Raw genomic sequence first — 144,179 nt, 5'->3', positions numbered from 1 at the left:
TATTGTTCCAACCTCAAGCAGAAAGTAAATCCCAAAACCACCCAGTCCAATTCTAAGTTTCAGGGCTCCGATGTATTTCAGTGACCATCTATTTCAACTTCAGAATAGGCAACAGCACATGTCTAGTATAATATCTTAATAAAAAACCTTTTTTAATAGACCTTTCCAGTGTTCTTTTTATGAAGGCTAGAGTACCAATTGATATGTTCAGGAGGAGGGCAGAGCAGTATTTATAGAAATATATAGAAAAACGTTTCTTTTGCCGGAAAAACAGTATTCCAAATGTGAATATTAAAGCAGACACACATATTACAGGAATAATGTTTCTTTTGGGGTACCAGGAGGACCAAATGTGGCCATGGGAATTAGGACAAGGAGCCGCAAAGGGATGCTCCTCTTCAAAAATGGGGCGACCAAGGGGGTACATTGCTAAAAAGTACTTGAAGAATAGAAGCCACTGTACAACCAGCCAGAGGGGAGTCTTCTCCCTGTGTTCGTCTGAGCCTCACAGGCAGGCTCTTGTTGTTCACTTCTCCCACGGTGGAGCTGCACAACTTGCAACTCAGGAAAACAATCACGGCCCAGATTTAGGAAAAAAGTATTTCTTTCAGGATAGGGCAATCACCCCCCAGAGCAAATGCTGGAGCAGGGTTTTCTGTTGAAAATTTATCGGGTTTTAAGCTCCAGTTTTGTCTATAAGTCGTGACTTAAATCACTAATCTATAATCGATAATTATTGGTTTTGTGTGAAAACTTTGACTAACCAACGAACTAACAAGAGAAGAACTACACGTGGGAATGCATATATGTTGCTTAATAATAATGTGCAGGTTTAATTAAATGCATGTTGCTAAGTGCTGTTTGTTTTAAAGCACAAAACGCTTTTGAAATAACGTGTACTAATGCTTTGATGTGTTGCAAAAGGCTAGATAATTACATACACATAAGGGTATTAGTGGGGTTAACACTGTTTAATCACTATGCTGTGGTAACGTTGTTTTTGTCTCTTTTAATTAAGATGGTCCGTTTTGGCCTGTAACAAAATGGCTGCCTTTTACAGCCTGCACTCGAGTGATCGAATTTTGATGAGAGGGCCTTGCTGAACATGGTCGAGAGTCACCTGACCACAGTCTTCGCCTGGTTTAAAAGTTTTCCGTGAGGACAGCAGCTCTGGGCGTGAGTCCAAGTGCCTTGAACAAGGATAAGGCCACAATGAACAATGACAATGCTGCGGTGGCTCTGCTAGAGATATCAAGGAAGAGCGGCTTCGAAAGAAACATTTGCAAACTCGAGTTTCCTTCTTCCGTCTTTTTATTTTTGTGATTTTTCTGAGCGGAGATTTTCTAAATGTAGCGATGCTACATCCTTTCCTGCTCGCTCTGCTCAGTGGTTTAACGGATATTCAGAACATTTTATGTTGCTTTAGTTTGTAAGATTTGTTATAAATATTGTTAGACTAGAGAGGGGTCTAAGGCCACTTCTTCCCAAACCTGCGTTGGTGAGGATCGATGCTGTGAGGACGGCGACTCGGGAGACTTTACTGAGAGACCTCTCCTGACCCATTTATGACATATAGCTAGAATAGGTAACTATGAGAATAATGATTTTGCTTTTGACTGACTTTCATTTGAACTAATTTAGATAAAATATCATTTATGAATTACTGTGTTGGTGATTATTTCTTGTTGATTATTGAGTATTCTAGTGTGATTATTGCTGTTTAAATCATGACTCAGGACAGTATCAAACTGATCACATTTACCTTACTGTAGATACAGGGTGTTTAGGAGTTTTCTCTCCGCAGGTTCAGTGCTGATAGAGTAATCGAGCGTATGTTAGTGAAATGGGCCCAAGTGTGTGATGAGTGTGTGTGCGTGTGTCTGTAAAATTACTCTATCCGTGGAAGTAGGGAGAATTTGTATGCCCTGATCTGCAGCAATTTCCTGGTAGCAGAGTAATGGTTATGATTATTGTCTTGATCTGATTAGATTGCTTGTACATTGGCTTTTGATTTATTGATTTATTGATTGATGTTGGTATATGTACTAATACTATATGTTGAAGTCGTCGTATTGAGTTTTATGTAGTGCTTCTGGAACTTGGGAGCTGGTGGCAGTTCCGTAGTAGGGCAGAGGGAAGTGTATACTGCTCTCGGGAAAGACGGGATTGTTGGTCCTGTACGTATGCAGGAGAAACGTGTGACAATTGAAGTTGCGCGTCACATTGTCTGGGTTCGGAATCAGTGACATCGTTGTGTGTTACTATTAGAGACATATTCTCGGTATAAAAGGAGTGCGTATGGTAGCGAAGGTTATCTGTGAAACTCTGGTCTTAAGTCCCAGGGATCCGTAAGGTTTGCCGTTAAAGCTTACCGCTGGAGAAGTAATAGGTATTCTCTAAGCTTGTTTGAAGGACTGGGCAGAGGTAAACACTGCTTGGTTAACGTATGTTATAATTCTGTAGTAGGGCAGACTGTTTGCTGTTCTTGGAAAAAGCAGGATTCTGTGTGTATGTACTACATTTTTTCTTGTATGAAAGTGCGTGAATGTATGAGCATTTAATTGATTGTAAGACTCTTTGGGGCAGTCCTAGGGGAAACAGTTAATGAATGCATGTTAGAAGGGCAGAGTAGAGGGATGTGCTACTGTGTCAACGAGAGTATTAATTCCGTAGTGGAACAGAAGTGAGTGCTGTTTCAGGGAAAGACGGGATTCTTGTGAGAATTTTCTTTCCTATTCTGTGGTTAGCGAAGCAGACAATGGAGATGTTTTAATGTTGTAACTAATAGATTTTGTGAAAATTTAAAACGAAGTCTACTGAGGAGATTTTGTAAAGGAGGGGGAGGGGTAGACGAGTGACAGGAGACAGAGCAGAAGCTGCAGTCAGCGACTGGTGACGTCATAGAGACCGCGCTCTGATTGGGTAGTGAATCAGAACAGTGCTCGCGCTGGGATTGGTGCGTTGGTGTGAGCCGCGCAGGGATTGGAAGGAGTACAGGGTGACGTAGACGCTCCAGGATTGGTGCGTTGGTGTGAGTCGCGCTGTTATTGGACAAAAGATTGTACCGTACAGTTGCGTTACGGAAGGGATTAGAAGATTTTGATAAACGCTAAAATGTATTACCAAGAAGAGAAAAAGAAGAAATCCTTGTTCGGTAAATTAAAAAGATGGTTCGACAAGGATAAGGACATTAAAACAAGGGAAGGTGAATTGTTAACTCCAACGAAAACGCCTGCATCCTTCATGGCTGCGAAATATGGGTATCATACCTGTATATGGTTAGACAATTGGGTAAGGTACACTAGAGAGGATGGTGTTTTGGCTTTCCCGGAACATGGTTCATTTAATATGGCCGTGTTGAGAAATTTACGGGAAAAGATGTTGTGTCTTGACCCGAGACCAAGGCCGACACAGTTTGAGGCATTGGTGGAATGGGAAGATGAAGTACATGAGCGAGAAAAACAGAGGTCTGGAGGCAACTATAGGTATATGTTTGGGAGGAAATATGATCGTGAAACTCATCATGATCGAATGAGGAGATGGCGAGATGCTAGCATGACAGAAGGATTATACCCTATGAGGGCGATTGAAGAGAAGGAAGAAAGAAAGGAAACAAGAGGGGTACCTGAAGCAGAAGTGAAAAGGTATAGAGTTAATGATTATGAGGATGAGGTCTTGGATGACATGATTTACAAGAGACCACCACCATATAGGCCAGAACCAGAAGAGAGCACACCAGTTGCTACTCCAATAAGAGATACTTTGCGTATCATAGAGACAGAAGTCGTGACACCTGATTTAAAAAGTGGTAGCTCTTTCAGAGAAAAAGAGAGAGAGAATCGATGTGGTGACGAGAATACGAGAGAATTAGCCAGGACTACATCGGAGCTGACTGAAAAGATTAGAGAGCTGACAAAGAATTTGGAAGCTGTTACGGTGCCTGTAACCATAGGTCCGGTTATGCCTATTTTTGATAAGCAGAGGACGAGTGAGAATGGTTTTATGGTTCCATATGTTGGGAATAAATTAACAAGTTTGGCTGGTCCTTCAGGTGAGTCAGGAATAAGGACAGAAAATAATGATTTGAGACAAACAAGACGTGACACATGTAGTGGAGGATTAGAGGTGCAGTCTAATCCGAGATTGGATACTAGTGATACTAGTTGTTCAGGGATGCCAATATTAGAACTACAAAGGATGCCAGAGAAAGCGAGTGCAGTGAAGAAATCTACTGAGATAACAGCTGAAGATTTGAATGATTGGTTGAAAGTTCTTCAAAAGAAAGATAAAGATTCACAGGCAATTGATGTAGCCAGATTACGTATTGAATTGGAGGAGCTTGTTGCAGGGACAATTTCTACAGACATACTCAAAAACCATCATGATGGAGAGTTGTTATTCATGTGCAAAAGCATTACTTGGAGGGTTAAGAATACACATGAAAGGTTAAGAACAATAGCGAGTGAACAGGGAGTTGACATGGATAAGGTGAAAGTTTTGCAGAAACCTTACAGGGTGGATTTCACGGATAAGGATATTGAAAATCTAAATGGTGCCGGCAGAACAGGACAGATTAAAGAGATGATTGCCTTATTGCGAAAATGGGGTGATGTAGAAAGATGGAAGGATAGGTGGTACAAGAAAAGGGAAGAATCAGTGGACAGGACTTATTCAGCATTTCCTATGAGAGAAAAAGAGAAAACAGTGGATGCTTATCCTATGAGAGAAATACCTGGAGGAGGATATGTACATGTTCCATGGACCAGACAGGATATTTTATCATTTACGAATGATTTCCCTCGACTGAGAGAAAAGCCCGTCAAGTGGTATAGGCAGGTAGACAGGTTTGTGAAATTGTCGAAGGTGCTGTGGATTGATCTGAATAGTCTGTTTGATATAATTGTTCCAGCAGACTTGTGGGCGGAGTGTAAAATAGTTGTAAGTTGGCCTACTGAGGAATATCCAAGAGATCGGAAAACAGGAGCACCAGATCCAGAGGTAATGAAAAAATATGATCAGGTAATTGTGTTCCTGAAAAATAAAGTACCTCCAAAAGAGACAGACTGGGTTAAGATAGATCGAACACATCAGGAAGCAAAAGAATCAGTTCATGCTTTTTACGAAAGGCTGATACTGGCTTTCAAACAATTCAGTGGGGATGAACACCTGGGTGACAAGGATCTGAGTCATTTTGTATACAGATTTGTATATGGCCTGAGACCTGAGATTAGTGAGAGAATTCGTGAGCATACAGTGGACTGGCAGAGTAAGAAAATAGATGAGATACTGAGACATGCAAAGTACTTCAGTGATGAAATTGAAGCAAAACAAAGAAAGCTGAAAGAAAAGGCAATGTGGGCACAGGTGAAAGTTGCGGAGAGACAAGAAGCGCAGTTATTGGAACAGGCAAATAATCCAGGGAATAGGCCCAGATATGCAGGGAAAGGAAAGGGGAATCTTGAGGAAGCCAAGAAAAAGTTCCCTTGTCACAACTGTGGTCAACTGGGACATTGGAGATCCGAGTGTACCAATCCACCATTAGTGAATAATGAAAGTAAATCATTAAATCAACAGGTGCAGACAGAGGGGTGTAATCAACAGCAGCAACAGCAGAAGGTTGTTAAACAGCAGAGTCAAGAGCCAAGACCGCCCTTGCCGCAGAATAGAGGGTCCCAAAAGTACAATCAGGATTCGGGATTCTACAATGATGAGCAGGTAAACAAACAAAGGCGTTCTAACCCGGTACAACAGTATTTGTTGAAGAATGAAGGGAGTGAGTCTGAAGGTGATTATTGACGGTGCCGAAGAGAGGAGGAAGAGTGCATACTTGGTGCAACTCTAGAAATAGATCAGGCAGGACCATTTGTAGATGGGAAAATAAATGAAGAAGGTGTTACTTTTTTAGTAGACACAGGAGCAACGAGATGAACTGTCAGGTCAGCAGATATTAGAAATCTTCCTCTCTCGGATGAAGCAATCCAAGTAGTTGGTGTAGCCAATACACAAATCAAGACACGTCTTACCGAACCAGTAAGAGTAAGAATAGGGAAATTTTCGGACATGCACAGATTTGTGGTCTGTGACACTAGTCCAGTGAACTTGTTAGGCAGGGATCTGCTGTGCAAGGTGAATTGTACAATTTTCTGTACACCGGATGGAATAGCTTTTGAAACACCCGATGAGGATGTTTTGTACCGGATGACTCTAGATAATAGAGAGAGTGAGATGGTCGGTACATATGCTGTGTTTAATCCAGAGGATTTGCCTCAAGAACTGAGAGACACAGTGAAACCGACAGTTTGAGATTTTACTGGAGAAGATGTGGGATTGATGAATAATGTAGATCCTGTGAAAATATCAGTGAAAGAGGGAATTACTTATCCTAATATCCCTCAGTACAAAATGACACCAGAGATAATTGAGGGAATAACTCCTATTATTGAGAAAATGATTCAGCAAGGAGTTTTGAGAGAACTACTGAGTAGCCCGTGTAATTCACCGATAATGGGGCTAAAGAAGCCTAATGGGAAGTTCAGGATTGTACAAGATTTGAGAAAGGTTAACAAAATTGTGGTGGCATGTTGTCCCATTGTGCCAAATCCGTCAGTGATTTTGTATCAGATTCCACATGATGCTGAGTGGTACACAGTGATTGATTTGTGTCATGCTTTCTTTTCGATACCATTGCATCATGACAGCCAGCCGATTTTTGCATTTAGGTTTGGCCAGCGTATTTTAGCATGGTGTCGAATCCCACAGGGGTACACAGAGAGTCCTTCGATATTCAATCAGTTATTGAAAAAATCATTGGAGAGTTTGATCATGCCTGAAAGCTCAGGACTAGTGCAGTATATTGATGACCTACTTGTGGCATCAAAGACACGTGAAGCTTGTGAAGTAGATACTATAGCTTTACTGAATCATCTGGCAGATGGAGGGTTAAAAGTATCTCCAGCCAAATTGCAATTTTGCAAGAAAGAGGTGCATTATCTTGGACACAATATTGAAAAGGGTCTGAGAAAGGTGACTGATGACAGGATCAAAATTATCAGGGGAATGAGAGCCCCAAGGACCCAGAGAGAAGTGAGGATGTTTCTGGGGATGGTGGGTTATTGTCGTCAGTGGATTAGTAACTTCTCCCTGATAGCAAGACCACTGATTAAGCTGACAAAGAGTGAGGTGCAAGATCCATTAGAACTGGATGGAGAACAAAGGGCAGCATTTGAGGAGTTGAAGAGCAGAATGTGTGAAGCCCCTGCTTTGGGAATGCCAGGCTATGAAAAAGAGTTTGAATTGTACTGTAGTGAGAGAAATGGATGTGCACTTTCAGTGTTAATCCAGAAGCATGGACAACTGAGAAGGCCTATTGCGTACTTCTCATCGACACTTGACCCTGTAGCTGTGGGTTTGCCAGGTTGTCTGAAATCAGTAGCTGCCACATGCAGAAGCTTGGAACAGAGTGAGGGTATAATAATGGGATATCCTGTAAGGGTATTCGTACCTCATAATGTGGCAATTCTTTTGACAAGAAGTAGAACTCAATATATGTCACATAGTCGGCTGACTAAATATGAGAAAGTCATTCTGGGAGCATCAAATGTGACTCTTGAGAGATGTGTGAATGTGAATCCAGCGACATTGTTGCCAGATACTGAAAATGTGGGTGTAAAGAACGAAGATGATCATGATTGTTTGGATGTGCTTGATTACTGTACAAAGCCGAGACCAGACATAAGAGATCTTCCATTGCCTGAAAGTGACCATGTGCTGTTTGTGGATGGATCATGTCTGAGGAATGATGATGGTGTGCTGAGTGCAGCATATGCAGTGTGCAAGGTTTCAGAAGTTATGGAAGCTTCACCATTGAAAGGAGTGAAGTCTGCTCAAGTTGCTGAATTGGTGGCATTGACGAAAGCTTGCGAGATTGGGAAGAATCTGAGAGTGACTGTAATGACTGATAGTCAGTATGGATTTGGAGTCGTGCATGATTTTGGCCAGCTTTGGCTACAGAGAGGTTTCTTGACGTCGAGTGGGACTCCAATAAAGAATGCTGAAGTGATTGGGAAATTACTTGAGGCGATACAGCTGCCTAAAGAATTAGCAGTTGTAAAATGTGCTGCTCATGGACAAGGAGATGATTTTGTAACACTTGGAAATCGTTTCGCAAACGACATTGCACAGTATTGTGCTAAAAATAATCACTCGATCAATAGGGAACGAGAAAAGGAAATGTCTTTGTGTTCTGTGATGTTTACTAATGTCCTAGAAACGTGGGATGAAGTGAAACAGTTGTAGGATGAGGCAGGAAATGAAGAAAAGAAAGATTGGATCAAGGCAGGTTGTGCCCCGAGAGAAACAGATCATGTCTGGATCTATAGAGATGGTAGACCAGTCATGCCTAACTCTATGCTGTTGACAATGGCAAGAATGTATCATGGCCAGGGACATTTGGGAAGGGATGCGATGATCAGGTCTTTTAAGCAGACTTGGTATAATGCAAAGTTCAGGATGATTGCAGAAAGCATCTGTCAAAGATGTTTGATTTGCCAGCAATTTAACACTGGGAAAAAGACAGTGGTGAGTCTGGGAACGATAGGCAGAGAAGGTGGTCCTTTTACGAGAATGCAGATTGATTTCGTTGAAATGCCACAAGTGAACAGATTGAGGTATGTTCTAGTGGTAGTCTGTTTATTCTCAAGATGGGTAGAGGCCTATCCGACTAGGAGAAATGATGGAATAACAGTGGCAAAGTTACTGTTAAGAGAGTTGATTCCTAGGTACGGGTTTCCAGTAACGACTGAGTCTGATAGAGGTGGACACTTCTATAATGAGCTCATGAGTTTAATTTGTGAAGCATTGAGCATACAGCAGAAGCTACATTGTGCATACAGACCAGAGGCTTCTGGCGTTGTGGAGCAGATGAATGGCACAATCAAGAACAGGATTGGTAAGATGTGTTTAGCCACTGGAATGAAATGGCCTGATGTCTTGCCTCTAGTGCTAATGACTATTAGATCTACTCCAGATAGAACTACTGGTTTGAGTCCACATGAGATTTTGATGGGACGTGCAATGCGTCATGCATTTGTGCCTGTCAATAAATTGATGACAATAACTGATGACATGGTTTTGGATTACTGTAAAGGCCTGGCTGACGCAGTTCATTCTGTGTTTCACCAGGTTGGAGAAGACGCTACAACACTTGAGAAGAAGCAAGCTCATGATCTGAGTCCGGTGGACTGGGTGAGGATTAAAGTGCACAGAAGAAGAAATTGCTTGGTTCCAAGGTGGGGAAGGCCAAGACAAGTTATTCTAACTACGACAACTGCAGTAAAGTGTGCCGGTGTGAAAAACTGGGTGCATGCAAGTCATACTCTGAGAGTTCCTAATCCAAAAGATGGGACTGGTAAGGAGTATTTTGAAGAATCAGATTCAAGCGATGATGAAGAAGCTGAGTCATTGAGAAGAAATCAAAATTCTGAAAGAGAATCAGATGAGGCTTCAAGAGAACCATTGAGAGTCTCAGAAGGGAGATCGGATTCTGTAAGAGTGCCTGAAGTTCAAACGAGCAGTGGAGAAAACAGAAGAGAAAGGAGCAATTCCACAGTGACTACTCCTGAATCAGATGAAGAGGTTGAAAATCCACTTGAGATTACACCTGAAGAAGCAGGGTCAGAAGAAGCTGGAGAGGGACAGATTGCGGAAGACCCCCGAGGAGGTGTAGGGAATATTCCTGATAAGTTAGGTGAAGGGACAAGTAGACAACAAGAAGATTGCGTGTCGGAGACCCGAGGAGGGAAAGAGTTAGGGAAATCTCAATTGGTGGTGGGAAAAACTGTGGTGCTAAGAAAAACTGCTGAAGAACAAGAGGTAAATGAGACAGAATCAGATGAAAGTGAGAATGAGAAATCAGAGGGTCGAGTTCTGAGAAAGAGAACTTGGATTGGAGAAAGGAATAATAAAGAAGTAAGACCAAAAAAGGTTGTGAGAGGAGATCTTTGGCCTAACAACAGGATAAAGAGGCTGAGATACAGACTGATACGAGCAAATACATCGAAAGCTGAACAAGTGAACGAAGTGTCGAGTCAAAATCCAGCAAAAGGTGAGAAACAGAGAGAGTCAAAAGAACCAGAGGTAATCAAAAGAATCAGAAAACCTAACCAGAAGTATAGGTCGCTGGAATGGACGTATGTGGCACTGTCTGAAGGTGAAGAGGCAGAAAGTCAAGGAAATCCAGAGGAGACCGTACGAGAAGTGGTTGAGGAAGAAACAGGTGAAATCCTGAAAGTTATCTTGACTGACATTGAAGAAAAGTCAGATACTGAGGATGTTGTTGGAGATCTAATACAATTTGATGTCGAAGAAGTTGAAGTGAAGAGTGATGAATATCCAAATTGAGTGAACTAAAGGAGTCACTTGGAGAGAAGTGAAAAGAAGAAAGTTTGAAATTAAGCTGTTTGAAGTAATCCAAAGTCCTAGAAGTGCCAGTAGTAAAATAATAGAGGCTAAGTCAAAAGACACGGTCAAAGTAGTAAAATGGCTAACATAGAAAATTATCAAAGTAGATGTGCCTTCTTAAAAAGATGGTGTAGAATGTGCTGCTGCTGTACTGGATTATTAATGCTGTTATGGGGTGTACTAGCTTTATTAGTAACTTTTAGAGTTACGATAGGTACATTTGAGATACACACTGAGAATGTGACTAATGCAGAGAAGAGTTCGCATAAAGTAGTTCCAACTAGAATTAGTAACGCTTACATACATAAAGATAGGTCAATTAATGATTTTTCTAGCAATGTTTTTTCAAAGTTGTTGTACGAATACGTGAAGACGATGGAAGTTAGGGATTGCTACGTATGTATGCAATTACCTGCATCCGTTTCAGAGGGTGTTACTTATCTACGTATGGAATTTCTTGTAGTGTGTTAAGTAGTGTTTTTTATTTGTTAGGGAAAATAGATTATGAGATGTCTAACAAAGATAACATTTTTGGGCAATTGCCTATGGATAAAAGGCTGAATCCAGCTAAAGAAGCTAACATTTTTGGTGAGATTTTTATTGAAAAAGAAGAATTAACATTAGATTACATTTTTAAGAACAATTTAACTTGCAGTTTAAAAGAAGAGGAGAAGGCTTTCCTATAAATGGTGGAGGAAAGGAGAATGAGCATGCATGAGAAAGCAGGGAAATATGGAGTGAGTGAGACAATTTGGGAAATTGAGATGGGAAAAGAGTTGAAGAATGGGGCTAGACCAACTTTAGCTCTAGATGCACCACAGAAGGGTAAACTATGCATTACAAGGAATAAATCCCAATATGATACATATTTTGTTGGAACTAGTGAGTGTCATGATACATACTTCATTGCAACAGGATGGGGTTTCAAGGGAGGAGAGGATCCAGTTTTTCCAGGAGTGTATTATGTTTGTGGGAACAAAGCTTATTACAGGTTGCCTGACCATTGGTATGGCACGTGTTATGTGGGCCTGGTCTTTCCAAAGATTTTTCATATAGATAAAATAGAAGATGTAGAACATATTAATTTACTAACACGTTTTAAGAGAGAAACTTGGTCAGAAATTGTAGGTGATATTTTTGGAGCTTTAATTCCAGCAGTGGGAATTTCTTTAAATGCTTATGGGATTCGGAAACTGTCAACAGTGGTAGATCGCTTATCGACAAGTACCGCTGGAGGGTTTCTTTTGGTGAATACGGAGATGATTGCCGTACGTGCCATGTCTATGCAAAATCGACTTGCCCTTGATATTCTATTGGCCAAGGAGGGTGAAGTCTGTGGAATGCTGAAAGTTCAACATTGTTGCACTTACATTCCTGACGAAAGCAAAGACCTGAAGGTCTATATCAAAAATATTACTGATTTGCATGAAGAATTAGTACCACTGGAAGCTGAGAGTATCTGGACTAAATTAGCTAATAAGGTGATAGCAGTTAAGAGTTTTATTGCTAAGATAGGTAGTACTATTATAGGTAAGATATTGTTTCCTTTGTCCTGTGCAATTGTTGCTTTATTGATACTAAGATTGGTGTTTTTGTGTTGTAAAAACAGGGGAGGAAAAAAGAGAAAAATTAGAAGTAATGCAGAAAAGAAACAAAAGAGGTCAAGGAGAGATCCACAAGAGATAGAATTAGAAGAGTTGAGGGAGAGTGTGTACTTGGAGACAAAGAGGGATGATGAAAGGGAGTCTGGTGTGTAGTGTTGTGGAAAAGAAAAAAGACATTTCCAATTTCTCCTAAAATGGGACTAAATGTTTTTTTTTTTTTTTTGGGTTGTTTATTTGGTGATAATATCACCAAAGGGGGGATTGCTGGAGCAGGGTTTTCTGTTGAAAATTTATCGGGTTTTAAGCTCCAGTTTTGTCTATAAGTCGTGACTTAAATCACTAATCTATAATCGATAATTATTGGTTTTGTGTGAAAACTTTGACTAACCAACGAACTAACAAGAGAAGAACTACACGTGGGAATGCATATATGTTGCTTAATAATAATGTGCAGGTTTAATTAAATGCATGTTGCTAAGTGCTGTTTGTTTTAAAGCACAAAACGCTTTTGAAATAACGTGTACTAATGCTTTGGTGTGTTGCAAAAGGCTAGATAATTACATACACATAAGGGTATTAGTGGGGTTAACACTGTTTAATCACTATGCTGTGGTAACGTTGTTTTTGTCTCTTTTAATTAAGATGGTCCGTTTTGGCTTGTAACAAAATGGCTGCCTTTTACAGCCTGCACTCGAGTGATCGAATTTTGATGAGAGGGCCTTGCTGAACATGGTCGAGAGTCACCTGACCACAGTCTTCGCCTGGTTTAAAAGTTTTCCGTGAGGACAGCAGCTCTGGGCGTGAGTCCAAGTGCCTTGGACAAGGATAAGGCCACAATGAACAATGACAATGCTGCGGTGGCTCTGCTAGAGATATCAAGGAAGAGCGGCTTCGAAAGAAACATTTGCAAACTCGAGTTTCCTTCTTCCGTCTTTTTATTTTTGTGATTTTTCTGAGCGGAGATTTTCTAAATGTAGCGATGCTACATCCTTTCCTGCTCGCTTTGCTCAGTGGTTTAACGGATATTCAGAACATTTTATGTTGCTTTAGTTTGTAAGATTTGTTATAAATATTGTTAGACTAGAGAGGGGTCTAAGGCCACTTCTTCCCAAACCTGCGTTGGTGAGGATCGATGCTGTGAGGACGGCGACTCGGGAGACTTTACTGAGAGACCTGTCCTGACCCATTTATGACATATAGCTAGAATAGGTAACTATGAGAATAATGATTTTGCTTTTGACTGACTTTCATTTGAACTAATTTAGGTAAAATATCATTTATGAATTACTGTGTTGGTGATTATTTCTTGTTGATTATTGAGTATTCTAGTGTGATTATTGCTGTTTAAATCATGACTCAGGACAGTATCAAACTGATCACATTGACCTTACTGTAGATACAGGGTGTTTAGGAGTTTTCTCTCCGCAGGTTCAGTGCTGATAGAGTAATCGAGCGTATGTTAGTGAAATGGGCCCAAGTGTGTGATGAGTGTGTGTGCGTGTGTCTGTAAAATTACTCTATCCGTGGAAGTAGGGAGAATTTGTATGCCCTGATCTGCAGCACAAAAAACCCTCAACGATCCTGTCCAGTGTCTCAGGCAGTGCACCAGTTTTCTTCACTTTAATCTAACAGGCACCAGAGACACAGCACCTGTACCCTGAACTCAAGTCCTTCCCTAACTCCTGCATTGCTCCGCTGGCACACTGCTCTTTCATCGGGGCCACAGATTGTACCCAGTGTGCTCAGGCATCTCTTGATCAACAAACAGAGGTGCAGACTTGCATTCACTTGGGGACCAGGACTCAGAGGCCTGATGCTGGAGTATCTGAAGCAACCCTTGTTTCAAAGGGGGTCACTTCAAGCAAAGCCTCTTTGCCATCTTTGTCGGTCTGTGACTCTCTCAGCTGGGCATCCAAAATCTGGATCAGCACAAAGGATCGCTTCTCCATTCTGATTTGTGACCCCATCTTTTGCCCAAGACAGTGGTAGGGGTCACACTTCACGCCGTTTTTATGGGCCTAGAGCTTCCGGCCTTCTACCTTCACTGCGGTCCTAGTTGCCAGCAACGTCTGTGCTGGTTCCCTTTACCTCGACTCCAAGCTGAACTGGTGCTGACTCCCCAGGCTGGATCTGATGTCCGGGTGCCTCTGGCAATGGTTGTAAGGCAGCAAATATCTATTGGTGAACAGAACAAAAGGTCTTTAGACAAGGCATACAAATAATCTATCAACAGAGAGGATACTCTATTTCAGAAAACTGAATTTAGGGGCAGATTGACAAGCCCCTTGCGACACTTTTACGCCGCCGTTGCGTCACTTTTGTGATGCAGTGGTGGCGTACACAATGCGCCACTATGCGACATATTTACAATGTGACGCATCTAGGGAGATGCGCCATGTTGTAAAGCCCTACGCTACATTATACCTGCGTCAGGTATAATGTATGCAGGGTGGGCGTTCCATCGCAAGGAAACGGCGTAAAAGTGATGCAGTGAAATCTACAAGATTTGCCTGAGTCACTTTTACGTCCCCGCTGCGTCACAACCTTACGCCTGCTTGTAGCAGGCATAAGGAGTGACGCAGCACAGCAAGTATGGGGCGCCCCTGAGCAGAGCTGGAATTGTGTCATGCTAGTGACACGACTCCAGCACTGCGTCACCAATACGCTGACAGATGCGTCACGCATCTGTCTATCTTTGCGCCATGGTGCGCCAAATTGTAAATGTGGTACATCCATGGGGCGCAAGGGGCTTCTAACGTCACGCAAAATAACTGGCGCATCCCTGCTGATATGCAGGAATGCGCCAGTTATTGTAAATCTGCCCCTTAGTGTCTATGCTGCTAGGGTAACAATTAGAAATGTAAATAAGGAAGTTATTTTGTTTGCAATGGAAATTACCGATGCACTTTTATAGCCTGTTTGCACAATGGAACTACTGTCTACCGCACGGTTGCACCTTTATACGCAATGATCCAGCCCATTTCGGAATAGATTTTATAGTTGATTTGTATAATGATTGACATAGTTAATCAGTTTTATTGCAAACATGAATGTATTTATAAATTGTCATGAATATTTTTGTCATTGTTTTAAAAAGATGCTCACAAATAGTTTTATTATTGGCCGGTAACTACCTGTGATATTGCTTTTTATATATTGTCCGATTATTAAGATGTTTTAATTGCAATGATTTTTGTGAATCAAGCTATAAAGACTTTATTCAATCCTAAATAATGTTGTGTGAGAACAGCCTAAAAGAAAGCCAGACAGTCCCAGCAGTGACCGGTCTGCTGTTAAGTCATTGCTGGTTAGTGCGTGTGTCTTGGAGATAGTCGGCAGTCTATGGTGTCAGATAGTCAGATCGGAGTTATCGTACTTATAGCATATGATGCTGGTACCTTGATGTGTGCCTCGTGTGTTGTGTATATGTGCATCTATGGGCTTTGACCATTGGCCTGCCTGCGTTCCTATATGTGTGTTGTCTGTTTGTGCATCCACAAATCTAACACAATATACAGTCCTTACAACAACTAACACACTCACTTGAAATAACCCAGACTTATTGGTTTGCCAATGGCTATCTTTGTTGTTTTACAAGGGCCCCCCAGTTCCATGCCTGCTGCTACCACGCAGCACACTCATCGTTAGATTTGTGGTATTCTGTGCGTGTCTTATTGTGTTACCAGTCCAAGATAGTGATTAGCCACCCTGGGTTGGTAAAGTAATAAAGTATGACAAGCAACATCCCAAGATGATCGCCTGTGTGTATGCTTGCATGTGCGCCCAAAGGCAGCCATCTTTGAATGTTTTTTGTAAACCTACAATGAGTCCAAAATGTCCACCTATACATGTCCATGCAAGAGGGTCCTTTTGGAAAGTTTTTTCAATGCTTTATAGTTCCTTACCGTTCCAAAATGGCCGGCGTACGTCAACCACCTTGGAGCAATACACCAAGCTAAAAGATTTTAAAAACATTCAAAGATGGCTGTCTGTGCACATCCATGCATGGGCAGCGTTTGTTGAATGGTTTGGGTTCTATATTGTTCACTAACGGCTGCCAGCACTGTCAACACAAGTGTTTGCAAAGACAAGGCCAGACCACTGAGCTTTGCCAATGCTTTTAAATTGCGAATATAGTTTTTTATTTTTAAAACAGCTATTTATTTTGCTTGCACTTCGGGTACCCAGTTAGATGTTAGTTTATTCCCTGATTCTTTTTAAGGTTGATGCTAAAAAAAATTAAATGACATGTGTGGTGATCCTGTATTTGATGTTTATGATTCTGTATTTTATTTATATATTTATCCCTTTCCTTGGTGTGGGATCTAGAATGTAGAATGTGGAAGGTGTCTAGCTAGAGTGTTCTGTAGGCGACAGTTGGGGATTAACCTGCTGTGGCTGGGACGCTATTACTGATGATCTTGAAATAAATAAGCCTTCATCTACATTTCAGTGTGGTGTAATCCTGCTTATTACACTGGCGACGAGGATGGGATTCGAACCCACGCGTGCAAAGCACAATGGATTAGCAAAACATTCCTCTTCGAAATCTTCTTTGAAAGACATTGACCCGAGCAGGAAGAGTCGGCCTACTAATTATTTTTCATCCAATTCCAGATGGAAAGAAGATAATAGAATCAAATGTTTTCGTTGCGATCTTTATGGTCATCTTGCTAATGATAAATCCTGTCCTGCCCTTTCGTCCAAATGCCACAACTGTGGGAAAATTGGTCATGTATCTAAAGCTTGTAGGTCTAAGAAACCCAAGTCCAGCAAACGTGTTAAAGAAATCTTCTTTGATGAAGTTGACTCTGAAAGTGAACACGAAGGTCTGCATTGTGGGGAAATTATCTCTTCAGGTGTTCTCAACAAGCGTAAAGGCCCTGTAGATGGTGTCCTGGTGAATGATTGTAACATTAGAATGTTGTTTGATTCGGGTGCTAAGATTTCTCTAATACCGAAAGATTTCTTCGACTTAAAGTTACAAGGTAAAGTGGAAGTACATAAGCCTGATATCAAACCTTTGGCTTATGGAGGGCAACCCATAAAACTATTTAGTTACTTCCTTGGTAGTATAGAATACAAACAGAGATTAACAGCTGGGAAAATATACATATCATGTAGGGGTGACAGCATCATCAGCTGGTTTCACCAGGCCGACCTTGGGGTTTCCTTAGTCCTTGGGGCAGATCCTTGTATTGTTCTTAGGGATTTAGAAAGTTCAGATGTCTCTAAAAACATTTCACGATAAACAGATCGCTTACACGGATGATTTCAAAACAAATTTACAATCTGAATTCCGTGAAGTCTTCAATGACAGCCTGGGTTGCCTTTCAAATTATGTTCACAAGATTGTTGTAAAACCTGGTTCAAGTCCCATTTCTTGCAAGGTACGGAATGTTCCCCTTGCCATGACAGATTCTATGTGTCTCGAACTTGAGAAATTAAAACGGGACGGTATCATTGTTGAGACTGAAGCTTGTCAGTGGTTGGCTCAGGTTGTTCTTGCATGCAAAGCCTCAGATGAGGTGCGTCTTTGTGTGGACTTGCGCGCACTTAACCACGCTGTGGTTGCGGACAAGTATCCGCTTCCCAACATTGCTGAAATGCTCATGCAACTAGAGAACTCATATGTTTTCTCAACTCTTGACTTGCGTGCTGCTTACCATCAGGTAAGAATTGATCCTGAATCCATGGATCTGACAGCCTTCGTCACCCCGTTTGGGACTTTCAAATTCACTCGTCTTCCATTTGGACTTGTCTCTGCCGCCTCTGTTTTTCAGAGAGTCATGGAAGATGTGCTGAAGGACATAAAGGGAGTAAAGATTTATCAAGACGATGTGCTGATCCATGGCTCTTCACAATCTGAGCATGATTTGAGACTTAGGTGTGTTCTGGAACGATTTAAGAAAAGAGGTTTGACGCTTCGCGAGAATAAATGTAAATTTGATCTTAGGGAAATAGAATATCTTGGGCACAATTTAACTTCTGATGGTGTTAAACCCAAAGAGAGCTTAGTCAAGACTATCGATAACTTGCCTGTTCCTCAGTCACATGAGGAACTCGTAACTTTTTTAGGTATGGCTGAATATTATAATAAGTTCGTGCCACATTTCGCCACCCGCACTCATGCTCTTAGATCTCTTTTAAAAAAAGGTGTGAAATTTATTTGGACATCTCCATGTCAAATTGAATTTGAAGAGGTCAAGGAAGCTCTCAAGTCAGCTCCTTCCTTACAGAGCTTTGACACTTCCTTAGACTCTATCTTAATAACATATGCAAGCTCTAAAGGTTTGGGGGCAGTCCTCAAACAATTCAAAGTTGGGAAGGAAGAAACCATTATGTTTCTGTCTAGAGCACTTGTTGGACCAGAATTACAATATTCTGTTATTGAGAAAGAAGCACTTTGTATCTACTGGGCCATCAAAAAACGAAAGAAATTTTTGTGGGGTTCTTCTTTTCTTGTTCATTCAGACCATAAACCTCTCAAGGATTTGTTTGTCAAGAAAGATCTCAATGCAGTTTCTTCGAGAATTTGTAAGTGGATCATTGTTTTGCAAGATTTTGACTTCCTTGACAAATACATCCCTGGTGTTGACAACAAAGTTGCTGACTGCCTATCACGTTTGGTACCTGTATGTCATGATGTATGTGACTCTGAAGACTTCTGGGAGTTTGACACATTCAAAGTGTGCAAGATTGTTGACGGTGTTGTCTCAGAGATGGAATGGCGAGATTCTTTAAAGAATGACAAAGTATTACTTGAAGTTTGCCAGTTTGTGTCTGATGGATGGACAGGCATTAGATCTTTATCTGAGGGTGCAAAACAATTTTGGAATATGAGACATGAACTCTCTCTACACAAAGATCTGTTGTGGCGAGGTTCTCGTTTGGTTCCACCTAGTTCTTTGCAAGAGAAAATTGTTCGTCTGGCACACGATGGCCACCAGGGTATTTCAAAGACTAAAGAGCGGGTTCGGGTGTACTTCTGGTGGCCGGGGGTTGATATTGTTGTAGAACGGCTAGTTAGGGATTGTGCGGAATGTAGGTTGTCGGACAAAGTTTGCAAGACTAGGACCCAACCTATGATTATTCGCGATCCTCCCTCTAGGTGTTGGCAAGATGTTGCTTTAGATCTCCTGGGACCAATCCATTCCAACTCTGGTCAGTTCTTTGTTTTAGTCCTTGTTGATATGTACTCCAGATGGCCAGAGGTCAAAGTCACTCAGAGCTCTGAAACCAGAGATGTTATAAGGTTCTTAGAGGAGGTATTTTGCAGAGAAGGTCTTCCTGAAACTTTGTTAAGTGACAATGGAGTACAACTTGTCTCAAAGGAGATGGAAGACTTTCTGTGCAAGAGGGGTATTGTTCATAGAAAATGCTCTCTCTATCATCCTGAATGTAACGGGATGGTTGAGAGGTTCAACCGTGTGTTGAAGGAAGCTATACAGTCTGCTAAAGAATTAGGGCGTGACTGGAGAATTGCTATTCAGGAAAAAATCTTAGCATATCGTTTAACTCCTCATTCCACAACAGAAAAGGTTCCTTTTGTGGTCTTTAGAGGGCGTACTCCTAACACTCAACTATTTCAATCTTGGATGAGAGGTTATGGTTCTGATGTTAGTATTCCTGAAGACCCTCAGTGGAGGATTCGTCAAGATTCCAAATCTAGGAAGATGAAGGCGAATTTTGATGTTAGACATGCTGTTGCTCGTACGTTAGTCAATTTTGGGGACTGTGTACGGGTTAGGTCTCCAAAAAAGAGTGGAGGTAGCAAGTTCTCCATTCCGCATAAAGTTGTTAAATTATTTAAAAATGCTGTGAGACTTGATGATGGACGAATTTGGAACCTCAATAGAATTGCTCCTGTACGTTATGTTACTCCTACTGAGTCTTCTACTCACCAGTCTTACCCAGTCCAACATGCAACTCCTCTGCGTAGGAGTTCTCGCACTTGTTCTATTCCTTCTATTTTTTTTATTTTTTTTATTTGAAGTTCCACATGTACATAAATACAAAAAACAAAGAAGACATACAGTACAATTGATTATTCCAACAACAACTAAAGGAGAAAGAACAAACTAATCAGAAAAATGATCTATTAATGGTTGCCAAATAGCCATACCAAATTTCTTTTTACGCATTTTTTTCAGCAAATACATACTAATTTCTACATTAAATAATTTGGCTCGCCATAAATCAAAACTCGGGGCCTCAGGTTGTAACCAGGCAGTAGCGATAGAAAGTCGCGTTACAGCCGCAATAATAAACAAAAAATATCGAAATTTACTGAGAGGTTGTCCCACAGCTGAAACCCCATCAATCCCTAATAAAATAATACTTGAGGACACAACAATTGGTTTGCCTAAAATGTGAGACAAAAAACTTTAAATTTGGTTAAAGAAAGGACGTAAAGAGGGACAAAAAAAGAAAATGTGTACTATATCAGCGTTGCCGGCTTGGCAGCGAAAACATTCCCCAGATTTTGAAGCTTGTGAGGGATTGCCCCATTTCGTGATAACCGCAGGTGTGTACTATAAATTAAATACAGTTTTAAAGTTCTGGGATTTTAAAGCAGCAGAAAAAAAATCTTATGAGCTATACTGATGGAATCTTCAATATGGATAGAGGGAGATGAAAGCCAAGTCCTCCACTTCGCATTTATTTTATCAAGATCGTCTACTCTAGAATCCAATAATATATGGTAAATAGAACCTATTCGAAGTTGAGATCTTACAGCATCTATAATACGAATAGAAACCAGATGAGATGTGTGCTTCTGCAGGAAATCCCGAATCTGAAGGAATTTAAAAAATTGAGTATTAACTAAATCAAATTTCTTTTTAAGTTCATCAAAAGAAAGACAAACACCTTAAGTGGTGACAAAAACCCCTAGCCGTGTAATCCCTTTAATATACCATTGACGCGCTATTGAATCAAAAAAAATTGGAGGTAACAAATGGGGTGTTGCAAGAGGAGTGTAGACTGTATATTTAGGAATATGAAACATCTTTTTAAGGCTTTTCCAAACAGAAAAGGCTGAAGCAATAATTTTAAAACGAGTGTGTTTGCAGTAACTGCCATCAACTTCAATTTGCAAACAATTCTTAGCAAAACAACCAAGAGCCATCTGATAGATAGTAGGGGCTTCGGAGGGATTACCAACTTCTTCCCCTGTAAGAAGGATACGCATCTTCAGAAGTAAACATGACATTTGATATAGTGCAAAATCAGGGATAGCCCATCCCTCCCGAGAAAATGGCAGCGTCATCAAGCGAGAGGCATTTCGGATCTTTCCAGGAGCCCACAGATATTTTTCGCATAGTGACTGAAGCTGCCGAATCTGAGGCTTTTTAACTAGTAAGGGGACAGCACGAAAGAAGTAGAGTACTCTTGGCAGAATAACCATTTTTAGCAGATTGGATCTGCCCACAAGAGTAAGATGGAGACCCTGCCAAGAATCCAAGGTGGACTTAGTTTTATCCAAAATATCATTCCAGTTAACTAAAATCATGTCATTCAAGTTAGATCTAATCTTGATGCCAAGGTAGACCACTTCCTCCACTATCCTAGGATCGGATGCTGTAGTTGGATTTGTACAGAGGCATTGAGTCTTGGCAGTATTTAACTTATAGCCAGAATATCTACCAAAGGAGTCAGCAAGTTGTTCAATGACCGGCAAGGCAATAACGAGGTTAGAGGTAACCACGGTAATATCGTCCGCATAAGCAAGAACAATATAGGGCAAGTTCTGAACAATAAAAGGGGGGGATCTGGGCGTTTCATTCCAGCATTTTCACAAAGGGGTTAATATAAAACGCAAAAAGAAGAGGAGAGCAGGGACATCCCTGATGGGTCCCCCTGCAGATCTGAACCACCTCCGATTTGATTCCCATTGCGCATATCTTCGCGGTAGGAGCCTGGTAGAAGACCCGAAGAGCGCGGATAAAACCACCCCCGAACCCCATACGCACCATTATTTCCCAAAGAAAACTCCAAGCAACCCGGTCAAAAGCCTTCTCGGCGTCGAGCAGGATGAGACCCAGAGATCTGGACTCCACCTGCGCGATGTCGAGAAGAGCAACAACCCGGCCAACATGGTCAACCGTGCCCCGCCCAGGAACAAACCCATGCTGCTGCAGTGAAACCAAACCAGCAACAAACGGGGCCATTCGATTAGCTAGGAGTTTGGCATACAATTTACCATCGCAGTTAACCAGGGAGATGGGACCATAGGATCCCGGCTGGTCAGGAGGCTTCCCCTTTTTAGGAAATATAACAAAATGCGCATCGGCCCAAGATTGAGGAGGGGATCCCTGCCTAGCCGCCTCAAAAGTGTTCAGCATATCGTCTCGGAGTTCATGAAAAAATACCTTATAAACCTCCATTGTGAGGGTATCTGGGCCAGCAGCCTTACCCGAAGGCATTTTAAGTAATGCCTGATCAATTTCCCCAAAAGTAAACGGCAAATCCATTTTCTCTGCATCTGCCGGATCTAGCTGTTCCCAAGTCAGTGCAGGAAGCCCCAGGTCCAAAGGAAGATTACCAATATTTGGTTGACTATATAACTCAGAGTAAAAAAGGTGAAACACCTTCATAATAATCTGAGGATCATGAACTAGTGAACCTTGAGCATCATAGATAGCATTAATCTTTGAAGCCTGGCTTTTGGCACGTATTCTTTGGGCTAAAAATCTCCCAGAAGATTCACCAAATTCATAAAGCTGTCTCCGGTAAAGGTGGTGTTTAAGTGCGATCTCCTGGGCCCATACAAGGTTAATATTAGCCTTGCAGTGGGCAAGCTTTGTTAATGTTTCCTTAGGATCCACTGCTGCCCGTAACTGGGTGGCGAGGTCCAATTCAGCGTTCCGAAGGAGAGAAAGAAGCTCTAACATTTTTTGTTTAATTGACTTTTGAACAAATAATCCATAACTAAGGACCTCACCCCGAAAACAGGCCTTAAAAGCATCCCATACACCCGCAGGGGAGGCAGAGCCACGGTTACACAGAAAAAAGTTCTGAATCAATTTTTTCATATGATCCACGAAAAGAGGATCATATAGCAGTTTCCTGTCAAAGGAAAAGGCCTTGACAGCTCTAGAAATAGCAACATTGTGAAGGGAAATGAGTAAAGGGGCATGGTCAGACATTAATCTCGGAAAAATTTGAATTTGAATACTATGAGCCCAGGCCACAGGTACAAAAAAATAGTCTAAGCGAAACAATTTACTATGAGGTGGAGAAAAAAAAAGTATACCCAGGATCTTGCGGATAAATCATATTCCAGACATCTGCCAACCCATGATCGTCCAATAAATTATGAAGAGATTGAAAAACTTTAGGTTTACAACCCTTATAGACATACGAGGAAGAGCAAGCCCAATCACCAGATAAATGAATATTCAGATCTCCACAGAATATTAGTGGAGTGGGCCAGAGAGCAAGTTCCCCATTTAAATAGTTAAAGATATCCGGCTCATCTGAATTGGAACCATATACAGTGCAAAGGGTAAATCTTGTCTCCCCGACTAAGCATTCGAGGATTGCCCACCGACCATAGTTATCTACCAGAGAACGTCCCGGAAGAACTAAAGAAGGTCGGGCTAAGATAGCCACCCCTCGCGTCGTATCAGATTGTTTAGAGGTAGCCAGAATGGTATATCCCAGATCAGCTAATCTCTGCCTATAAGACCAAGAGATATGCGTCTCCTGCATACAGATAATATCAGGATTAATAATTTTTAATTCAGCCTGGATCTTCTTACGCTTATCATAATTATTAAGGCCACAGACATTATATGTTCCTATTCTTATCCCCATATTAGCCATAAGTCAACATGTAGAGAGTAACTAATGAATTTAAACCTTTTCATAACAAAGACTAGTAAACAAACACGAAAAAAATAGAAATCTGAAAATGTACTGTGGAACAATTTTTTTAAATTATATACCCCCCCTGAACCTTCCCGCCCCCATCCCACACGGCCTCTCTGCGGACCCCCACCCCCCCACACCCTCCCTTCCCTATGGCTATGGGACCTGAGCCCCTGTGATGGGAAGCTGGTGATGCTCCCTGTGGTGCCCCCCCTGATACATCAGCATAACATCAACATCAGATATAAAACAAAAGAACAGCCTACGAAGAGGACCTATTTGTATGCCCAGCTTGTGCCATTCCTACTTCAGGAGCCAGTCTTAAGTGAATATAAGTAATCTTTGGCCTGAACTTCGGGAAAAAAAAACGTAATCTGGCCCTGATACACAATTTTCAACTTTGCAGGATTAAGAAGAAATGCTTGACCCCCCTTGGCTTGAAAGAGGGGTATAAGTTGGCGGAGCTGCCACCTCCGGACAACTGTCTCGTGGCAAAAGTCAGGCCTAGCAAAGAAATTGACCCCTTTGGCGGATCTCTTCAGGTTAGGTCTAGCTAGATCATAGACAGCTTCTCGCGCAAGAAAATTATTTATAGAAATCAGAATGGCACGGGAGTAGGGAGTCTCTTGCCCAGGACGAGCAGCTTGCGATTTGCTATGGAAGGGAAAGCGGTGGGCTCTCTGAATCTCGACCTCCCAGTCCCAGTGGGAGAGTTCGGGAAAAGCCTCTACAAACAACTGGATAATAAATTGTCTCGTATCACCCCCTTCTGCCCCCTCCGGAATACCCAAAACCTGTAGGTTATTACGTCTCATCCGGTTTTCCAATTCGGATAATTTCCATGAGACATCTTCTTTTTGGGACCTTAACTCGTCTCTGTGTTGCTACTTCGTCCTCCAGGAAAGATATGCGAGATTCTGTCTCCCCTACTCTGGTTCTGATTTCAAAACATGTCTTGCTTATACGCCTAATTGCGTTTTGCAGCTTGCGGCAAGCCCCCTGCATTCTGGCATTCTCAAGTCTTGACTCAGCCCTATGTGAAAGCATTGTGTCATAAATCATTTCCAAGGTAATTGGTTTAGTAGAATCTGACAAGGTAGCGGTGACTGAGATCCCCTCGCTCCCATCATTGCCAATTGCTGGTGGTTGTGTGGTTGAAAACGAGTAATCCCAAGCCAGATTCTCCACCAGAGGGTCAGGGGTGACATCAACTGGTGCGGAGCTCGCAGGCATTGCCTGTCTGCTTGAAGACTTGATTTTCCGAACTGTGCCATCAAGTAGAACAGAGTTCCTATAACCACCCATCAAGCATTCATCGATCTCGCCCTGGCTAGCAGACCAAGCCTCATACTCAGCCTAGTCTCCGCTAGTAACACCATCGTCATCAGTGGTTGATGACGCATCTGAAAGAGAAAAACAATTGTCCAGCACATCGTTATCGAGATTGGTCTCAGTTCTTCCTATGACCTGGACCTCCCCCACTAGCCCCCGTCAGGGGCTCGACCTCGAGGATAACATCTGGCGCCTCAATAGCCCTACCGGCAAGGGAAGTAGGGATAATAGGGATAGTGGGAACTACAAGTCCCATAATGCATCCTGCAGGTTGGAAATCCGCCTTTAGCTCTGGAGCTGCGATGTCCATGAGGGTTTGTGGGGTTTGTACTCCCCCACACTCTTGCCCCGAGGAATGATTCAATTGAGAGCCGATCAGGGGAGAGTTAGAAAACGCCTCCGGGGGTTGCCCAGTACTAGCAATTTTAGATGCGCTTTGCAGCGAGCTCTTCAAAGAACGTTTGGCAAACAAGGGGGCGGTAGTCTTAGCGGAGCTTGCAGAGTTTGCCGAAGCAGCGGGGATCTTACCAGAAGATGTCTTCATTAAATCTGTTTGACCATTTTCAGAAGCAGATTTCTGCATCTTCGGGAGCCCGCTGGGATTTCCCAAAATATCCGTACCAGTTGTGGGCTGAACATTACGGAGCTTATTACTCCTGGCAGAAGTCTTGATGATCGATTTAGGCGGCATCTCTCCACAGGCCCCCCGAAGTCCACCGAAAGCCACGAATACAGGAGCGGCAAAGAATCGGTGAGTAGGGAGACAAAGAGCACCGACAACTCCGAGACGCCAGTTGCCTCTGTGCGGAATCAGCAGGGGTGCAGCTGCAAGCCAGATCATCGCCAAGGAGCCTCGAGCAACATTGCCTCCTAAACGTAAGTAATCGATGGAATCTGCATCTTGCTGCCGAGGGTCAGTCCTCTTTGTAGCAGTATCTACAGGAGAGCACCAGCGGCAGGGAGAGTTTTCAGCCCAGCTCACTCGACCGAGGCATCAGCCGCCATCTTGCCTGCATCTGTTCTATTCCTTCTAAATTACAGGATTATATCTGTGACTAAGTTTGTCTTCTCTTGTTTTTTTTTTTGTTATGTTCGGGGGGAGGTTTGTGCTGATCCTGTATTTGATGTTTATGATTCTGTATTTTATTTATATATTTATCCCTTTCCTTGGTGTGGGATCTAGAATGTAGAATGTGGAAGGTATCTAGCTAGAGTGTTCTGTAGGCGACAGTTGGGGATTAACCTGCTGTGGCTGGGACTCTATTACTGATGATCTTGAAATAAAGAAGCCTTCATCTACACTTCAGCGTGGTGTAATCCTGCTTATTACAACACCGTAGTTGGAAAGTGCTGTTTTATCCTTCTTGTCGCCGTCACAAGAAATAACCGTAAAATGCATGACACGAATCAAATACCTATGTTTATTTTTTAAACTTCACTAGCAAAACAGCCACCTCAGTGAAAGTCTTTTAACTGTAACATTTTTATTGCAAGCATATGGTGGCCACATTTCGGTGGTGGTCTGCTTAGTTTTATTTTTATGACTTTTAGCCTCTTACAAAAATGTGTATTAAAAAATAACCATAGAACCTTCCTTCCAAGGCCATACCTACTGGCTTTGCCAGTGCTCGTTTAAGTCATGAAACCAACATTAAAAGTTGAGTAGCCAGCCTTTCCTTGGTTTATGTTTGTACTTTGGTTCAACAAATACGTCTCATTTCAGCTTGACATACATGGAAACATATTTTATTAACTCAGTGTGCAAATGTAACTCCTGAAAGGAGAACCCATCCAGTGGCTGAATTTCACAACGTGGAACAGAAATCCTGGGTTTAATTCCGGCTTCCCTCCTTACCCAGTGTGTGATCCGAGGCATTTACCATCTAATTTGCCTCACTGGGCCTGCTTTTCATTGAGCACCGCCTCTGAGTGCACCTTGAAGTAACAGTTCAGAATGTGCGCTACTAAAATGGCTCTTTTATATATGGTTTAGACTATAATGTTTCTCTGTGTAGATTAACAAAGTAGGTCACTTACAGGGCACCCGAAAGCTGACCTGTCTCTTGGTTCACTTATGGCATCGACGTCAGATAATTCAGTGTTTAAAACAGTCTCTTCTAACAAACGCGCTGAAGTTATAACAGTGCAATGTATTGAAGTGTTTAGGAAATAAACTTGTTCAAGAAATAAAATTCTTTAAATTGTGAATTCCTTTATTATATTCTTACTAATGTTTGCTGCACAATTTACACTCCGAATAATTTTGATGGCTCGGCTCGTGCTCTGGCTCTTAGGTCCATGCCAGATCCTTGGCTCGGCTCTGTTTGTCTACAGGTATTTCCTGATTTTGTCTCTGATAAACCGTGGTAGAGGAGCGCCATCTGCTGGGTGTCTGGTAGTATAGTGCCCCATTTAAGCATTCAATGCAATCACGAAGATTATTAGTTGGGAGTCCGAATGCGTTTCTCGTGCGAGGAAGGATAGACAGAATCCATAGATTCATCACTGCAGGAGCAGCAGGTGCAGTGGCACCGGAGCCACGAGGTGCACACTGAACCCTGATTATTGATGTAATTTACTATTCTAACAACGGCCAAAGGGATCATTTTATTCCTTGTACAACAGCCTATGAAACACTGGATTGTGACACTCTCAGCTTCTCTGGCTACTTCTGGGCGGGAACCCGGGAACCCAGGACCAAACAACTTTTACATCCATCATACAAGCCCGTGGCTACGAATATTTCCTTGGGGGTCAGGGCCCCTGTAATTACAAGATAAAAAAAAGATCCAGCCAGGTTGTATTTGCCTTTTTGAAATTTTTCTATAATTTGTTGAGTATAGTATACACGTCTGAGGATTTTTGTTACAAATGTGTTACAAATAATGTTGTTAAGTCAAAAATGAATATCATTTTTAAAATACAATTTTACAGGGTGAAGCAGGACGGTCAGGTTTTCCACAAGACGTTTTTGGGAACATGAATGTGCAGCGGTGTCCGTATGGCATTTGTAAGGTGAGCAACTCCTGTCAAAATGTTTTGAAGCAACTTTGCGGATTCCACCATCGGAGTGTGGTCTACCTAAGGTTGTGGCAGATGATCCATCGCACAGCTTATGGAATATTTACAAAAGCCAACAAGGAGTAGAATTATAATGCAACTGTTTAGATTCGTGAACTTTCCTCAAAAGCAAAAATAATAATAAATAGCATATTTTCAGTAACATTCCTGAAAAATGGACAGAAGAAAGAAATCTTATAGGTGGTTTGTCGTCTCCAAGGAGTGTCAGAAAAGCACCTCAATACCACGTAATGTCTCCAGGAAATATGTGTCAAAATATAGGTCAAATAATACAGGTTAGGGACTTAATGTAAATATTATAGGGAGTGAGCTTGCTCGAGCTTTCTAAATATGTTTATAACTGGTTCCCATCAGCGCCAGATTCCCACTGTGAGTCCCAAAGCTCCTGTGAGAGCGCTACGCAAACCAAATATCGCCGGTTCTCTATCATTTCTGCCCTGAGTTCTTCTGTGGAACTTTATTCAGATTTTAAAAATATCAACTGCTGCACTCCCTAACTGGAGTGTGCACCCGCTTTATTTTGCTGTATTTTACCCTATTACTTACATACTTCGTATGATACGACAACCAGTAATGTGTCAAAAAGCATACAAAACAATTACAAAGCTACAACATGGATAGCACACTAGGTTTGAAAATTACACAATTAAATACAAAAGCAAATACTTACAGGAATACATGTGGAAAAAACCTTAATTTTATTTGAAATTGTATAATTCCTTGATTATGGAGATGTTTTTGTTCATCTAAGGAAACTCCACAGACCTATGTCTCCTGCACAGATCAAAACTTACAAATCACTTCAGCATATCTTCAAAATGCTTGATGTCATGTACTCTTCACTATGAAGAATGACAAGGCAAAATCTGAAAAAGACATTTCAAAATGGCTCACCACAAACTAAAGGTTAAAATACACGCACTGGAAACAAACATTTATTCAACCTTTCTATATTGTATAACGTGTGTTTACTTTGAAAAGGGGGGTATGGAGATTTACTTATGAAGGCACGAGGGTACATTTCAACGCATATGATCAACAGTTTTCAAATAGTTTTAAATCTGAAAACAGTAACTAAAAATGACAATTGTACTAGAAATTACATAAATCCAAGTTAAGCCCCGTTCACACCATGATATAAATCATGTTCTCAATTCTCATCTGCTTCAAACACTTAAATGTGCTGTATGTGATGTTATTCTCTTTTAATATAAGAACAAGTTTTTAGCACTCAAATGCAGCCCCTAACAAAGAACAAGCATTTGCAATGCAATCGGTCTCGCCTTTAGAACCTCATATGCATTTAGCTATGCAGCACATACGCCTGGGTGCTGAAACATCTACTGTTATTTACCATGGAGGGAAAGTAAGCACCAAACTGTAGAACATGCCAGATATGGGAACACATGGAGAGAAATACTGCCCATCAGTGGAAAATTGTATTTTCCAAAGCTCTGTTTTTAATATAAAATCAGCCCCTTCGGTGGTCAGATCACTGAAAGTACAAGATTTGAAAAAAATATTATCGTCTATGGGTGCTCGTTGAATACAAGTTTCTATTGCCTGGAATAAAGGGAATGCTAAAGTGATTCTGGTATTTTACTGACCTCTGCTGGGACAATGAAGCAGCATACAGTGAAAAACCAGAAGGTAATAGTAGTCCCTGTTGGCATTGCAATATGCCCAGGTTAATCTATTTAAACACGCCCAGCAGAGCCATTTTTGCTGCCAGAGTTAAAAATATACAAAGCACCAATTTCTGTGCTGTTAACTCCTTCACCGACGAGGAAAAAACTGAGATTAAGAAACTCATTAGGGTCCCACAAAACTTCATTCATGCTCTCCAGACAACCAGAACTATTGATCATATGGCTAACCTCAGAACTCCTTCAATGCCACATCCTATGAAGGTATCAACCCAACCCCAATAGAGAAATCCATCACCCTTTGGGCCATGTTCGTGCTTTAAAAAACACTATCAATAAACAACCAGCAATAGAACTAGCAACCAGTTCTCCGGCGGTGGAAGAAAAAAAAGGAGAACGTGAGCAATGCAGAATGAAAGAACAGTGAGAGAAAGAGAATTAAATATTATACACATAGGCGGAGAGTGTGTGAGGGAGAGAGAATAAAGGAGTGAATGGGAGACAGAAATAAAGAGCGAGACACTGACGAGGATAGGTGAGAGGGAGGGAGGAGAGACTTGGAAGACCAAGAGAAGGAGCAATTAGGGAACAGAGAGGGGCTTAAAGAGAATGAATAACCGTGAAGAACTGATCGAGGCACTTTATGAGAAGGAAAGAAAAGGTTCACTACTGAGAACCAGTCAGAGAGAAACTGAGGGAGACTAAGGCAAGTGATAGACGTAGATAAAAAGAAAGAGACTAAGAATGTGAGAGACTTAGGGAGAAAAAGAAAGAGTAAGGCTGACCAAGATGGTGACAGAGAAAGAGAGCAAACATTGAGAGAGAGATATGAAACAGACATTATATGAGGTGAAGAGAGAAGAGTTGGGCGGTAAGAAGACAAGAGACTCCGAGGGAGAGACTGGGACAGATAAAGAGTCAGGATGGGAGACAAAATAGAGAGGGGGCGGACAGCTAGCAGAGGAGGCAGAAGAATGAAGTGGCAGCTTGAGAGAGATTGTGGGGCGCCCACTGAAATCAAGGGAGTGGAAAACATGTTTGTAGTGTGAGGAAAGTAGTCGAGCAGTGCCCGAAGAACTGTCTGGCGTCACAGGTCAGTGTATGAGCTCGTTTTGGGGGTTCTTTGTGTGCCTGTTTTGTGGTCTGCTGTGTTTGGTTTTACTGTTGATTTTCCTCACAATAAAATATACATTGCCTGCAGGAAGCTCAAATCAATCTTCCATACCCTTTAAAACACGTATACAGCAGGTTTTTACAGGTTCAAAGCTGGCCCAGTTTGCGAACATGGGACATTTTTTTTACCTATCTAATTCACTAATGCGGGACACTTATTGTGGTTCTCGGGTCTACTCTCTGTCCCAGATCAACCCCGGAGGCTCTCAGAGCAGGGGACCCCTTTGAAGTCTAACGGCTCGTCTATCTTGTTAAGAGGGTGGAGATGAATGAGTTCATGGGGCGTAACACCATCTAAATGAGGCTGCGTTGAGACGTGTTGCCTTGGTGCATACCTCATTTGCAGCTGGAGAAGGTAAATCGAGCCATCACTAGTCCTTTCCCAAGTGATTGGCAGAGATGGTATCAAAGCCCTACTCACTGGTTGGAACCCGCTGCCCGGAGCACGCAGTGTGGAATCTACTGGGCATTTGAAGGAGCCGTGACACACTGTGTTTGTGTGTGTGGGTGGGGCGGGGTCTGGTATGCTCAAGAATATTTGAAACGCCAAACTTTGTGCTTACAAAAATGTAAAGTTAAAAAATACACAGTAAAAACAGCACTGCGACCTAGCCATGCCGATCTCAGGAGCAACGAAAAGACGCCTCAGCTTGTTACCCATACAATATACGGCCTCTCTGCTCACATCCGGAACTAGGTAGGCATGGAGTTAAAACACAATGCTGTAGGCCACCGCACCGGTTTCTCTCTTTCAGATGGTGGATGCAGTAATCTTTATACACTCACATGATGCCTACCTCATCAAAGCTCATAAATGCCCTGTGGATACATGCAGCGAGCTGTTCAAGTACCATGCAGTCCAGTGTGCCTTAAAAAGCTCTTAGCACAGGGTTACGATGTTAGACTCATTGGCTTTGACACTGTTTGAAAGCAGGAAGTGAAGTTTCGGTCCTACGCTATCCGGAGCCTGCACCGCTGCTGTCAGCAGGGCACAATCTTCCATAAACAACTCTGCTGCACCCGCTCAGGTGTCCAGAGGCTGTGAGCTGTTCGGTGCTGTTTGTGTTCACGTGCGCACACGTCCAGGCGGGGCCGTCCAGTGGCAGACAGTCATTGGACACACACTCGATGACTTCCGGAAAAAAATGATTGCCTAAAATACCACGTTTCTTATGCGCTGGTGGGACGAGCTTCTATTCATGAAGGCTTTTCCACCCAGTTACTTCCGAGCCGAAAAACGTCATCGCGTGCGGGCCTTTGTAGCTGCTGCAGGTGCTGGTGAACGCGGATCACGTGATGCTGCCTTTGGTAAAGCCGGCCAGGAAGAGACCACGTCATCGGGCCGTTTCAGCTGCTGCAGGTGCTGGTGAACGCGGATCACGTGATGCTGCCTTCGGTAAAGCCGGCCAGGAAGAGACCACGTCATCGGGCCGTTTCAGCTGCTGCGGGTGCTGGTGAACGCGGATCACGTGATGCTGCCTTCGGTAAAGCCGGCCAGGAAGAGACCACATCATCGGGCCGTTTCAGCTGCTGCGGGTGCTGGTGAACGCGGATCACGTGATGCTGCCTTCGGTAAAGCCGGCCAGGAAGAGACCACTTCATCGCGTGCGCATGGTTGTGGTTAGGCCCTGCGCCAGAAGAAAGTGCGGTGAGTAAAGGGGGCAGTAGCCTTGGAAGGATACAAATGACGACATACTCGTCATGAGGCGGGACTAACAGGTCTTAAACCAATTGGAAGGCAGCATAGAGAGTGGGCGGAGCTTCCATGAAGCTTCCACACTAAAGTGTATGCTGCATGTCTCGGAGAGACAGCGCAAGCGCTGTCTAGGCGAGACCTAATAAAAGATGATGGAGGATGGTGCAGAAAATGGCCATTTCAGCACAGCAGGCAAGATAATCTGTGAAAAGAATTAACAATAAATGTATCAAACAGCTGGTCTCCAAAATGATTTCCTAAAGTCTGCTCAGAGCTGTTCAAACCCCAGCTCTCTAGTTATTTCTTTCTTTCCAGCTAAGAGCACTAAATTGCTTTTTCTTCCATGACAAATAGTCCGTCTGTGGAGTGAAAACCCGAGTAAGACAAGAACATGAACTTTCAGATGACGCTGTTGAAACAGCGAATGATGCGGCGGTCTCATGGAGCCTATATAAGTGTGGAAGTGAACCTCGGTACTCAAACAGAGAGAGAAGCATGCCTGAACTGTACATTTTCTTAAATTCGAGACTGTGCCGCATCAATTTCACTCTTAGAATTATGAGAAATATGCGAAAATTATTTAACTGCAGCAAGTACGCATTTCTCCACGAAATTCTCACTGGCAGGTGTCAAGCAGCTAACGATTCATATAGATTCACCTTTCTTTCCCTAAAACACCTTTTCCAGTTCACCAATGATGTTGTTAACTATACTGTAGTAGGCTCTGGTACAATTACCATCTGGGCTATTACTATCAAATGCAGGCTTTGTTTGCCCAGTCGATGCCATTACTACAGAGCACCTAAAGGGTGAGCTGGGCATTTTAGGGCATTTTGAGGCAGAAGGAATTATTACATCCCATGCCAGTATTAGAGGGCGCTGCAGAAACTCATCAAGTGGAAAAGCCCTTGAATTATCAGCCAGCAGTGCTTGGAGGTTTCCATTACAGTGACTGTCAACAACACTGCTTGGCTGAGGTCCATATTTTTTCTTGAAGGAGGAGGTTGGCTGGTGGTAGAAGAGAGAGCACCTTTTGTGCAAACAAACTGACAAAAAAGGATCTTTCCTCCTAAGCTGAGCTAGAAGACCTCCTGCCTCAGCTGTACCATCGGACTGAAAATCAGCAGATTTACTGACAGATTCCAACAGCTGAGGGAGTTCATCTGTGCTGCTAAGAGCAGCATAAGGGGGCAGGTGATTCCATGGTGTGGCTGAAGTGCCTCGCTGCCCGTAGATGGCCTGGTCACTGGCGCTGCAAGGACTCAAGGCAGCACCACCTCCGGGCCCTGCACTGCCTGGGAAGTAGCAGAAGCTCTTTCTGGGAGCTGCAGCACGTGTTCAGGCTGCAGCTCCCGGAGGATGATTTCATTGTGGGCTGGCAAAGGCAATGAAGGGTCAGGGAGGGCACACCCCACAGTGTCTCTAGTCAGTCTACTTGCCTTTTCTAGGCCTGAAGTGAAACATGTGAGCCTGCACTAACCATCAACTCTCCTTGGAGATACCTCCCCACTCAGCCTCAGTTACAGAGAGCAGTCTGGTGTGCAGAAGCACTTTGGGACCAGGCCCAGACAGGCTCGGTCATAAAGTGGCGCATAAGTGAACAACAAGCAAAAAACCTGTAACTTTATTTTGGCTGGTGGGGGGCAAAGACAAGTATAGGCCACCCCAACATCATGTTTTATTTAATTCAATTAACAAAAATACACAAATATGTAAATTCTAATGGAGCTTTTCAAAATTTGGTTTAATACAGACCTCTCAAGGGGATGAAAACATTTGCGGGGGTCTCTAAAAGGGGAATCGACTATGTAATTAAGGGTGGGGCTTAAACATGTAAACTAAATGTCTGTGGTTTTCCTAGAATGCCACCAGACCCGTATTTCGATGCGTCTCCGAGCATTCCGTTTTTGAATCTAGAAATACAACACAACATTTGAATTACACATAATACCAGCCATATAGGCTTGTTCAATGGTTGTTAGCTATTGACTATAAATGAGTAACAAAAATGATTAGTTCGTTAAACTTTATTTCGGCAATTTGTAGCCATAAAAGTCAAGACAAGAGATACATACATTGAACAAATGTACAATTCACAATTACTTGATGGAACATAATACATACAGTTGGCATAAAATATTTAGTTATCACCATGGTAAAGCAACATCGCATATATAAAAAAATAAATAGCAATTTTTAAATTAGTTAAAAAACCAGAAGATAAAAAAAAAATTAGTTAATTAGGATCGAAGGAACAGTGCATCATTTATCTATACAAGGATTGAGGAAAGCGGGCAACCTAAAAGAAAATATTTACATTTTATAACCAAGACGTTTTCTGGTAAGGTACACATTAAATAAAAATCTGCTCGTACCAAACACCACTAATTGAGAGGTATTGGACTTGAATATGCGCTCTGCTTCTTTGTAGGATCTAACCCCCACATGTTTACAAACTGGTTTGATCCAACAATCCCTTGATTTTTTATACAATGGGCAAAAGAAGAATAAATGAGCAGCATCTTCCTTGGCCCCTAAAGTGCAAAGAGTACACAAATCAGAGCCTTTTGCCCCTCCCCAGCTGCATGTATATGCATTAATCTGTAAAACACCATACCTAAACTGCAGGTATAGTGTTTTTGCCAGTGGAGGACCAATCTCATCCATAAATTGTTCAAAATTAGGTGTGTCTTTTATGTTCAAAAAAGTCGAGGTCAATATGCCCGTTGATGAACTGTGCAATAACTCTCCATTGACATAAGACCAAAAAGTGTCCTTTACATATTTCCTGGTTAATATTGTCATATTCTGGGGAGCTTCCCATAAATGTAATAAACCTAGCTTCTCGTACCATTTGGAGACATATTTTAACCAGGGAGTATTCCTGTAACCATCTATCTGGATTAATTCAATTAAACCACTCTTATAATCACTCAACTCCGGGGTTACCCATAACCTAACCCAATACAGCAGTGGTCTTAAAACTGCTTGATGATCTGTTCTTTTGAGGTTAATGTCGAGGTATACAGGGACTAGGGGAGTTCTAGTCGGTATTTTGAGTAACCTACGTAAAAAATGTTTTTCCGTTTTTCCAAAAGTGTTTTTACAATAAAAACCCCAAAGCTTAGCACCATAAAGAGCGGCCGATTGGGCCTTTGCTTTGTATACTTTAAGTGCCGGTGAAATTGCTTTAGAATAACTGGCCCCGTGTACTTTTAAAATGGGCGTTGAATTTTGTTTAAGGGATAAAATACTTTTATCCATCTGCCCTTTCCAGGATAAATTAGTATCTAATAATAGCCCCAAGTAATTGAAACTCCCTACCTGTTCCAATTTTTGATTATCTAAGAACAGATTAGTCCTAAGGGATTTCGTTCTATTTATGGACATATACTTGGTTTTGGTAGGATTTATTTCTAATCCCTTCCCCACACAGTACTTCTGGAAAGAGTCAACCAAATTTTGCAACCCTCTTGGAGTCTGGGAAATAAGGATGGTATCATCGGCAAATAATAAAGCAGTAATCGGCTCACCACCTAGCTTCGGAGAATCATGCACACAGTTCCTTAAATAACTCGAATGTCATTAACGTATAGCGAGAAAAGTGTAGGCGCTAATACACAACCTTGGCGCACGCCGCGGTCTACGGGTATAGCCCTTGATATTTCACCATCCTTTCCCCATCTAATTTTTGCATAGTTCCCTATGTGAAGCTTAATAAGTTCTTTGAGTAGTTCCCCAGGGACCGCCATGTTCCGTAGCGTAATCCACAACAAATTGCGTGGAACAAGGTCAAAGGCGGCCCTTAGATCCACAAATGCCACATAAAGGTTCCCCTTCCTTATATTTATATACTTCCAACAGATGCACATAAATCTAAACACCTGATCAACCGTACTGGTTTTTATTCTAAAACCAGCTTGATATTTGGATAATATTTTGGTCTCTTCAATCCAATCTAAAAGCCTATTTAAAATATGTCTGGCAAATATCTTTTGTAAAATGTCTATTAAACTTATTGGGCGGTAGTTGCTTGGATCATGGCGATCGCCTTTTTAAATTTTTTTTATGATTTCTGCCCCTTTCCATGATTCTGGGATTGGTGTGCCTGCCACAATGGAATTACTCAGGTAATTTATATAAGGCCCCCACACAACCACATCATATTTTAGTAGATCACCGGGAATTTTGTCAGGGCCTGGGGCTTTACCCATTTTCACGGCTTGTAAAGCCTTAATTGTTTCTTCTAGGCTAAAATGTAGGGGAGCAGTATTCATTTCTAAATTTATCTCAAGGTCCCCAAGGGGCGTGCTCTCCTTTTTTTTAGCATAGAGCTTAGTGAAATGGTCACACCAAGTATTTTCATCTAAGAAAATATCCTTTGATGATCTACCCTGCTTATTCCCTTTTGCGATTAAATTCCAGAACGTGCACTGATCCCGTAGCTTGGCTGCATTCAAGAGATCCTCCCAAAATCTTTAATCCCAAACTTTTTTGGCTTGGGCCATAATGTTGTTGTAGGCTAGTCTTCCATTTTTTATATCCAAACAATTTCCGGATTTTACTGCCTGGATCAACCTTGATTTTGCTAATCGACAATCTTTATTATACCATGGGTTCACTGACTCAAGCTGGTTCCCTATCCTATTGCTATCTTTTTTATATATTTTACTCAATAGTGGGGTTAGTGCATCCACTAACTTTTGATGTAGATCAAGAACACCTTGAGTAACCACTAGTGGTAATTGTAATGCTCCTATTGTTTCAGTAAATGCATTATAAATACTTATCATCGTCTTTTCTTTTCCCAAGATATATGGCCATCTTAGAGCACGCCTGTTATTAGTTATCTGTAATTCCACAACCGGAGTATTTAGTAGAATCTCTCCCTCGGATCTATTAAACAGTGATGGGGAATCTAACCATAGTTGGAGAGGGAAGTGATCACGCTCCGTCCTGAGGTCAATCTTAAAATCCATTACCTGGTCCCATATATTCCTAGAAACCATAACGAAATCTATGTTTGACCTACATGTTCCCTTAAAATATGTCGGAGCTGCAGGCCTATCTGATTGAAATCGACCATTACAAGCCCTTAGGTCATGCACCACAGTCAGCTGCAAAATCTGTAAAGCGGCTGTTGTGCTTTTAACTGGGCTTACAGAATCTAAGGGTACAATATCGATGACAGCATCTTGTTCATCAAATAGTTTTTCCAAACCCAGGACAGGTTCATATTTACAATTGAAATCCCCGCCAACTATCAACTTTACATTTTCTCCTAGTGAATCTAGGAAGGAATCTAAGAGTTCTACCACATTTGATTCCTTATTAGATGGGGACGGTCTATTGTATATATTTATTAAATATCTAGTTTCTTTCCCTCTTGTTGCAATTATAAGGCCTAATAGGTCCGGAGAGGGGATGGATAACTGGGTGACATCTTTTTTTAGGGTCACTTTAACCCAGATAACCAGCCCCCCTGAGGCTCTGCCTCTCGATGAAGGTATAGCGCTAGAACAGTAAGTTTTGTATCCCAACCTATGAGGGGTTTCTACCATCCATGTTTCCTGTGAGAGTATGATGTCATAATTCTCTATATAAGAACACCAAACCACATCCTCAAGGTTCCAGGATAGACCGGCTATATTCCAGGATATCAGTCTAACGCTTGTTTTCCCTTTTACATAAGGTGAATCTAATCCTATTGGTAAATTGTCTTCTTCTATAACATCCTCCAATTCAACTAAAGGGTATAACTCTTTGTCTTGGTTTTCATCTATACTAAAATCATTAACCTCCATATTTGCTGTGTGGCGTTTATCAAATATGCCCAAACTATCTACCTCACTCAACGTGGAGTAAAGGAGTTTGTCACTATTTGCCAATTTATCCGTCTGTATGTTTCTACAACTCGGAAATACTACAAGTTTAGAATTTAAATGTTCTCTGCTCTGTTTTATTCCCCCCATCTGGGTCTCTACAATTGTTTCTGTGGTAGACTCCCATACTCGTGGGAGTCAATCATTTTCATCCAGTGAACTCAGTACCGAAAATCTATTTTCAGTTGGAATATAAAAATTTGTATGTCTACTGTTAGTCAAGGGTCTGTGTGTTTTTGGGAATTGGGATGCCCTGGCTACATGTCTATAAAAATAGCCCAGGGGATGCACACCCACATCGGACTCCTTTACATCCAGAGAGGCTGCTCTGAGAAGGGTGGTCGCGACATGTTGGGGATATCTAAAATTAACTATTACACAGTCCTCCTTGCATTTTTTTTTTGCATTGCCGATCCAGGGTACCCGTCTAGTGGTCAGTATTTGATCGGAGAGTTGTGGGGGGAACCCACAATTTTTATTTAACCAAGCAACTGATTTCCGTTTGAGTGAATCGTGACATTCCTCTCGGAAATTCGTTGCTGATGTAGCTAAGGGTGGAACATTTGAAAGGACTATGACATAAGGTTCACAGTCGGGCGGGAGATTAATGTGCTTTGGTCTAATCGTGGGCGTAGTATACCTCATACTATTAGGTGGAACTACTTCCATTGGAGGGGTACTACCTACTATTCGTGATAACTCCCTAGGTTCCGGTGGACATGGCCTCTCTGTTACAACTAATTGTACAGGATTATCGGGTTGAACAGGTAACTCAGTATGTATCAAAGTCTGATCCTTGTGTATCTTATCTAAAAGGCCACCCAACCTAGATACTTCCGAGGATAATAAATCAATTTTTTCCTTAAGCGGGTTAATTATGAGATCTAATTTTGTTTCAAGTAATTTAGCAATGTCAACCAAGAGATCACAATTCTCATCACCCTTATTGATTATGGTCTCATTTTTGGCTACATTACTTCTAAGACCTTGTACCAACGTTGGTTTAGGGAGTAAGTTCCCCCGCTTAATTTGTGTTTTTCTACACTTTCGAACAGCTCTCTTAGGGGGGGAATGAGGTAAAACCGACCCGCTAGGGGGCTCCAGTGTGACTTGATTTGGTGACGCATAGTCTAAGGGTGAATTGACTGGATTTTCCTGGGAAGGAACTTCGATGCTAAGAGAGTCCATCATAGTAGAATCACTACTTTCATTAACAGTCGAAACTATTTCTAGTGTGGGCTCCTTCCCTAAGGATTTTCGTCTGTCATTGTTTATCTTGCTCACCATCTTCACCAAATAGCTATCCATAGTGGAAATATTTTTAGCCATTTTACACAATGATCACATAGATGACAACACTACTAGATTGATGAAAAGTACAATAAACGTACTAATAATAATAGTCCTGTCCTACGCAGAGCTCTTATGACATAACAAACAATTGAGCTCCTACATAATATCAACAGTATCAAGGTTTAGCAAATTTTCGTAATCCAGGAGGAATAATGACTCAGAAGGGTTGAACCCAAGTGTACAATCAATTACAACAATAACCTATGAATTGCACCCAGATGACGAACTTCACTGCTTAGGGGGGTGGCCCGACCCGGCCTCCTCCGGCCCCCTAACGGCCACACAACGGCCCGCCCTTTGCCCGGGCTTAGCCCGGCGTCGCCCGCGCGCGTCCCGCGATTGCGGCCGTGAACTCCGTCGGCGGCAGGGGAGACCAACAGCGTGAGCGTCCCAGGAACTGCTGCCACAATCAGGTAGGTGTTAGTCTGCGCCCTTTCTCCACTGGTGAATGCCCCCGCTCCACCGAGGGAGCCTCTCCGTTTTGTGCGCCTCCGGGCGCGAAAGTAGGCGGAAGTTTAGTGATGGTGCCGCTAAGGCTGCTGGGAGCTGTAGTCTCCCCCGACTGCGGCCGTGAACTCCGTCGGCGGCAGGGGAGACCAACAGCGTGAGCGTCCCAGGAACTGCTGCCACAATCAGGTAGGTGTTAGTCTGCGCCCTTTCTCCACTGGTGAATGCCCCCGCTCCACCGAGGGAGCCTCTCCGTTTTGTGCGCCTCCGGGCGCGAAAGTAGGCGGAAGTTTAGTGATGGTGCCGCTAAGGCTGCTGGGAGCTGTAGTCTCCCCCGACTGCGGCCGTGAACTCCGTCGGCGGCAGGGGAGACCAACAGCGTGAGCGTCCCAGGAACTGCCGCCACAATCAGGTAGGTGTTAGTCTGCGCCCTTTCTCCACTGGTGAATGCCCCCGCTCCACCGAGGGAGCCTCTCCGTTTTGTGCGCCTCCGGGCGCGAAAGTAGGCGGAAGTTTAGTGATGGTGCCGCTAAGGCTGCTGGGAGCTGTAGTCTCCCCCGACTGCGGCCGTGAACTCCGTCGGCGGCAGGGGAGACCAACAGCGTGAGCGTCCCAGGAACTGCTGCCACAATCAGATAGGTGTTAGTCTGCGCCCTTTCTCCACTGGTGAATGCCCCCGCTCCACCGAGGGAGCCTCTCCGTTTTGTGCGCCTCCGGGCGCGAAAGTAGGCGGAAGTTTAGTGATGGTGCCGCTAAGGCTGCTGGGAGCTGTAGTCTCCCCCGACTGCGGCCGTGAACTCCGTCAGCGGCAGGGGAGACCAACAGCGTGAGCGTCCCAGGAACTGCTGCCACAATCAGGTAGGTGTTAGTCTGCGCCCTTTCTCCACTGGTGAATGCCCCCGCTCCACCGAGGGAGCCTCTCCGTTTTGTGCGCCTCCGGGCGCGAAAGTAGGCGGAAGTTTAGTGATGGTGCCGCTAAGGCTGCTGGGAGCTGTAGTCTCCCCCGACTGCGGCCGTGAACTCCGTCGGCGGCAGGGGAGACCAACAGCGTGAGCGTCCCAGGAACTGCCGCCACAATCAGGTAGGTGTTAGTCTGCGCCCTTTCTCCACTGGTGAATGCCCCCGCTCCACCGAGGGAGCCTCTCCGTTTTGTGCGCCTCCGGGCGCGAAAGTAGGCGGAAGTTTAGTGATGGTGCCGCTAAGGCTGCTGGGAGCTGTAGTCTCCCCCGACTGCGGCCGTGAACTCCGTCGGCGGCAGGGGAGACCAACAGCGTGAGCGTCCCAGGAACTGCTGCCACAATCAGGTAGGTGTTAGTCTGCGCCCTTTCTCCACTGGTGAATGCCCCCCTGAATGATTAATTGTTGTAATTAATTAGAATTGAAACTGTGTTAATTCTGAAATTATGAAACTGTGAATGAAACATTACGGAGGCCTGTGGAAGGGGTAGTGATTGCCTCAATCACTCCTGTTATGTTGACTCTCTGTTGCAATTTTCTCTCCACATCTCCTGTATCTGTACATTGTATACCTCATCTCTTTCCTCTTAAGCACCCTCTTTATACTCATTCCTGAATGCACGTCCTGGCAGCTCCTACACTACAGCAACCCCAAACATACATCGCAACGCACGGACTCACCTTGGAGCACTGCATCGCAACGCACGGACTCACCTTGGAGCACTGCATCGCAACGCACGGACTCACCTTGGAGCACTGCATCGCAACGCACGGACTCACCTTGGAGCACTGCATCGCAACGCACGGACTCACCTTGGAGCACTGCATCGCGACGCACGGACTCACCTTTGAGCACTGCATCGCAACGCACGGACTCACCTTGGAGCACTGCATCGCAACGCACGGACTCACCTTGGAGCACTGCATCGCAACGCACGGACTCACCTTTGAGCACTGCATCGCAACGCACGGACTCGCCTTGGAGCACTGCATCGCAACGCACGGACTCACCTTGGAGCACTGCATCGCAACGCACGGACTCACCTTTGAGCACTGCATCGCAACGCACGGGCTCACCTTGGAGCACTGCATCGCAACGCACGGGCTCACCTTGGAGCACTGCATCGCAACGCACGGACTCGCCTTGGAGCACTGCATCGCAACGCACGGGCTCACCTTTGAGCACTGCATCGCAACGCACGGACTCGCCTTGGAGCACTGCATCGCAACGCACGGGCTCACCTTTGAGCACTGCATTTCCTTTTACTTTTGCCCTATCAATATTTTCACAACTGTGCACCCCTTCCAAATGAATTTGATCAGAAGCAAAAGTGCAACTGGAATATGTGACTTTGCTTTGAGAGCTCTGCTGAGAGGCCAAGCATTGGATGACCAGTTATTATGAACAGAGTGCTGACCCACTGACAGAAACTCTGTCTTCAGCCTCAACTCCAGAGCTCTCAATCACGACCCGTTATAAACACCTGGCGGCGACTCAGTTCAAAGTATGCACTATACTACAGCAATATACTACAAGAAAATAAATCCAGAGATACAACATCCGGGAAATAGCAAACACTCTTAGGACATGCAAGATTATGTAAAAAAATGTGAAATGTAAACAAAGTAAATCACTAATATGGGCAGCCTTATTTTTTTCCATTTATTATTCAGAAACGCATCAGTGGTTTTGCCGGTGAAGTTAAGGGCGTGAATATAAGCCCGGTAGGGACCCGTTTCAATGTCAGTTCTTATTACCAGCAGGACTGGAACCCGGTCCACTTGAATCTGTAGTTTTATATCTAAAAGACAAACCGTGATATTAGAATCTGGAGTATCACTGCCTCGTTTGCTCCTGACGCGCGCCCTCTTGATGTCCGCGCTTGCCGGTGCTTTCATTGAGGTAACCATTGGTACATACTAGATTCTGATCACTGTACTTGAGCCTCTCCCACGAATCAAGCGAACAATACAAACTTAATTTGTAGCTGCCAATTTAAACTGTCTTCACACTACAGAGCGTTTATAATTATTAATTTTACATTTTTCTTTTTTATTTAAATATATACACTTCATTAATTTGCTAATATTTTTTGATTTTCTAAATATTCGCGGACCCTCTTCATAAGTGTTGCTGACCCCCATGGGGTTGGCTACCCCAAGACTAAAACTGCTTCCCTACAATGATGCACCCTGGCTTGAAGGTGCCTCTAAGAAGGACACGCACTCAGGTGGTTGCATCATTTAAAGTAGCGCCTATGACACTCTTTATTTATGTTCCCAGCACACGGCATGGGTTAAACCAATGTTGGGCTGGTATGATCGCCATAGCGAACGAATGCTTCTGCTCCACTTGGAACACGGTTGCCAGATTGGGTCAGTGTCCTCTTGATTGGTAATCCATGACAGATGGCCATCTTCTCTCCTTTGGAAACAGGGTTACTTGGTCATGCTGACGTTTAGGAGTCTAACCGTTCAAAGTCACCCACAAACACAGATTGATCAAGATTGTCACACCTGGATATGGTGTTGAATCTCTTGGAAAATGGAGCATTTCACATTACTGCCATCCTTCCCCTCCTCTGGGCTGTTAGTAAGGTCAATTCAAAGGAAATGATGGACGGAGTGTTGAACATTGCAAGCACTCACCCCCAGTCAACTGATCTGGGTTTAATCCATCACCGTTCTTTAGCCCACTCTGCCACCCCAGTTCAGACATGGCCATATGCAATCAGTTGGCAGGGTATGCCCAGACGTGAGTCCCTTGCTCACTTTGCCACTGGATTCAAGCAAGCCTGGCTGAAGACGGCTGAAATGCCAGAAACCGGTCCTAGGAAGCTTGTTTCTGGTCCAGGGAAGGCATGGCTTGGCAGTTCGGGCTGGACTGTTCCCATGAGGCACAGGGTCAGACTGATTTGCATATGGCCATGTCTGAACTGGGGTGGCAGAGTGGGCTAAAGAACGGTGATGGATTAAACCCAGATCAGTTGACTGGAGGTGAGTGCTTGCAATGTTCAACACTCCGTCCATCATTTCCTTTGGTTTTGCTCTGTTAGTAAGGTCACCATGTTGTTTAGTGACTCTGCACAGAAAGGGCTCAAAAGGAAGGTGAAACCTGCTGTCTGGATGACAGTCTGGTTAGTACCCGTCCCACACCTGAATGTCCAAGTGGCAAGTTTGGCAGCAAGCACTGGTATTGTTGTACTTCTGAAACCTGCATAGATAGCAGCTTTGACTAGGTAAGCCAACATCCTAGACAGAGGACAGGGTAAGGTCTCTCTCACAACATCTCCCATTCACAGCAGGGCCGCTGTACACCACATGGTCTGATGGCCTTTGACAGTATCCTCACCAAAAACTGGAGACACCCCTTCCATGTTCTACTGGATTGCGCTGGCAACGAGGATTGTCTTATTGAAGGTTTTTGGGAAACTTTCGGCCTCCCCGTTGAGTTGAGTCCAACCGGGGGAGATTTTGGTGTGTTAAAGTTGGCCAAATAGTCACTAAAAATCTACCTCTCAGGGAGAGTCTGTTTTCAGTCCTTTGTTCATGACCAAGCCATGTACAGATATTATCTTCGCAAACATGGGGATACGGTCTTCCGCTAAGGTCAATTAGTATTTCAACCTGACATTGTTTTGAATAATCATCAATAATGACAAAGAGAAGTCATCCATATGGTAATTGCCAAAATTGGTGCTGACTGGAGATCAAGGAATGTCTTCAGTGCTGTTTACGGAGGTGGTTTGGAGACACCAACTCCCCCAACAGTTAATCTATTATTTTACCATAGAGTTTACTGGCTCATCGAGCATCATGAACCACACCTTTTGTTTCAACAATGCACAAATTACATGATGCTTTCTTTGGACGTTTATGAGATTACCAGCTGGTTCCACTGGAGCAGACAGCCATCCTGAGTAACCCCAAGTTTGTGTCTTATGTGCACATTCAAGTGAGCACCTGTTGGCTGTCTACAGTAGAGCTTGTGTGGTTCTGCAGGAGGAGCTTCCAGTTTACCTCTGTGTTTCTTGGATGCCAGCTGCAGGCAGTAATCCTCAGTTGTACCTATGAAAATGTCATCCATGGCAACCAGAAGCAGGTGCGATCTCTCTACAAAGACGCAAACATAGGTTTTAGTTTCAGTTGCAGATTGAGGGGTTTATTTACAAGAAACTGACGCAACGGCATAGATGCGTCAGTTTCCCTGCGCCAGCCTGCGAAACCCTTGCACCATCATGGATGCGCCATATATACAATACAAAAACAACAGTTGATGGACAGAATGCATAACAATGTCATACAGTCACCCCAGTACAGAGATCTGGACCTAAATCCATCGTTTTTTTCCTCACCATGCCATTCCAGTTTGAACCCAGCCATATGCAAATCAGTCTTGACCCTGTGCCTCATGGGAACAGTCCAGCCTGAACTGCCAAGCCAGGTCCTCCCTGGACTAGAACCAAGCATCCTAGGACCGGTTTCGGGGCTTCACCCCTCTTCAGCCAGGATAGCTTGATTCCAGTGGCATGGAGAGCACGGGACTCACGTCTGAGCATACCCGTCCCACTCGGGGTGACAAATGCAAAAACAACAGTTGATGGACAGAATGCAGAACAATGTCATACATTCACCCCAGTACAGAGATCTGGGCCTAAATCCATCGTTTTCTTGCTCACCATGCTACTCCGTTTGAACCCAGCCATATGCAAATCAGTCTTGACCCTGTGCCTCATGGGAACAGTCCAGCCCGAACTGCCAATCCAGGTCCTCCCTGGACTGGAACCAAGCATCCTAGGACCGGTTTCAGGGTTTCACTCCTCTTCAGCCGCCAGGATAGCTTGATTCCAGTGGCATGGAGAGCACGGGACTCACGTCTGAGCATACCCGTCCCACTCGGGGTAACAAATGCAGTTCAGGCTGGACTGTTCCCATGAGGCACAGGGTCAGACTGATTTGCATATGGCCATGTCTGAACTGGGGTGGTGGAGTGAGCTAAAGAATGATGATGGATTAAACCCAGATCAGTTGACTGGGGGTGAGTGTTTGATTTGCTCAAGCGCTCCGTCCATCACCCCCTTTGGTATCGCTTTGTTCGCCCTAAGTTGGCGGGATATGCCCAGACGTGGGTCCCTTGCTCACTTTGCCACTAGATTCAAGATAGCCTGGCTGATGAGGGCTATGAACCCGAAACCGGTCCCAGGATGCTTGTTTCCGGTCCAGGGGAGACATGGCTTGGCAGTTCGGGCTGGACTGTTCCCATGAGGCACAGGGTCAAGACTGATTTGCATATGGCCATGTCTAAACTGGGTTGGTGGACTGAGCTAAAGAATGATGATGGATTAAACCCAGATCAATTGACTGGGGGTGAGTGTTTGATTTGCTCTAGCGCTCCGTCCATCATCCCCTTTGGTATCGCTTTGTTTGCCCTAAGTTGGCAGGGTATGCCCAGACGTGCGTCCCTTGCTCACTTTGCCACTGGATTCAAGATAGCCTAACTGATGAAGGTTATGAACCCGAAACCAGTCCCAGGATGCTTGTTTCCGGTCCAGGGGAGACATGGCTTGGTTGTTCGGGCTGGACTGTTCCCATGAAACACAGGGTCAGACTGATTTGCATATGGCCATGTCTGAACTGGGGTGGTGGAGTGAGCTAAAGAATGATGATGGATTAAACCCAGATCAGTTGACTGGGGGTGAGTGTTTGATTTGCTCAAGCGCTCCGTCCATCATCCCCTTTGGTATCGCTATATCTACAATACGGCGCACTATGGCACAAGGATTGACAGATGCGTCAGAAATTCTTATGCATCTGTCAGCGCAAAAGTAACGCATTGCTGAAGTCGTGTCGCAAGCCCGACGCAACTCCAGCAATGCTTGGGAGGGGCCTATACTTAATACATTGTGTCACTCCTTACGCCTGCTTGAAGCAGTCGTGAGGTTTTGACACAGTCGCGTCCTAGAAGTGGCACAGTGAAATCTTGTAGATTTCACTGCGTCACTTGTACGAGGCTTTCATGTGGGGGAACGCCCCCCTGCAAACATTATACCTGACTCGGGTATAATGTAGTCCCAAACAGAGTTGGAATTGATCAGCTCTGGCAAAGGGTCCATGAAGGATGTGACGTTCTTGATTAACCTTCTGCAGTAGGTCGCCATCCTAAGAAGCTGCATACTTCTCAGATAGAGGTGGGTGAGGAGCGGGTTTGGCATCAGCCACTTTGACTGAGTCAAGAGGCACAACAGGAGAAATGGTATTCGAGGCAGCTAATGCTTGATTTGAGTAATCAATTTTTTTTTAATTGAGTGTTAACACGATGTCTTTCGTCATTGCAGTGTGAGTATGAATCTTATGTTTATTAATCGTTTTTGCATTCACCACTGTCTCATCAGTAACATTTGTAACTCCCTGAACAGCCGATGAAACTCATGATCACAGTTCTGTAACACCTCTGCAACATATGGAAAGGCCAAAATAAGTTGTTTGTAGTGCCTCAGACTCAGGTGAGTGTAAAAAGTTGTTATATTCGTGGACTCTGAGACGATGAGGAGCTGATGGTACTTAGAGTTCAAATTAACCTTTAAAAACCAACATTTGCTGCTGTCTTCCACCTCTGGGTCGGCCCCAGTTGGTGTCAGGGGGCGCTCTCTCTTGATGGCAATGTTGGGAATGTGCATCTCAAGACATGTCTACTTCACTAAGCCTTTTCAGCTTCCGAGCTGCAACAATGGCGGCGGGTGGATCCATGCTGTAGATGTGTCTACCCTTTAAATAATGTGAGCTGCTTCCAATCTTTTTAACTCAGCTTTAAGTTTGGACCAGAGATGGAGGCTGGCTTGTCGATGGCATAATGCCACTTGGTGGATGATGTGGTTGATATGTGGATGGATAGTTTTATTCTTCAAGCAGCCTACGCGATGGACTAGAGAATCAAATTCACGTCGCAGGTTGTCAAGACCACAGGCATGGATAACCCTAGGAAAAGTGCACTAGATGTAGTCGTTCGGTGGTACAGCAGGTGATAAGAGTTCCAGAGCCTGCTCCTGCCACATAGAATGTTGCAGGGACACTCGTCTTCATAGGTGATGCCCAACGTAAGCACACCGTGATGCAGGGGTGAGCTGACGCTGTATTCGTTTGTGTGCTTTACTGGTGACAAAGGTGACAGGTGGTTGAACTGTGACTTTGGCATTATCCTGACCAGCATAATGCCAAAGTCACATGTGCCACTGTCTATCAGCACCACAACAGGCTGGTCATAGATGGACACTTTGCTCTTGGTTTGGGTGCAACATCTTGTTCCACAAATGTCAATGGAATATATAACCGGTGCATAACCCCTTGTTCATGTAATCATGTTTCTGTCCAGTTTGGAAATCATAGGTGAGTCCAGCTTAGGGCATCGGGTGAGGAATGTTCCCTTTACTTACAGTGGAAAGTCATAGCAATCGTAAAGGATCTGTGTTCTAAAGACATCACAGAGCCAATGAGTCTGTGCCTTTGTGGTACCTCAGCAGTGACTTATCTGAAGAGATTTTGATCTCTACGTTTGTGCGTTGACCGACACAGCCCGAATGATGCGATCTGGATTGAGTTCCACCTCCCGGCCCCCTAAACAAGCACGACATGATTGTTTCAAATCATCAATCCTGCAAGTAGTATTAGAGGGGGGTCTAAACATCTCACATCATTTGTGACCCTGGAAGTCATGGTGCCGTACAAGCGGATGCGTTTGAGCCTTGCCAGTCCAATGTATAATGAAAGACACCTTAGGGGGGTGGTAGCTGGAGCGATCGCCTTTTGAGACAATTTACCTCTTTTTGGAAAGGATCGAATTCTACAAAATAAGTCGGGAAATTGTACTTTACTCATTGATGGAGATGGTCCGGAAAGTGAAAGCAGCCATGCCCGCTCTTGTAAATTACTCTTTCTGTTTGGTCTGCATTGTGGTGGACGGTGATGAACATTTTATGCATCATTTATGTGCAGTTTTATATAGGAGAACCATGATCCAAGTGGGTGTCTGGTGCTTTATAGAAGAGCAGTTTCCATGGAGCACTTTATACATGACAAGCTCAAATCAACTTTGGAAAATAGCAAGTTCAGCTACAACAATACATTCCGCCGGCTGCACCAGTGTTGGAGTTCATTTTACAGATGTTTTCAGAGTCCTGTTCCTTTTCTTTCTAGCGCACAATAGACAAACGGTATCAGATAATGATGTAGTTTTGCTTAGATTGTGTGCCCCCAGCAAAGTGGACAGAGAAACCCGCAGTGAAAAATGGCTGGTGCCCACGAGACACAAGATTTGCAAAATTTGCACACAAGGTGAAAGAACTCTTAGCTAACGCCTCGCACATTGCACTTTATTGAAATCTTAGTGGCTAAAGTATCGAACACGTACCTGCACAGTCGCCACGAAAATGTTTCTTGGTCTCATATACATGAGCGAAAATTTGCACTTTAATGAAAAAATTCTAAGTCATTGCCTTAAATCAGGGATTAGAACTAATTGAAGGCTTTGACAGCTGACCATTGGCACTGTTTTATTCGTTTTATCGTTAAATATAATATTTCTAATCTATTTTATTCATGTATTAGAATGGTATATATTATCGGTTGAATACATACCTACCACAATTGAATTAATTAAGTGCTGGAATATCTCTGCTGGTTCTTCATTGTAACAATTTTAATTAATTGAAACAATAAAAATTCAATTCACATTTCACATGAGACCACAAGATGATTTGTGGCCCCTGTTGTTCTCCGCTTTCAACTGTTCCTAGATCAGTATTGTGGCAATGAGGGATGAGGGAAGGACAGAGGTTTTCCAGATGTTTAATCTGCCTCTATTTCCTGCTCAAGAATTGAATTTAAGATGGAGGACTGGAAAGAGCCCTGGACAGTAATGTGAAATAAAGAGCTTCTCCTAAACACCTCCGAGACTCTTTGAAATGGAGCAGACAAGAGGGGCTTCCGTCCGATGGCTGGGCTTCTCAACTGTGGACAGGAATCCAGATCTGGAGGGAAGGCATCTTTGAGGATTAAGAGGCCCAGTGCATGGCCCTGGAGTGAGGGCACTCTTACCTCGAGTACCCCATGGCAAGCTCTACAGGTGTGGACCCTTTTGCCTCAGCGCACACAGCTATCATACATGCTTTCTGGGGATTCCCTGTGGCATGGAAGGTACCCGAGAGCAGTGCACTGTGGACCGCAGGCGCACCATGTGACCTTCCTCTACTGATCGAAACTACAGTTAGTTCACTGGGCTACACGGGTAAGACATTTGTGGCAACCAAGAATCATGGTGGACAGACCTGTTCACCTCTTGCCTGGAAAGTGACAGCTACCCACCCTGCCTGTCCCATGTTTTTAAATTGATCTGGCAGAGCCCTGCAACCTGGTCATTTGCTCCATCCATGTGGGACATGGATGACACGTGTGTGGGTGAGCCGTGTGTGTAGAGTAGGTATGTTGTCTGCAGCTACAAAGGCGTCTATTTTTTTCCTGCACTAGAGTAGAACCTAAGATTTTAGGAGAGCCCACGACAGCAGCTGTGAATCCCAAAGCTTCCCCCAGCGCTTCTGTGATCCTCTGCAATGGGTCACACTCTGGGGTTGGAGAACAGGAAACTAAGCTGTGAAGATGAGGCAAGTCACAAAACAAACCAGATGCGTCGGTCGACGAAGGAATGCCTTTATTACTGTGTGGCTCCATGAAACAACTGGTTTTATTCAAGAAAATTCCTTGCACAAATGACTCCTCTTTACGGTGTACCTATATGGCCCCCGTTTTAGAGAGGTCTCAAGGCTGCGCCTCTGCTTTCTTATACAACATTTCAGGGGGAGCAGGTAACCGGTAACCCTCCTGGGAGAGTTAGGTGTGCTTGGTACTTCATGAAAAATTTTCAGTAGTTCATAATTTGCACTTCTAAACGAATAAAAATTATGACACCATGCACTCTCATGCCTGCATAATGATGTGGAGGCAGGCACTTGCATATGTCATCACACATGCCTAGAACATGGCATAGGCGGCCCCTGGCAGACGTGCAATTGTGATTTTTTTTCTTTCATTTTGGCCATGCCGCACAGCAGAGACAAAAAATGCCTTTTGCCGATTTTGCACTTGGGGGCATATTATCATTAACAGAGTTAAAATTATCGCCGATTTAGCGGCAGAAAACTGCCGCTAAAGCGGCGACAATGGGCTTGATAATATGCCGCAGAGAATTCCAATAGAAGCCCATGTTCTGGTGTCAACATGGGTTTCAATTGGAATTCTCTGCGGCATATTATCAAGCCCATTATCGCCGCTTTAGCGGCAGTTTTCTGCCGCTAAATCGGCGATAATTTTAACGCCGCGCTTGATAATATGCCCCAGTATCTCTAAAAGACACAGGCAAACACTATTCGTCCCAGAGACGAGGCCTATCGGCTTTGCCAATGCTTCTTTATAAATGTCATAAGGGAGGAAACCTCGGAACTAGATGTCGGCATGCACTCTGCTTGCTTGATGAACTTTGGGGCAGGTGTGCGCATGCCACCCTTTCAAAGGCCAGCATCTGCCACAGTCCAGATGTTTTAGGGTTTCCTGAAGCTGCTAATGCGCTGCGTTCACACCGTCACTCCTCGCGTGGCCGAACCGGTCACCTAAAGGGCCATGACATGTCTGCACATCTACAGTGGTCTGTACCTTTTGTATGGAATATTAGCACGCCTTTCAGTACATTCAAGGTCTTGAGAGCTTAGGTGTGGTCCAGAAAGGTACTAAGCCAACAAAGAAATTCATCCGGAGACACTGAAAATCTTCAGCAATCTCCTTGGAGGAATAGTGGATTACTGATCAGTGAACAGAGGCCAATCCATGAAAACTGTCCACATCCACGACTCTTGGGAATGTACCAGGTGTGTGAGGGACAGGGTTTGTCCGTGCGCAAAGATCTTCCACACAGAGAAAAAAAAAGAGCAGTGTAGGTATGAACTAAGACACATCTAACATTCAAACATGCATTATATGCAGCAGGTATAAAATCTGCACGTGTACCTTGTATATATTTCACTGCACAAGGGGTCCTCTGCTAATCCTATCAATTTGAAATTATGCTCCCAATGTACCAATAATCCTACGTGGACAAATTTCCAACTTTATAAACATTAGATATGTAAATCCTGCCCCAGATATCACATATGTTACATTATAGATGGCAGGCTCTACAGACTTCATCAATTCGCAAATAGCATCCTTACTCTGATCCGATTGTGGAATTACCTGTATATAAGTTGTACTCCATTTCTTTGTCAGGCTTTATAAATCTCTAATTCAGACTTTCACATCCTGCTTTATAAAGCTCTAGTTTCCTTCCTTTCTCTGGCTTTACACATCTCTACGTCACACTTTCACATAATGATGTTCATTTGAAGGAAAGGAAATAAGATTCATTTCAAAGCCATGTTAAATAATAACCAGACAAGTTCATCCTAGTATGATGATGAAGTGATATCAAAGTTGTGTATCCGCGTCTGCATTCCATACCTATCGTGTTGACAAATTATTCTCTCAGCCGATCGACGCGTTTCGCCTCTCCTCAATGCTTCCTCATTGCGAAGAAGAACATTGTAAGTAACACTTGAGTGTTTGCTTTGATGTGTCTTTCCACCCTGTCTTGCTGGTCTGAAGGAGAAGGTTCCAAAGCACAACAAGGAGTGGACAGTGGCCTGGGAGAGCTAGAGAGGACACAGCTCTCTCAACACATACTACAAACACATATATATGAGACTGCACTCCGAGTGTACATAGACAATGCCCACTTTTAATACACGCCTTCTGTCAAAGAAAAATACATTTTAACATGTACAAGAAAGTTTCCAATATTTTTTCATGCAAGGATATACGTCTCTCGTGCATGTAACATACACATTTGATTTAAACATCTGCTGTGAAGGCACTTTTTAAAATATATAATAATATATTCATTTTGGCAGCAGTGACCACACCGAGTGAACTTGTACCACTTGCTGTAAGTGAGAAACGCTGCAGATAACAAGTCCTGTATTTAAGTCTTTGCGGATTTCGACACTCACTGAGTGAGGAATACTGCAAGGCGGCCAGTACGGCATTCCCACCACGCTATGCAGAAAATAGTGAGAAGGGATGTATTAACCATCAGACCTTTTGGGAGGACTGACCCTCAGCAAGACCTACCACAAACATTGTTTTAACATTGATTACCTCGAGTCCAAAGTTATTGGACTCATTGATACCCCTACTTGGTAGTTATTGGACTCATTGATACCTCTACTTGGTAGTTATTGGACTCATTGATACCTCTACTTGGTAGTTATTGGACTCATTGATACCTCTATTTGGTAGTTATTGGACTCATTGATACCTCTAGCTTTAACTTCAATGCTTGGTAGATTGCTACAGAAAGCTAGAAGTGGGACAGGGCTCTATTCGCAATGCACACCGCTCTTTCAGTGACTGAGATGGACATTGTAAAGTGATGGACGGAATTGATCTCAGCCACTGGTAATTACTCGGGCCGCATCCCAGTCCAAACATGCAAGCATCCTTCGTCAACATCCCCTGGAAGCTGATGCAGCCTGTGCTTTAGTAGCCTGTAGAGCAGGAAGGATGGAAGAGGGTAACACATTATGCAAAGAGGATGAGGGGGTCTCTGTAACCTGAGAGGTGGGCATGTCTGGGATACTGCCAGTTAAAGGGCAGGTGATATCATTGGTCAATCCTGAGCTGACCTTAGCTCAGCTCAGGATGGGAATGCTGGGCCTGGGATGTTATCTCTTTGTATTCTTTATTTCAGCAGAGTTCAGTGCCGAGTCAGTTATCTGCTGGCTGGTGAGGGAGCTCTACATTGTTATGTTATGAGGGATTTGTAGAGCGCATGGCTGCCCAAAGGCTTCCCAGCGCTAGGCATAAAACACGGAGAAAGCGAGAGGCGCTGACATTAGCCGAACTTATGGAACAGCCATGTTTTCAGTTTTTCCCTGGAGGTCGCTTCTGAAGCTATGAATCTGAGCTCCTGCGGTAGTGAATGCCGTCGCTTGGGAGCCAAGGCTCTTCCACCCCATCTGGCCTTCTTTATTCGGGTAGTTTTTAGCAGGCGCTCGGAGCCTGACCTCAGGCTTCTATTGGGGAGGCATAAGCCTACCAGATGCCTGATCTTACTAGGCCCCTTATTATTTATGGCTCTGTGTGTTAGGCAGAGTGCTTTGACTTTGACTCTCGCCTCAATCGGGAGCCAATGTAAATTTCCACGATACGTTCTCGCCGATTCCTGAATTGGGATTTGACACATTGTAGCTGTTCTCCTAAAAATAAAGCTTGCTTCCCTTGTTACCTGTGTCATGCCTTTACAAAAATAACCTGTGAGCTTATAACACTAGTAATACTTATATTTAGTAGTAGTAGCCAAGTGCTGCCTAAGACGCACACCATGTTGAAATGGTCACCCTGTCTGGGTGACCAGGCATACGCCGAAATCTGGCCACTTATCTGGACCCATGGGATGGAGAAGGCATACACAGTTGTCATCAGATACCAGTGTGGTCACAAACTCTTTTAGAATCACGGAAGAAACCATACTCTAAGAGTCCGTGCCCATGCATTACACTACACTCGCCGCTGTACACCTCCACTTCCTGAATTGCATTTCATTCGCTCACAAAATGTAGCATCCTCTTTTCCTTGAGGAAATTACCGCTGATGAACAACCTCCCAAGGTGCAACCCAAGTCCTGGAACTCCACTTTCCAAACACTCTTCTGTTCCATACGCGAATAAGGCTGGTACTTTCCATCACCTGGTGTACACTACGCAGGCGTCCTCGAAAAGAAAATCCACGCTGTTGGATACGACGTTGAGAACCCTACTGCCAAGAGATGTCAAGGTCAAACCCTCTTTTTTGGACAGTTTTCAAGAACTGGTCATAGTCCTTGCGGTGAATGTCTGGACAGAGGGACAGATTTAAGGAGCTAAGCTGGTTGGTGGCATCCATGAGAAGACGGACGGTACTGCTGGACACGCGGCTCTGGCACAGAGAGAGCTCGCGCAGTCTCATTAAAGCTGTAGTTGGCGGCTCCAGTACACACTGAAAGATTCTGTCTAATGAAAAGGGCATAGAGAGAAGGGAGATGTTTTCCAGTTTTGCTGACCTCATAAGCAGACAGGAAAGAGTTGCTCCAAGTACAACAGCATGCTGAAGGGGCAAAGGGCCAGGCGAGTCAGACATCAGCACACTGAGCAATCTCAGCTGATGGAAGTCTTTCTGGATCAGTTTAAGGTCATAGATCATTGGTTCACCGTCGGGGTCTTCTGCAGGTATGGCCTGAGCAACGCGCGAGTTGTCAGCAGGAGGACAGAGGTGTCCCTGAAAGACTCGTAGATTGGGGCACAGGTTCAGGATGGCACACAAAGCGAATTCATCATCGTACATGAAGCCGTTGAGACAGAGCAGGTGTAGCCGTGCCCCCAGGCCATCCACGACTGGTAGCATTCGGCTGAGTGGCTGCCCGCTGTGTCCAGTGCACTGGATTGTGAGGTGGGTCAGGTGGCTCCAGGACATGCTGCTCCATCCTGAGACAGGGTGGTCACTCAGAGAGATCACCACCTCTGTCGCTCTCTGGCAGAGAGAAGAAAACATGCCCAAGCTGTGCTCTTCCACCTCATTGACCCGCTTCAGCGAGAGGGCAGGGCGAGATCCACCATTATCGGCGTGGAGGTTTGTCCTCATTTCCGCAACCTCTGATAGCGAAGGGAATCCGTCCGCACTCTTTATCTCCTCAAACTGCCGCGTGTGTATGAGGCAGAGGGCCTCCATGACGCAGCTGTTGTCTAGGTACTCCAGGCAAGGCAGGGCAAGCAGCACGAACGCAACGGCCTGGATGAAGGCCTCGATCCCGGATCTTGGCTCTATCCCCACAGCGACCAGTATGCGAAGCTTGGAGCAGCCAAACGTCCGCTGGGTCTGGTCATACACCAGGTGTAGCAGCGATGACCCCACAATCTTCTTGCACTGCGAGATGTCCAGCTCCCTCAGCATCTTGCAGGTGGAGCCGACTGCTGAGAGGACCTGCGTATTGGACTGAGTGTCGGAAAGCGCCAACTTGGTTAGACGGGGTAGACCTTCCAGCAGGTCCACCAGAGCAGACGACGGCACTCGGTTGCAGCCATGCAGATCTAAAGTTGACAAATTCTGTAGGGAGACAGAAAGCATCAAAGAAACGATGAGAACATGCTGAAATAGCCAAGTACAGGATAGTAAAGGTTTCAGCCATGGTGGACAGCATAAAGGCAATTACAAGACCGTGTATAGAATAAATAAAAGTTGGCTATGAGTTCCAAGCTTGTGAAGTGACACTGTAAAACATGAGAGTAAAGACTGAATATCTTTTAATGTGTTCAGAACCCTAACATGACACTACAAGTCAGAATTTACAAAACGTTATTGATTTATTGTATACATTTCAGATTGTTTCTGAATGCTACATATACATTTTTAGGTTTCAACCAGAAAACTACTCATTCCATAGAAGAAAGCAGAAACATATGCTGCTTGGTAGACTTGACAACAAAGACCAGAAATAAATAGAAACACTATGTTGAACTTAGCTATTAGGTGCGGGTTTCACTGTTAAAAAGAGGTGTTTACATTGGTTTTACATGTTCTGTAGTGGTGATCTAAACAGGAAATGCTGAGCAAGAAAGCACATGAAGGCAGACAGGACTGTCACACCCTGTTGAACGACAGAGTAAACAGCAAGATGTTGGAAAAGCGAGGTTTAGAGGAGCTGAGGCTTTTCTTTGATCTGTTACTACCCTGTTACCAGAGTAAGCAATGGGTCTCCTCAGATTTAGGCAGTACAAATTGTGATATCCTGGGTGTCATGGTAATGTTTCTGTGGCACCTGGTTATCTGTGCTCGTGGGTAGGAATTCTCAGTTGTTGCCTAGGTTAGAGAATGCTATGTTTGAAGAGGGTTCTAACAACTGGGGCGGTTGAGTAAGGAACTGGGTTTGTGCAGAGCTGGATGTAGGATTGGATGGGTCCTATTGTATTTGAAAATAAACCTGCTTTTACTTCATGAACATCATTCTCCAAGTGGTCTCACTTTGTCTAAAGGAGGATTTCACATTGGCGTAGGTCTGCAGCGGAATTGAAGGAGGACCCAACTCCCACAACACTCTGTTTTGTATTTAAAGAGGTACTGTGTAAAGGACTTTAGGGGCTGAGAGCTCTTCGCCGTGAGAATCTGTGGCAGTGCTATTTTGGATATCGTCACGGGCTCGCCCCTAGTGGCAAATACTGATTTGGTTTACACGCGTTTTAAAAGAAGACTGCTTCGTGGAAAAACAACAAAGGTGTTTACCTGAGTGCAGCATGGTGTTGCTGATGTGGCTTACTGCTCTGGAGCTCAAATCTCGAGTGGAGTTTCCCTGTGCACCTTACTGTCCGTTGGAGTTCGTCGTTGCCTCGGAGGAGCTCTTCGCCTGTCAAGCTTCTGGTGGAACTGGTGACGTAATGGAATCTTGCAGGGGGATTCAGTGATGAACAGCGTCTTGCAAGGCGTGCGTTCTTGACGGAGGTTGGATCGAACGGCGTCAGTCCTGGTGTGCGATTTGATTGGTTGGTCTAGTCACGCATGCGCAGTGCTCAAGACTCTTCCATTCGCGGTGAGCCAGCTGCTCTGTGTTGTACTTTCAGCGAAGTGTCCGGTTTTCGAGCACGCATGGTGTATTCCTCAGTTTCATCAGAGGAGGTCTAATCTCACGCCGTAACTGATCTCACGCCGTAACTGATTTTTTGCTGTGACGGATCCTTTTCACACGCGTCTGCGTCTTGATTGCGGTGAGGCAGCTAATCTTGGTGGAACTTCCAGCGCAGTGTTGGTTTTCGCAATTGCTTGGTAACGTTTGGCACTTTCATCAGAGGAGGTCCATTCTCCCGCCGTGACTGATTCTTTGCTGTAACTGATCCTGTTTATATGCAAGAACGTTCTTCAATTTTTTTTTTTTTTTTTTTTTTTTTTTTTTACCTGATGACTTTTGTGGGAAAGATTGACGGTTTCACAAAAGAGTGTCTATTCTCACTGTGTTTTATTGTATGCATACACTCTCATCTCCTGGTCAAAGGTTTTTTTTTTTTTGGGCGCAATTCGTTTTGTGATTTATTTGGGGATGTGATTTACTTACTATTTTGTTCACTTTTCATTGTATTTGAACAAGTTTCCATTGGGTGTTAAATTTATTTTGACTTGTGTAAACATGCAGAATGTGACTGCTCCTCCATTTTTTTTATCTGAACCTGGGGAGCCAACTATCAGATGGAAAAAATGGAAGAAGGTTTTTGAACGATATGCTAAAGTTTGTGGTGCGAATCTGGGTGCAGAGCGCAAAACCGCTCTTTTGTTACATTGTCTTGGTTCAGAGGGTCAAGACGTTTTTGATCATCTAGCGGATCTCACTGCAGTGGAAGCAAGGGGTTTGAATGAATATGAGGTGTGCATCAAGAAGCTAGATAATCATTATTTACCAAAGGTTAGTACGATACTTGAAAGGTATCAATTTACTAAAAGATTACAGAACGATGGTGAGTCGGTGGAAGTGTATGTTACACAATTAAGGAAACTTGCTTCTTCTTGTAAATTTGATCAATTATTAGAGGAAAGATTAAGAGATCAGTTTATGTTGGGATGCAACTTAGAAAAAGTTTGTGAAGAACTCTGGTTAAGAGATGAACCCTCCTTAGATGAGGTTTTACAGGTGGCTAAAAGAATTGAACATTCAGTAAAGTGCCTTGACACCTTGAAAAAGGATGTGAAAGTTTCTGTTCAAATGGTTAAAGAGGGTGTCATTGGTAAAGATGTGCTGAAAGAGGATGATAGTCTCAAAAGCGAATCAAAAGCATTTGTGCCGAAATGTTTTAGATGTGACAAGCTGGGACATTATGCAAATGATAAAAAATGTCCGGCGCTGAAGGCGATTTGTGCAAAGTGTAAGCGCAAAGGTCATTTATCTGTTGTTTGTAAAACAAAATTTGTTTCTAGCAATGTCAGAGCTGTAGAGACAGAGTCTCGTGAAGAGGATTTTGTATGTGGTCAAATTGTGGTCCAAATTAGTTCTGATGTACAGCAAAGTATGAATGAGGAACAGAGATCTTGTCCTTTAGATGTCATAGAAGTTGAGGGCGAATCTACTAAAGTACTGTTTGATTCTGGAGCAAAGATTACCATTGTGTCTAAAATGTTCTTTCAAACAAAACTTGCTGGCAAAGTAAAATTAATGAAACCGGACATACGTCCATTAGCATATGGGGGTGAACCCATACCCCTGTGTGGGTATTTTGTAGGTTTAATTGAATATTGTGGACGCTATGTTGCAGGCAAAGTTTATGTTTCACAAAAAGGTGACAGTATCATCAGCTGGTTTCATCAAGCGGATTTGGGAGTCATGTTAGATCCAGGTAGTCCCACTCCTATCATCCTTAAGGAGAATATTCAAACGATTTATTTGGATGCTGATAGAAATGTTGTGAGTGACATAAAAAGGAAATTTTCAAAAGTGTTTAGAGAGGAGTTAGGGTGTCTTAAGGATTTCAAATTGAATATACCGTTGCTTTCTAATGCACAACCTTCTACTTGCAAAGTGAGGAGTGTACCTTTAGCAGTTAGGGAGGAGATGAAGAAAGAGCTGGATAAGCTCAAAGATGGTGGAATAATAGAAGAGGTATCTAGCACAGAGTGGCTTGCTCCGGTGGTAGCCGCGCGCAAGGCCAATGGATCGTTGCGTTTGTGTGTGGATCTGAGACAACTGAATAAGTGCGTGATTGTGGATAGGTATCCTCTTCCTAACATCTCAGAGCTTCTTACATTACTTGGTGGTGCGAAAGTGTTTAGCACGATTGATTTAGCCTCTGCGTATCACCAGATTGAGCTTGAGATGTCTTCGAGAGATTTAACTTCTTTTATCACGCCTTTTGGAACGTTTAGATTTGTTCGGATGCCGTTTGGCTTAGTGTCTGCGGCATCTGTGTTTCAACGGGCAATGGAGAGAGTGCTTCAAGGGTGTGATGGGGTTTGTGTCTATCAAGATGACATTTTAGTCTTTGCCAAAGATCACAAGGAGCATAAGAGAATTCTTTATGATGTTTTGGAGAGACTTGAAAATGCCAATTTAACCATTAAGTTAGAGAAGTGTCATTTTGAGACTTCCTCCATTCATTATTTGGGACACACAATCTCAGGAGCAGGGATCTCTCCTAAGCCTGAGTTGGTTAACACGATTACTCACATGCCACCTCCATCTTCTAGAGAGGAACTTATGAATTTTTTTGGGATGACTGAATATTATAATAAATTTGTGAAAGGTTTTGCAGAACATTGTTCCAGTATGAGAGCGTTGTTGAGGAAAGGTGTGGAATTCAAATGGTCTCGGGAGTGTGATGAAGAGTTTGTTAAGCTTAAAGAAAAACTTCAGAATGCACCTAATCTTAAAGGCTTTAATCCATCTAGGACTTCTGTGGTAACCACGGATGCAAGTGTAAAAGGGTTGGGAGCAGTGTTACAACAGGAAGGTGAGGAAGGTTTGGAAACAATTACGTTCATTTCTAGAGGTTTAAAAGATACAGAGACACGCTACTCGGTGATTGAGCGTGAGGCTCTTGCTGTGTTTTGGGCGATCCGGAAGTTGAAGAAATTCTTGTGGGGTACAAAATTCTTGGTTAGATCTGATCACAAACCTTTATGTGAGATATTTTTGAGGAAGGGAATTGATCAGGTTTCTGGGAGAATAAGTAAGTGGGTCATAGCCCTTCAAGAGTATGATTTTGAGATGAAATACATTCCAGGCATTGAGAATACTGTGGCTGATGCTCTTTCTAGACTGGTTGAGGGGTCAGTGATGAAGAAGACATGGATGATTGGGTTGAGTGTGATTCGCATGTGTGTTTGGTTACTGGAGGTATCATTGATGAGGAACTGTGGCGGCTTAAGTTGTCTGAGGATCCTGTTTTGTCGGAAGTGATGTCTTTAATCAAGAATGGTTGGAACAAAAAAAATTCTGGGTCACTTGAAGATATAAAGTTTTGGGGTGTGAAGGATGAGTTGGGTGTGTGTGATGGGGTCTTGGTACGTGGTACACGTTTAATACCGCCGTGTGAGGTGGGGAAGGCTCTGGTGGATATGGTGCATGCTTCACACTCAGGTATGTCCAAAACGAAAGAACGAATTCGTGCCACTTATTGGTGGCCTGGTATGGATCTTCATGTTGAAAGGGTGGTTAGAGACTGTATGGTCTGTGCGGCTAGTGAAAAGTCTAAACTTGTTAGGGTTCAACCCATGGTCATCAGGGAACTTCCAAAGGGACCTTGGAAGGATGTAGCACTGGATATCGTGGGTCCTATTCATTTCAATGGTCAACAGAATTTTATAATAGTGCTGTTGGATTTATTTTCTAGGTGGCCTGAAATACAGTTTACATCTGGAATAGAAACTATCCATGTGATTAGGTTTCTTGAGAATCTCATGAGCAGGGAAGGTTTTCCAGAGTCAATTCTGACGGATAATGGGGTGCAGTTAGTCTCGAAGGAGATGGAAACATTTTTAAAGGAAAGAGGCATAAAACATAAAAAGTGTTCCCTTTATCACCCTGAAACCAATGGCATGGTTGAAAGATTCAACAGGGTGATTAAGGAGACGATTTCTATGGCAGAAAGCTCTGAGAAAAATTGGAAGGATCAAGTCTTGAGGAAAGTTGAAGATTATAGAATGACTCCTCACAGCTCAACGGGTCAGTCGCCTTTTGTTCTGTTTAGAGGGAGAGCTCCTTGTACTCAGGTAGAACCCTCTTGGGTTCGACGTCTGGGTGATAATCTTTCTAGGTCATTTGAAAATACTGGTGAAGAGTGGAGAGAAAAAGAAGAAAGGAAGTGTTTAGAAAGGAAGGAGAATTTTGATGTGAGGAAATCTGCTAAGCAAACGAAGGTTAAGGTTGGAGATACAGTGGTGGTAAGACTTCCTGGTTCAAAAGTGAAATTTTCTGAACCTATGCAAGTAGTCAAAGTGTTTAATAATGCAGTCAGGACTCATGATCACAAGATATGGAATTTGGGAAGGATTTTTGTATGTTCTGATGTTAAAGTGGATCATAAAAGCATGTCTAAAGATGGGTCTATTCTGTCTGAGCTTCCACGCAAAAACATAAGGGTTCAAAGGAGGCCGGATTATTTGAAGGATTATGTTATGTAATTTAGTGTTGTTTTCTTTTCTGTTTGGTTTTTCATCAAAATATGTTTCTGTTTTTGTTTAACGGGGGGAGGTGTGTGATATCCTGGGTGTCATGGTAATGTTTCTGTGGCACCTGGTTATCTGAGCTCGTGGGTAGGAATTCTCAGTTGTTGCCTAGGTTAGAGAATGCTCTGTTTGAAGAGGGTTCTAACAACTGGGGCAGTTGAGTAAGGAACTGGGTTTGTGCAGAGCTGGATGTAGGATTGGATGGGTCCTATTGTATTTGAAAATAAACCTGCTTTTACTTCATGAACATCATTCTCCAAGTGGTCTCACTTTGTCTAAAGGAGGATTTCACACAAATGTTGCAAGAATCCCCCTTATTGAGAGGTGTTATAGTGAGGACGAGCACTGCTGCCCAAACTTGCTTTGGAGACCCGAGTCCTTGCCCTCAAGATGATCTCTGCGGCTTGATCAGGAAGACAAGAGCACTCTAGCTGGGACTATTCAATCTATATGCGGGTAGTTGCAACATTTGGGGATTGGAATGGAGGAAAACACCACCCTGCCGCAACAGCAGATCCCCTCTGCATGGGAGAGGAAGTGACTGCTCAGTGCCAACAGACTGGTATACCAGATCTTATGCACCCTGCCAAGGAGGGGAGTGAGATGGGGAAATGTATCAATCAATACTTATATAGTGAGGGTTTCAAGGCACTGGGTTGCTGGGCTTAGTCAAAAAGCCAGGTCTTGAGCCTCTTCCTGACGTCCGTCAGTGAGGGTGATCTTCGAAGGTGGAGAGGGAAGGCGTTCCAGGACATGGAGGCGAGGTGGGAGAAGGAGCAGCCTCCGCTGTGGCTACAGCAGAGGTGCGGTGTCTGTGCGAGAGAGAGGAAGGAGGAGTGAAGGGTTCTGGGTAGTGGTGGAAGTTCAGGCGGTGGTTCATGTATGCGGGTCCTTGGTGGTGGAGGGCTTTGGAGAGTAAACTATGCGCAAACCTCCCACAACCTCTGAAGTGGAATTAGTGGAATTGCGTATGTCTGTATATTGTATTTGTAGAAGGTGAACCTAGCCAAAAGGTAGCTGATTGCTGTACGGGGTCGAAGGAAAAAATGAATAATTCACAAAAGCAGGTTATTGGCAATCCAGAATTACAGGCACAAATCAAATTAATTTCTTTAATAGATATAATTTAATTAAATATGGCAATCAGCATTTTATAAGATAAAGTTGAGCCTCATATAATTTGGTATAATAAATTATGCAGGCAAAATATGTTTCACAACTTGGGTCGCTTCCTAACAGGAAAGAAGCATAAAATAATACATGGTAAAGCCAATATGGCAATAGGGCACTACGAAGGAGGTCTAAACCAGCATTGGCAAAGCGAATAGATCTCACCTTTACAATGGGAGTGCCAAGAGTAAATGAAAATACTAGAGACTCTATATCTTATGGCATATCAAACTGTACATTTAATTCAATATGGTCAATCTTTATATATGGCATAGTTTATTTCTCAAATATGTTTCTTTCAGGAAACTCAACAGAATAAAAAAAAAATAGTGAGTGTCAGAAACGAATGGATATGCTTACAAAAGCCTAACTCACTTTCCACAAAGGTCAGCTATTTGGTAGTCCTATAGCAGCCCAGGGAAGTGATTTATGAGCCTCCAGGAGAAGTCTAATGCTAAGTACACCTCAGATGCGAGCTACCTGAATGCAGCAGAAGAACAGAAACGAAAAAAAGTAGTTCCCTAAATGTAGGCAGTGGAAGGATGTTAGTCAGACAATCAAAAGGTTTGTAAATAGGCTATGGTCGCGGGAAGGGACAAACACAAGAAGAGGAAGGCAAGCCGTCAAATAAGAAGCAAGCAAAAGAGTGACAATAAAGCCAGCCAATGGAAAGCAGTGGGCGGGCTGTAAGCCTATTGTACGTTCACAATAGGTCTTATGCAATCAAATAACTTCCGCCGTCTGATAGGCTGGAACTAAAAATGCAATAAATAGGTTCAGGGTACGTGAGTACCAAAGCAAGGTGGTACGGCTTGCAGGGTATAATACTGTGCGGAAAGTAATTCCAATTAAGCCTTAGAATACACACTGTAAGTACTTCAGTTAGACTAGGACTTTGCTATTCTTATCGTACCTAAACCTGATATCACACTGAGAGATCATTAACTTAAGAGGTTGCTCAGATCTAGTGACACAGACATATACTCTGAACAAAGTTAATATTACCCTGTTACAAGAGTGAGTAAGTAACAGGTTTCCACAAATGTGGACTGTGCATATGTTGCAAGTATATCCCGGGGAGGTACAAAGTGAGGCTAATACCTCACTGTGTATACCCAATCACCTACACTTTCAATAAGAGATATGTGGCTTCAACCACTGGATTCCTAAAGGGAAGATGAAAATAACATGTTGGAGCTATGGGACAGGGGTACTAAATATCCCATAGCGGTCCACAGTCACCACCAGAATACCGTGACGGATCTCACAGGTGTCCAATTAACCGACATTAAACACATCAAAAGGGAAAGGAGAGGAGAGGAAAGATAAAGAACAAAAGGGATAGAGGAAGCATTTAGGACAAAGAGAGAACTGCAAATATTTGCATGCATATTTCTTTTTACAAAAAAATGATAGTACAATTATGGTAAACATAGACATGTTTTTCAATAAATATATGGACTGTAAAGATTATACCTTCACTATCAACTGAGAAATATGATTAAACATTTCCACTTTAGGAACATTGTTGCAGTGAAGCCCCTTTAGGACAGGCCTCACTGAGTTTACATGAAGTACCTTATTAACTGTGGTAGAAAATATATTTAAACAATTAACAGGATATCTGCCAGCATGATTAATTATTTTTTTCCAAACCGTTTGTCTCACACTGATATGGTGGCATGTGATTATAGTTTCACAGATTACCTTGTTATACATTTAGTACAGCACAGCTGCTTGGTATGTTTTGATAATTTTCGCCCGATTTTCACTTTTCATGCAGACCTTTGTTTGTAAATGTAATTGTACTTAAAGATGCTTGCATATTAAATATTGTAAATGGTATATTAAATTACTCAATGTTTTGTCGTTGTATGGCACTGCACACAAGATGATGGACGGAATGTTGCACATTGGCAAAACATTCACCCTCAGTCACAGATCTGGGTTTAATCCATCGTTATTTAGCTTACCACGCCACCCCAGTTCAGACATGGCCATATGCAAATCAGTCTTGACACTGTGCCTCGTGGGAACAGTCCAGCCCGAACTGCCAAGCCATGTCTTCACTGGACCGTAATCAAGCATCTTAGGACCGGTTTCGGGGTTTCACCCATCTTCAGCCAGGATAGCTTGACTGCAGTGGCGTAGTGAGCACGGGACCCACGTCTGGGCATACTCTTCCCACATAGGGCGAACAGCAAAACACACAAGATGATGGACGGAATGTTGCACATAGGCAAAACATTCACCCCCAGTCAAAGATCTGGGTTTAATCAATCGTTATTTTGCTCACCACGCCACCCCAGTTCAGACATGGCCATATGCAAATCAGTCTTGACCCTGTGCCTCATGGGAACAGTCCAGCCCGAACTGCCAAGCCATGTCTTCACTGGACCGGAAACAAGCTTCCTAGAACCGGTTTCTGGCATTTCAGCCGTCTTCAGCCAGGCTTGCTTGAATCCAGTGGCAAAGTGAGCAAGGGACTCACGTCTGAGCATACCCAGCCAACTAATGGCGAACAAAGCTAAACCAAAGGAAATGATGGACGGAGTGTTGACACTGAACCTATAGTCCATGCAAAGTTAAATGTCTTTGGGCCTTTTCTTTATCCATCCATCTTTCATTTTATCATTTGTTTCGGTCTGCAGCCCTGAGGAAGGACCCAAGACACAAAACACAAGTATTTATTTATACCGAAACCATAGGCTGATAGTTTATTGTATGCACTGCTGACTGCCATGACTGAGGAACAACAATTCATATTTATTAAAAGAATGTATTGGACTCCCATCTTGATCAAGAACACCCTATACTTGGGAGATCACCTGTTGTTGTGCTATGAACGGAAGTAAATGACACAAGTAGATGTTGTACTGCGTGCAGGAGAGCAGTGACCACTGGGGTATGGCACTAGCTATGGAATGTGAGCGTTATTCCACTGAGCCAATCCGGATGGCCTCACTGCGGCTGGAGAGAAAGGATTGGATACACTGCAGGGCAGATCCGGACACCCATCTATTCCTGGAGCCTTCCCAATGAAATCCAATGGTCCGCTGTGCTGTATCCGATTGTGAGGTCGAGGCACTGAAGGGCTCCGGAGAGTGGGGAGGGAATGGAAGAATTTTTTAGAGACCCCTTCCTAATGCAGCTCCAGTTATGCGGCTAAATGACACTAGAAAGTTGTCTTGTATGGCACAGTCAAGGCACTTCACGAGGATTTCTATGGCCAGTGGGTGCACAGATTCAATTAACTTGCTAGATTATGGCTACCCAGTAGGGCAGTGTTGGAAAGTGGATTATTAGTCGTGGCAAATATATATCTGCCACTGGCAATAAGGCCCCTAACACAGTATAAGGCTCAAACTAGGTCTTAAAAAAGTATTCCCATGCTCAACCCCTGGTAGCTTGGCTGCGAGCAGGCAGGCTTGACTTCAAAGACAGGTATGTAAAGCATTTAAAAACACAAATTCAGTAAATAATTAAGACACAACACAAAATAAAAATTCAACACCAATTTATAAAAATAGGAAATATTTGAATCTTTTAAATGACACCAAAACGAAAAAAATCCACTGTAAGGTACCAGAGATATTTAGATGCTTCTGACAGGGACACATTCACCTTTAGCAACTGTTCTGGAGAATCTCTCACCAGTCTTGTGCAGCCCCCTCCAGCAGGCTGGATCCTGTTAGAACTTCCTGAAGTTTCTCTTGCGTCAAAGTGAGCTTATAAACACATATTTTATAAGTACTCTGCCAATATCTACACGACCCCCACCCCTAGTATACCATGGGGAGACTTTAGGTGTTCTGAATATGCGGAAATATTGCAGATCCTCCCTCCACGGTGCTCCTACCACCAAAGTCGATTTTGGGCAGCACTTTATCACAATGTGGGGAGTGAAATGTGCAATTCCACTTTACTCAGGGCTTATAAAACTCCTTTTATAAGGGTCCACCTTATAGATACCTGCACCCCCCCCCCCCCCCCAGGACACCTAGGGGAGACCCTGGGGTACCTGATTTGCCCAAACATTGTAGGTTAATCATTTGAAGTGCCCCAAGCACAAAAGTCGAGTTTGGGCGCAATTTACTTTTTAAAAGCAGTCCTGCAGCACAGGGCTACTTTTAAACTGACCTCAGGCTCAGCAGAGCACACATGCAAGTGCAAAAAAGGGCTGCTGGCCTCCAAACTACCATGCCCTGTTGTATACTAGGGACTGAGAGGTAGATTCAATCCCCCGGCCCTATTATGTAATAGGGCCCTATGGGGTAGGTCTTGCCAATCACAGGGATACCCCAACCTATAGTGTACCTTAGTGTATGTAGGTGTTTTCACTGTATTCTAAGTGTTTTTCAGCATAGCACTGGCCCTGCACCTGGTTAGGCTGAGCCCAGGGACAGTCAGAGTCCGTTACCACCAGTACCGGGCACAAAACTTTGGGGGGTGCCCGGGCTACAGGATGACTTTGCAACAGTCAGTGTGTGGTGCAAACATTTTCTGAATGCATCATTTACCTAGTCCCTGACCACACCTCTAGAAACCAACTGTCTTGTACCGAAATGTCCAATAAGCAGAGAGTAGAAATGGGACTCTTTATCCTGGCCCCCACGGGGCCATCAGAATACAAAGGATGCTGTCCTGGTGCAGTCCTCTGCTGAGAATCCACTTACGCAGCAAAAACAAGCAAAACGGAAATATCGGAGCCATCCTCGACCACTAGGAAATACTCTGGCTTGCATTCCATTACAGTGTTTTGACATATATGTACCAGGATAAAAGGAAACCAAGTATATACAAATCAGTCTCATTTGTGCAGCAAAAAAAGTTTGGCCTGAAGTGCTTTGACACGTTATCCCTGAGCAACAGAAAAGACCACCTCGCGCACGTTCCCGCTCTTTTTGGCCTCACTGGTGATGTGCAGCTTGGCAATCTTTGGCCTGACATGTTAGACCTTGGTCCTCCAACCCTGGGTGACTCTTAGAGAGCAGACACATACCAAGGATGGAAATTTCAGAATGACACCAGGCGAGTTCTCACAAGGGGTGCACCAGCAGATGCAAACGCCGTGGTGTTTGTAAAACTGTCCCCTGGGTAGAGTTTAGGGCCCCACAATGCGTTTGATGATAAACAGGACACAGAAGGTGTAGATATTCAGTACCACTGCAGTCTAAGCATCAGGTGTGTTGATCTTCCATCCATTACGGCCGTGCAGGAGCTGCATGATGCCTCCATCCACACACAGACAGGAAGCAGCAGAAACAAAAGAGGAAACCAATGGAGGGCTCTCAATGCTGTGTCTTCACCATCTCGGTGCAATTTAACACCAATTGAGACAGAAATAAACCCATCCCGTATGACAAATTAGCAGCCACCAACGTGCGTGCACTAACCACTGGCGCGCAATGCGGTCCCTAATGGGTAAAAAGTAATCAAGCATTTTCCACCAATCATAAACAGGACACACCATCACTTTCTAATTGATTTTTGCTTCCCCTCTTCGGGGCCTCTAGTCGGGGCAGCTAGAAGAGATCTTTTTCACAGTGATGGGGTAGATACTGTTCATTCATCAGAAGGGACAGACAAAGGCTACCCAGGAGGGATATTTGAGACCCTGTCTTGTAACTAGAGCAGGCGTGTGCTTCCTGTGCGGTGCACTCTCGAGCCCAACCTGGTTAGTTGGCATGGTGGAGTGTGGAGCGCTAGGGGGCCGGAGCAGGCGTGTGCTTCCTGTGTGCGGCGCTCTCAGGCCCCGCCTGGTTAGGCGGCAATGTTATGTTATTGAGTTTTATATAGCGCTTGAATACCCGAAGATGTCTTGGCGCTGCCTTGAGAAAGGGCGAGTAACTAAGAGGACCAAAGCCCAATTATTGATTGAAGAGCCATGCTTTTAATGCTTTTCTAAAATGCAGAAGGTTATGTGAATTTTTCATATCAGAGGGAAGAGAATTCCATAATGTTGCAGTACAAACCACAAAACCTTTTCCACCCCAGGGGGCCAGTCTGAATTTAGGTACCTGAACATTTGTCATGAATGAAGAGTGTCAGGAATGTACCAGCGAAATTGCTGAATAAGGGATGCAGATCCAGTGTTCGGTAAGCTTAGCCGTGAGAGCTTTTCAAAAACTCTGTTTTTTATTTAAAACATTTTTTTTTAAACGAACAACACTGTTTGTCTTAACAGTGGTTTTTATATTAGTTGGCACTGATTCATCAAGGAGGGTTTTTCCCGCCTCTCCCCCTCTTTTTATCACAAACAGTAGAGCATGGATAAGTTCTGCCTAGCTTTTACTGATGATCATATAGCGTCTATTCTCTCGGGTCCATCATTACTGCCCAACGACCCTCTAAACAGGACGTCATCAGCCCGTGATGAATGGGAAAAGTTATCTAACATCAGGAAGCGCCAAGTCGGAATTGCGCTCCATGGAGCATTAATAACTGAGTGTCTGAGGGCAGGTGCAGCACCAGCAGCCTCTTGGTCCGTATTGAGCCCAAAATCTTTTTGAAGGACAGGAAATTCCGGGTGGACTGGAGCTACATAGCTAACAAGTGCACCCGGGATTGGCTTGTCTTGATTATTAATACGGCCAAGAGGTTAAGCGAAGAGCTTCTTAAAGAGATATTAGAGATAGAGGAAGCAATTAAAGCAGATACCACCATTGCAGACACCAAAGAACAACTGGCCAAGATCCAAAGTGACCTTGGGGAGCATCATACATACATGGTCAATCAAAAAATCAAAGGATTAAGAAGGAATCTAGACTGATTAGTCACAAGCGGGCATTTCCATATGTAGGAGATCAGTATTATCAACAAGCCCCAGAACAGATATCATTCCCAACGAGCTCTAGGGGTGGGCGTCGACAGGGCAGGAGGACCCCAAATAATTGGGTGTTCGAGAACACGAGTAGTGAGGACGAGGATTACCCAACCATCTACTGTTAATCAAAGAGTGAGATTTAATCCCCAAGACAGAACTAACGAGGACTTAGGAGCTCTATTCAGGTCTTTTTATAGGACAACAACCCCTGCACCCTACAGATCAAAGAGGGGCCAGTCACAGGGGCAGAGGGAGGGGCCGTGCACGTCAGAATTCGAATTCAACATGGCAGACATTCTTCCCAAGGATTACACGCAGCAGGGGCAGAACACCCCTCTAACCTCGAGTGATGGGAACATATTAGTCAATCTCTCACAACATCAATTGACTGAGGATGAACTGAGTGTGCTTAATAAGGGTTTGGGGTATGTCCCCACCCCCAAACATGATGGTTTTAAACTTCGGGGTGAACTACATGGCCTTATGAGAAGAATTAAACGTAAAAAGTTTTTTGAAGGGAAAGAACAGGATAATCCCTCTATTTTTTCCACTAATCTACGCTGCCCCTCACAATTCTGTCCACCTAATAACTTGATAGGTCCAGAAGTGCAAGTCTTTGAGCAGAAAGTTCTTCAGGACATTTCAGTCCTGGAACATAATATGAAGGGTACCACACATAGCAATATGAGTGGTCGGGATTGGCAAGCATTAAAGACCATACAGAGCAATTCTACCATCAAACCGGCCAATCGGGGCAGTGGTGGTGATGGATACCGAGGACTATGTGACCGAAGTCGCTAGACTATTGGGAGATCGTCACAACTATAGACCTCTGGTGAGGGATCCAACAAAAGAATTGCAGGCAACCATTATCAAGCTGGTTACGGAAGCTAAGGAGAAGAGATGGTTAACGTACAAAGAGGCTGAATTCCTTATTAATATGAAACCTAGGGTGCCGGCTTTTTATATAGTACCTAAAATCCACAAAGCCCAGCGACCTCCTCCGGGGCGCCCGGTAGTCTCGGGGATTCCGTCACTATTGGAACCCTTGTCACAGTTTTCAGATTACTTCTTGAGAGAATGTGTCATCACACAACCGTCTTATGTTCAAGATAGAACTGATGTGCTAAGAATTTTGGAAGATGTAATATATGATCCGCACAACCACTTCTTAGTCACCATAGACATTGAATCGTTGTACACGAGCATTCCCCAGGAAGCAACACTGGTGGCAGCAGCACACGCCCTGAGGGAATGCAAGTGGTTTTATGACACCCCTCAGACATTTGTTTTACAATGCATAGAGATTGCCCTGACCCAAAACTTCTTTGCCTTTAAGGACCAGATGTACCTACAGGTGTCTGGTACCTCGATGGGGGCGACATTCGCTCCCAGTCTGGCCTGCATTTATGTAGGCCAGTTTGAGGCTCATTACATCAATCCTGACACCAATCTCTTCCAGAGGAATATTGTCCTCTGGAAGAGATATATAGATGATGTCTTGTGCATATGGTCAGGCACAGAAGAAAGACTCAATGAGTTTTTAGAGTGGCTATATAGTCTTGATGAGTGCTTGAAGTTCACATGGACTGTCAGTAGATCTTCAGCGACATATCTCGATCGTGACATTCAAGCAGAAAATAACAAGTTGGTGACTAATGTGCACCAAAAATCAACCGATAAAAACTCATTGTTGAATTACAGATCATACCATCCTAGGGCCCTCGGAGATAATTTGCCGGTAGGACAGTTTTTACGTTACCGTCGGAACTGCTCCTCGCTACAAACATATTCAGAGCAGGCCATTGAATTATCTAGAAAGATGGAGAACCGTGCCTATCCTAAGAAGGTCATTAAGCAGGCAAGAAAACGAGCATTCAACACTCCTGGTGCCGCTTTGCTGGAAAGGACACCTAAGAATAGTGGAGATTGCATCCCGGTGGTCACCACTTTTGGTCCACTCTCGACTAAAATCGGGCAAATCATTAGGAGGCATTGGCATTTGTTAAATACCTCTAATATGAGCATGCCACAACCTCGCTTTGCCTTTAAACGATCAGCCAATATCCGTGATCGATTAGTGCACACCAGACCTAAACAAGAACTTAGGGACACTATCCATGTGGTAGCTGTTCAGTATGTGACCTCACAGCCCGACAAAAAATGTTACTCTTGCCAGCAATAAAACCTGGTATTTGAACAGGTTTAGCAATTGTAATACCACCAACGTTATTTATAGACTTACGTGTCCGTGCGACCTACATTATATAGGCCTCACGACACGGAAGGTCAAAGTAATGATACAAGAACACTTGAGCACACTGCGTGCAGGGAAACTTACAACAAAACTGGTGCAGCACTTTCAAGCACTTAAGTATGCGCCAAGGGTTGTCCGATGGGTTGTGCTTGAGAGGGTAGTGGGTGACCACTACAATATGGAAACTAGACTCAGCACTAGAGAGGCACGCTGGATCAATCAAGAGGGGGCAGACCAGTTTGGGTTGAATGACCTCATTGAATGGAATAAGGTCAGCGTGTAACCTAAGAATGTTGATCTTACTCTTTGATCTTTCTTAGGTGCTTAAAGTATATGCAACTACTCTTGATAAACATATGAGGTTCTTTGCCAAAACAGAATTTTTTTTCCAGATTATAGCAGAGCATATCTTGCTGATCATATATTTGCAGTCGGCATCAGAAAATATAGCTCCTTATTAGGGGGGATGGTATGAATATCTCAGGCCCCCGCTTTTACATGGAGGATGCAGGTATAATAAACACCATTTGAGGAGTCTTGGAAAGATCATGTATGTTCATCCCGGGTTCAATAAAGTTACAGCGTTTTTTCAAAAAAGTTTTAAAAAAAAAGAATTTTATAGCAAGTCTAAATAAAAAACGTTTTAGCAGTTTAATAAATTCAAACTGCCATTTTCTGTTCAATACTAGTGTTTGCACACTGGTGCAAGCTCATATTTGTATGTATTGTAACATCGTAAAGCACTGCATCATGACGCTCAGTGCAGCACATTTTAATAAATTATGCATTATGTACAAGAAAAAGTACTTAGCCATTAGGGAGGAAACAAAAGGATAACAAAAGCTAAAGTTTGTTTATATCAACCCTTTTGACTCCCACCAAGTGCCGATTTAAATAGCAGGGTAGTGGAGTAATCCCCACTTAATAATGGCGCCGCTTTGGGCATGCATGCATTGAATAAGCATTCGGAGGAGGGGCCTGGGCGCGTGCGAGGACGCGGCGCACCCAGTCCAGTAAAAACATTGAGTATGATCTGGACCTACGTGGTGCTGAGTTAATGCCAGACACCGATGCAGTCACGGTAAGCAGTTTGGGAAACGGGTATCAGTAGAACGGAGCACATGAGGTGTAGGATAAAAGCACTGGCAATTCTCCCTTTTTTGATAAAGACGGGTGTGACTAGTACTGAAACAATCAGTAGATTATTGAGACGGGGGTTTAAGTGTAATAAGGATACCAATTCACCTTCGTATTTGCTAGATGAAATTACTGGCAAAGCATGACATTGAGCAAGAGATATTGAATTGCCTCTTTTTAAAGTCAAAGTCTCACCACACTTTGTTATGTTTTGCAGATTGACGGTTGGAAGTGATTGTGAGAGCCCGTGAGATAGTGAATGCGCACACACTCACAAGTGCATACGGGTACAGGTATGCCCAAGTGGGGCAATATCCCGGTAAATATTGTGACAAATATGTGGGGGGTTTTCCACAATGAAAAATTATTTTAATTGTGATCAGAGGCCAACTGAATATGATGTGTTCTGTGTGTGTTTTTCACCTTCTGTCTCCCGTAGGAATATTAAAACAGACAAGTACTGGTGCAGGGTGGAGCGGTTGACCCACGCCCTGAAGAAATTGCCGTGAGTTTTTTGCTTGGCAATGAAACATGTCGGCTTTTAATGAGCAGACACACAGCACTGAATAAATTTAATAGCGAGTGTGATCTAGCTCGGTTTTATATTGGAACTGGTGGAGCTATAGTCTTGACTCCTCAGTTCTAATTGTGGGGTTAATTTTGCTGCACCATTCGGTGTACAGGCAATATTTGACAACATACCCTAGCACCTTGTCTATATATATTTTTCTTTTTATTCTATCACAGCTTTGTTTTGGATTGGTGGTAGCTGATGATGAGAACCTGAGGAAGCAGGCGAGTACCTTCCTGCTTACTCCTTTGGTGTTACTACCGTCAGGCACCACCAATCTTTTCTCACATTTTTCTTTTCTTTTGTTTTGGCTCATTCAGCCATGGCACATCACATGAAGGGATGGGTTTGATTTCGGGAGACATGGGTTAGTATTAACACAACAGACAGATTTTAGTTATTTAAACATTTGGTGATCCAAATTCCAACAGTATAGATGGTATATGTTTAACCTCTGGTCTAATAGATTGTTCAGTGTATTACAACGAATTAGAAGGGATTTGAGTATTATAATCACCGTGTGAACAGGTCCTTTGTTGTGTATTACCAGTGTTCGGTAATGCCTTAAAGGCGATATATAGGGCCTTAAACACAACCCTTTATTTCATAGGTAGCCAATGAAGTTGGCTCAATGCCGTGGATGCCGAGTGAAATTTGGGAAGATCAAAGAGGAGACGTGTTGCGGCATTTTGTCAAGTTTGGCTAACATTTTTTGTTGCAAGCTGATGTACAGACCATTACAATAGTCAAGTTTGGACAGAATTAATGCCACTAACAGATTTTTGAAGATTTGTGGGAATGTAGGGGAGAATTTTCCTCAAGCTCTTCAAAAGGTAGAAACCGAGGAGGCAATATGGTTGATCTGATTTTAAAAGGAAAGTCTTTTGTCAAAAATGACCCCCAGATTCCTAAACTTAGCCACTGGAGACAAGAAATTGGTATTATTGCCGAAGAGTAAAATCTCAGTCTTACCTGAGTTTAGTCTCAGCCATCCACGATCGAATGTTCTCCATAACGAGTCGAAATTAGGAGGCTGTGTGGGCAGGGTTTCCTGTGACAGACACCACAATTTATGTGTCGTCCACGTAGGATACAACAAGAATCTAAAAGTTTTAACAAGCTTGACGAAGGGACTCATGTACAAATCGAACAGAGTGGGACTTAATGAGGTAGTGTGCATAAATCTGGGGGGGGTTGGAGCAGGTATGTGCTTCCTGTGCGTTGCTCTCTCAGGCGGCGCCTGTTTAGGCGGCGATGTAGTGTGCAGAGCGCTGGGGGCCGGAGCAGGTGTGTGCTACCTCTCTGCTGCTCTCTCAGGCCTCACCTGTTCAGACGGCGATGTAGTGTGCAGAACACTGGGGGACCAGAGCAGTCGTGTGCTTCCTGTGTGCTGCGTTCCCATGCTCAGCCTGGTTAGGTGGCAATGTAGTGTGCAGAACCATGGGGGGGCCGGAGCAGGCATGTACTTCCTGTGTGCTGCTCTCTCAGGCCCGGCCTGGTTAGACGGCGATGTAGTGTGCAGAGCGCTGGGGGCCGGAGCAGGTGTATGCTTCCTGTGTGCTGTTCTCTCAGGCCCCGCCAGTTTAGGCAGCGATGTAGTGTGCAGAGTGCTGGGGGCCGGAGCAGGTGTGTCCTTCCTGTGTGCTGTGCTCTCAGGCAACACCTGTTTAGGCGGAGATGTAATGTGCAGAGCGCTGGGGGCCGGAGCAGGCCTGTGCTTCCATGCCAGCCAAGTATCACGCATCAGGTGTGACGCTCATGCATTTCAGTGTGGTGTTCCGCATCACCGCACTGAAATGCATTGTCATGCATTTAATGACACTCGCCAGCGCGCGCCACCAGCGGCGCCTGTGCACCGGCTCTGCTACTCCAAGACGTGCTGCCAGCAGCTGCTTGCTGGGTCAGTAAGTTAAAAAAAGTTAAAGACTGTCTGCTCTCAGCTCCGAGTGGCTGAGAGTGCTTTAATGTAACCATTAACCTACCCAGCCCGTCGTGCCTGGCTTCAGCTAGCATATTAATTCCTGCGGCGGCGCACTTTGACACACTGCTGACAATTACCGAGGAAGGGGGGACGGAGCCTACTCTCACAGAGTGGTTACTACTGGCTTCTGTGGCACACCATGGGTGCCCGGGATTATACTCCGGATCATTAGTGCCGTCACGTCCGGAGTCAGAGGAAGTGAGGCAGAAGCGGCGGGGTCCTCGGGTGCACCACTGACTGTCTGCGGTGCGCAGCGCCGTGTTCATGTTGCCAGATCGGCGGGGAGCCGAGACCCAGGCCAGAGTAAATAATTATTTGTTACTGACTCTGCTTCAGGCACACTGGGGGGCTAGTCTGCAGCTATAATCTGTTACAGTGTAACAGAAATTCACTCGCTGCAACATAATTAATGACATCACAGCACGACTAGTGAGCGGGTGGCTACTGTTAAAAAATAGTGACAGAGTCCGATCCTTATTACTGCTCCTCTAGTAAGATTAATTGTGCCTACTATAGTGCGCTCGTGTGATTTGAAAAGGCGCAGCACTTCCAGGTAGTGGCAAGTCAATGCAGCATATTGCTTTCATTATAGAAATGTTGCCAGGGGGAAACAAGGGCGACAGACTGAGGATTCACCCACTTCCAGTACTTTCACCTTGAGGGATGGTCTGTGCCCGGACAATACTATTGAGGAGACGCTGCAAGCTCGTCTCTAACTGCTCTCTGCAGAGACATATATCTTCCTAATGAAATGCATCAAATACAACGCTCTTTAAACTTGCGTCGACAAACCTGCTTTCTGCTACTGTTCCCTGGGTAGTGTCAGGTCCCACATGGACACACTGTTGCAGAGGAGCCGTCACGTGTCCGGTCGGCGCGCATTCTGTGGCAGGATGTTGAATTTCCTGCCCGCCAGCCGGGCTCAAAGGCACCCAAGAAATCTCCTGCTTCATGGCCCAGAGTTAAAGGAGGAAGCCGGTCTTCACTTCCTCCTGACCTCGACATGGTCTGTTGCTGTGCCCTGCCCAGGCAGAGCTAAACTTGTGCCCCAGGCTCAGTCACGCCAGCGTGTTTAGGCAGCGATGTAGCGTGCAGAGTGCTGGGGGCCGGAGCAGACGTGTGCTTCCTGTGCGTTGCTCTCTCAGGCCCGGCCTGTTTAGGCGGTGATGAAGTGTGCAGAGCGCTGGGGACCGGAGCAGGCCTGTGCTTCCTGTGTGTTGCGTTCTCCTCCCCCACCTGGTTCAACGCTGTTGTAGTGGGCACAATGCTGGGGGTCTGGAGTAGACGCGTGCTTCCTGTGTGTTGCGTTCACCTGCCCCGCCTGGTTAGGTGGTGTTGTAGTGGGCAGAGGGCTGGAGGGGCCAGAGGAGGTGTGTGCTTTCTGTGTATTGCTTTCTCCTCCTTCCCTGGTTAGGCGCTGTTGTAGTGTGCAGAAGACTGAGGGGCTGGAAGAGGTTTGTGCTTCCTGTGCGTTACGTACTCCTGCCCCGCCTGGTTAGGTGCTGTTGTAGTGTGCAGAACGCTTGAGGGCTGGAGTAGGTGTGTCCTTCCTGTGTGTTATGTTCTCATGCCTCAACTAGTTAGGAGGTGATGTAGTGTGCAGAATGCATGGTAGCTGCATAAGGTGTGAACCCTGTCAGCTGTCAGGCAGTTCAGTCAGAGGTGGTTAAGCATGGACATTGCCATGGTGTAGGCAGTGGTCGAAGTGGGGAAAGAAAAGTAGGGGGAACTGTGGGCGGAGAATCAGAGGGCGGGAATAACCTGAGGATTGGATCAGTGGGCGGAGTCAGAGGTGTGGCCAGGATGCGCAAAACATTCCAACCTTTAATATTGGTTTGGCATTTCACTGACCAGTTACAGCTTATTATGTTATTTAATTCAACCAATGGATACACATGATTATTTAACGATTAATATGAGTTATTGACATTAAAATAAATTCACAAAGTGGGATATGTTTCTGTGAGACCGGCCTCGTGGCGTGGGCCCTCCCGACCAGCAAGCCACCCTGCAACCGCACCGATCCCCGATGTCACAGACTTCCGGCCACCATGGCCCAACATCCCGATGGCCGGCCAGACCCCAACACGCATGCCCGGCCGAGGGAGAGAGAAACCCCCCAAGCCAGACCGGGAGGCGCCGTCCCTGTCACACCTCTGGTCTCTTCCCCAAGGAAGGTTTCAATCGGCCACCAGGCCCCCGGTGAGCGGGCGCCTCGCCTGCTGGGTGTCTGGAGTCCCTCCCGGACCCACCTGAACAGATCAAAGGGCCGAGCGACAAGAAGTCCCGACACACCGCCCCCAGGCACCAAGACCCCTCTCTGCGAGGAATCCGGACTTCAAAGAGGAGGGGGAGTATAACAAGGGGTGCTGAAGGGACGGGAGGAGAGAAGACCTGGACTGACGAGAGCCTGCTGACCTGGTCGCGGCTCGATCGCTCCCCGAACCGAAGAACGCTCCCCGAACTCTGAACCACCTGAGCCCTGCTGACGCTGTCGCGGCTCCCCGAACGCTGAATCATCTGAGCCTTGCGGACGCTGTCGCGGCTCCACGAACTCTAAACCATCTGAGCCCTGCTGACGCTGTCGCGGCTCCCCGAACTCTGAACCACCTGAGCCCTGCTGACGCTGTCGCGGCTCCCCGAACGCTGAACCATCTGAGCCCTGCGGACGCTGTCGCGGCTCCCCGAACTCTGAACCATCTGAGCCCTGCTGACGCTGTCGCGGCTCCCCGAACTCTGAACCATCTGAGCCCTGCTGACGCTGTTGCGGCTCCCCGAACTCTGAACCATCTGAGCCCTGCTGACGCTGTCGCGGCTCCCCGAACTCCGAACCACCTGTGCCTGCTGAGTGACTCGCGGCACTCTCCTCCAAGGGAATCGGCAGAGATTGCCGAGAGAAGCAACATCCCCCAGCTCGAGGATTGAGAGCTGTGCGCAGGCTACTCCGCAGAGACACTGACTCAAAGACTGTCCCGCTACCCCCATACCCCCATCACGAGATCGCCGCTGATTGTGGCACTGTACCTACATTTCGGATCATAAAGATCCCTTACGTCTACGATAAAGTATACTGTCTTACGAAGAACTACTGTGTGGTGTCCCTCTGTCAGAGAGTGCAAGCGCAGTGTGTACGATCCTAGGTACGAGACCCTTCCAGGAAGGGCCTCCCCGCCCTTGCTCGGCCTAACTCTGGGAGAGGTGGGTCAACGGGTGGTCAGGAACGTATTCCGAAGCCCCCCGGAGAACGCCTTCCAACATTTGGTGGCAGACGACGGGATCCGAGCCAACACCTAGAGATCGTGCAGTAAACGACTAACGCACTACCGGAAAGAAATGGAAGGAGAAACCTCCCTAGGTGCCGCAGGTACCAACACAAGCACGACATTCCGAGAGGACCAGTTGGAATATTATACGCACCGAGAACTAAAACAATTCTGCAAAGACCTTGGAATCGCTACCACTGGATTAAGCACGAAAGAGGATTTCCAGGGAGCCTTGAAGACCTGGGTCGAGGCCGAAACTTCCCGGGCACAAACAGAAGGAGAGCCGCCAAACGAACCACGAAGCATCCCGGGGAGGAGCAGCGCCCCAGAGGGGGGCCTATCCCCGGAGGAGCTAGCGGACCGAGAAAGGGGCCGCAACCACGAACTAGAGCTAGCAAAACTGAAAATCGAGGGAGAACTAAAACTGGCCGAGAAGAAACTGGCAGTAGAACAATTACGCCTACAAGGAGAACTCGAGGAGAAGAAGCGACAGAGAGAGCACGAAGAAAGAAAACTCCAACTAGAACACGAACGCAGCCTGAAAGAGATCGAGCTCAAGGCTAAAAGTGAGGAGGCCAGATCCTCGGGAACTCAACCCCTCTCCTTCGTCGTGGAACCAAAGGTCCACATCCCCAAGGATGTGGTGAAAGAATATTACAAGAACGACGACATCCAGCAATGGTTCAAGGCCTACGAAGTTGCCATGACCTCCCACCGAGTCCCGCAGAAAGACTGGGGGGCTGGGTTGTGGGGCCGGTTCCTGAGCGAGGGGAGAGATACCCTGCTAGACCTGCCCTCCACGGTACTGAACTCCTACAGTCACATGAAAGAGGCCCTAGTAGCCAGATATGGGCTCACCCCTGAAATGTACCGGCAACGGTTTCGAGACTGCAAAAAGATACCCGGTACCACATGGGTGGAGTACGTGAACTTTTACAGCCGGGCCTTGGACTGGTGGATCAAGGGCAGCAAGTTCTCCACCTTCGAGGAGCTGTTCGACCTAATCGCGTGGGAACACTTGTCCGCCAATTGCTTTGTGGAGTTACGCCAGCACCTCCTGGACAGCAAGCTCACTGACCCTCGAAAACTGGCCGTCGAGGCTGACCGATGGGTGAACACCCGGGCCTCACGGGGTCCCGTGGGAGACTACGGTCGCCACAGTCAGGGACCCCCCGCCAGAGGGGCGGAGGGAATCAAGGCCGACCAAGAGAATTCCCGGGGGGCTCCCAGCACAGTCCTCCCAGAGGACAACCTCCGCACTTTCCAGCCCCACCTCCGGCCAGCACCGGGCCACCGGGGAGGTCGGGACCCCGGGTGAGGATCACCTGTTTCCGCTGCCAACAGACCGGACACTATGCCAGTGACCCTCAGTGTCCCATGTACCAACGACCCGCCACGACAACCCCTCCGGCTCGACAAATGGCCTCCGTAGCCCTGGGAGAAGAGATGGAAGACCCCGAAGAATGGGAGACAGCCACCATGGCCCTGGTCTCCCTAGGGGACCGGGAGATGGTCCCCGGAACACCCCTGCCCGCCAACACGAAGAAGTACCGACAGCAGGTGACGGTCAACGGTCACCGCGTCGAGGGCCTCCGCGACACTGGGGCGAGTGTCACAGCGGTCCACTGCCACCTGGTCTCCGAAGACCAGATCCTGCCCGACGCCTTTTGTCCAGTCATATCGTCGGACAATTCCGAGAGCCTATGCCGGATGGCCCTGGTCCCCTTCGAATGGGGGGGGAGTCACCGGCAAGTTGAGGGTGGCAGTCCGAACCTCCCAGCCCGTAGACTGCCTCCTGGGCAATGACCTTGAGAGTTCCCCGTGGGGACAAGTGGAATGAAGAGCCCATCTAGAAATGATGGGCCTACCCGAATGGGTATGCGCCACCACGCGCTCTATGACTCTCAGATTGCCTTCCTCCGAGGGAGGTGAGGCCATCCCGCTTAACACAGTCGCCGTCCCCGAGGTCCGGGACGCACTACCTGAGCCCGACGGCCCTCTTCCAGAAGAAGCAACCATTCCCGATGACGGGACGGTGCATCCAGATCCCGAACCACTGACCGAGCTCGGGGACCTGCCCGAGATGGCCCAGTGGCACTGCGAGGGAGGTCCCTCCCGAGAAGAATTCTGCCAGGAACAAGCCACCTGCCCTTCCCTCATTGGACCCCGACAGCAGGCCGAGGCCCAAGCAGCAGGCGACCAGTCCGGAACCCACTGGGTATACTGGGAAAACGGCCTCCTGAACAGCGAACAGAAGTCTGCCGAGTTGGGATCGGCCCGAGTACTGGTGGTACCCCTGCGCTTCCGAAGTCTCCTCCTGGGCCTGGCCCATGATGTACCCCTGGCCGGACACTTAGGCCAAGATAAGACCTACTAGCGACTCGTTACCCACTTCTATTGGCCCAAGATGCGAGCAAATGTGGAGGCCCACTGCAAGTCATGCCTCACGTGCCAGGCCAGCGGAAAGAGTGGGGGGAAGCGCAAGGCTCCGCTACAACCCTTCCCCGTTGTTAGTACCCCTTTTGAGCGGGTGGGAATCGACATCGTGGGACCCCTGGATCCCAAGACCGCCCAGAGCCACCGGTTCATCCTCGTCCTGGTGGACCATGCCACCCGCTACCCCGAAGCCATTCCCCTCCGCACCGTGACGGCCCCCGTGGTAGGCCGGGCCTTGATGGGGATCTTCTCCCGCGTGGGGTTCCCTCACGAAGTCGTGAGTGATCATGGCACGAACTTAAACTCCAAATACATGAGGTCCCTATGGAACTCTGAACCATCTGAGCCCTGCTGACGCTGTCGCGGCTCCCCAAACTCCGAACCACCTGTGCCTGCTGAGTGACTCGCGGCACTCTCCTCCAAGGGAATCGGCAGAGATTGCCGAGAGAAGCAACATCCCCCCCAGCTCGAGGATTGAGAGCTGTGCGCAGGCTACTCCGCAGAGACACTGACTCAAAGACTGTCCCGCTACCCCCATACCCCCATCACGAGATCGCCGCTGATTGTGGCACTGTACCTACATTTCAGATCATAAAGATCCCTTACGTCTACGATAAAAGTATACTGTCTTACGAAGAACTACTGTGTGCAAGCGCAGTGTGTGCGATCCTAGGTACGAGACCCTTCCAGGAAGGGCCTCCCCGCCCTTGCTCGGCCTAACTCTGGGAGAGGTGGGTCAACGGGTGGTCAGGAACGTATTCCGAAGCCCCCCGGAGAACGCCTTCCAACAGTTTCTAAACAAAGAATGCCCCAAATATGCTTAAAAGTGGAAGCACAAGCCATTTGTTTCCTAGCCATAGAGTTTCTGTCGTCAGCAATATACACAGAGACAATCAATTTTACGTGTGTAAATCACTGTTTAGGAAATGTTACCTAAGACAAAGGAATACAAGGTGTAGGAGTCACATGACAACCATACTAGTAAGCAGTATAGTTTGATAGTGATTGATCTGGAGAAACACACACTCAGAAATTAAATTTTTTAAACTTAATACCATGATTGGGGGTTCTATTTAATAATCATAATCGATTTCTATCCAAATGAACACTTTTTGCAACATTAGGATAAACAAAGGCTTGGGTAAAAAAAACATAACGCTCTAGTTTATACCTTGCCGTTTGTATGCAGCTCTGAGATGACAGTCAATATCTCACTGTTCTTTGTTAGGATTTTAACTTATAAACTGCAAGTAACAAAAGGATCTCACTGACAAAAGCAGTAACCCACTGACCTATTTACATTATGTGCACTTTGTGATGGGCTTGGTACATTTTCTTTGCATCAGGCACATTAACCCTCTGCGCTATCTTTCCATGAGTCAAAACTTAAACTAGACAAAACTCGGATCTCGCTCTAGAAAGAGGTTTATTCACCGGAGTTATCATGACCTTTTTATTATTGCCGAAAATTGCTGGACGCCATGAAGGAGGCAGCAAGTGCTTTTAAAACCATAATATACGACGCCCCCACTCGCCCGTTGCGGTCACACCGGTCGCACTGCCCTAGAGCCAGCTCTTCACAGGGGTCTTGTGACCTCAGTGACAGAGTCACTGTTGCTCTAGGGTCTGACACTTCATAGGCCTGCCCGCAAGACTGGAGGTGAACTTCAGTACGGATTGTGGTGGGCAAGCCTTCAAGGTGAACCCACATTTGCCACTGCTAGGGTCCACCTGCTAGGGCTAAGACACCAGGGCTTCTCCGGTTTTGCGGGGCCTTGTAAGGTCTAGCACGGGAATGTGCTCCCTCAGGAGAATGGTCTGGTGGACTGGTGATGAAGGCTGAACCTGGTTCCCCCAGTTCTAAATCCAGCAGCTCTGACCACAGTACTACCTCTGCTCCCTCACTGAACACCATACTGCCCCACTGAGAGAAATTCACACGGCCTTCAACTACAATCCAATCCAATTTGACCTGCTATAAACAACTGGATGCAACTCAATTCAAATTACGCACTAGGCAAGAGCAATATGCTGCCTAAAAGAAAAAGTAACAACATCCTGGAAAAAGCAAACACTCGTAGGGAATGAAAGATGAGATAAAGCATGTGAAATGTAAGCAGGAACAACACGGTGAACATAAAACTCTTACAGTCATTATTCAGAAATCAACGAGTATTTTTGCCTGAAAAGTTAAGGACATAACTACAGGGCCCAGAAAGGACCCATTTCAATGTCCACTGCCCATATGCTTACAAAACGTTAGCAGTATGGTTTAAAAAGACCACATTAGTGAACACAAAGTCGACATACACATTTTGTTTTCCAATCCACCCATCAACCAGGTATTGCAGTACCTCCAGGAATGGTGCACTGCCCCACTGGGGGGAAACAATGCTGTTCAAAGAAAGACAAGAAAACAAAAGTAGCGCTTCACTGGCATACTCTGTGAAGTGGTGCTAATGTGTTTGGGTTTGAATAAAACCAATCTGGCCACTTTAAGAACACTCTGTCTTTCTTTTAGTTATTTATTTTCATGTTTTGAATCGTTTATTTCCGAGGCTACACTTTGGAATAGAAAAATGTCAAAAACGGCATTTCCAGCAAAAGTGATTTTCTTTTTTGCATCTATTTCACAGGGGAACAAATGAACGACAGAAAGAAAGAGAGGGTGAGGACCATTTCTTGAGTCACGGTTTTCGGTAAGTGAAGAGGAGCTAGACAGAAAGAGAGGGCATAAGAGTAAGAAAGAGAGGGGGGGAGGGGGCAGCTGCCAGCTGCTGAGCAGAAGGGGACACTGTCCTTGTCTTGTCTGGGCAGGAAGCAAGAAACTGAGACCTTTTCCTTCTTTGCCCACCCGCCGTCTCCGAACAGCCACTAATGCCGAGACTTTTCTGCAGGCCTTGGATATTTCTGAGGTCCAGGGACGCATGTTCAAAATAAACAAGCATTGGCATAGCCAATAGGTCTCGCTTTTGGGACCTTATAAGTATTTAGTTATGCAGCACAATATCTTTGGTGCAACAACATCAACAGTTTCATGGCTAAACACTTTAAGGTCTCAAAGGCGAGACCTATTGGCTATGCCAATGCTTGTTTTACTAGCAATTCAGATCTTCGGAAAGGATCACAAAAACCAGCGCTTTCCTTTTCAATGCATCTTTTGCATTTTTGAGTAGATGATGCCAGTTAATATAGATATGAACTTCCAAACTAATGTCAAACACACAAATGGGGACTGTTTGTCACAAGAGTGTATCACGTGTTAATGTAGTGTGTTTTCACATGCACCGCCTATTATATAGCTAAACTTTCCTTGCCAACTTTTATTGCTGCAGAGTGTTGCAGGACATCTTTGTAAATCTACAGCCTGATGGTACATTGATGGTTACAGATGTTTTTACTTGTTTACAATTGTGGAATAACCGGATATAAACAAAACCCGGTCCAGAGCAGATGAGAACCGGATTCCGTAGGATCGGGGTTCCGGGAGATTGTGCAGAGTTCTAGGAGATGAAGCAAGGATTTCAGGAGCTAAAGCAAAGATTCTACGAGAAGAGCCGGAAACACAGGAAACTAGAAGCAAGTAACCAGGAGGGAAAACCCAAACCCAAAGTCTGGAGCACTTTCGATGTAGGGTGATAAGAATTCCAACTCTTTATTGGGCAAAACAGGAAGGAGGGGAGAAGGGGAATCATGAAGTGACTTCCAGGAAGTAGTGATGCTATAGTGGGCTGGAATGTGACAACATAACAGACTGCAGAAGTGATCATCATGGTTTTCAAGGAAGCCAACCTGCCACTTCCCATTTGTTCATAAAAAGTTTAAACAGGAGCAGTTGTGTTAAATAAAGCTTTTACGCGTACTGGCTGAAAAAGAAATTCAGAGAAAGTGTTGGAAACTATTGCAGGTTACAGGTAAGGGAAGAGCTAACGTGGCGTTTATTACCTTTAGAGGCGGAAGAACGCTCAGGGAGGGCTAAGAGCGGCTTATGCCACGGCCAGGGGGGCTGCTCCAATCCACGGACCAGAGCGAAGTCTGGGTCGTCTGCGCAGCGTAACAACACCTCATAGGATTTCTTCAGAACTACACTCATTAAAAAGCAAGGCACGGCACCAACTACAGATATTGCTTTGAACGGAAGCAGCTCCAGAACCTGGCAACAAACGGGTATGCTTGGCTGCGGAAAGACACTAGATACCGAAGGGATAAAGATGGGTGGCAGTGTAATGAAAGGGGAGCACTCAGTGGCGGTGATGTTGCCTCCTACTGCTCCACCATCTACTTTTCCAAAAGGTATATCCCGGAAATCAATGATTGCTCCAAGTCGTCACTTTAGATTCCAGGTACTTGAAAATACGCCCATTCCCTGTATCTGCGCGACTCGAGGTTACTGAATGTGAAGTACATGATGGTGGGCGTGCCAGCTCTTTCAAGGTTACAAGAGTGAAAAGAGGTCAGTTCTGCTGGACCTTTACAAGTAGCACATCCATTTACTAACCCTATGACTCCCAGCTCTGAGCAGTAGCAGCAGTACTGGTATTAAATGAATGCCATGTGGCTGCAAGTCAGCAGGACCTTCTTACAGTTCTCTACATGACTGTCGCTCCTCGAGTGGGACAACTCGGAAGTATGTTTGAATGCTAAGTTAAGACAAGCACGCAAGAAGAAGAAGCGAGTAAGATAAAAAAAACAAGCATTGGCCACGCGCTCAGTATAGAGAGGCGGGGCGGGGCGTCCGTGGAGGCCAGCAGAGTGACGCGATCTGTGGTGGGGGAGGGAATTGAAGCGCGGAGAAAGGCACGCAAGACAGAAACCCACATGGCGGCTGCGCGCGTGCACGCACACGTTCTCGCAAGCTTGAGGCCAGGAAAAGCCTCTGGTAGCACTTTTAAAAGCCATGTTTACAAAATTTCTCGCAGCGCATGCGCTGGCTCAGCAGCACCTAATGAGTAGGGGAACGGAATGTATAGAATTAAAGAAGTAGGGGCACACCGTGCCCTGCCGATCCCGCCCACTTCGACCACTTGGTGTAGGACGTGCTGGTACCATCTTATGCCGCAACCTGCAATAAAGAATAAACCAGTAGAGATACAGCCTGCTCACCTTGCACCGTACTGTGACCAGCTGGGTAATGGCGTTGCTGACCAAGCCGGAGCCAGACCTCAGGCTGAGCTCGGTCAGATGTGGAACGAGCAGGAGGTGGAGGCTGGCTCTGGTCAGCCGCCGACTCTCTCCCAGAAGCACCAGAAGCTCCTGAACCAGGACGCCGGCTACGGGAGAGAAAAGATGGAGCATTAAACTGGTGCATAACCTACATCTATCCCCCGGTTCTACAACCATCAACTATTTTATGGGACCGCTCTGCGTCCTCCTCACAAAAGCCACTTTATGCAGCTCAACCAAGGAGCCACTTGAGGACAGACTCTACGCCACTGTCATCAGTACTAGGGTGCACCAGTGGCATCAACAGCTGGAGTTTCTTCGTAAGGGCAGAGAAGCGTCACCCTTCCCCCCTCCCCCCCCCCACCGATCAGCGTGTAGCAAATGTGGAAAATAAAATGCCAATGAAATTATTTAATTTCAATTTCATTTTTTACAGATGCACGCTGCAGTCTTCCCCCGAGCCAAGAGAAAGGCAGGAGGGTCCTCTGCTGCTGATTGGCAACACGGAAGACTGAAGCAGTGGCCTGAAAAGTGTGCATGTCAGTTTGGCCGACTCTCTTGCGATGACCAGCCTGACATGCGCACTTGAAGCTCTCCAACCTAAGCTGTGTTAGACAGCTGGGTGGAGAGCAAGCATAGGCCTCAAGGGTCTGAAGGAGCATCCAGCCAACCCACTCTATCCAATCCTGGCACTTCATTCATGCTGGTTAATAGCATGAGAGCAGCGTCTGGATTGGATATGGAAGTTAGCTCTTCGACTCGTGCCACAGACTGCAGAAGAACACCGAGGACGATGCACAGCCCGTGGGTAAGTACCATTTAATTTTATTTTTATTGTATTTCAAATGTCTGTGTATTGCATGCAGTGTAGTGCTTTAGTTTGTGTTTATGTTGCTTGATGCTTATTTTATATTGGACTTTTGGGGGGGTTGTTTTATTTTTGGCTTTTGGGAAGCGGTGCGGCACTTCGCATGACTCACCACTTTCAAAGGTTACAAGCTGCCCCTGCGCATCAAAACATACAGGTGTGTGTACCAGAGGTAGTCACTGGTCTGTGCAACATATGAATAACTGGGCAGGCAGCAAGTACCTGTGTGAGGGCTTGCACAACAGTGTGGTGGGGCAGTGATTAAGAGGTGTCTGCAGGACAGGGGCTAACAAACTGAGTATTGTAATGTTAACATTGCTGACAAGGCAGTGCAGAACTCCTAGAAACAACCCTTTCTATCCAAGTATCCAGAACAACATCCCCAACACATCAGGTTGTCCAATCACTGCGCAGTTGCAAGAAAGATCTGAAGACCCACATGTTTGACTGGCGACTAACCTACAAGATGACCCACCCGCCGCGCCTATATGGCCCTTAAGGATCCTTTTTGTGGCTCCCCTCCTACGTACATGGTCTTGAATGGTACTCCTTCCCACTTCTTGCACCCGATGTCTCAATGCACAGTGCCCCACTGTTCTCAGGTAGGTTTGCACTACACACACCTGCCCACTCTGTGCTGCGCCAAGTCTTGTCTCAATGCACAGTGCTTACTGCTCTCAGGTAGGTTTGCACTACACACACCTGCCCACTCTGTGCTGCACCAAGTCTTGTCTCAATGCACAGTGCTCCACTGCTCTCAGGTAGGTTTGCACTACACACACCTGCCCCCTCTGTGCTGCACCAAGTCTTGTCTCAATGCACAGTGCTCCACTGCTCTCAGGTAGGTTTGCACTACACACACCTGCCCCCTCTGTGCTGCACCAAGTCTTGTCTCAATGCACAGTGCTCCACTGCTCTCAGGTAGGTTTGCACTACACGGTGAACAACCTTTACAACGCAACTTTTACACCGCACTACCATTACAACGAAACTATTACAACGCGAAATCTGTTACAACGCATGCCATTACAACGCATGCCATTACAACGAAATGCACTAGATGGCGTGCTAACATTAGAAATAGTGTAGTTTTACTATCCAAACACCTTCCCTACTGCAACGTGGACTGGAGTTAGAATAGTAAATTATACATTTCTAATGTCAGCACTCCATCTAGTGTACGTCGTTGTAAAAGCATGCGTTGTAAAGGCTGGCGTTGTAACAGATCTTGCGGTGTAAAAAATGCGTTGTAACGGCATGCGGTGTAAAAGCATGCGTTGTAACGTCATACATCCGCACTACACACACCCGCCCACTCTGTGCTGCACCAAGTCTTGTCTCAATGCACAGTGCTCCACTGCTCTCAGGTAGGTTTGCACTACACACACCTGCCCACTCTGTGCTGCACCAAGTCTTGTCTCAATGCACTGTGCTCTACTGCTCTCAGGTAGGTTTGCACTACACACACCTGTCCACTCTGTGCTGCACCAAGTCTTGTCTCAATGCACTGTGCTCTACTGCTCTCAGGTAGGTTTGCACTACACACACCTGCCCACTCTGTGCTGCACCAAGTCTTGTCTCAATGCGCAGTGCTCCACTGCTCTCAGGTAGGTTTGCACTACACACATCTGCCCACTCTGTGCTGCACCAAGTCTTGTCTCAATGCGCAGTGCTCCACTGCTCTCAGGTAGGTTTGCACTACACACACCTGCCCACTCTGTGCTGCACCAAGTCTTGTCTCAATGCGCAGTGCTCCACTGCTCTCAGGTAGGTTTGCACTACACACACCTGCCCACTCTGTGCTGCACCAAGTCTCGTCTCAATGCGCAGTGCTCCACTGCTCTCAGGTAGGTTTGCACTACACGGTGAACAACCTTTACAACGCAACTTTTACACCGCACTACCATTACAACAAAACTATTACAACGCGAAATCTGTTACAACGCATGCCATTACAACGCATGCCATTACAACGAAATGCACTAGATGGCGTGCTAACATTAGAAATAGTGTAGTTTTACTATCCAAACACCTTTACTACTGCAACGTGGACTGGAGTTAGAATAGTAAATTATACATTTCTAATGTCAGCACTCCATCTAGTGTACGTCGTTGTAAAAGCATGCGTTGTAAAGGCTGGCGTTGTAACAGATCTTGCGGTGTAAAAAATGCGTTGTAACGGCATGCGGTGTAAAAGCATGCGTTGTAACGTCATACATCCGCACTACACACACCCGCCCACTCTGTGCTGCACCAAGTCTTGTCTCAATGCACAGTGCTCCACTGCTCTCAGGTAGGTTTGCACTACACACACCTGCCCACTCTGTGCTGCACCAAGTCTTGTCTCAATGCGCAGTGCTCCACTGCTCTCAGGTAGGTTTGCACTACACACACCTGCCCACTCTGTGCTGCACCAAGTCTTGTCTCAATGCGCAGTGCTCCACTGCTCTCAGGTAGGTTTGCACTACACACACCTGCCCACTCTGTGCTGCACCAAGTCTTGTCTCAATGCACAGTGCTCCACTGCTCTCAGGTAGGTTTGCACTACACACACCTGTCCACTCTGTGCTGCACCAAGTCTTGTCTCAATGCACTGTGCTCTACTGCTCTCAGGTAGGTTTGCACTACACACACCTGCCCACTCTGTGCTGCACCAAGTCTTGTCTCAATGCGCAGTGCTCCACTGCTCTCAGGTAGGTTTGCACTACACACATCTGCCCACTCTGTGGTGCACCAAGTCTTGTCTCAATGCGCAGTGCTCCACTGCTCTCAGGTAGGTTTGCACTACACACACCTGCCCACTCTGTGCTGCACCAAGTCTTGTCTCAATGCGCAGTGCTCCACTGCTCTCAGGTAGGTTTGCACTACACACACCTGCCCACTCTGTGCTGCACCAAGTCTTGTCTCAATGCGCAGTGCTCCACTGCTCTCAGGTAGGTTTGCACTACACACACCTGCCCACTCTGTGCTGCACCAAGTCTTGTCTCAATGCGCAGTGCTCCACTGCTATCAGGTAGGTTTGCACTACACACACCTGCCCACTCTGTGCTGCACCAAGCCTTGTCTCAATGCACAGTGCTCCACTGCTCTCAGGTAGGTTTGCACTACACACACCTGTCCACTCTGTGCTGCACCAAGTCTTGTCTCAATGCACAGTGCTCCACTGCTCTCAGGTAGGTTTGCACTACACACACCTGCCAAGTCTGTGCTGCACCAAGTCTTGTCTCAATGCACAGTGCTCCACTGCTCTCAGGTAGGTTTGCACTACACACACCTGCCCACTCTGTGCTGCACCAAGTCTTGTCTCAATGCACAGTGCTCCACTGCTCTCAGGTAGGTTTGCACTACACACACATGCCCACTCTGTGCTGCACCAAGTCTTGTCTCAATGCACAGTGCTCCACTGCTCTCAGGTAGGTTTGCACTACACACACCTGCCCACTCTGTGCTGCACCAAGTCTTGTCTCAATGCGCAGTGCTCCACTGCTCTCAGGTAGGTTTGCACTACACACACCTGTCCACTCTGTACTGCACCAAGTCTTGTCTGAATGCGCAGTGCTCCACTGCTCTCAGGTAGGTTTGCACTACACACACCTGCCCACTCTGTGCTGCACCAAGTCTTGTCTGAATGCGCAGTGCTCCACTGCTCTCAGGTAGGTTTGCTCTACACACACCTGCCCACTCTGTGCTGCACCAAGTCTTGTCTCAATGCACAGTGCTCCACTGCTCTCAGGTAGGTTTGCACTACACACACCTGTCCACTCTGTGCTGCACCAAGTCTTGTCTCAATGCACTGTGCTCTACTGCTCTCAGGTAGGTTTGCACTGTACACACCTGCCCACTCTGTAATGCACCAAGTCTTGTCTCAATGCGCAGTGCTCCACTGCTCTCAGGTAGGTTTGCACTATACACACACCTGCCCCCTCTGTGCTGCACCAAGTCTTGTCTCAATGCACAGTGGTCCACTGCTCTCAGGTAGGTTTGCACTACACACACCTACCCACTCTGTAATGCACCAAGTCTTGTCTCAATGCACAGTGCTCCACTGCTCTCAGGTAGGTTTGCACTATACACACACCCGCCCACTCTGTGCTGCACCAAGTCTTGTCTCAATGCACAGTGCTCCACTGCTCTCAGGTAGGTTTGCACTACACACACCTGCCCACTCTGTGATGCACCAAGTCTTGTCTCAATGCGCAGTGCTCCACTGCTCTCAGGTAGGTTTGCACTACACTCACCTGCCCACTCTGTGCTGCACCAAGTCTTGTCTCAATGCACAGTGCTCCACTGCTCTCAGGTAGGTTTGCACTACACACACCTACCCACTCTGAGCTGCACCAAGTCTTGTCTCAATGCACAGTGCTCCACTGCTCTCAGGTAGGTTTGCACTACACACACCTGCCCACTCTGTGCTGCACCAAGTCTTGTCTCAATGCGCAGTGCTCCACTGCTCTCAGGTAGGTTTGCACTACACACACCTGCCCACTCTGTGCTGCACCAAGTCTTGTCTCAATGCGCAGTGCTCCACTGCTCTCAGGTAGGTTTGCACTACACACACCTGCCCACTCTGTGCTGCACCAAGTCTTGTCTCAATGCACAGTGCTCCACTGCTCTCAGGTAGGTTTGCACTACACACACCTGTCGACTCTGTGCTGCACCAAGTCTTGTCTCAATGCACTGTGCTCTACTGCTCCCAGGTAGGTTTGCACTATACACACACCCGCCCACTCTGTGCTGCACCAAGTCTTGTCTCAATGCACAGTGCTCCACTGCTCTCAGGTAGATTTGCACTACACACACCTGCCCCCTCTGTGCTGCACCAAGTCTTGTCTCAATGCACAGTGCTCCACTGCTCTCAGGTAGGTTTGCACTACACACACCTGCCAAGTCTGTGCTGCACCAAGTCTTGTCTCAATGCGCAGTGCTCCACTGCTCTCTGGTAGGTTTGCACTACACACACCTGCCCACTGTGCTGCGCCAAGTCTTGTCTCAATGCGCAGTGCTCCACTGCTCTCAGGTAGGTTTGCACTGCACACACCCGCCCACTCTGTGCTGCACCAAGTCTTGTCTCAATGCACAGTGCTCCACTGCTCTCAGGTAGGTTTGCACTACACACACCTGCCAAGTCTGTGCTGCACCAAGTCTTGTCTCAATGCGCAGTGCTCCACTGCTCTCTGGTAGGTTTGCACTACACACACCTGCCCACTCTGAGCTGCACCAAGTCTTGTCTCAATGCACAGTGCTCCACTGCTCTCAGGTAGGTTTGCACTACACACACCCGCCCACTCTGTAATGTACCAAGTCTTGTCTCAATGCACAGTGCTCCACTGCTCTCAGGTAGGTTTGCACTACACACACCTGCCAAGTCTGTGCTGCACCAAGTCTTGTCTCAATGCGCAGTGCTCCACTGCTCTCAGGTAGGTTTGCACTACACACACCTGCCCACTCTGTGCTGCGCCAAGTCTTGTCTCAATGCGCAGTGCTCCACTGCTCTCAGGTAGGTTTGCACTACACACACCTGCCCACTCTGTGCTGCACCAAGTCTTGTCTCAATGCGCAGTGCTCCACTGCTCTCAGGTAGGTTTGCACTACACACACCTGCCCACTCTGTGCTGCACCAAGTCTTGTCTCAATGCGCAGTGCTCCACTGCTCTCAGGTAGGTTTGCACTACACACACCTGCCCACTCTGTGCTGCACCAAGTCTTGTCTCAATGCGCAGTGCTCCACTGCTATCAGGTAGGTTTGCACTACACACACCTGCCCACTCTGTGCTGCACCAAGTCTTGTCTGAATGCGCAGTGCTCCACTGCTCTCAGGTAGGTTTGCACTACACACACCTGCCCACTCTGTGCTGCACCAAGTCTTGTCTGAATGCGCAGTGCTCCACTGCTCTCAGGTAGGTTTGCACTACACACACCTACCAACTCTGTGCTGCACCAAGTCTTGTCTCAATGCACAGTGCTCCACTGCTCTCAGGTAGGTTTGCACTACACACACCTGTCCACTCTGTGCTGCACCAAGTCTTGTCTCAATGCACTGTGCTCCACTGCTCTCAGGTAGGTTTGCACTACACACACCTGTCCACTCTGTGCTGCACCAAGTCTTGTCTGAATGCGCAGTGCTCCACTGCTCTCAGGTAGGTTTGCACTACACACACCTGTCCACTCTGTGCTGCACCAAGTCTTGTCTGAATGCGCAGTGCTCCACTGCTCTCAGGTAGGTTTGCACTACACACACCTGCCCACTCTGTGCTGCACCAAGTCTTGTCTGAATGCGCAGTGCTCCACTGCTCTCAGGTAGGTTTGCACTACACACACCTGCCCACTCTGTGCTGCACCAAGTCTTGTCTCAATGCACAGTGCTCCACTGCTCTCAGGTAGGTTTGCACTACACACACCTGCCCACTCTGTGCTGCACCAAGTCTTGACTCAATGCGCAGTGCTCCACTGCTCTCACGTAGGTTTGCAATATACACACCTGCCCACTCTGTAATGCACCAAGTCTTGTCTCAATGCGCAGTGCTCCACTGCTCTCAGGTAGGTTTGCACTATACACACACCTGCCCCCTCTGTGCTGCACCAAGTCTTGTCTCAATGCACAGTGGTCCACTGCTCTCAGGTAGGTTTGCACTACACACACCTACCCACTCTGTAATGCACCAAGTCTTGTCTCAATGCACAGTGCTCCACTGCTCTCAGGTAGGTTTGCACTATACACACACCCGCCCACTCTGTGCTGCACCAAGTCTTGTCTCAATGCACAGTGCTCCACTGCTCTCAGGTAGGTTTGCACTATACACACCCGCCCACTCTGTGCTGCAACAAGTCTTGTCTCAATGCACAGTGCTCCACTGCTCTCAGGTAGGTTTGCACTACACACTCCTGCCCACTCTGTAATGCACCAAGTCTTGTCTCAATGCGCAGTGCTCCACTGCTCTCACGTAGGTTTGCACTACACACACCTGCCCACTCTGTGCTGCACCAAGTCTTGTCTCAATGCACAGTGCTCCACTGCTCTCAGGTAGGTTTGCACTACACACACCTGCCCACTCTGTGCTGCACCAAGTCTTGACTCAATGCGCAGTGCTCCACTGCTCTCACGTGGGTTTGCAATATACACACCTGCCCACTCTGTAATGCACCAAGTCTTGTCTCAATGCGCAGTGCTCCACTGCTCTCAGGTAGGTTTGCACTATACACACACCTGCCCCCTCTGTGCTGCACCAAGTCTTGTCTCAATGCACAGTGCTCCACTGCTCTCAGGTAGGTTTGCACTATACACACCCGCCCACTCTGTGCTGCAACAAGTCTTGTCTCAATGCACAGTGCTCCACTGCTCTCAGGTAGGTTTGCACTATACACACACCCGCCCACTCTGTGCTGCAGCAAGTCTTTGTGTAAAGACGGAGCTAGCAAGAAGCCCATTCAATGATTCTCACCGAGTTCGTTGAACGGGCCCATGATGTAGCGGAAATTGTACTCATCGATGTAGTTGTCAGCGTAATCCTTCACCCACAGGCCCTGCATGTTCTGGGCAATGCTGTGCAAGCAGCTGGACTTCAGGCTCGGTGCTCCTTTCTTCTTTGGCATCTTTACTGAGTGAGTTACCTGGAGAAAGAAAAAATATCACGGCTCAAGTGCTGATGTGTGAGAGTCACCTGCTCAAGTTTGGTCTCTCTTCGACACACAACCCGAAACCAAGAGTACTGCAAACATATTGTAGGTGCCCTTAAAAAACATCAGAACACCACAGTCTACCTAGTTCTTAAGAGGAGAGATTCACAGTTGAGGAATGGTTAATAAATATTGGTGATGAGCAGGAATAGATCTAAATTTTCAATGGTCACCTGGACTTCTCACCATAAGAGGTGAGATATGTAGGGCTACCCGGTGGCTTCCTGTCACCAGGGATGCAGGCTCCAGCCATTCATAGCATCAGGCTCTATTTAAACAGAAACTGAAAGAAAAAATGATATGTTCTATCATCAGGTTTGATCACAGATTCGAATTAATGCCCCAGCCCTTCAAAGCCTATCCTTTCCTGGTCATAGGTGCTGCCTTCAGCAAAGCGTAGTGTGGCTTTAGGCCCCGTTGTACTTCGAGGTTCATGTGTATTTCCCTTCCAGAGTGGCTGGCATTCATTGGATGCCCTCAAGCCTCATCGCAGACGTTGCACCTCCCAAGGGTGGCACCCTTCCTCACTGTGCACTTTCTTAGACCCGTATTGTATGTTGCTCAAACTGTAGAAATACGCTCCATAGATGGCAGGTATGGCTTGTGCAGCTGCGTCGGTCCTGTTCCCAGGAGTAGCACAGCCAAACGCTTCTTTAAGACAGTTTCAGCCATACCCACACATCAAACACTACAAACATAGGCCGGACGGCACTCACACACTTCTGTCCTTTAATTAGAATCAAATGTTTCGGCAAGCTCTCGAATTCACGCGGAAGCATACCGACGAATCACAGCACCAAAACACTTCCGATGCAGGCACACGACAGCCGTGCACTGCTCCAACCATGGCGCTCCATGGGAGTAGCGCGCGACCACTCCTCAAATGCAAACTGGTGCCTTCTTAGGAGCAGGAAGCACCGTATCGACATGCCGGAACCCTACGGCACCGTGAGGCTTTGATAATGCCAATACAGAGGTAGGCAAATCTCTATTGACATAACATATCCCTACTTTCAATATACACCAGCATACTCTACTTAGAACTGGATTCAAAGTTGTGTTTTAAATTCTGACCCCATGCACAACTGAGCGTTTGCACACTGGTTGGAATTTTAACTGTTAGCTCAGCACAAAGATGCCCACGGGCATTTGTTGCCCTTTATAAGTTATGTTATGTTATAGTGTGTTTATATAGCGCACGGCTACTCCAGGGGAGTGTCCCGGCTCTTTCCACAGGCAGCTCAGTGTAACACAGCAAAACAAACAAACAGCAGAGCACAAGGCAACAGGGGAGAAAGAAAAACCTAAAGGTTAACAAGCCAGGTAATAACTCAACTATCACTGTATTTAGTGGGGGCCTTCAGACACACTCAGGGCTTTTGCAATTTTAGAACAAATTGAGCAGAAATGATGGGTTGGGGCACTTCCCCATGGTGATGGATTATGGTCACCTGAGAGCAGTGCTTGGTGTGTGAAAGAACGAGTGCAGACTCCGAAGCGCTGCTCAAAAGCCCGCAGCTCATGCAATTTAATGTTGTTGTGCCAAATACAAAAGCTGCACAGACTTTAATCCAATTCATGCCTCTTTACTCCACCACCAGACACTTCCTGTTTCTTTATCTCACTCTTGCAGGTCCATGATTTCTCCTTTGTTCCCTTATAACAGGTTTTCTGCCTTTCTCTTCCTCCATTTTTCCACTTCCTTTGTTCTTCCCTCTCTTGCTCTAGGTTAGGGGCCCTCCAACCTTTTTAACAGGGAGAGCTGCTACTTCGGATCAATGACATTCACCCTGAGCTGCTACTTTATACTAACTTAAGCAGTCTTGAAGAACGAAAGGAGAGAAAGAAACAAAAAGGAGAGGAGGAAAGGAAGAAAGAAAAAGTGAAAAGTAGGAGAAAGGAAGGAGGGACAGAAACCGATGAAGAGTAGGAGAGAAGAACTGAAGGCAAGAAGAAAAGGCAATTAGGAATAACGAAGGAAAAAAGGACAGGAGGAACAAAAAAGAGAGGGAGGAAACACAAGAAGGAACAAAGAAGAAAAGGAGCAAAGGTGATATGGAACCAGTGAAAGAAAAACTAAGAGGAGAGAAAGGAAAGAAAGTATACAGGAGAAGGAAAAAGCAAGAAAACAAGAGAAGGCATGAAGGTGAGTAAGAAGGAGAAGGTCGGAAAGAAGGAAACAAAACATGAAAATGAAAGGTAACAAAGATACAGAAAGGAGGGCGAGAAGAGACCAAAAAAAACGATACATGCAGAGAGAAAGAAAGACAGTAAGAAGGCAAGAATGGACGGAGAAAAGTACAAATAAAAGGAGATGAGGTAAAGTAAACAAAGTAAAGGATGATGTAACAATGAAAAAGAAGAGAAAAGCTAAGGAAAATGAAAGGATAAAAGGAAGAAAAAGGAGGAAGGAAAGGATGAGAAATGAATGAACAAAGCACGAGAGAAAGAAGAAAAGAGGAGAGATTGGAAGAAAGAGGAGAGATTGGAAGAAAGAGGAGAGAAAGGAAGAGCGAAAACGAAAGATGAGAGAAAGAAAGAGGTGAAGAAATAGAGGAAAAGAACAGAAATGAAAACAAGTTAAAACAAAGACAGAAAGAACCAAGAAAGTTAACTGCATCTGTTGATGTAATCTGACAACCATCCAAATGTTTTACAATTCACTAAATGAAATCGAAGTTCATAATATGTTCCAGTGACACTTTCTGTGCTGAAGGCGTCAGAGCCGAACTGAGGCATTATTATAACAACTGCCATCAAGAGCCTCAAATCCTGTTACTGCTGGAGTGACTTCTTTGTAGGTCATTGCCCATAAGCCACACAATATATATCTTCTGTAGCTTGAAGGTTTCTTGAACCCATTGCATACTTCAACACAATTTGCTGCAAAGTTATTTCAAGGCAACTACCTTTGTTGCCAACTCTTTAGGCCTGGTACTTCCTGCAGGATTTGAGCTCAGTTATCTCATAAGAGAACGGCTCAATGTGGGGTGCTAGCAACCAATTTCTTATTTTGATTTTGGGTAGTGCAGAACCCTGGCAGAGAAATGAACAGGTGGGAATTCTGACAAATGATTGGCACCCCTGTATTCCATCTCAGGAGGAAAGAAAGATGGATTAAGAATCAAACCTGTGTCTTGCCTGTCACTCTTCCCATACTCAAGAGTGTGAACCCAATAAACTCAATATTCTGAGACGTATGTATACCTGTGTGCTGCTTCCAACATGTGTGCAACTCCGCGATGAGCAGGTTGATAAACGTACCTTTGATCAACATTCAGGCAGGAGTTCTTGTTCTACATACAGATGGAATTAAAATATTTCATGAGCTCAGTATCATTTCACAGAGGGAGTTGGAAAAGGGATGGTCGTCTAGACATAGGCTGGCGAAAACTGGCTCTAAAGTTCTTCATACTTAAATATGTAGAAGCCGCTTTTTAGTTGTCAAATCGTTCATTTTTAAAGATCTACGTCAGTGTCCTTTTACACATTGAAAAATGTAAGAAAACATTTTTGCTGTAATTATATCGGGTTTGACCAGTATGTTTAAAATGAAGAGACTATCGCTATAGTTTCTGTTATTGCTTGAAGGATAGCTCTGCCCCACTGTTTGAAGTGTTAGTCCCACCTCCATTTTAGACCCTGGTTAGACTGAAAGTGCACAAGGATTGACTCTTGTGCAACTGGAAGTGCACGAAAGACAGACCCATGTGAATATGGAAGTGCACGAAAGACCGACCCGTGTGAGACTGGAAGTGCACCAAAGACAGACGCGTGTGAGACTGGAAGTGCACCAAAGACAGATCCATGTCAGACTGGAAGTGCACCAAAGACAGACTCGCGTGAGACTGGAAGTGCACCAAAGACAGACCCACGAGAGATTGGAAGTGCACCAAAGACAGACCAGCGTGAGACTGGAAGTGCACCAAAGACAGACTCATCTGAGACTAGAAGTGCACCAAAGACAGACCCACGTGAGACTGGAAGTGCACGAAAGACCGACCCGTGTGAGACTGGAAGTGCACCAAAGACAGACGCGTGTGAGACTGGAAGTGCACCAAAGACAGATCCATGTCAGACTGGAAGTGCACCAAAGACAGACTCGCGTGAGACTAGAAGTGCACCAAAGACAGACCCACGAGAGATTGGAAGTGCACCAAAGACAGACCAGCGTGAGACTGGAAGTGCACCAAAGACAGACTCATCTGAGACTAGAAGTGCACCAAAGACAGACCCACGTGAGACTGGAAGTGCACCAAAGACAGACCCACGTGAGACTGCAAGTGCACCAAAGACAGACCCACATGAGACTGGAAGTGCACCAAAGACAGATCCATGTCAGACTGGAAGTGCACCAAAGACAGACCCACCTGAGACTAGAAGTGCACCAAAGACAGACGCGTGTGAGACTGGAAGTGCACCAAAGACAGATCCATGTCAGACTGGAAGTGCACCAAAGACAGACTCACCTGAGACTAGAAGTGCACCAAAGACAGACGCGTGTGAGACTGGAAGTGCACCAAAGACAGATCCATGTCAGACTGGAAGTGCACCAAAGACAGACCCGCGTGAGACTGGAAGTGCACCAAAGACAGACTCATCTGAGACTAGAAGTGCACCAAAGACAGACCCACGTGAGATTGGAAGTGCACCAAAGACAGACCAGCGTGAGACTGGAAGTGCACCAAAGACAGACTCATCTGAGACTAGAAGTGCACCAAAGACAGACCCACGTGAGACTGGAAGTGCACCAAAGACAGACCCACGTGAGACTGCAAGTGCACCAAAGACAGACCCACATGAGACTAGAAGTGCACCAAAGACAGATCCATGTCAGACTGGAAGTGCACCAAAGACAGACCCACCTGAGACTAGAAGTGCACCAAAGACAGACCCACGTGAGATTGGAAGTGCACCAAAGACAGACCCGCGTGAGATTGGAGGTGCACCAAAGACAGACTCATCTGAGACTAGAAGTGCACCAAAGACAGACCCACGTGAGACTGGAAGTGCACCAAAGACAGACTCATCTGAGACTAGAAGTGCACCAAAGACAGACCCACGTGAGATTGGAAGTGCACCAAAGACAGACCAGCGTGAGACTGGAAGTGCACCAAAGACAGACTCATCTGAGACTAGAAGTGCACCAAAGACAGACCCACGTGAGACTGGAAGTGCACCAAAGACAGACCCACGTGAGACTGCAAGTGCACCAAAGACAGACCCACATGAGACTGGAAGTGCACCAAAGACAGATCCATGTCAGACTGGAAGTGTACCAAAGACAGACCCGCGTGAGATTGGAAGTGCACCAAAGACAGACTCATCTGAGACTAGAAGTGCACCAAAGACAGACCCACATGAGACTGGAAGTGCACCAAAGACAGACCCACGTGAGACTGCAAGTGCACCAAAGACAGACCCACATGAGACTGGAAGTGCACCAAAGACAGATCCATGTCAGACTGGAAGTGTACCAAAGACAGACACGCATGAGACTGGAAGTGCACCAAAGACAGACTCATCTGAGACTAGAAGTGCACCAAAGACAGACCCACGTGAGACTGGAAGTGCACCAAAGACAGACCCACGTGAGACTGCAAGTGCACCAAAGACAGACCCACATGAGACTGGAAGTGCACCAAAGACAGATCCACGTCAGACTGGAAGTGTACCAAAGACAGACCCACGTGAGATTGGAAGTGCACCAAAGACAGACCAATGTCAGACTGGAAGTGAACCAAAAACAGACCCGTGTGAGACTGGATGTGCACCAAAGACAGACCCGTGTGAGACTGGAAGGGCACCAAAGACAGACCCGCGTGAGACTGGAAGTGCACCAAAGACAGACCCACGTGAGATTGGAAGTGCACCAAAGACAGACCAGCGTGAGACTGGAAGTGCACCAAAGACAGACACGCATGAGACTGGAAGTGCACCAAAGACAGACTCATCTGAGACTAGAAGTGCACCAAAGACAGACCCACGTGAGACTGGAAGTGCACCAAAGACAGACCCACGTGAGACTGCAAGTGCACCAAAGACAGACCCACATGAGACTGGAAGTGCACCAAAGACAGATCCACGTCAGACTGGAAGTGTACCAAAGATAGACCCACGTGAGATTGGAAGTGCACCAAAGACAGACCAATGTCAGACTGGAAGTGAACCAAAAACAGACCCGTGTGAGACTGGATGTGCACCAAAGACAGACCCGTGTGAGACTGGAAGGGCACCAAAGACAGACCCGCGTGAGACTGGAAGTGCACCAAAGACAGACCCACGTGAGATTGGAAGTGCACCAAAGACAGATCAATGTCAGACTGGAAGTGAACCAAAAACAGACCCGTGTGAGACTGGAAGGGCACCAAAGACAGACCCGCGTGAGACTGGAAGGGCACCAAAGACAGACCAGCGTGAGACTGGAAGTGCACCAAAGACATACCCGTGTGAGACTGGAAGTGGACCAAAGACAGACCAGCGTGAGACTAGAAGTGCACCAAAGACAGACCAGCGTGAGACTGGAAGTGCACCAAAGACAGAGCCGTTTGAGACTGGAAGTGCACCAAAGACAGACCCGTGTTAGACTGGAAGGGCACCAAAGACAGACCCGCGTGAGACTGGAAGTGCAGCAAAGACAGACCCATGTGAGACTGGAAGTGCAGCAAAGACAGACCCGTGTGAGACTGGAAGTGCACCAAAGACAGACCCGCGTGAGACTGGAAGTGCACCAAAGACATACCCGTGTGAGACTGGAAGTGGACCAAAGACATACCCGTGGGAGACTGGAAGTGCACCAAAGACAGACCCACGTGAGACTGGAAGTGCACCAAACACAGACTCATCTGAGACTAAAAGTGTACCAAAGACAGACCCACTTGAGACTACGATTGCACCAAAGACAGACCCACATGAGACTGGAAGTGCACCAAAGACAGACCCACATGAGACTGGAAGTGCACCAAAGACAGACCCACCTGAGACTGGAAGTGGATCAAAGACAGACCCATGTAAGACTGGAAACATATCAAAGACAGACCCGTGTGAGACTGGAAGTGCACCAAAGACAGACCCGTGTTAGACTGGAAGGGCACCAAAGACAGACCCGCGTGAGACTGGAAGTGCAGCAAAGACAGACCCGTGTGAGACTGGAAGTGCAGCAAAGACAGACCCGTGTGAGACTGGAAGTGCACCAAAGACAGACCCGCGTGAGACTGGAAGTGCACCAAAGACATACCCGTGTGAGACTGGAAGTGGACCAAAGACATACCCGTGGGAGACTGGAAGTGCACCAAAGACAGACCCACGTGAGACTGGAAGTGCACCAAACACAGACTCATCTGAGACTAAAAGTGTACCAAAGACAGACCCACTTGAGACTACGATTGCACCAAAGACAGACCCACATGAGACTGGAAGTGCACCAAAGACAGACCCACATGAGACTGGAAGTGCACCAAAGACAGACCCACCTGAGACTGGAAGTGGATCAAAGACAGACCCATGTAAGACTGGAAACATATCAAAGACAGACCCGTGTGAGACTGGAAGTGCACCAAAGACAGATCCTTGCGAGGCTGGAGGTGCATCAAAGATAGATCCTTGTTAAACTGAAAGGCAGATTCTTGTGAGACTAGAAGTGCACCAAATACAGACCCATATCAGACCGGAAGCGCACCAAAGACAGACCCATGTGAGACTGAAAGTGCACCAAAGATAGACCCATGTGAGACTGGATGTGCATCAAGGCAGAGACTGCACAGGTAGCACACAAAGAGTGCGATATAGGTCACAAATGTTTGGAGAAGCGAAACAGCCACTCTACAAGAGGCTACCTAGAGTTCTTGGAAGGAACTCACAGTAGCTACTATCGAGAGTGGCTGAGAGATCGTGGATGGGGTAGAGGTGGGGATGAGGTGAACTTAGAGACGTGAGAGACAGTGGTTTGAGTGTAGTGAGCCTTACTTAAGCCAGACTGGAATGTGTTACAGTGGCTGGGGCTTAGTGTATTGAAGACCAGTCTTTTAAGAGTCTTTGAGGAGGCCAAAGTCAAAAGGGAGCAGCCATCGTCTGACAACTTTACTTTGGAAAAGACCACAGTTGTTTTTAAAAAAGTAACAAAAGTGGCCAGTTTGAAGGAGAGAATCAATTGTGCAGGAAGTACAGAGAGCAATGTTTGGATAGTTATGGTGTCAAAATGGTCACAGGGCGCAGAAAATAGTACAGCAGAGGTATCCAGTTTCGTTACAGAAACACTATATCTAAGTCAGATTGCCTCTCACTCTTACCTTTTGTCTCTTTTTTTCCGTGTGCATCTCACTTTTCACTCTTTTGCCTCTGTTCTGCTCGTTTTCCACTCATTCTTTTGCTTCAGTTCTTCTGCTCGTTTTCCACTTACTTTTTGCCTTAGTTGTTCTGCTCATTTTCATTCTTTTGCCTGGTCTGCTCTTTTTGCCACTCACTCTCTGTCCCTTTTACCTTTCTGTTCGCTCTTTGTTCCTTCAGCTCTTTTCCCTTATTTTCTTCCACTCAGGTCAGTTGTACTACCAGCACTTGTTTTTACATCATAAGGATTTTGAAAAAGATCTTTCCTTATATACTGCCGGAACTGCACCAATCACTCATCATTGCCCTAGTCACCTCTGGCTGGATTACTGTAACGCACCATACCTTAAAATTAACAGTTTTTCCCTGAATAAACTTCAGGTTGTACAGAATGGGTCTGCCCGACTTATTTTAAATATACCCAAGTAGCTTTCGGTCAGCGAAGGGATGCACTCCCTTCATTGGCTTTAGGTTTTGAAGCAAATCTCCTTCATGGCTCTGTATACGGTCTTTTTGGCTTAGCACAAGAAGGGCCCTTGTCAACTGAATGGACCATTTCAGTGGTACACACCTAGTAGGTCTCTCAGACCGTCTTACTGCAAAAAAGTTGTGATTCCCAGATTCTGGAAAGAAAGATGGGGAGAGCGTTCCTTTTCGGTTGCCGCTGCCAAGCTGTGGAACACCAGGCCCACCTATATCTCTGAAGCCGACTCCCTTATGTCATTTAAAAAAACATATGTAAACCTGACTTTTTTCATTATAGATTCCCTGATACTTGACCATTCTGCTCTGTTGACTAGTCTGTCTCGCCTCAGTGCTTTGGTACCTGAGGGTTTTAGTGCGCTCTGTAATATATATCATATCATATATCACTCCATCTCTTTGCTGCCCCTTCCTGTGCTATTTTGTCGTCTACGAACTCCCGTGACCCCACACTCCTCCCCTGCCCCTTACATGTCCTTACAACAAACCCTCCAACCACTGCTCCCTGCATGTCCTTCCTGCACTCCAGATAAGCCCCACCCACAGCCCCCTACACTCCTCCCCCTTCCCAGGACCTCTTTAATTGTGTCTGCGGCACGCAGCTGGCATGCCGAAAGCATGTAAAGTCAAGTCTGTCGATGCCTAGACCGCAACCTGCGCTATAAACCTTAGTGCAGTGGCCAACAATAGTCTACAGCCTCTCTCTGGGTTCTCACGCCTGTGCACTCGCTGCTGCAGCAACACACTGCACAACACAAGGAGCTTTCACTTGCACCCACTGTCACTTCTCACACAGGAACACACCCACTGACACCACCCTCACACACACAACCCCCACACCTGCTAGTAAATACAACAAACCATCACGCATACTTGTCAACAGCCGCTCACTCAGCAAAAACGCCACTAAAATCTGCGACATCCTGAATAACGAAGCCCTGGGCATCCTCTTCCTTGTGCAAATATGGCTGACTGCGGAGCCGGCAGCTGAAATCGCTACAGCCGTCCCGGAACGAAACAAGATCGCACAACAGGTTTGCCAACAAAAACTAGGAGGAGAATTGTAATCATCTTCAAAGAAACCATTAGCTGCACCGCAGTCACCGAGAAAACAACCCCCTTCATGGAGTACCTACACTTCAAACTGCGAATCGTGCCAAAGTTCACCCTGAATAGAACCCTTGTCTACCTCTTGCCTAGACCCAGAGCCAGCTTCATCGACAACATTGCAAACTTTGTCGCGCCTCTCACCATTGGTGAAAAAGCCTACCTCTTACTTGGAGACCACAATTTCCACCTGGAGAAGCAGAATGACCAAAGCTCAGCACCAATCCTCGAAAGCCTGGGAAATTTCATACTAACTCAACATGTCACTGGACCAACACATTGTGCTCTGCACATCCTCGATCCGGTCTTCGCCTACATCAAAATCACAAAAGCCACTCTTTTCCTCTGTACAGACCACGACAGCATCTACTTCCAAATCAACATCCCTCGCCAAATGAAACCTGCCGCCGCCAGCCAGGCTAGATGTAACTAGAGTTGACTCACGGAATCAAAATGAACGCACACCCTATGCATGAACCAGCCCAACCCCACTGGCAAACTAAATTGTGACATCAAACAGTTCGACCAATGGACCACAGATGCACCAACTCCCCAGCTCCCCCCAAAAACAACAACCAAAAGAGAACCAGGAAGCAAGCCAGTTGGTACACCGATCAACAACACTGCAAACAACTAGAGAGAAAAGGGAAAATAAATTTCAAAGAATGCAGAAAAAGACAACATTAAAGCAACACAAACGCTACCAACGGCAGGTCAGAGAAACCAAAAAGGCCCAAGTAGAGTGCATAGAAAACAGTACCAACAGATGCAAAGAGATCTTTCCAATCATCAAAGCTTTCATAGCACCAGCTTCCACCATAAACAACATTACTCCCTCACAAGATGTATACACCAACCTAACAGAATGTTTCGCAAAAAGAACTATTGATGGACGGAATGCAGAACAAATCAAAACATTCACCGCCAGTTAAGAGATCTGGGTTAAATCCATCATTCTTTTGCTCACAACGCCACCCCAGTTTAGACCTGGCCATATGCAAATCAGTCTTGACCCTGTGCCTCATGGGAACAGTCCAGCCCGAACTGCCAAGCCAGGTCCTCCCTGGACCGGAAACAAGCATCCTAGGACCGGTTTCGGGGTTTCACCCCTCTTCAGCCAGGATAGCTTGATTCCAGTGGCATGGAGAGCACGGGACTCACGTCTGAGCATACCCGTCCCACTCGGGGTGACAAATGTAAAAAGAACTATTGATGGACGGAATGCAGAACAAATCAAAACATTCACCCCCAGTCAAGAGATCTGGGTTAAATCCATCATTCTTTTGCTCACCATGCCACCCCAGTTTAGACCTGGCCATATGCAAATCAGTCTTGACCCTGTGCCTCATGGGAACAGTCCAGCCCGAACTGCCAAGCCAGGTCCTCCCTGGACTGGAAACAAGCATCAATGAATGTATGACATTGTTCTGCATTCTGTCCATCAATAGTTCTTTTTGCATTTGTCACCCCGAGTGGGACGGGTATGCTCAGACGTGAGTCCCATGCTCTCCATGCCACTGGAATCAAGCTATCCTGGCTGAAGAGGGGTAAAACCCCGAAACCGGTCCTAGGATGCTTGTTTCCAGTCCGGGAAGGACCTGGCCTGGCAGTTCAGGCTGGACTGTTCCCATTGGGCACAGGGTCAAGACTGATTTGCATATGGCTGGGTCCAAACTGGAATGGCATGGTGAGCAAAAAAACGATGGATTTAGGCTCTGTACTGGGGTGAATGTATGACATTGTTCTGCATTCTGTCCATCAATAGTTTTTTTTGCATTTAACAGAATGTTTCAGCAACAAATTCTGGCCCACAGCCGGACCCCACCAACCTTGCTGCAAGCCTACCCATTGAAGACCTCGGAACACGCTGACCGCTTGGAAAACAGCCACCACGGAAGAGACAGCCAACAGCATGCGATCCATCTACTCCTGGGCCCGGACAGCTCCCTACCCCACCACATCTTCGACATGGGCGCCTACCCAATCAGCGAAGTCCTTACCCGCATCCTGAACTCAATCACTATTACAACGTTCCAGAAGACCTGAAAACATGCAGAGGAAAATGTACTACTGAAAAAACCTTCAGCTGATCCCACCCAGCAAACAAATTATAGCTCGATCGCCCTTCTTCCCTACCCAGCTAAAGTAATGGAGAAGATTATCAACAAGCAGCTCACTCAGCTCCTCAACAAGCACCAACTCTTAGACACCACACAATCAGGCTTCAGAGCCAACCACAGCACCAGAACTGCCCTTATCACAACACTCAATGACATCAGGATGATCCGTGACTGAGGAGAAACAGCAGCGCTCATTCTGCTCGACCTACGGGCAGCCTTCCACACGGTCACGCACCCAACCCTCATTAGAAGACTTCATGGTCATCCAAGGACCTGCACTCAACTGGATCTGCTCCTTCCTTACAGAAAGAACACAAAGAATCAGCCTTCCACTATACCTGTAGGAAGCCAAGACCTTAATCCACGGATTCCTCCAAGGATCATCTCTCAGTCCAACAACTACATGACCCTACTTGTAGACCTCATCAGATTGCGTGGCATTAAAATTCTTTCATACGCAAATGACACTTAATTGATACTCTCCATGTCGGAGAAGAACCCTACAATAAAAAACTGTCACCACCTGCAAGTCTGCTGTGGCCACCTGGATGAGATCCAACTGCCTAAAGCTCAACACGGACAAGATCAAAGTGGTGCTTTTCGGCATTGGGACTCCACCTGGTGACCAGAAGATCTTGATCCCATGCTAGTCCCCGTCAACCACACCAGGAACCTAGGAATCGATCTCGATGACAGACTCGACATGTCAGCCCCGGTAAACGTAGAGACCTCCACCTGCTTCCACATCATGAGGATGTTATGGAACATCTTCAAGTGGCTACCACGGAACACAAGGGAAACATGAACACAGGTCCTGTTTACTAGTAGACTCAACTATGGCAACACATTCTATGCAGGAATCACTAAACGGCTCCCGAACAGTCTCCAAACCACCCAAAACCCTGTAGCAAGACTCGTCCTCACTCCCTCCTGCACCACGTCTACACACCTCAAGCAACTTCACTGGCTCACCATACACAAGAGCAGTCAAGTCAAACCACTTGCACATATATACAAACCATTACACAGCATAGGCAGGCCTACCTCACCACACCTCCACCACTACTCGACACCACAGATCTACCAGACGCTCAACAGCACAGGTACCCCGCACACACAAGAAGAGAACTAGATGTCGCGTCTTCTCTCACATGTCCCCCAAAGCCTGGAACATGCTTTCACAGCACATTAGAGCCGCCTCATCGGATCTCAAGTTCCGGAAGAAGCTGAAGACCTGGCCCTTCAATTGATCTCCACCAGGTAGGGCAGAGCCTATCCACCTGCAAAGCACCTGGATACCCCTGTGGGTGATTAGAGCACTATACAAATAGGAATAACATAACATCCCAGAGATAAATTAAACTAACATACGCAGTCAGTGCTCAGCTTGAAAACCTGAGTTGAACCCGGCTCTCGAGGACCGACCTTGGACACCAGGGGGTTTGCGGACACATAATCAGTGAAGTGAGGGGTGAGTTTAGGGTGGGACTGATAGGGTTTAAAGAAAGGAAAGAGGATGGGCTGGAATTTACTTAATAGCAAATGCACTTTGGGATTTGCCCTCCGGTTCCATGGAACGACCTCCCCCAACTCATCAGAGTCTCCGCCTCACTTCTGGAGTGCTACAAAAAGCTGAGGACCTGGCTTCTCGTATAAGCACCTTGGGGACCACACACCTGCCCAAGCGCCTAGATAGCCTCTTGGGAGATTAGTGCGCTATACAATGCAACATAACATCTCCATTGACCAAGCTCAGAAAAAAATCAAGCTGTAATGGTTTTAGAAGAGCCAGTTTCTGGTTGGAACTGATTGGCCATCCTAATTTCGAGCCTGGGCTTTAAATGTAACCACGTCACTGATGTGGTAAGAAAAAAACACAACGCTCACCTTTAAGGGCAACTCTGTTCTAGGCAAAACGGCTTCACAAAATAGCCATGTGCAGAGAAACCCCCAGGAGGAAAGAGGAGCTACTCACGGTCTGTGCTTCCGGGATCGCCGCTTCCGAGGCTGTCAAAGTCTCCTCTCTCCTGACTTCCTGTGCTGCACGCCCCGGCCCCCCCCCCCCTCGCGGAGGAGGGAGGGAGGGCAGTCCTGGCCCTGAGCTGAGAGCGTGGGCTGGGCTATGGAGCAGGAGGGATGCTGGAGCAGGGAGGGCAGTCCTCGCCCTGGGCCGAGAGCCAAGGCTGGGCCATGAGCAGGAGGGATACTGGAGCAGGGAGGGAAGTCCTCGCCCTGGGCCGAGAGCCAGGGATGGGCCGTGCTGAATGAAGTCACAGCCTCTCTGCGTCCTCTGACATTATCATACTCCCTCCCTCTGTTTATTCAGTGACTGTGGAGTGTTTGGCCAGGCGTGCGTCCCGCAGAACGAAAATAGGACACCGTTTTGTTTACTTTCTGAACTATTCATTGCATGTTGAGTCAGTGTTAGCAAGGACTCGGCGGTTAGTGGAACATCTGATGCATTCTGGGAGTTGTAGTCCTGTTTATATTCTGCTGTTCTATTTAAACTAAGACAAGCCATGACTTGTAAAAGGAAACCCCACACGGAGCAGTGGGTCCTGGGGGCATGGAGTCATCTGGTGATGTTAACTGGCAAATAACTCTTCTTGACTTTCATTTGATAACCCCATGCACTAGAGATCTATTATTATAAAGCTAAACATATGAGGAGATTAGCTGTTCAGGGGCTGTAATACATAAAGTGCCCCGGGGGCACAACAGGCGTTTGCGCCTTCTTTGCGTTCCCCCCGGGGCACATCGTATTACCGAAGGGGTTGCAAACGCTTGTGCGGCTCCTTCTGTAATACCAATAGCGCTGGTGCAAATCTTCAAGGGGGGGTGTTTCTTCATTTGCATGGGGGTGTGGCCAATGCAAATGAGGGAATCCCTTTGCCTCTGCTCTGCCCTGTATTACTGGGCACATAGGCAAAGAAGTCCACAGGACGTGCCCGTGCCACTCCTGAGAGCAGCACTCTGCAGGGGGTAGAGGGGGTCCCATGGACCCCCCAGACATCCTTTTGAAGGCGGGTGCAGCCACTGACTGCACCCACCTGCAAGGGGATCTCTATTCTTCATAAATGTGCAGGCGGGTTGCCGACTCGTATTTCATGGGAATGCGTTGCCCCCAGGGCAGCATGAGCTCGCGGCTGCCCGGTTGGCAGCGCATTCCCATTAATGCAGCCCATTTTCCTTTATTGCACTGGGTGGAAGGTGTGCCTGGCATAATGAAGGAAAATGCACTGCATGTGTATTGCGGCCACAGGTTCTATGCTTTCTGGTACATGTAGTTTTGAAAAAGGCACTACAAATACCAAGGGCCACATTACAGACAAGGCGCATTTTCATTGCTTCCACCGGGCACAACTTTTAAAAGGTGCGCCCGGGGCAAACAATGAAAATGCGCCCTATTATGATGAATGAGCTGCCCCCAGGGCAGGCGTGAATTTGCGCTGAACTGGGGTGTGCATCCAGTGAAAACAAGCATTGGCATAGCCAATAGGTCTTGCCTTTGGGACCTTATAAGTGTTTAGCCATGCAACAGTTGATGTTGCTGCACCAAGGATATTGTGCTGCGTAACTAAATACTTATAAGGTCCCAAAGGCGAGACCTATTGTCTATGCCAATGCTTGTTTGTTAGACGGACCGGGAGGGTCGGCCGAGGACAAGGGGAGAGGTCTCCGGGGAGAGCCGTCTCCAGCGATCGTACAGACGAGTAACTTCCCCCCCACAGATGTACACCACACAAGGATAAGGTTTAACGTTCTTTATAAGCGATCTCTTAGGTACGATAGAACGGTACAAGGAGGTCTGGACTCAGGGGTCCCCTCGATTCTAGTCTCTTGGTTGGGAAAGGGGGTAGCGGGACAGTCTGGTTACCAATCTGGTAGATGCGATGATATGATGGATAGCTCACAATCCTCGAGCTCCGTGTTCTAGCTTGGACGGGCCGCGGCAGCGCCAGCAGGTCCCGGTGAAGGTGGTTGTTAAACGGTCCGCGGCAGCGCCAGCAGGTCCCGATGAAGGTGGTTGTTACACGGTCCGCGGCAGCGCCAGCAGGTCCCGATGAAGGTGGTGGTTACAACGGTCCGCGGCAGCGCCAGCAGGTCCCGACAAAGGTGGTAATTACAACGGTCCGCGGCAGCGCCAGCAGGTCCCGACGAGGATGAAAGGATGCAGAAGGCCGCGGCAGCGCCAGCAGGCAGGACGATAGTTCACAAGGCAGGGCTACGGCAGCGCCGGTAGTCCGTCAAGGATGAGTTCTTCTCGGTGTCTCTCGACTCCAGGATACAACTGCCTTCCTGCTCTGGAGCTGCCCTAGTTATAGGTCTGGCGCCCTTTGATGTCCGGACCCTCGCACTTGGAGGTCGGGAGGTCCGGGATGAGGGAGTCCAGACACCCAGCAGGGGGGTGGAGCCAGCACCCGGGGGAGCTGGAGGGCGATCGGCACCTGGCGGGGGAGAGCCATCGTCACTTCTTTCTCCCATCGACCTGCCAAGTGGTCCGTTCACCTCCTGGGTGGATGGTGGTGCCGGGATGTCGGGGCCGGGCCAGGCCCAGGGTTAGGGTCGAGCTGAGGCCACGCGGCCTCGTGGTGCAGTGTCCAAGATGGCGGCCGGTCCGGGCGAGGGAGCCGGTAGTGGTTCGGCCCCATGATACAGAGATGTCTGGGGGCAGGAGTTCCGTCTGGAGACGGGGTGCGGGTTGTTTCTGTGGGTAACACCTGGAGGGCCGGGGCTTGGGCCCTGTCATGCGGGGAGGGAGCAAGCCCTTCATGTGGCCTGTCCAACATTGTTGCTTATAGGTGGAGACCTGATGAGCACCTTTCATCTAAATATTTTGAGGGTCTTTTAAAACTAGGGTTTATGACATGACCCAGCTTCCATCAGTGTACATCGATGATGGCCCCATAACCGCACAGACCTTTTATAAATTCTCTCTACTAGATTCCTATCAGTGGTATTTCTATTACAATACTGGCCGAGAACGTAAGGCAACTTTCATTTAAATAATGTCCTGATTAAGAGGATTGTCCTGGTAAATACCATGGGACATTCAACAGAACCTATTCTCCAGCTTTGACATGGCTATTTATTGGTCAAAGAGCTTTGCTAATGGATGACTGCTCCCATGCCAATCCACCTTCTCCAGATGACTGTTCTATTGAGCCACATTTTAGGAGGGGAAAGCAAAGGGGAAGGACTCAGTCATTTACAAATTTAGATTAACAAGCATTGGCATAGCCAATAGGTCTCGCCTTTGGGACCTTATAAGTGTTTAGCCACGCAACAGTTGCATAACTAAATACTTATAAGGTCCCAAAAGCGAGACCTGTTGGCTATGCAAAGCGGCCGTGCGGCCGAGAAAGTGAAAGTGATCGTGATCGAACATCAAAGCGGCCCTGCGGCCGCAAAAGTGATAGTAATCGCTGTAAAGCGCGGCGCGCGCGCCCGCACACATGCACTGTAGCTCTAGGCTGGCCTGGTAGCACTTTTTGGAGCCCTCTCAATAAGTCTCGCCAGACCAGCGCATGCGCTGGGTCAGGCGAGACCTAAAAATAATTGTGGCTGCGCCAGTAGGGCGGATTTCTTCCCGTAGTTGTTGAGGGGTAAGATTTTCCCATTAACTATGTGGGATAAGTATAAGACATGTTATAAAACCCAAGCTCAGTTAAGTTCTTCCATGTCTACTTGACCGACAGTGTCAGGATGATTACTCGGAACATCTCACTGTTTGGTTAATGGGGATGCAATTTATTTGGATTTCCGTTCACATGCGGCTGCCTTGGTGTTTGTTCCAGTGCTGAATATTGAGGTCTTTTAACTGCCACCTCGCAGGCACTGTGTAAACTTGTTTTTGGGTACAGATGTGGCGTTCAGCTCACTCAGTCCCACCCAGTCACCTGCTTTGTTATGGGGCTCCTTTCAGTGGGAACCACTCTACCACAGCGTGCGGCCTATTTGGTTCATTGATCCGAAAGTAATATCCGCTGCTGTCCTTAGGCAAGCTCTGTTGCAGTCTAACTCGAGCATTAACCCAAGCTCCTGCCGCTTTGGCCTGTTTTCTACTTTTAGCGAAACCTATTACAGACGTCTGTGATATGCTTTTCGCGCTGCACGGGACTAGTTGACGTCACTGAGGAAAAACTGTAAGTAACTAGACAGTCTACGGAGAAATAAAGTTCTCTGGAAATTTGTAAGGCAGCGTCCAGAGAATGCAATAAGGCAACATACCCAGCCGCAATGAACTTTCAGACTGGGAAAATAATCTCTGCAGTCAACAATCCAAACAAAAGTTTCATAATTTTCTGGCCAGATTGTTTTAAGACGGGGAGGCCTGCCTCCAAGGGATGTGCTGAAGCGTTGAACTGATGTGAAAATAGCAACATATTAGCAATTCAACCTGCTTTTTCTCTCAGGATAAGAACTTCTCGTATTTGATTTCATGGAAATGTAGTTTTTTCTCCTCTCTGTATTGATACATTCCCAATGAGGGACTGTGTGCGAAACTACTGAAGGTCATTCAGCCCAACTGCAGGTTGGAGGATTCACCGCCAACAATGGCAGCTAGAAAGCATGCAGCGCAGACATCCTCAGACCCATGGTTACCACATTAGTGAACAGCTCTTTGTCATGTGAGGCAGCTCACCCTAGTCTTAAAAGAGGTCTCACCGACCTCTCTCCTGAAAAGAATAATCTATGTACGTCCTTAGGTTCTTATTTTTTTTGTAGGAAAGGTGGCTTGCCTTGGTATGGTAATAATCTAGAAAAAGCCACAGGCAAAGAACTGCAAGTGGAATACTTCAGAGGTCACCTCTGTTCAACATGTATGTATATCAGGCCTGTTGTTAACCTTCTGAGATGTCACGCTCTCAATTTCAATGCCATACACATTTATCTGCATTTTAGTGGGTCTGGCGAGGACTTCAGGGAGGCGATGTAAAAGCTGTAGGGTGGGAGCTATAAGGCAGAAACTTAATGCAGCTAAAACCAAAGTGTCATCTCTGGGGTTAGGCATCTGCTCTCGGGACCTGTCCTCTGCTCTTTGACATTCTTTCTTTTATGGACCCAGTCAAGAATTTAAGTTTTACCTGAGCCTAAAAGAGCAGATTTATCTAGTAGACAGTGTATGTTTTTTAGGTCTCGCCTGGCTATCGCGTAAGCGATCGCTCAGCAAGACATATGTAGGGGCTTCAGAAAATGCTCCCAAAGGCTTCCCAGGCGGATCGGGTGGCGGTTACGCGCACAACCACACGCATTCCATTTGCCACCAGCTACTTCCTGCGCGTGCGCCGCCTCACGCATTCAGAGAGATTTAGTAAGGGGCACAAGACCTTAGGAATGCGGTTTATGGCCAGTGCATGTGAGGCATTCAAGCGCGAAGCTGCCATCTGGCAACGGACTTGAAAGCAGCAGACTGCTTTCGCCAGCGCACGCTCGGCCTCACTTCCTGCATCCCCTCTTACAACAATTAACTTTCGTTATAACTCACACCCCATATGTTCGTTCCCTCCCACCCTTCCTTTGATGTCCGCTTTTCTTGTTGTTTACAAACCATGCCATACACTGCTGCACGCCACACACTGCTGCACGCCACACACTGCTGCACGCCGCACACTGCTGCACGCCGCACACTACCCCACACCACCGCACACCACACACTGCTGTGCACACTGCTGCATTACACACTGCTGCACACCGCACACTGCTGCACGCCGCACACTGCTGCACGCCTCACACTGCTACACGAAACACTGCTGCACGCCTCACACTGCTGCACGCCTCACACTGCTGCACGCCACACACTGCTGCACGCCGCACACTGCTGCACGCCTCACACTGCTGCACGCTGCACACTGCTGCACGCCGCACACTGCTACACGCCACACACTGCTGCATGCCATACACTGCTGCACGCAGCACACTGCTGCATGCCGCACACTGCTGCACGCTGCACACTGCTACTGTTGCAGGGATTCTGCTGATACACAGAACTATGCGAAGAACCCCAGGACCTCAGTGAATTGTGGTGTACCAGAAACTCACCTCAGAACCCAGTATCCGGCTAGCATAAGTGTCCCATTCGTTATCCGAGATTTAGCTCGGCGGTCCCAATGAATAGACAACCCAGAACAAGCGACTCAGTACATACTCAGGAATGGTGGGAATCGGAAATACCTGTTCGTATATTATTCTCACATCAGTCCACAACAATAATCAACAGAGACACGTTGTAAATAAAAGGGGTTTATTTTTATAGACCACGTGTCCTAAGATGCAGTACTTTGGCTAATACAAGCAGACAAATGATTAATATCAAAACCAGCAACATAGTTACAATACCATAGAATATAAAAGGGGTGATCATATTATAATGACAGTGGATACTACCACCTTCCCTTTACTAAGAAGCTAATATTATTATTATGCTAATAGAAGGTCTCTTAGGCTTGAATAGGGGACCCCATACCTCAAAGATCAGCTTAGTGAAATCACATCACAGGAGCATCAGAAGTCTTCTCGCAGGAAGGCTCGTCTTCGGTCTGAATAATAAACATGATGTCTGTGATACTAAAAGCACTAATTTTCAGGCATTTGCAGCTGCGCGTGTGTTATGGCTAAATAGTGGGCCGATCAACCTAGAGTGAAAAACATGCATTGTGTAATAATCCAGACTATTTGTCACACCGTGTACAGACCAAGGTCGCTGCGCAGAGCCTGGGATGGTAACAACAGATTGCTCTTGTGTGAAGCAAGTCTCGAGACAGCAGTTTGTTTTAAGAAATAACATGTAAACGCAGTGTCGTGTGCAAAAGCAAAAAGATGGCTTTCTAACATCTAACGTGGTTATGCTAACTTAACAATGCCTGTACATATTCAGAGAGAACTCACTACACGCCCCCTTGATCGAAGCACTATTTAGTAGGCAAGAAAAGAGAGAACGCAGAGTTCAGTTTCGTCAGAGCAGAACAAGGCGTAACCAATCCAAAGGTTCAGAATGAGTTAAAGTCTGAAACGAAAAAAATTGAAAAGCAAAAGGGGAAACTGTGGTGTCCGGAAAAAAAATATAATCAATTAAAAAAAACTCAAAACAACCATCAGGGAGAAAGCAAAAAAAAAAGAAAAAGGTAAATGCCGCGGCAGGGTGCTGTCCAGGAGCGTCAGGCGCCAAGGACGACAGTGCAGTCAATACATGAATGTATAGGCAGCATATGTGGCAACCGCTTCCAACAAAAAATCATTTGCAGGGCCAGCGAAAGTCTCAGCCATCCAATCCATCAACGAAAAGGAACACACGTGTTCTTCAATCAGCGGAGCTTCCAGCACGATCAGAGGGCACCCGGAATGTTCCTCCAAATAGCTCATAGCCAAGAAGTTGTAGGCAGCTGTAGAGATGTCCCAATTACCCAGGATCCCATGTGCTGCTCCACAAGCCATTATCCGGACACCAGAACAGGTCAACTCGTGAGACACTAAGGGCCTCATTAGTCGATCGAAATCCGGCACTGGAGACACCAGGCTGGTCAAGCACAAATCCAAAGGCCATTCAAAGGGACAATCCAGGCAGTGAAGCACAGGCTGCACGCAGGTGAAGTAGCAATACCGGAAAGATAATCCATATGCCAGGCTTAAGGTCGCCAATGGCAGAGTTCCATAAAAGTCAAGCATCCTATCTCGAAGAAGATGCAGGCGGGACAGGTGCACGTGCGGCACAGAAGGAGCAGCCATTCCGTAGTATGAAAAGGAAAAGCAGCACACCCGCCACTAGTGCCAGAAGCAGCGGAACACCTCCAAAGATGCTCGAGAAAAGTGAATGAAAAAAGCCCGGAACCACACCAAAAATAGTTTGGAAAGAGGTCACGAGACCCGAGCCCACAAGTTTAAAAAAATGAGCCAGGCCGGTCGTGGACGAGGCATTGAAAATAGTTTGGATCAAAGAGCCGAAATGCAGGGGGAGGTCAGTATTCAGAAGCGCCTGTACCTCAGTGCGCGTATTAGCAACGTGAAGGTCGAATGTTTCACGAGATGAAGTCAAAGACACCTCTTTTTGGGACAATAGGGCTCTTATTCTGCTCAACTTGTTGAACTCTGCTTTCAAGGTTGGAATCGAAGGCCAGATGGAAGCATCCAGCCGCCCATGCGGGGGTGGAAAGAGAACATTATTGCAGCAGACCACTTTCTGCGAGACAGTTACTATATACGGGATTCCCACTAACATCCCACAGCAAGCTTCACTATTCAAAATCAAATAACTACCGTTAGCAAGCAGTGTGAAAGAAGGCGTAATCACAGGCACTGGGACACCCCGTAGGATGCATGCTAAGTTCGGTGCTTGTACATTGCATGCGCCGTGTAATTGAATGTGCCTACATACCAAGGAATGGTCAGGTGACGTGGTACATTCCTCGCCCTTCAAATAAACCTCAGTCCCGTCCCTAGTACATCTATACGTAAAGGGGAGGGACCAAACCTCATGTATGAAAGCGGTGCCCAGCGGTTCATATCTACCCAAAGCATAATGTTTCATACAAGACGTAAACTTAAAAAGCGCAAAAGGGAGAGTTATCAATCCGTGGACTAACCACGTAGCCGAATTGATCTCCGCTACAGAAAAAGGCAATGGTTCTAATTTTTCAATATGTAACAATGAATATGTAGCATCCTTCATGGACATAAATCGCTGCTTGTCAGTAAGGTTAAAGGGAAGGAATAACGATGTAGTGTTAAGATAGTCCCAAGGGACTCTCCCTGCCTTTAAAGTCTGCAATGTCCATGCAAACTGCATAACAGAACGCAACTGGTTTTGACCATGATATAACACAGACATATCATCATGCACAATATCAACTACTGATGAAACAATATTATCTAATGTATAAATCCTAGAAGAGAGAGTGCTAATGCTGTTATCTATAACGGCTAAAACCTTTTCCATGTTGGCTTGGTCAATAGCCCTCAATCTGGAAGCCGCCTCAATCTGTGACAACTTCCAGACTTCGTTGTAAATAGCATACGCCCACCTCTTGGTTCTGCCACCCACAGGACCCTTAACAAAATCATTCAAATCTATTTTGTCATGTAATTGTGATAAATGAACTTTGACAGACGCCAAAGTGGAATGTCGCAGCCAAGATTGACATAACTTGCCCACAGAGTATGTAGTTACAGTATGTGACGACTCAAACCGAGGGTCTACGCGTTCCTGAGTATACCCCGGTTTCAGTCCCAGAAAACGTCGTTGACAGAAATCTGAACTGCTTTGCCAAATTAACCAACCCTCACCATTAACTTTCGAAATATTGAAAGACGAATTTGAAACTAAGGTTTGCAAAGCAGCAAGGGATAGATCTGTGTGGTTATCCCAATTGGGATAAGCGCCCAGATCCGGCACAGAAGGTGACTTTAATTGTTTAGAAGTAGCCAATCCAAAACAGGTGGTTTGGAAGATGGATGAATTCAAAAATAAAATATGATTTGGTATAAGACAGGCACGATGTAAAGCCTCTGTACCCTGTACCTGCCATGGCTTGGAACCCCAAACCGACTTTAGATCAATAGTAGCCTTCCATACATCATAACCTTCGATTGACAACTCGTCCATAAAGGACTTAGAATAAAGTAGCTTCGTGTGTGTCAGTCTAACCTTTGCGGCAGACTCAGGCAGCACCTTAAAATAAAACGCTGCCGGGTTGGAAACACTGAAATCGGTAAAATATGAATACTTGTCAACTAGTGTTTGTGAACTTCCGAATTCGGGAGTAGGACAGTGTTCCCATTGGGTAAAATTTACAAAATTTCTAAATGTATTTGCTTTATGCAGGAAATGATTGCCATAATGTTGAAAACAATACTGTTCCGCATAATTAGCCGCATTTTCGTATAAATCTTCAGCATCAAAAGCGGCATAATATTTCAAATCAGAAAACAGTGATTCAATGGCGTGTACATCCCAATCATCAGAACGTATGTTCTGCCTAACCACATCACCCATAGAAACACGAAATACATTAGGTACATTAATGACCTCTGTAGGCCCATGAATTTGGAATTTAACAGCATCCCATGCGATTCCATCCAAGACGGGCCAGGCAGTAATATTCACAAAAGTCTGGTCCCTCTTCATGATGTGGGACGAGGAGTGGGGGGCCAAAGTTCCATTGATAAGTCTAATTGTCGATCTCTCACTCAGATAGTGGCCATCCACAAGACGGAAAAAAACTATCACGAATCCAATGGACATAAACAAAAAAATACTGAAAAGCAACAGCCAAATGTATGTCCAAGGGGCAATCAAAAAATGTCTCTTAAACCAGCTGAAAAAAACAGCAATGTTCGATGGGGGGCTTGAGGGCAACGAGTTAGTGTCAAAGGAGAAACGGGACTGTCCAAGCGCCGTAGATTGTAAAACAGGCGAGGGACCACGTGTAGGATAAGCATACTCAGTCTCTTCGGGCAAACCACCAGCCGATGGTATCAACAAGGGATCAGTAACCGACTGCATCTCGATGGCAACATCAGGCAAGGTGTTAGAAGCAAGAGTCAACATTGAATTTCTTTGCATCGTCTGGCATGAAACTGCTGGAGTCATGCTAAGAAGTATCGGCCACTCGCTGAAGTTTGACATTGTCAATAGAGATGTACCTGTTTTCTTTGCGACCAGGAAGTGGAGGTAAAATGACTGTTCTTGTACCCTGCACTCCAAGCACTGGAACTGGTGCACGATAAGAGGGGCCGAACTCCTTCTTGTTCTCCACCTTCTCACGGACCAGATCTCCAACTCGGGGTAGCCAGCCGACTACCGGAACCTGAACTTCAACTTCAGATGTGGAGGGCAAGTGTTCCTTCGATAGAGTGTCTCTGGCTTCTTGTAGAGTCTGTAAAACAGCACAGTGATCATCTACGTCAAAGGGTGTGGTCGACGCCGCCATGTCTAGACCATCAAGGTCTGGTACAAACATTCTGATTCCGAAGAGCATCATGTACGGGGTCCGCCCACCCAGAGACCTTCTAGGGAGATTATTAAGTGCACGTTGAACGTTATACAAATGGGCTAGCCAGTTCCGGCCTGTGCCTAAAACACGGGCTGTCAATGATTGCTTTAAGTCACGGTTCATTCGCTCCACCACACTATTACCCTCAGGTCGGTAGGGGGACGAAAATTTGACTAGGACCCCCAAATTTCTCATAGCCTCCTTGTAAGCCTTAGAGGCGAACGCAGGGCCCTGATCAGAATGGAAGGTACCACACGCAAAGGTTCCCACAAAGACACGCAAATCTCTGATGACAGTCCGCGAGTCAGCACTCCTTTGTGGCCATACCCACAGAAAACGTGTGCACGAATCCACTGCAACCAAGATGTACTTGTACGCAGTATCAGAAGAAAAAGGACCGCAGTGATCCAAATAAACACAACCAAATGGTTTATTGGATATGTACAACTGTGTTTGTGATGGGCGCGCAACAGTAGAAGGTTTAATCTGTTGGCAAATGTCACAATCAAGAACATAAGCGCGCACTTGTTTATATAAACCAAACCACCAGTAACGTTGTTGTAGCAGAGATATAGTGGCTGACACTCCGGCGTGGGCAGACGCCAACCCCTCATGAGCAGCCAGAATCAGTGCGGGTCTGCAGTCCGCGTTGGGAATAATTCTGTCACCAACGTCGTTAATCCTCACTAATGGGACATTATCAGGACTTAAATGGTAAATGTAACGAGAAGGAAAACCCTTGGGGTAATCGCCTCCCTTTTCTGTAGCAGCAATAGCTGCCAAGATGTCATCATCAATCTTACTTTTTGATCTGGTAACTGCTGCCACTAAGTATGTAGCCACTGCTGTTTTAGCTGCCTCGTCAGCCAAGCTGTTGCCGACAGCATGGACACCAAGTCGCTGGTGACCAAGAGTGTGAATAACATTCACGAGAGGGAGACGTTCTTTAAAGTCTGCCACTCGAACCCAAAGCGTTTTATGCTTAATTGTGCCACCTTTTGTGTCTCGATAGTCATTCTGAGACCAGAAGTGTAAATTGTCATTATAGGACTGGACACAGTAGAAAGAATCACTCACTATTAGAGTAGTGACTCGGGGATCAGCAAACTCCAGTGCAAGCACTAGAGCCCGAAGCTCCGCCAATTGCGCGGTACAATCGCCCAATGACTGCGTATGCACTGCATCAGATTGGAATTCACCATTTACGAAAGTACCTACGACAATTGCGCAAGCCGCTGAGTAGGCGTGCTTTGATCCAATTGCGGGCTGCGCAGACCCGTCAGTGTATATGACACAATGGTATTCTTCGAGCGGGCGCAAAGACAGAGGAGCCGGATGAACGAATTCATACTGCAAGAACTCTTGAGTCTGTAATGAGGCATCAAAGATGTAGGTGACGTCTGGCGACGTCAGTGTTGTGGCCCATTGTATCCACCGAGGATGCAAAGCTTTAGAATTTGGTACACTTGCCTTTGTCACCGCTTCTAAGGCAGGATAGGGTGTTACAACCAGAATCTGTTTCCCATGTGACAGTGCGCGTTCTTTAAGGATCGCCATCTGTACAGCAGTCAGAACTTTTTCGACCGCGGAAAAACGTAATTCAGCAGAGGTGTACAAGTGGGATTTGTACGCAATGGGGACTGTATCGCCCTCATTAAACGTCAAATACGTGAAACCCACGGCGCCTGGCACTATTCTTATTACCAGGTTGGTGCGGTTATCACGTGTCAGCAAATATTGTGAAGCAAGAAGGTCAGCCTGTAAAGACTGCAAAATTTTAGAATGTTCCAGCTGCCAGCTAGACTTCGAAAATGTGGGTTGTACCAAGGCGTAAAGCGGCTTGATACGCTGGGCATAATCAGGAATGTACGTACGGCCGAAATTCAGAAAGCCCAGCAGAGATTGTAATTTCTTTAGTGTCGTTGGCGCACTCAAGCATGCGCACTTCTCCAGAAAGTGGGGAGCTAACCCCTTACCTTCATTATTGAGCTCGTAGCCCAAAAACAACACTGTATATTCCGCGATGTGAGACTTCGCAAAATTGAATTTGTAGCCATAGTCAGCAAAACTCACTACAATATTGTCGACTCGAGACAGATGCGGCAACAGCTCGTCATCCGTGAGGTAGATATCGTCAACATAGGAGTATGCCTCGGGGTCTATTCTTTCTAAGAGAGAAACCACGCGAGCGGAAAAGACGCCAGGGCTATTTTTGTAGCCCATGGCTAATCTCGTAAACTGTTTTTGTTTTCCGCCCGAAGTAAACGCTGTCCACTGGCTACTCAGTGTGGACAGGTTATGGCTAAAAAAGCCATTGGAAATGTCAAGTGTCGTTTTAAACCGTTTACGCACGAGACTGTCGACTAGAGCCGAGCTATGTGTATTTTGTACCGCGCAGGTCCGGCAATGGGAGTTTAGGTGCCGGTAATCCAAAACTAAACGGTACGAGCCGTCAGGCTTCGTTACAGTGAATAAAGGGTTATTCATAGGGGACACACAAGTTTCAATCACACCCTGATATTCCAATTGTTCAAGGATCGCCGCGACGTGAGGTCTAGCTTCACGACGCATGGGATATTGGGGCTGAGGCTGGGGCATAGACCGCAATGGAATCTCATGGCAGGGGGACAACCGGTCCCAACCCACTTGAGTACGATATACCGTTGGCGCAAGCGCCAGCGCCCACTCACCAGCGTACATTTCAGCTTGGTCCTTAGGCACCGTGTGCGCAAAGGACGGGAGGATTTTCTCCTCCCCTCTAGGAGCTTCCAAAATGAAGGCTGGGGGCCAATCTGCCTCCGCTAGGAGGATATCATAGGTGGTGGTCAGATTATCCCAAAAAATCCCTTTTATAGTACGTTGTATGTCACCCTCTATTAATAAGACTATTTCATAAAGTCTATCAGGGGGAGCCACTCTGGTGTCAGCTGTCTCAACAGTAACCAATACATCAGTTGCTGTCGCCGCCAGAAATGGACGCAGAGCTTGACGGACTATGGTAATTTCTGCCGCGCTGTCCAGTAGCGTCAGCGCCCATGTCCGGTTCTGAAGCTGTGTCCGCACTATCTGAGGCATATTTTGCCGTCAGAGCCGCCACTTTCTTCTTCTGAAACGGGGGTCTTTGTCGAGCAAACTCGTCCTGCTTGCCTTTACCCTCAGTCTGTCGGGGTTGGTCACGCTGTTGTGGAGCACCCCGACCTTTGCCACCGCCTCCGCCACCAGACTGTGTAGCCGATGTTTCCTGTGAAGAACGAGGAGAGCGCGGTTCAGAAACCTGAAATCTATCAGGAGACTTATTAGTAGCACGATCTCGCAGATCATAAGTGCGTTCACTACTTGACTGAACGGGAGAGGCAGGCCGAGAGCCCTGTTTCTGCTGCTGCTTTCCCTGTTGTTTAGTCCGCCAAGGTTGTTTTGGAAAAATTGGCCGACCATCCTTACCAAAAGTTTCTGCCTTACCCTGCTGCTTAGAATCGGGATTTTTGATCACAGGCTTAACTCCTAAAGAGCTACGACCCAAATCACGATATGCTTCTGAAATTATTTTTGCAAATTCCTGCGGCTTGTCCTCTTCAGCAACTTTCTTCAGTTCATTACGAACCTGAAAGTGCAACGCATCACCCTTAAGGTTTCCCATTATCATGGTAGCCACCAGGCCAAAATCTCCGAGGAGCCGCATCCCCAATTCTATCGCAGACTCCGCTCCATGGTCCTCTTGAACCTGTTTAATTATGGAGGGCAGCTGTAACATAGACGGAGTGCCGAAGCACTGCGCGTACGTCGCAGCAAAAATCTTACCCCAGGATACACAATCATCTATATGGGGAACTAAGTCTTTAGGCAAACTAATGGTGAGGATCCTGTGTTTTTCCACAGGAGTTGTATGCGGATAAACCGCCTCTATTTGGTCAAATTTTTCAGCAAGCCAAAAAGGATAATCATCCCTTGTGAGGGGGCGCTTGCCCACAACAGAATTGACCATAACAGGACTAATGACCACCGCGTGACGATCACTAGGTTGTCCCGCACTAACAGGCGCCCCCGCCTGTACAGTGCGCGACACATACTGCACCAACGCCCTATATACTGATATAAGGGCAGTGTGTAGTACACGCAATTCAGCCACCGTCACCGTGAGGTAACGGGGATGAGGCGTAAATCCGGCTAGTACCGGCCAAGTGGCCCCTGCAATTGATAAAGGGCCCATTCTCGGCGGTATAACCACATGGGGGAGGGCGCCATTAAACCAAATCTGATGTTGCCAAGCAGATATTGGTATCTCCTGTGTCCTATACGGCGCATAGTTAGCAGGCACGGCAGTAGCAGTGTAAGAATGAAAGGTATCGTCATCCCCACTGACTGCCGGAATCGTCACCCAGGAATAGAACAACTCAAACGGGTGAGCCGCATCGGCTCCCACCACAAAGATGACGTCCATGCCCGTGTCCGGCACCCCATACTGCGTCAAATGACGTTTCAGAGCTGCACGGCTGTGCGCCGCAATGTCTACTGCCATAAGGACAAGCTATACTTCAAGTATTTAGTAGCACAAGGGTTCAATAACCTTTTTAATGATCAAGCTTGAAGGAACCTATATCAATAGAACTAGGTAGGTTTAAATCCGTCAGACTTGTTATCCGGAAACAAGAATGAGGGTGCTGTGGACTAAATGTAAGCACTACTAAGGCGTTTCAACTCATAGACCAAACGTTAGGTGCGCCATGTTGCAGGGATTCTGCTGATACACAGAACTATGCGAAGAACCCCAGGACCTCAGTGAATTGTGGTGTACCAGAAACTCACCTCAGAACCCAGTATCCGGCTAGCATAAGTGTCCCATTCGTTATCCGAGATTTAGCTCGGCGGTCCCAATGAATAGACAACCCAGAACAAGCGACTCAGTACATACTCAGGAATGGTGGGAATCGGAAATACCTGTTCGTATATTATTCTCACATCAGTCCACAACAATAATCAACAGAGACACGTTGTAAATAAAAGGGGTTTATTTTTATAGACCACGTGTCCTAAGATGCAGTACTTTGGCTAATACAAGCAGACAAATGATTAATATCAAAACCAGCAACATAGTTACAATACCATAGAATATAAAAGGGGTGATCATATTATAATGACAGTGGATACTACCACCTTCCCTTTACTAAGAAGCTAATATTATTATTATGCTAATAGAAGGTCTCTTAGGCTTGAATAGGGGACCCCATACCTCAAAGATCAGCTTAGTGAAATCACATCACAGGAGCATCAGAAGTCTTCTCGCAGGAAGGCTCGTCTTCGGTCTGAATAATAAACATGATGTCTGTGATACTAAAAGCACTAATTTTCAGGCATTTGCAGCTGCGCGTGTGTTATGGCTAAATAGTGGGCCGATCAACCTAGAGTGAAAAACATGCATTGTGTAATAATCCAGACTATTTGTCACACCGTGTACAGACCAAGGTCGCTGCGCAGAGCCTGGGATGGTAACAACAGATTGCTCTTGTGTGAAGCAAGTCTCGAGACAGCAGTTTGTTTTAAGAAATAACATGTAAACGCAGTGTCGTGTGCAAAAGCAAAAAGATGGCTTTCTAACATCTAACGTGGTTATGCTAACTTAACAATGCCTGTACATATTCAGAGAGAACTCACTACACTACACGAAACACTGCTGCACGCCACACACTGCTGCACGCCACACACTGCTGCACGCCACACACTGCTGCATGCCACACACTGCTGCACGCCGCACAATGCTACACGAAACACTGCTGCACGCCACACACTGCTGCACGGCACATACTGCTGCACGCCGCACACTGCTGCACGCCGCACACTGCTGCATTACTCACTGCTGCATGCTGCACGACACTGCTGCACGCAGCACACTGCTGCACGCAGCACACTGCTGCACGCCGCTGCATGCCATACAGTGCTGCATGCCTCACACTGCTACACGAAACACTGCTGCACACCACACACTGCTGCACGCCGCACACTGCTGCACACCACACACTGCTGCATGCCACACACTGCTGCACGCCAAACTGCTGCACGCCGCACACTGCTGCACACCTCACACTGCTGCACGCCTCACACTGCTGCACGCCACACACTGCTTTTATGCGAGTTTATGCTACTGACATTGTAAATGACAAAGCCTTTTATTTGTTTTAAAACCAAAAAATAAATAAAAGGCATTCTAATTTTACAATGCCAATAGCTCAAACTCTTATAAATGCGAGACCTATTGCATTACACACTGCTGCACACCGCACACTGCTGCACGCCGCACACTGCTACCCGAAACACTGCTGCACGCCTCACACTGCTGCACGCCTCACACTGCTGCACGCCACACACTGCTGCACGCCGCACACTGATGCACGGCACATACTGCTGCACGCCACACACTGCTGCACGCTGCACACTGCTGCACACTGCTGCATTACTCACTGCTGCATGCTGCATGACACTGCTGCACGCAGCACACTGCTGCACGCCGCTGCACGCCACACAGTGCTGCATGCCTCACACTGCTACACGAAACACTGCTGCACGCCACACACTGCTGCACGCCGCACACTGCTGCGCACCACACACTGCTGCATGCCACACACTGCTGCACGCCAAACACTACTGCACGCCGCACACTGCTGCACGCCTCACACTGCTGCACGCCTCACACTGCTGCACGCCACACACTGCTTTTATGCGAGTTTATGCTACTGACATTGTAAATGACAATGCCTTTTATTTGTTTTCAAACCCAAAAATAAATAAAAGGCATTCTTGCCCGGCTAACAATGTGTTAAAATTTACATGGTCTACCCTCATGTATAAAATAGCATTTTATTGTATAATTGTATGTCTTTTTGTGCTTTTATGGATTGTTAAGAATCCGAATAAAGTTTCTTTGACTTGACTTGACTTGATAAAAGGCATTCTAATTTTACAATGCCAATAGCTCAAACTCTTATAAATGCGAGACCTATTGCATTACACACTGCTGCACACCGCACACTGCTGCACGCCGCACACTGCTGCACGCCGCACACTGCTACACGAAACACTGCTGCACGCCTCACACTGCTGCACGCCTCACACTGCTGCACGCCACACACTGCTGCACGCCGCACACTGCTGCACACCTCACACTGCTGCACGCCGCACACTGCTGCACGCCGCACACTGCTGCACGCCACACACTGCTGCTTGCCACACACTGCTGCACGCCACACACTGCTGCATGCCGCACACTGCTGCACGCCGCACACTGCTGCACGCTGCACACTGCTACACGAAACACTGCTGCATGCCACACACTGCTGCATGCCACACACTGCTGCACGCCGCACACTGCTGCACACTGCTGCACACTGCTGCATTACTCACTGCTGCATGCTGCACGACACTGCTGTACGCAGCACACTGCTGCAGGCTGCTGCACGCCACACAGTGCTGCATGCCTCACACTGCTACACGAAATACTGCTGCACGCCACACACTGCTGCACGCCGCACACTGCTGCACACCACACACTGCTGCACACCACACACTGCTGCATGCCACACACTGCTGCACGCCACACACTGCTGCACGCCGCACACTGCTGCACGCCACACACTGCTTTTATGCGAGTTTATGCTACTGACATTGTAAATGACAATGCCTTTTATTTGTTTTAAAACCAAAAAATAAATAAAAGGCATTCTAATTTTACAATGCCAATAGCTCAAACTCTTAGAAATGCGAGACCTATTGCATTGCAAATGCTTGTTAAAGTTGCAGCAACTTTAGAGAGTCCTTTTTTTGCCACTGTAAGATTTCCATAATGTTGTAGTGGCGGCAACATTCGACTCCAAGTGGACTTAAAGGAATAAGCCCCACCGGAGTCTCCCCGAGGCACAATTTGCAGTGATTACAGTGCATCCGGAATGCGATAATCAGATACGTTTTTGGATTGAAGAAAAGAGACAATATGACAAAACTTGAGTGCAACATTCACTCACTGGCTGCAGCTTAATTCAAAGGTAGCATTTCTAATCTTGACCCGAGTGTTCAACAGCCTCCATGGCTGGTCCATGTTGCCTAGTTGAAAACTGTTCCAGTATCAGCCTAGCCACTCCTTCGTCTCAGTCATCGAATGATTTATACGCAAAGCACACATCCCTTGAGGCTAGAAGATTTGGATATTGGGGTCTAAGAGTGGAGAATGTCTATGCTAATCGACACTTGGCAGGAACAGTGGCATGCAGTGGAAAAAACATGCTCTCCTGTTGAGTGCTGTGGTGTCTCAAAATTATTCTTTGATCGTTCTAATGCCAAGAAATGATGCAGCTCATGGTGTGTGTCTATACATAGATGACATTAAATTACAATAAAAACAAGCACTGGAGAACCCTAAAGGCCTGGATTGTATGTGGAATATATGTAAATACTAGCATTTTAAAATGTTGTTTTCAAGCGTTGCATGCATACATGATGTTTATCACATAAATGCCTTCCCACTGGCTTTGCAAACACGAAAGTCATCGCGATCACGATCGCTGTGTAAGCGAAAGTGATCGCGATGACGCGCTAAAACACGCAAGGGATGCGCGCGCAAGTGAGCGTGCTTGTTGCGCGTTCTAGCCAGCAGGCTAAAAAGCTGGGGGGAAAAATGCTACCGCCGGCCACAGCTTGCGCGCACCCGCGCACATGCACTGCAAGCTGTAGCCGGCGGAACCTTTTTTTCTTTTTTTTTTTTTTGTTTGAAACCGTTTATTGCAATCTCAAATATATACAAGTATGGGCCTACAACCTTCCGGCCGGCCGCTAGAGTGACAGGAGCATAAGACATACATACAAAAAAGGCTCTTGGCGTTGCAGAGAGGTAAATCAGGAGGTATCAACGACGTGGGCCACATGACTCCGAGCCCGCAATACGGTTTCATTTTATAAGAACACAACAACACAAAAAAACCACACCCGCAAGGCAACCCGCAATCCGAAGTGACAGCACGTGCTCCTTAAGTGGGGGACCCCAACCATCCACAAGAATCTAAAGAGGGGAACGGGAAGAGAGCAGGGACTGGGGGACCCTGTGCCCGGGGCCGGGGGAGGGGGTCAACTAGGGGGACGGGGCGGTAGCATTTTTTGAAGCCCTCACTTACCAAAGTCTCTCCGAGCAGAGCATGCGTGCTGACTCAGCGAGACCTAAAAACGGAGCGGCTGGTTTACAGCCGCTCCTTGTTTTACCAGTGCAGGCGGCACCCGCCTGCACTTTTAAAGGGGATTAGAGATCCTGTGCAGGTGGGTGCAGTCAGTGACTGCACTCGCCTGCAAGGCGATGTCTGGGGGGTCCATGGGACCCCCTTTCCCACCACCAAATGGCTGCTCTCAGGAGGTGCGCTCACACTGTCAGTGCGCCTCCTGATGATTTCTTTGCCTCTGCGCCCCGTCGGTAATACGGAGCGGGTGCAGAGGCAAAGGGATTCCCGCATTTACATGGGGCACATCCCTATGCAAATGAGTTAACACCCCCTGAAGACAGTGCTGCCTCTTTATATGCGCCAGCGATACCGGTATTACAGAAGGGGCTGCACAAGCGTCTGTGGCCCTGGGGCGTACAAAGTGGGCGCAAACGCCCGCTGCGCCCCCCTGGGGCACTTTCTGTAATACGACCCCAGAATGCAAATGATTAAAATGAACTAGATGAGCTACACAAATAGAATCAGTAAACTTGAGATCTCAGATGCCTTCTGGGAGTTGTATTCCTGAGTCTCCTCATTTGGTTAAAGCAGCAGCGTTTGGTCTTTTGTTCCGGCCTTGAAAAAGAATAGAGGTAGAGGCTGTGGCGTGATGGCTAGAGCTGATGACTTTGGAGCTAGGGAACCAGGTCTCCTTGTAGGCTCAATATCCTGTGATTATACGCGGATCACCTACTCCTGCCCCTCCCCCCACCCACTAATAATTAATTTTACTGGTGCTCATGAAAAGCGCGCCAATGCCTTTGGGTCAAGTTTGCGCTATATTAAAAAAAAAAAGCTTCCAGGGTGGCTCTGTGGTGCGTCAGAGCTCTTCCAGAAGTCCACGACCTTCTCAGCTTCCGAAGCGAGGTGGGGGATTTTTGTCTCCTATGCAGACATCACTGTTCCATAAGGTCGCAACTGCTGCCGCCAGAAAGCGGTGGCAGCCAGAGGCAACAACCTATTCATAGAAATGTCCCTGTGTCCCAATGGGTAACAGGGAACTAGTAGCTAAAACGGGCACGAGGCCAGAGCCACTGAAGCCGGGGGGCCAGGTTCAACTATAGTCCCAGCCATCCAAAACTGAGAGCTTATTTTCACACCGCCATCCACTGGTTATTTACTGACTGGCACCAGGAAGGCATGAACCTTGGATTACCAGGTGGGATGGCAGAACCCACAAGTGGTGTCTTCATGCTTCCATAGTGGCCATAGAAAAGTGCAAAGTGGGCAGGCCGCAGATGGCACTGGAGACGGTGCCACAGAACCTCTGCCAGGCAGAGCTGGCGAGCAAGAGAGCTGGTTTTGGTTAGTGGAGGTGTGTTCAGGCAGGCTCTGGGCAGGGTGTATGTTTGCAACCAGAAAGCCTACAGAGGTGAACCATTGTGTGATCTCCGAAGTGCAGAACTGAGGGCTGCACCAGGGACAGGGGAGCCTGGATGCCCTTGCAGTAAGGAGGCAGCAACATTTTTGAGCTGCAGGGAATGAGTCATGGCCATTGATATAATTCAAAACGATAGCCCCCACCTGCAGACTATTGTGAACGGACCACTAATCCCCCATATACCCCAAATATTACTTGATCTTGGCCTGAATTCGGGGCCCTCTGAAGGGTTGGGGTCCCTGGAGCTATGGGGGGGCCCCTGCGAAGGATGGGTGTTAGACTTGGGGGTCTCTGGTTGGCGCAAGGTTGCCCTTGTGTCAAGCAGGAACCCTCTCCTCTACGTCAGGGCGCAGGATAACCCCTTGTGAATGACCCTCGCTCACCCTCTAGGTGCGTGGCGTGAGCAGCCAAGGCTATCCTCCAGGCGTTAGTCAGTTAAGCAGTTGCAATCATACACACAGTAAATACATCAATCCCCCCAGAAATGGACACCAGACTTGGATATGTAGAAAAATACGCTTCTTTATGTAAAAATAGGTATATATATCTCAGCAGACTTATCACAAGACCAATAACGTTTTTCTTTATGCCACCAGATTGTAAAGCAGGCGAATGTTCTTTGTTTGCAATTTCAAATGGATACTTTGTAGTCTCTTGCAAATGTTACTTGTGGTTCCAGTACTTACAGAAAATCGGCCCGGGCCCTACCGCGGCTCACGCATCGGGCGTGAGCGCACCTGCGCCGCGTACGGCTCTTGCCAGCGGCTCGGAGGCAGGCCGGGAGGTGAGACGGGCTGGTGGTGCGGTGGGGGCTACGGAGCGTCTGTCAGAGGGCCCGAGATCCCAGGGATGAAGACGGAGATAGACACTCGCTCTCACTCACCCAGGAAGACTCTTGAAGACAGCACGGCCCTCTGGCACGATCGACTCCTGCGGACGGGGAAATAAGGCGTTGCGGGCCCCGAGCCTGATACTGGAACTCTGAAGGAACGCGTAGTTGCTTTTGGGAGTCGGCACGGGAGGGTGCGACTCAGCGATGATGGGGGCACCTTTGGATCCTCTTGAGCGGGTGCGTGTAGTCAGGCAGGCGCGGCCCACGACCCTCAGCACGGCAGTGCGGGGGTCTCCTCAGCGGGGGCGGCGCGGCCTGATCTCAGATCGAGATCGCGAAGCAGGGTCACAGGGCACGGTCCGTGCAGCTGGGGACCCGGCGGGGATCACGATCGTCGGATAGGAATTCCGGCGGGAGGGGCGATAGCGCTTCAGCGCGCTCCAGTGGCAGGCGGTGGCAGAGGGGCAGGCAGCTTAGCCCGGGGGCAGAGAGCGACTCCGGTCGGAGCGAGGCTCTCAAGGGGGGCAAAGGCAGGCAAGCTCCCAAGTGTCACGGCCCTAGGAGGGGCGATGAGGGGCGCAGTCTTCCTCAAGCGGGATGCACACACGGCTCGAGTTTCAGGACGAGCAAAGGCACAAAGAACCCACTGGTCCTGGGGTTCTGTTCAGGGGGCAAGCTCAGATCAAGCCCTTGGAGAATGTTTAAAGCACAAAGCAGCAAAGTCTTTTCAGCAAGTCTCTTCCTCTCCTTTCTCAGCAAGGCAAGCAGCAGGCCCGTCCTTCCAGCGTCTTCTTCTCCTTCTAGTCGGGCAGAGGTTCTTTGTGGTAAACAGGATTCTGATTTCTTAGGAGCCAGGCTCCTACTTTTATACCATGATTCTTTTGTTCTTTAGCGCCAGGGGGCCTGGGCCTGGCTCAGTCCAGTTCTGGAGCACTTTGTTATGGTGACTCTGCTCTTTCCTTTCAGCAGCAGGGCAGAGACATCAGCCGCTCCACAGGGGGCGGAGCCAGCTTTGTGGTGGCAGAGCACGGGTCTATTCAAGAGTCAAGGTGTACTCCTACCACCCATCCTGGTATAATCTCTCTACCCACCACCTGGCAGCCAGCCTGTCTCTGGGGGTTCCCCAACCCTGCTCCTTACTGTTGCTAGGCAGAACACACACACACAGCAGAGGCAGACTGAAATGGCCAGGTCAGTAAATACTAACTTTCTAAAAGTAGTATTTACAAATGCAGGATATTAAAATAAACTTTACTAAAAGAAGTATTTTATTATTCTGAGTTCAGGCATACTAAACTTGATATTCTACCATGCTCTATGAGTCCACTGGGGTCACAGCGTGTAGTGACTCCAGCAGCCTATTCTGGCCTATGGAGAGCAGGTAGCCTTCAATAGTGAAAAACGAAAATGGCTGTAATTCACTATCAGGATATGCCACACACTCAGGGCTTGTCCTACCTTACACCCACAATGCACCCTGCCCGTGGGCCTACCATAGGGGTGACTAACATGAGGCAAAGGGAAGGTTTGGAGGCTGGCAAGTGTGTGCACTTGCCCAGCCAGCATGACAGTACCAGACTGCACGCAGGTTCTGCAGTGGCAGACCCTAGACACATTTTACACGGCCGCTTCTGTGGGTGGCGCAACCAGCGCTGCAGGCCCACTAGCAGCATTGCCATTCACAAGCCCTGGCACTCCTGGTGCACTTTACTGGGGACTGACAGTAAATCCAATAAACCAATCATGAATATCAATTAATGTATACATTTTACCATAGGGAGAGCATATGCACCTTAGCACTGGTCAGCAGTGGTAAGGTGCCCAGAGTCATAAAACAGCCAACACCAGGTCAGAAAAAATACCGGAGGAAGGCAAAAAGTTTAGGGATGACCCTGCAAAAAGGGCCAAGTCCAACACAACCCCCTTCCAGCCAAAACGCAGGGTAGACCAATCACCACCGTGATGGTCTTCCCTGCTTGGGGCGATAGAACAAGGACCTGGCCCGCAACTGCAGGGGCAGACTCCATTTCTACGCCAATCTGAACCTATCGGACTCCCTCTGTCCATACTCTCAGGGCCCACCAAGCCAATCCATGGGGAACCCTTCTCCTCACCTGTGGACACCACCTGTGCAGCACCTAACCTTAACTGGCCCACAGGTGTGTCCCAACAGACAGACAGCAAAATGCTACAGTGGCCACTGACAGTAGTCAGGGATGAGACCCAGGCGGTATGCCTCTCAGGGCTCTCAATCCTCTGTGGCGCCAGGGAGCGGGGGCAGTAGCTCCAGGTGCTTGGCACCCTTTGTCCATTCTCCCCTTGTCAGGTCAGGTATGACATCCTGGCACTGACCCACCAGCCCCAGGACTGTACCCGGCGGCTGGACCCAAGACTGGGGTGGTCTCTCCCACACCCGGTCCTTCTCCTTGGGGCTCTGTACCCTCCCACCTGGAGTGGTACCCCCTTCCAGAATTGCGAGGGCACCTGGGGCAGGTGTCCTGCGCAATTCGCCCACCAGTTCAGGTGTTCTATCCTGCAACTGGGCGTCCAGGTCAGGGGGGACACCCTGAACCTGGCCCTCCAACCTAGGGTCTAAACCCTTCAGTTGAGCCGGGGTCAGAGGCGAGGACTCCCTCCCTCTGCACCCCCTTCCAGAGTACTGCCCACTCCCAACTGGCGTGGTACCCCCAGAAGCAACATGGGTCAGGACACTGATTACAGTAGTCCCACCCTCCAGGTCAGACAACACCTGAACCTGGCTTCCCAACCCTGAGACCAACCCATGCAGTTGAACGCTCGCCTGGCGCACCAGGACTTCCCGGGGAGCACCCATGCCCCCCCTGAGGGTGACACATAACTCATGTGTCGTGTGACAGTCCGCCTGGCGCTGATCTCCCGACCCCTGTCCATCTGACAGTGCCTGAAGATCCCCCAGGACAGAAGTGGTGTCACCATGGTCACTCACGGGGGACGCAACCCTTCTGGCTGGCCCCTGATCCACTGGTTCTTCCACTGGGGACTCTTTCCCCCTCTCACCCCTCAATCTGGATCTCTGCACCCTCCCAACTGGAGCGGTACTGCCAGACACCAGAACTGATGGAGGCCTGCTTACAGACACTCCCAGCTCACCAGACACTAGGGGATCCCCCTCAACGGGCGGCCCATCAGGACAGCCTAGGCTCCCTGCCTGGTATTCCCTTAAAGAACCATCCAGGCTCTGAGACTGGGTTTCGGGCACCTGGGGGCACGCAGCCCCACACTCACTCCTTCTCCACTGAGACAGGACGTGAGCCCCTACACCCCTCCCACTATCATGGGACCTAGCTGGGCTACTCTGCACCACTTCCACCACTCTGGGTTGGAAGATACCTGAGCCACTCCCCACAGGGTCACTCCCCAATGCCTCTCCAGACCCTCTGGAATCCACCAAAAGGTCTGCCTCCAATGTGAGTTCTCTGCGGTCAGAGAACTCACCCTCACACAGGTGTTGGCATAGCTCTGGAAAACAGGGACTTACAATATGCTCTCCCACAATTGGATCACACAGCCCCCTAGCAGGGTTAACCAAACTATCCTTCACCTTACCATCCAGTGCCTCACACACGTACTCCACACCACTCTCCTGAGACTGGCAAGACAGTATCTGACTGTCTCTGTCCCACAACCCACACTCTTCTGGGCGGTCTTCACACCCACCCACCAGGACTTCAATTTTGGGGGAACCCCTCTCCCTGTACCTCTCAGCTAGAGTCAGTAGAGTGTCCCTCCCTCCACTAGGACTATGAACCCCTGCGCCAGTTACCCTATTCCCTTCAGGGATACTGCGCACTACTGGAGCTACCTCATGCCCTTGAACCTCCTGGTGTATGTTAACCCCCTCCTCCAAGTCAGGCGCCACATCTCTGTGTGTGCGTACTACTCTCTCAGCACTGTAAAACTCAATATTGCTGCCACCAGAGGGAGAGCGGTCTAAACTCTTGATCTTGCGATCCAACTCCCTCATTTTTAGATCATGATTAATTTGCCGTTGTTGTGCCTCCAAGGCCAACTTCTTCTTCTCCATTTCCATTTGTCCTGCCAACTTTGCCATCTCCATTGCATGCGCCCTGTCTGCTGCCCTGTCTGCCAGCTCCTCTGGGGACAGGACTCTGCTGGGCTCCACAAGGTTGTCGGGTGGGACGATGTCCCCCGCATTCTGTGGGTCTCTTGACTCTTTCCAGGCTCTCCACGCCTTGAGGTACTGGTTCTTCTTCTTGAATCCAGTATGGGGAACTCTGAATTTTACACTGTAGCCTTTCAGTTGCTCTTGGGTGTAGCCTTCCAGTCTCTCCCAATCCACCTCATCCATTCCAGAAATCACAGAGAGTGCTCTTCCAGCAGGGAGTGAGCCAGGCATGGTTGCAATAATGGCAGATGTCTCAACAAAGTTCAAAAGTGAAAACCTGTGGCTGCGTTACTTGGTCTGCTCTCACTATCTGGTGATTAATAATTCACTGTATGCAAATTACAAATGCAAATCCGAAATCCCAGCCGCTGCACCCAATGTTAGACTTGGGGGTCTCTGGTTGGCGCAAGGTTGCCCTTGTGTCAAGCAGGAACCCTCTCCTCTACGTCAGGGCGCAGGATAACTCCTTGTGAATGACCCTCGCTCACACACTCAGGGCTTGTCCTACCTTACACCCACAATGCACCCTGCCCGTGGGCCTACCATAGGGGTGACTAACATGAGGCAAAGGGAAGGTTTGGAGGCTGGCAAGTGTGTGCACTTGCCCAGCCAGCATGACAGTACCAGACTGCACGCAGGTTCTGCAGTGGCAGACCCTAGACACATTTTACACGGCCGCTTCTTTGGGTGGCGCAACCAGCGCTGCAGGCCCACTAGCAGCATTGCCATTCACAAGCCCTGGCACTCCTGGTGCACTTTACTGGGGACTGACAGTAAATCCAATAAACCAATCATGAATATCAATTAATGTATACATTTTACCATAGGGAGAGCATATGCACCTTAGCACTGGTCAGCAGTGGTAAGGTGCCCAGAGTCATAAAACAGCCAACACCAGGTCAGAAAAAATACCGGAGGAAGGCAAAAAGTTTAGGCATGACCCTGCAAAAAGGGCCAAGTCCAACACAACCCCCTTCCAGCCAAAACGCAGGGTAGACCAATCACCACCGTGATGGTCTTCCCTGCTTGGGGCGATAGAACAAGGACCTGGCCCGCAACTGCAGGGGCAGACTCCATTTCTACGCCAATCTGAACCTATCGCACTCCATCTGTCCATACTCTCGGGGCCCACCAAGCCAATCCATGGGGAACCCTTCTCCTCACCTGTGGACACCACCTGTGCAGCACCTAACCTTAACTGGCCCACAAGTGTGTCCCAACAGACAGACAGCAAAATGCTACAGTGGCCACTGACAGTAGTCAGGGATGAGACCCAGGCCGTATGCCTCTCAGGGCTCTCAATCCTCTGTGGCGCCAGGGAGCGGGGGCAGTAGCCCCAGGTGCTTGGCACCCTTTGTCCATTCTCCCCCTTGTCAGGTCAGGTATGACATCCTGGCACTGACCCACCAGCCCCAGGACCGTACCCGGCGGCTGGACCCAAGACTGGGGTGGTCTCTCCCACACCCGGTCCTTCTCCTTGGGGCTCTGTACCCTCCCACCTGGAGTGGTACCCCCTTCCAGAATTGCCAGGGCACCTGGGGCAGGTGTCCTGCGCAATTCGCCCACCAGTTCAGGTGTTCTATCCTGCAACTGGGCGTCCAGGTCAGGGGGGACACCCTGAACCTGGCCCTCCAACCTAGGGTCTAAACCCTTCAGTTGAGCCGGGGTCAGAGGCGAGGACTCCCTCCCTCTGCACCCCCTTCCAGAGTACTGCCCACTCCCAACTGGCGTGGTACCCCCAGAAGCAACATGGGTCAGGACACTGATTACAGTAGTCCCACCCTCCAGGTCAGACAACACCTGAACCTGGCTTCCCAACCCTGAGACCAACCCATGCGGTTGAACGCTCGCCTGGCGCACCAGGACTTCCCGGGGAGCACCCATGCCCCCCCTGAGGGTGACACATAACTCATGTGTCGTGTGACAGTCCGCCTGGCGCTGATCTCCCGACCCCTGTCCATCTGACAGTGCCTGAAGATCCCCCAGGACAGAAGTGGTGTCACCATGGTCACTCACGGGGGACGCAGCCCTTCTGGCTGGCCCCTGATCCACTGGTTCTTCCACTGGGGACTCTTTCCCCCTCTCACCCCTCTCACCCCTCAATCTGGATCTCTGCACCCTCCCAACTGGAGCGGTACTGCCAGACACCAGAACTGATGGAGGCCTGCTTACAGACACTCCCAGCTCACCAGACACTAGGGGATCCCCCTCAACGGGCGGCCCATCAGGACAGCCTAGGCTCCCTGCCTGGTGTTCCCTTAAAGAACCATCCAGGCTCTGAGACTGGGTTTCGGGCACCTGGGGGCAAGCAGCCCCACACTCACTCCTTCTCCACTGAGACAGGACGTGAGCCCCTACACCCCTCCCACTATCATGGGACCTAGCTGGGCTACTCTGCACCACTTCCACCACTCTGGGTTGGAAGATACCTGAGCCACTCCCCACAGGGTCACTCCCCAATGCCTCTCCAGACCCTCTGGAATCCACCAAAAGGTCTGCTTCCAATGTGAGTTCTCTGCGGTCAGAGAACTCACCCTCACACAGGTGTTGGCATAGCTCTGGAAAACAGGAACTTACAATATGCTCTCCCACAATTGGATCACACAGCCCCCTAGCAGGGTTAACCAAACTATCCTTCACCTTACCATCCAGTGCCTCACACACGTACTCCACACCACTCTCCTGAGACTGGCAAGACAGTATCTGACTGTCTCTGTCCCACAACCCACACTCTTCTGGGCGGTCTTCACACTCACCCACCAGGACTTCAATTTTGGGGGAACCCCTCTCCCTGTACTTCTCAGCTAGAGTCAGTAGAGTGTCCCTCCCTCCACTAGGACTATGAACCCCTGCGCCAGTTACCCTATTCCATTCAGGGATACTGCGCACTACTGGAGCTACCTCATGCCCTTGAACCTCCTGGTGTATGTTAACCCCCTCCTCCAAATCAGGCGCCACATCTCTGTGTGTGCGTACTACTCTCTCAGCACTGTAAAACTCAATATTGCTGCCACCAGAGGGAGAGCGGTCTAAACTCTTGATCTTGCGATCCAACTCCCTCATTTTTAGATCATGATTAATTTGGCGTTGTTGTGCCTCCAAGGCCAACTTCTTCTTCTCCATTTCCATTTGTTCTGCCAACTTTGCCATCTCCATTGCATGCGCCCTGTCTGCTGCCCTGTCTGCCAGCTCCTCTGGGGACAGGACTCTGCTGGGCTCCACAAGGTTGTCGGGTGGGACGATGTCCCCCGCATTCTGTGTGTCTCTTGACTCTTTCCAGGCTCTCCACGCCTTGAGGTACTGGTTCTTCTTCTTGAATCCAGTATGGGGAACTCTGAATTTTACACTGTAGCCTTTCAGTTGCTCTTGGGTGTAGCCTTCCAGTCTCTCCCAATCCACCTCATCCATTCCAGAAATCACAGAGAGTGCTCTTCCAGCAGGGAGTGAGCCAGGCATGGTTGCAATAATGGCAGATGTCTCAACAAAGTTCAAAAGTGAAAACCTGTGGCTGCGTTACTTGGTCTGCTCTCACTATCTGGTGATTAATAATTCACTGTATGCAAATTACAAATGCAAATCCGAAATCCCAGCCGCTGCCAACAATGTTAGACTTGGGGGTCTCTGGTTGGCGCAAGGTTGCCCTTGTGTCAAGCAGGAACCCTCTCCTCTACGTCAGGGCGCAGGATAACCCCTTTTGAATGACCCTCGCTCACCCTCTAGGTGCGTGGCGTGAGCAGCCAAGGCTATTCTCCAGGCGTTAGTCAGTTAAGCAGTTGCAATCATACATACAGTAAATACATCAATCCCCCCAGAAATGGACACCAGACTTGGATATGTAGAAAAATACGCTTCTTTATGTAAAAATAGGTATATATATCTCAGCAGACTTATCACAAGACCAATAACGTTTTTCTTTATGCCACCAGATTGTAAAGCAGGCGAATGTTCTTTGTTTGCAATTTCAAATGGATACTTTGTAGTCTCTTGCAAATGTTACTTGTGGTTCCAGTACTTACAGAAAATCGGCCCGGGCCCTACCGCGGCTCACGCATCGGGTGTGAGCGCACCTGCGCCGCGTACGGCTCTTCCCAGCGGCTCGGAGGCAGGCCGGGAGGTGAGACGGGCTGGTGGTGCGGTGGGGGCTAAGGAGCGTCTGTCAGAGGGCCCGAGATCCCAGGGATGAAGACGGAGATAGACACTCGCTCTCACTCACCCAGGAAGACTCTTGAAGACAGCACGGCCCTCTGGCACGATCGACTCCTGCGGACGGGGAAATAAGGCGTTGCGGGCCCCGAGCCTGATACTGGAACTCTTAAGGAACGAGTAGTTGCTTTTGGGAGTAGGCACGGGAGGGTGCGACTCAGCGATGATGGGGGCACCTTTGGATCCTCTTGAGCGGGTGCGTGGAGTCAGGCAGGCGCGGCCCACGACCCTCAGCACGGCAGTGCAGGGGTCTCCTCAGCGGGGGCGGCGCGGCCTGATCTCAGATCGAGATCGCGAAGCGGGGTCACAGGGCACGGTCCGTGCAGCTGGGGACCCGGCGGGGATCACGATCGTCGGATAGGAATTCCGGCGGGAGGGGCGATAGCGCTTCAGCGCGCTCCAGTGGCAGGCGGTGGTAGAGGCGCAGGCAGCCTAGCCCGGGGGCAGAGAGCGACTCCGGTCGGAGCGAGGCTCTCAAGGGGGGCAAAGGCAGGCAAGCTCCCGAGTGTCACGGCCCTAGGAGGGGTGATGAGGGGCGCAGTCTTCCTCAAGCGGGATGCACACACGGCTCGAGTTTCAGAACGAGCAAAGGCACAAAGAACCCACTGGTCCTGGGGTTCTGTTCAGGGGGCAAGCTCAGATCAAGCCATTGGAGAATGTTTAAAGCACAAAGCAGCAAAGTCTTTTCAGCAAGTCTCTTCCTCTCCTTTCTCAGCAAGGCAAGCAGCAGGCCCGTCCTTCCAGCGTCTTCTTCTCCTTCTAGTCGGGCAGAGGTTCTTTGTGGTAAAACAGGATTCTGATTTCTTAGGAGCCATGCTCCTACTTTTATACAGTGATTCTTTTGTTCTTTAGCGCCAGGGGGCCTGGGCCTGGCTCAGTCCAGTTCTGGAGCACTTTGTTATGGTGACTCTGCTCTTTCCTTTCAGCAGCAGGGCAGAGACATCAGCCGCTCCACAGGGGGCGGAGCCAGCTTTGTGGTGGCAGAGCACAGGTCTATTCAAGAGTCAAGGTGTACTCCTCCCACCCATCCTGGTGTAATCTCTCTACCCACCACCTGGCAGCCAGCCTGTCTCTGGGGATTCCCCAACCCTGCTCCTTACTGTTGCTAGGCAGAACACACACACACAGCAGAGGCGGACTGAAATGGCCAGGTCAGTAAATACTAACTTTCTAAAAGTAGTATTTACAAACGCAGGATATTAAAATAAACTTTACTAAAAGAAGTATTTTATTATTCTGAGTTCAGGCATACTAAACTTGACATTCTACCATGCTCTATGAGTCCACTGGGGTCACAGCGTGTAGTGACTCCAGCAGCCCATACTGGCCTATGGAGAGCAGGTAGCCTTCAATAGTGAAAAACGAAAATGGCTGTAATTCACTATCAGGACATGCCACACACTCAGGGCTTGTCCTACCTTACACCCACAATGCACCCTGCCTGTGGGCCTACCATTGGGGTGACTAACATGAGGCAAAGGGAAGGTTTGGAGGCTGGCAAGTGTGTGCACTTGCCCAGCCAGCATGACAGTACCAGACTGCACGCAGGTTCTGCAGTGGCAGACCCTAGACACATTTTACAAGGCCGCTTCTGTGGGTGGCGCAACCAGCGCTGCAGGCCCACTAGCAGCATTGGCATTCACAAGCCCTGGCACTCCTGGTGCACTTTACTGGGGACTGACAGTAAATCCAATAAACCAATCATGAATATCAATTAATGTATACATGTTACCATAGGGAGAGCATATGCACCTTAGCACTGGTCAGCAGTGGTAAGGTGCCCAGAGTCATAAAACAGCCAACACCAGGTCAGAAAAAAAATCGGAGGAAGGCAAAAAGTTTAGGGATGACCCTGCAAAAAGGGCCAAGTCCAACAATGGGCTTCTATTATGCTGCTGGTCATGCCAGGCTCACTGGCCAGCAGAGCCTAGAGCTCTGCGGGTGGAACAGGGTATCCCAGTGAACTCATACATTTTGTGGTTCACTGAGGTAAAACAGGGAGGAAGGGCAGGACATGGCGGAAAAGAGTAAACAGCCCTGCTGTCCACACAGTACCAGGACTTCACTAAACCCACGTCACCAGTTACAAGGACAGGAGGCACGTGTGGAAGTAAAGTGATCTGGAATTGTAGGACTCAAGGTAATTGTAAGAAACAGGTGTAGCAAAGTGCCCTTTTTTGCATGGTTACCCCCACTTTTTGCCTGATATCTGATGCACTTTGACTGAGTGTGCACTGGGTCCCTGCCAATCAGAGTCCAAGTGCCTGAGTTCTTACCCAAAACTGTACTTTTGTCTCCACAATTGGCACACCTCTGGCTCACATGTAGGTCCCTTGTAAAAGGTACTACTGGCACCAAGGACCTTCTGACCAGATTGGGGCTCTAAGCGCTGCAGCATGTAGCGTGCCACCATCAGAGACCCCTCAGAGCTGCCAATACAGCCTGTGCGTTTTGGTGCAGGCAAATCTTAAGAGTCAACATGGCACAAATCCCAGTGTACCATGCCTACCACCCAATGCCAATGGTAGAGGTAAGTCACCCCTCCAGCAGGCCTCACAGCCCTAAGGCAGGGTGCACTATACCACAGGTGAGGGCACAGCTGCATGAGCAATGTGCCCCTACAGTGGCTGTGCCATTCACAGACATTGTAAGTGCAGTGGAGCCATATTGAGAACATGGGCTGGGAGTTTGTCATTGTGTACTCCACAGATCCATGATGACTTTACTAAATGCTAAGGAGTTTGGTATCAAATTACTCAGCTTAATAAACCCACACTGCACTGATGCCAGTGTGGGATGTATTACAGAATGCACTCAAAAGGCATCTTAGAGATGCCCCCTGAAAACGACCTACTTACTCATGTCCAGTTGACCCCTGAGGTGGGAGCCCTTGTGCTCTTGTGTGTCAGGGACAATGGCTGCTTGGGGTGGAGGTGCTTCACACCTACCCCCCAAAAAGGAACAGCATTTAGGGTGGGGAGCCTCAAAGGCTTCCTGCCATTTGATACGCTAGCCAGGGTCTCTCTCTTTTGGTGATTCACCCCCCCCCCCGATTCTTTCTTGTAGATCCAGGTGCTGAGCCAGTGCTCTGCCTGCTTGGCAGCTCCCTGGTACTGGTAAGCTTGCTATCTATTCGGTGTTGTTTTAGGGCAGGAAAAACATGACCGAACACGTACTCTCTTGAAA

At 46.9% G+C, this 144,179-nt stretch overlaps 1 protein-coding gene across 4 annotated transcripts; it reads right to left on the bottom strand.

Annotated features, from left to right (window-relative positions):
* Positions 1–53,298: 53,298 nt before the first annotated feature.
* Positions 53,299–110,427, bottom strand: LOC146863439 (uncharacterized). 4 transcript variants are annotated; one of them, XM_085642871.1, is made up of 4 exons: positions 110,169–110,427; positions 95,924–96,092; positions 87,557–87,723; positions 53,299–56,719 (listed from the first exon to the last, which is right to left on the bottom strand). In XM_085642871.1, exons 2-4 carry the CDS (start codon positions 96,072–96,074, stop codon positions 55,394–55,396), a joined length of 1,644 nt encoding a protein of 547 aa, XP_085498997.1. In that variant the 5' UTR covers positions 96,075–96,092; positions 110,169–110,427; the 3' UTR covers positions 53,299–55,393. The 4 variants fall into 4 exon arrangements, with proteins under 4 accessions (XP_085498997.1, XP_085498994.1, XP_085498995.1 ...); XM_085642868.1 differs by having other exon boundaries at positions 110,081–110,175; XM_085642869.1 differs by lacking the exon at positions 87,557–87,723 and having other exon boundaries at positions 110,169–110,302.
* Between the last annotated feature and the right edge of the window lie 33,752 nt (positions 110,428–144,179).

This window comes from Triturus cristatus, chromosome 2_2 (genome assembly GCF_964204655.1).
Source record: "Triturus cristatus chromosome 2_2, aTriCri1.1, whole genome shotgun sequence".
Taxonomy (NCBI): Eukaryota; Metazoa; Chordata; class Amphibia; order Caudata; family Salamandridae; genus Triturus; species Triturus cristatus.
This window is presented reverse-complemented; position numbering and strand designations above follow the sequence as displayed.

What these genes read in the sequence shown, in the direction of transcription:
- LOC146863439 (XM_085642871.1), bottom strand. Translation starts at nt 96,074, where the DNA reads ATGCCAAAGAAGAAAGGAGCACCGAGCCTGAAGTCCAGCTGCTTGCAC. An exon ending in GGGCCCGTTCAACGAACTCG is followed by an intron (nt 87,724 to 95,923) that starts GTGAGAATCATT and finishes TCTCTCCCGTAG; the next exon opens with CCGGCGTCCTGGTTCAGGAG. An exon ending in TGGTCACAGTACGGTGCAAG is followed by an intron (nt 56,720 to 87,556) that starts GTGAGCAGGCTG and finishes GTCTCCCTACAG; the next exon opens with AATTTGTCAACTTTAGATCT.